This window comes from Emys orbicularis, chromosome 17 (assembly GCF_028017835.1).
Source record: "Emys orbicularis isolate rEmyOrb1 chromosome 17, rEmyOrb1.hap1, whole genome shotgun sequence".
NCBI lineage: Eukaryota > Metazoa > Chordata > Testudines > Emydidae > Emys > Emys orbicularis.
This window is the reverse complement of record NC_088699.1, coordinates 24,654,607-24,797,459: the sequence shown is the minus strand read 5'-3', so window position 1 is coordinate 24,797,459 and position 142,853 is coordinate 24,654,607. Positions and strand designations below refer to the sequence as shown.

General features: G+C 49.5%; 2 protein-coding genes and 1 long non-coding RNA gene across 3 annotated transcripts in view; all 3 read left to right on the top strand.

Moving 5' to 3' along the window:
• LOC135890885 (caspase-1-like) overlaps positions 1–6,305 on the top strand; it is an 11,854-nt gene extending 5,549 nt beyond the window's left edge. The window contains 3 exon segments of the mRNA XM_065418355.1: positions 1,798–1,907; positions 4,354–4,459; positions 6,259–6,305. Of these exon segments, the coding sequence (XP_065274427.1) occupies positions 1,798–1,907; positions 4,354–4,446 (203 nt within the window). The 3' untranslated portion in view covers positions 4,447–4,459; positions 6,259–6,305.
• Positions 6,306–24,170: 17,865 nt separating this feature from the next.
• Positions 24,171–66,637, top strand: LOC135890849 (uncharacterized). The gene is made up of 3 exons (XR_010562230.1): positions 24,171–24,226; positions 37,223–37,291; positions 66,410–66,637. It is a non-coding gene; the product is annotated as an uncharacterized LOC135890849 (long non-coding RNA).
• A 13,613-nt stretch (positions 66,638–80,250) lies between these two features.
• MTMR4 (myotubularin related protein 4) lies at positions 80,251–133,016 on the top strand. Its single transcript, XM_065418309.1, has 18 exons — positions 80,251–80,301; positions 84,613–84,702; positions 91,665–91,781; positions 92,609–92,691; positions 93,021–93,187; positions 98,207–98,303; positions 116,955–117,068; positions 122,263–122,459; positions 122,784–122,912; positions 123,297–123,408; positions 123,850–124,045; positions 125,499–125,684; positions 128,483–128,653; positions 128,810–128,964; positions 129,983–131,249; positions 131,780–131,890; positions 132,310–132,398; positions 132,839–133,016. The coding sequence occupies exons 1-18, from the start codon at positions 80,251–80,253 to the stop codon at positions 133,014–133,016; spliced, it is 3,510 nt and encodes a 1,169-aa protein (XP_065274381.1).
• The last annotated feature ends 9,837 nt before the right edge of the window (positions 133,017–142,853 follow it).

Below are 142,853 nucleotides of genomic sequence, written 5' to 3'. Positions count from 1 at the left end.
TCTGCCCCAGCCCTGAGCCCCTCCCACAATCCGAACCCCTCAGCCCCACCCCCACCACACATCACCTCCATATTGATTCACATAACAAAATTCATTCCGCACATGGATGTAAAAAATTAGAGGGAGCAGTGGCTGGAGGCCTCTTTTGAAAGCAAAGTTTAGATGCTGGAGCACAAGCCGCTCACCCAACTGCCTGGAGTCAGCCCAGGCCAGCCCGTGAGCCAGGAAGTCCAGAGGCTCATTCCTGACTGCACCTACAGCCGGGAGCTGCACTCCGTCTCTAGTAGCCTCTTGGCCCCCTGCTGCGTATCTAGCTCTGCAGAAGGGACTCACTAAACTGGATTGAGCAGAGCCCGGCTTGACAAAGAGTGGGGATAGCAGGGTGTGGTACTGCAGTGCAGTCAGGGCCCACAGACCTGGATTTCCTGCAGGAGAGCTGTGACCCAGAGACCTGGAATGGGAAGCCCTCTGGTTAGCGAGCTTTCCAGAAAGCCCTGCAGGTGACGGTCCCTCTCTGGGATAACTGGAGACTCAGATCTGTTCTGCTTTTGCCCTTTCCATTTGTTCTCTGGCCTGTGCTGTACAGGAGATCAGCAGTTCCCCAAGTGGGGTCCACAGTGGGTTACGCAGGGGTTCGTCTCTTGAGCCAGGGCCGGAATATGCCGGAACAATGTTCTGGCACTTTTGCTGCACGGAGGAGGCCATTTTGAGACCAAAACGGCATCCTCTGTGCAGCGTGACCACACTGTGTGTGGGAGGTCGCACTGGCAGGGCATTCTGCTAGGACTGGGAATGAAAGGGGTCCAGGACACTTAGTAAAATGCCAAAGGAGTCCTTGTCGGAACAAAGTTTGGAAACCACTGGCTCAGATAATCATAATGGCCCTGTAGCTGTGTGGCCACCTACTGCCCCCCAAGCGCCTTCTCCTGGCCGGGGGTTGTTCTCCAGCCTCTTGCCTCTGTGGCCGTCCCGTCTCTTCTGCAGCCATTGGCGAAGTCACAGTTCACAGAGTAATTCAAACCCAAAGGATCCTGTTTATTGAGCCTCTGGTGCACATTGGCCCCCGACTGCAGTTTAGGCTCCCTCTCCCAGCATCTAACACAAAGGCTTTCCAAACAAACCACAGCCTGAGGCCGGCTTCTCCCCAGCTGTAGCTGGCCACAGCCCCCTCCTCCCCGGGGGTCTGTCCATCTCTCCCTGCCTGGAGAGCTTTCTCCTGCTTCTTGCAGGCTCAGTCACTTGCTCAACCTGCAGCTTCTGGCTGCCTTTTACCCTGGGTGGGACCACTTGATTCTCCCCAGGCGTAGCTCATCCTTGTCATCAGGGCTGGCTTGGCCTCCGGCTCTCCAGCCCCTGGGCAAGCCACCCTGGTACAGGCCCCTTCTGGCCTGAGCTAGGAAGGGGTCTGCTTGGCATAGCACTGTGTCTGTGGCAATCCCTCGCAGCCCTCGATCGCCAATGAACCGTCTTACCAGCCTGACCCGCCTCTTCCTCTCCCCACCCCGCAGTAGGGTGACCAGATGTCCCGATTTTATAGGGACAGTCCCGATTTTTGGGTCTTTTTCTTATATAGGCTTCTATTACCCCCCAGCGACTGGGCCAGAACCGCTCAGCTTTGCCCTCCTAGTCATTCCTCTTCTCTTCCTTAACTTCAGCCTCATTGAGAACTCCCAGCTGCTCTGTGAAGGGTGAAATCCCTTTGCCAGCCCCAGCCCCCACATCTCCAGTGTCTGTTGTAGTCTAGAGGAACAGAAGCAGCCCTACTCCACGTTGTGTAACAGCCTTTTGTCTCCACAGACACTTTGTCCTGGAGATGTCCAAAAACTGGGTCCGTCTTCATCACCCGTCTGATAGAGCAGCTTCGAACCAATGCCTGCCGCTTCCCCTTGGAGGAGATCTTCCGAAAGGTGACTCCGTCCTTCCTGCTGGGTTACTGGGAACACCCCCGCCCCCGCTATGATCAGCAGTACCGCAGCAGGGAACTGTCCCCAGCCCCATGAGGAGCTCTGGCTGCTCATGCAAATCAGTCCCCTACAGGCATCCACAGTGCACAGTCTATTCAAACATGCTCCGTGTCTGTTTGACCGGGGGAATCTTAGCAGAGTTCACAGCGCACGTCTTCAGGGCAATCTGAGAGGAGAGGCAATGGCCTGGCCGGACCCACAAAGGGACAGGTCTTGCAGTGCCGAATTGGAAGCAACCTGCCACCTAGTGGATTCCACACCCTGTGAGCTAGGCCCCAGGCTCCCTGTGCAGTGCATGGGGAGAGACAGGCCCCGCAGGATGGGATCCACAAAAGCCAGCCCGATAGGTGGGGAGCCACCTAAGCTGGCCAATGGAAGATGCCAATGAGAGGGGGGTGTACTAAGCCCCACCCCTCGCAGAGCCTTAGGCACCTAAGCCCAGGCTGCAGGGAGGTGCCTGTCTCTCCTTGTGACCACAGCCAGGAACCCCTCTGTGTGAGCTGTTTCTTGCAGGAAGAGTGGTGGTGCACCCCCCAGCTCCACCCCAAATGGCCAGGGGTGGGGGCTTCCTCCCTTATAACTAAGGCTAAGAGTCTGTCACGGGTATTTTTAGTAAAAGTCACAGACAGGTCGTGGGCAATGAACAAAAATTCACAGACTCCCGTGACCTGTCCCTGACTTTTACTAAAAATAACGGGGGGTCTGACCACCCGGGGGAGCGAAGCTTGAGCCCCATGGGGAGACACTGACAACCCAAGTGGGGCGGGGGGGATTCCAGCCCCTATGACAGTGGCTGGAGCTGAAGCCAAAGAAGTCATGGAGGTTTGTTAATCACGGAATCCGTGACAAAATCGTATCCTCCCTCAAAACCTTAATCCAGTGGTCAGGGCTCCTCTGAGATGAGAGAGACCCAGCTTCAAGTCCTTCATCTGCTTGATAGGAGAAGGGGTCTCCCGTCTCTGGAGAAGGCGCTAACCACTGGGCTCTGGGATAGTCTGTTGTGGGGCTCCCTGGTCGCTCCTGTTGCAGCCATTCCACCGTGGCTAAATAATTAGCTGGGCTGGAGACAGAGTGTGAGTGACCCTACGGTCAGAGCGCTCACCCTGTTCTAATCCTGTCTCCTCATCAGGCAGAGGGGGAATTGACCTGGGGTCTCCCACATCCTAGGTGAATGCCCTGACCAGGGGGCTAAAGGACACATCTTCCTGTTCTTGCCTCTTCCCCTGGCTGTTTTGTATGGAGTTAGGCGTGCTCAGAGCACACCTACAGGCAAGATAGGTGGGGGAACGTCTATCTCCACCTGGCTTGAGGATTGTGCTGAGAGTTGGGTGGGAGATGGGCGTTTGGACACATGGCCAGGGGCAGGAACACAGGCGTCTAGGAGACTTTTCCAGTAGAAGTGTAGGTGTCGAGTGAGTTTATGCGCCTACTGTTGAGCCGGAGTTCTGTGGGCCACAATGGTGCCTACAATTGGGCTGCAGGTGCCTAAATCCCTTTGTGGGCCTGGGTCCCGCCCCGGGAGTGGTGTCCTGCTGTGAAACGTCCCTCCATCCATCCCCACTCAAGCTGTTGTTCCAGAGACGGCCCAGTAATGTACATTTCAGAAATGAAAAATTGACTTACTCCTGCCACACAGCTGGTAAGTGCAGACCCTGCAGCTCTGCTGGGAAGTGACCGCAGGGACATTCTCTGCATCGGTCTCACTCGCACAAATCACAGTGTTTAAGGCCAGAAGGGACCATTGCGATGATCTAGTCTGACCTCCTGCATAACGCAGGCCAGGGAACCTCACCCAATAATTCCTGCATCAAGCCCTGACCCTCTCCCCATCTTCTCTCCAAGCCTACTGATGGGGGAAGGTTTTTGTCCATTTCTTCTCCCACCTGGGACCCTGGTTCCTCCACACTGTTCCCTCCCCCCCTCCTGAGCTTGCCCTTCCCCCTCCAGCCCCTTTTCCTTCCTCTCGCTCTCCAGCTGCCACGGAACCTTCCAGCTCCACCTGCCATCCAGCTCTCAGAGCCACTGCCCTGGAGAATTCATTCAGAAATGGTTTTGGTGATCACAGCAGCGTTCCTTGTTCTTGGGCCCAACAGGAGCAGCCTGGGCATGCCTGCCATGACAGACGGCAGCATGTACTGTGACATGCATAGCATGTGCGGTGTTTGTATCAGAGGTGGCTCGAGCATGCATGTACTCTAGTGGTGGTAGAGGTGCAGCCTGGCTGTCATTATCATCATGCAGATTCCCAGGGGAACGTCTGCTCTTGATTCTGCCTATGCTCCCCGATGTTATTCAAGGTCCGGGCTTTCTAGTAGCAGTTTGGTTTGTGTTTAAAGTGCTGCCGGTGCCCTGGAATTGTGACTGATCTGACCTCTCCTCCCCATCTCAGGTCCAGCTCTCCTTTCAAAATTTTCCTCGTCAGATGCCCACCAAGGAAAGAACTACCATGATAAAAAAGTTCTATCTGTTCCCAGGCCATTAGAACCAGCCCCACAGTAAGTATCTGTTCTGGAGTCTCTCAACAAACATTTCTACTATGACCAGTAACTGCACGTGTTTTTAAGCGACGGGCTCTCGTTCCAGACGTATCTTGTAAATTCACCTTCCACTCCCGATTCCAGATTGCCCAGGGTCTGGCAGATCTAGATTCCACTTCGAAGGCAGCTTCTCCCCTTACGTTAGGGTTCAGGCAAGTTAGATCTCCCCATCCTCTGAACTGAACTAAAACCTTCTCTCCGTAGACACTGGCTGTTTGAAGGAAAATCCTGGATAGAGGAGTTCTAGTAGCCAAAACTTTCTGTGGCTAATCTTCTCTTCTTAGAGCAGCTTTGTGCTTGAAGAAACGATTGACACATAGCACAGAAAGGGACTTTTAATTCTAGGGAGACACGGGGAAGCCACAAGACACTAGCCAAGCACAGTTCTGCCCTGAAGAGTTACACCTCTCCAGGAAGGAAGAGGAAAGAAGCAAGAGAAGAGGGAAACTCGGCATCCAGGGAGTGTAATTTCAATCCCTAGTGAAGCAATGTAATAAATAGAAAACGCTGTAATCCTCTCAAAGGCAATGGAACTCTGAGCAGGAAGCAGCATGGGGCGGAGGGGCAAATCATCTCAGACAAACAATAGCTTCTCTGAGACTGACCCATAAAGGTAGTGGCGAATGGGAATGCAGCAGCTACAATATCTGGATATTAGTAAAGCGGGAGTTTATTACACTCTTAGCTGAAATGATCTCCCACTGGTCTGGATGTGACACTCCTTGGGATGGAAAACCGGTGGGAAGCTCAGGAAAGAAAGGAAATGATCAGCAGCAATGTATTCTGTGGGAAGAACAGTGTTAGATTTGCTTTTATCAAATATGTGCCGTTGTGAAGGAAGAGCGGGGAGTAAGTTGGCAGGAGTTGGGACCATTAACAGGGACATGCCCGATCCCAGGGTGTAGAAACGTGGGCAGGAAATAACAAAATGAGATTCATGGTGGAGAAACGCAGAAAATTCCTTTGGTGAAAAACCACCCATAATAAACCCCCAGCCGGGAAGCAGCGCTGCTGAGCGGGAGCTTGGGGCTTTGGTAGCCAGGAGTTGTAGTGCAGTAAGCCAGTGATTTGCGTTAAACACAGAGACAGCAAATGACGGAGCAAGGGCGAGTTGACCCTTTGCACACTCTAGCCTGTTCTGGGCACAGCATCACCAGCAAGGCATTGACCGATTGGAGGGAGTCACAGAAGAGCAAAAGACTGTTCATTGCGATAGAGGGCAGCCAGAGTTCCGGGCACATGTGTAAACCCGTTGTAAACCCTATGCAATATACAGAGCAGACAGATGTGCACAAAAACCCCTCTCAAGCTCCCCAAATTCAGCCTCTCCCCACCCCCTCCTCCCAAACCCCTGACCCTGGAGACCAGAGGCAATGGCCCATTTACTGGATCAGACTGGGAGGCAGGGGAGGGGATACTGATGAGAACCACTGGGATGCAGAATCGCTGGTGGAAGAGCCAGTGTCTCTCTTGCAGGGACCGTCTTTGCTGAGGAAGGAAGTGACAGGACGTTCAGAGAGCTGCATTTATACTCAGCAGGGACCAGCCTTGTGCTCTACCCTGCTACGGCTGCCTTCAAGGGTATAATACCCCTAAGAGCTGAGGGAGTTCCCCAGGCTCACTCGAAGGAGCTCCGGCCCAGGAGTCTCCCCGCATCCTTAGCGAATGCAACGTCCCTCCTGGGGAGGAAGAGCCACTGTATGGCCTGTGCTGCCGAGCTGCACTGGTGAACTGTCGCTCTTCTCTCTCCTCTCCAGATAAGCCAGCGCATGTCCCATGGGGGCCCTGCCGCAGTCAGCGTCTGCACATTCAACATTGGCACAAAGCTCAAGGTCTCTCTTCCTGCTGCCTGCACACTTTCCACCTGTGGCTTTCCTCTGAACTGCCAGAAGTGCCTTCAGCTTCTCACCAGCCCCTTCCCCTGCGGAAGTGCCTCCTCTTTGTGACAGGACAACGGTAGCATCAGCCTGGAGCTCCTGCTGCCACATCTCTATCAAATGGCTCTTCCTAGCGAGACAGCAGCACCCCCCAGCTATCTAGATCCTACAGCACTGACATCCCCGTGGCCCTGTCCCTGAGATCCAGTTCACACTCTGATCATTCCCTCCGGTAGCCAGACTTTGAGTCCCTGGACAGTCAGACAAGTGAGTCTCAGCCACATCCTTCTTGGTAAACAGCTGGAGTCTCCCATTAGGGATATCAACAGCAGGGGCGTCTTCACTGTAGTTAGCCCAGGCTCCTGTCCCCTCCCCTCCGCATACAAAACCCTCTCACCTGGGCTTTCCACCTGGGCTAGCTGCCCCAGCTGAGGGTGGCTTCGAGCGTGGTGCTGCTTTCACTGGGGCTGGGAGCCTGCCCACTTGGCCATGAGGATGCAGCTAAATCACTCGAGTGCTGACGGTGCACCTCTGCCTTCCCACAGTCCCCCCAGGTGCCCAGGACAGGCGTGTCCCACAAACGCGCTGGGAAAGAGTCATGCAGCGGCTCACCTTACAGCAGCACAAAGAACCATGGGCTTTGCCCCAAATGCACTAGCGACCCACAGTGCGGATGCAGTAACTCGGGCAGGGCTTTGCAGTGTGGCTGCTCACAGCCAGGTTAGACTAACCCAGTGCTCACACCTGGGTGCTGATCACCCAGGTTAACTCTGCACTTATGGGCATACCCTAGGAAAGCTCATCTGCTGAACTCTGGGGGGAACATGGAGTGTGGCAGCAGCCGTCTCCTCCCGCTATCAGCGATTCACAGACCCCCTGGAATGGAAGGGGCCTGTGTCCGTTCCCCTTACAGCGAGGCCGGGTTAACTGAGCTCACTCCAAGTCATCCCCACTAGATGGCAGCCAGGCTGAGCCTTGAACAGCTGTGCGGTGATTTCCCAACCTCACTGAGCTGTTCGCTGCCTTGTTCTCGTTCTCTGTAATTACAGGGCCACATTCTGCCCATTGTCAACTCCAGACTTCAGAGTGCCGAGGCTGCAAGTGGCCCATGACATTTGGGTTAGTGCTTAACCCACATTTCTCTGTTAAAACCTAAGCCCATTACTTCTGTCCCTGGCCCCAGCTAAGAGCTGATCCCTCTCCCCTCTGGAGCAGCCCTTTTTCTCCTTAGTGATGAGCGAGAGACACTCGTCTACACCACTGCAAGGCAAGAACATCAGGAAGGGAGCAGGGTTCCTTGGCATGATACATGGGGGGTAGAACTAGGAGTAATGGGGTGAAGTGATGAAAGGAGAATTTAGCTTTGTTGCTTTCTGGGCTACTCCTATGGCTGGGACGAGGAAGTAAGTGACTCCTCGGACCAGAGGTGTCCTTGCCCTTCTCCGCGGTTGCGCTGCTTCTGGGCACACTCTCTCTGGTTTCCCTGTCTCATTGCCTCTGGTTACTTTTATAGCTGGTTTTACTGTGTTCTTGAAAAGCGATGAGTGTAGGGACAGGAGCGGCAGTTTGGGGGGTTTTAGAGACATCAGAACTCATGTCAGGGCCATTTTAAAAAACACTTTTCTGTGCCTGTGAGCACCTGTTCCCAGGGATTGTTTCTGGCCATTTCCAGAGATGCCGAGAACCAGCAGTTCCCTTTAGCTCCAGTTCAATTTCATACATTCCAAGGAAAAAAGGGACCATTGTGACCTTGTATTGTGACCTCCTGTAGAGCACAGGCCAGAGACCTGCCCGCACATAGTTCCTAGAGCAGAGCTTTGAGAAAAGCATCCCGTCTTGGCTGAAAAATTGCCAGCGATGAACAATCCACCAGGACTATGGGTAAAATGTTCCAAGTTCAGCTGTGGGTGCTCAGCCCTCCTAGAAATCAAGCCCTTGGTGCCTCCCAGACCGGTCTGATTGTATTCCCAAAGCAGAGCTAGGAGAACCTGGGGCTCCATGCGGAGTATTTCTCCCTGAAATGCCAGCCCCTAAGGGACCATGAAGTGGTGCAAGGACATCAGCCTCTGCAGTGCAGGCTCCAGCGCAGCCCCCGCTTGGTGCTATGGCATTAGAAGCCCTAACCTGGCAGCTAAATCCCCAGCTGTCTTAACCCACTTCTGCTGCAACACCTAAAGAGTCATCCCAGTCCCTCTCTCCTGCCATCGAGGGGCTGCAAGGAACACTCGATATTTACTAATCACACTCAATTCAGTGCCTGCGAGGCCAACGGCTACAGCGTAGGACTAAGGTGGCAGAAAAAAAGGGAAGAGCTGGGGAAGGGAGCAACTGTGTCTGAACCTGAGGACCCAGGTATAATAGCGTCTGCAGGTGTCTCGCCCACAGAATTCCTTTGTACCTTGAAAATGGGCCTTTCACAACGTTCTGCCAAGGACCCAACATTCATGCACTGGCTTTGCCTTTGGCTTTGCGAGCGGAAGGGGAAGTGCCTTTTATTCCTTATGCTTTGTGTCTGCATCGTCTGACCCTCCCTTCAGATGCTGTTAGTCTCGCGATCACTGGGCTGTTTCTCAAAACCGCAACCCTAGGGTCAGGTGAGTATGTGAGGATCTCAGGTTCCATTTGAAAATGAGATGGAAGTTTCTAGCTCTCCTGGGTGCAGAGGAAATCTCAATGTGACCCCCCCCCAAAAGCTCAATCCCCAGGAGACCAGTGAACAGAACCCCAGTATATTGCAACCAGTCTCAGGAATTTGGGGTGCCTGATGCAGGACTTTTGAACGCTTGGCATTGGACAATACCAGGAATGATTTTAGGGTTCCCACAAACCTCTCCACCTTTGTCTGCACCCTGATTACTGTATTTCAGTGGGTCAGGCTCATTCTGTGGAAAGGAACAATTCCAGTTTCATGATGGCCCATGGTTTAAGTTTAGGACTCCACACTGCTCGATTCACAGCAGAATCCCACTCATTAGAAAGGGTTGGTTCAGAACCCTGTCACATTCAGCATCACTCACTAGGAAACAGGCTCACTCTCAGGACCACCATCATCTTTAACCTTTCTCCGCTCTGCATTTCCTTCCCTGGAGCAACTCCTGTCCCCTACCCCCTCTAACAATCCCAGCTTCTGGAAGTTGTTGGTTTAAGGATACCCAGTACATGGGGTTGCGTCCCTGACCATCTTGGTTAATAGCCATTGATCGTTCATCCTATAGGAACTTACCTAATTTTTTTTATCAGAGGGGTAGCCGTGTTAGTCTGAATCTGTAAAAAGCAACAGAGGGTCCTGGGGCACCTTTAAGACTAACAGAAGTATTGGGAGCATAAGCTTTCGTGGGTAAGAACCTCACTTCTTCAGATGCGCATCTGAAGAAGTGAGGTTCTTACCCACGAAAGCTTATGCTCCCAATACTTCTGTTAGTCTTAAAGGTGCCCCAGGACCCTCTGTTGCTAATTTTTTTTGAATCCAGGTATGCTTTTGGTCTTCACAACATCCGATGGCAAAGAGTTCCACAGGTTGACTGTGCATTGTGTGAAGAAATACTTCCTTTTGTATGTCTTTAATCTGCTGCCTATTAATTTCATTGGATGACCCCTAGTCCTTGCGTTATGTCAAGGGTTAAATAACACTTCCCTATTCACTTTATCGATACGTTCATGATTTTAGAGACTTCTATTATAACCCCCTCAGACATCTCTTTTCTAAAATGAACAGTTTCAGTCTTTTTAATCTCTCCTTCTATGGAAGCTGTTCCGTACTCCCTACTCATTTTTGTTGCTCTTTGCTGCACCTTTTCCAATTGTATCTTTTTTGAGATAGGGTGACCAAAACTGCACACAGTATTCCAGGTGTGGGCGTACCATGGATTTATAGAGTAGCTGTGACGTTGCAATGATCACATGTCACTGCAAGACTTCATTGCCCACTTGCCAGCACACAGGTATACATGAAGACTTACAGGTAAAACACAGCCATCTACAGACAATTGTCCTGGTTAATGGGAGTCATCAAGATTCCAAACCACCATTAATAGCCCACACTTTGCATAATTACAATAGGCCCTCAGAGTTATATTTCATATTTCTAGTTTCAGCTACAAGAGTGATACATTTATACAAATAGGATGATCACACTCAGTAGATTATAAGCTTTGTAATGATACCTTACAAGAGACCTTTTGCATGAAGCATATTCCAGTTACATTATATTCACTCATTAGCATATTTTTATAAAACCATAGAGACTGCAACGTCACAGTAGCGTTATATTTTCTCTTTATCTATCCCTCTCCTAATGGTTCCTAATTTAGTTAGCTTTTTTGACTGCCACTGCATATTGAGCAGATGTTATCAGAGAACTATCCACAGTGACTCCAAGATCTATTTCTTGAGTGGTAACAGCTCATTTAGACCCCATCATTTTGTACATATAGTTGGGATTATTTTTTCCAGTGTGCATTACTTTGCATTTATCAACACTGAATTTCATCTGCCATTTTGTTGCCCAATTACCCAGTTTGTTTTGGACTTATCTTGAGTAATGTAGTATTGTCTGCACATTTTGCCACCTCACTCCCTTTTCTGGATCATTTATGAATATGTTGAGTAGCATATCCCAGTACAGAACATGGGTGCACCTGCTATTTACTTCTTTCCATTGTGAAAACTAACCATTTATTCCTACTCTTTGTTTCCTATTGTTTAACCAGTTACTGATCCTTCTTATCCCATGACTGATTAGTTTGTTGAAGAGCTTTTGGTGAGCGACCTTGTCAAAGGCTTTCTGAAAGCCCAAGTACATTCTATCCACTGGATCATCCTTGTCCATGTTTGTTGACCTCAAAGAATTCTAATAGATTGGCGAGGCATGATTTCCCTTTACAAAAGCCATGTTAACTCTTTCCCAACATATCGTGTTTATCTAGGTGTCTGAGAATTCTCTTCTTTACTGTACTTTCAACCAATTTGCCTGGTATGGAAGTTAGGCTTACTGGCCTGTGATTGCCAGGACTGCCTCTGGAGCCTTTTTAAAAAATCAGTGTTGCATTAGCTACATTCCAGTCATCTGATAGAGAGGCTGATTTAAGCAATAGGTTAAATACCACCGTTAGTAGTTCTGCAATTTTATATTTGAGTTCCTTCAGAACACTTTGGTGATACCGTCTGGTCCCGGTGACTTATTACTGTTTAATTTATCAACTTGTGACAAAGCCTCTTTTATTGACACCTCAAGCTGGGACAGTTCCTCAAGTGTTTTACCTAAAAAGAATGGCTCGGGTGTGGGGATCTCCCCTGTATCCTCTACAGTGAAAACCAATGCAAAGAATTTATTTAGCTTCTCTGCAACAGCCTTGTCTTCCTTCAGTGCTCGTTTAGTACCTCGATCGTCCAGTGGCCCCCCTGACTGTTTGGTGGGTATACTTAAAAGAAATGTTGCTGTTAGTGTTTGTGTCCTTAGCTAGTTGCTCTTTGAATTCTTTCTTGGCCTGCCTTAGCATACTTTTCCACTGACTTGCCAGAACTTATGCTCCTTTCTATTTGTTTTTCAGTAGGATTTGACTCCCAGTTTTTGAAGGATGCCTTTTCGCCTCTAACCACTTCTTTTACTCTGCTGTTAAGCCATGGTGGCATTTTTGGAGGGTGGGGGTATGTTTAGTTTGAGCCTCTATTATGGTGCTTTTAAAGAGTGTCCATGCAGTTGGCAGGGAATGGGGGCAGGAAAGGTCACGTCTCTCAGAACCAGGGTCCCAGACTTGAGAAGCTCCTGCTGCTTCACTTACACTCGGTTCACATTTGGAAGATTTTAGCAGGCACAGGAACGCTAGAGGCTCACTTTTGCATTTCAATGGCAGTCAGTGCTGCAGAATGTGAACGCCTCCTCACCTGCTTTAAAGCCACCAAGCAGGCTGGCTGCATCCCTCCGCTGGGTGCTCGTCACCTTGGCTCTATTTGCATTTCCTTGCAACTTGTCTCCAAGGAAAAGGGACATGCGTTCTTTAATCATGCTGAAGTTCATATTTTTCCAGACATTCCAAAAGCCACATAGACAGGATGAAAAAGCTATTAGTGCTCAGCTGATTTTATTACTATAGGATTCTCTGCCTCAGTTTGCCCTTCCTCCCTGAGCAGAAGTTGCTGAAAGTCACTAAATAGTCTGCTGTTAAACACTGGGAAAGCATTTTCATCTTCCCTGGCTAGAGAGAAAGAGGATGGTTCTGAAATAGGGTCCTGTTTTCCTAGTACCAATTTTTTAAAGTGCGCTCACAGCCAGCAATTAACCTGTTTATCATTGTTTCTAAAGCCATGAAATCAATTCTTTTATGCTATGCCTGTATTTACTTAAGGCGACCAACTGTTTTTTCATTTTCATCCTTCTTTCCTCCCAAGATGTTTCACCATTCTGGCAAAACCTGGACACCATTATGATAAATGATTTCCCCAATAACGTGATTTGTTTCTTATTATGACACTTTGCGTTTCAAATTAGAAAAATTAAACAAAAGGTGATTGACACCGAACATGAGGGAGAAAGTCCCTCCTCACAGCGAGCTGCATTAGCTGTGGAATGAGGCTGCTAAATCAATGGGAGAATCCCTGCTGGCTGAGTGATTTAAGGTGCTGGGGAATACGCTGCAAGCCCTAGAGCTGAGACACATCACGACCAATAGGCTTTGTCCATCCCTAACCTACCTTTCTTCAGAAATCCTACAGTTCTCGAGAGTCTCCATCCCCAAGTGCTGGACATCCGTCTGCACACACCACTGAAAGGCAGCTCCCTCTGGAGCGAAAGGCAGCCACCATCATACAACACTGCAGAAGGGCAAACGCTGGCTAAGCTCACGAGACAAACCCTTATGGAAAGCGCTGAGGGATCCAGGTGTAGGGACTTTGGGGGCAGCTGACTGGCCAATACACAGTAAACTGCTCGGACTGAATCTCTACTGCAGAAGGGTGAAGACGTGAGGTGATCCTGCACAGATCGAACCTACAGTTCCAGGGAGCCTGGGGATTTCCAGACCATGGTCAGGCCACTAAGCCAATGGTGGCTGGTGTCAAAGGAGTTACAAGAAGAAAACACTTGGTCCATTACATCTCTCCGCTGTCATCTTTGCTGTAGGCCAGGAACATCCAACCTGAGGCCCCGGAGGGTGCAAAGGAAATAATATGTATTTGATTGCGAGCTGAGCCACACCCTTCATTTTTAAATGGAAGCGTCTAAGTGCATGTCTACACGTGCAGCACGTCTGGTGAAGACGCTCTGTGCCGACGGGAGAAAGCTCTCCCATCAGTGTAAAACACCACCTCCCTGAGCAGCAGAAGCGATGTCAGTGGCAAAAGCTCTCCCACCGACCTAGCGCTGTGCACACTAGCGCTTACGTCACTCACGGGGGTGGAATATTCACACCCCTGAGCGACATAAGTTTTGCCGACATAGGCAGTAGTGTAGACATAGCCTGAATCAACTGCATTGCTATGTCCTCCCCAGCAGCCTCCCACCACTTCCACTGCAGCCCCCAGTGCAGTTCTGGTGTGAGCTGGCCGAGCTCTGAGAAGCTGCTGTCTCTTGTCTGCATCCCGGGAAGGGGAGAAGGGAGCGCTGGCTTCTCCCACACCAGTGGCATTCCCAGCAGGGGTCAGGGGTGGTTTCCTTTCCTTTGCTCCACATCAGAAGTGGGAAAGGAGGGGAACGGAGCAGAGAATCTGCCCTAAAGTATTGATTGTGGCCGCCTGATCTTTCTGACACAACGTTTGGCACTAGAGCTACAAAGGACAGACACCGATTACTCCTGAGGGCATTTTGCACCAAAAAATTAAAAAGTCTGCTCAAAAAAATATAAAAATGCTGCAAAATTGTGCACATTTTATTTGTCAAATAAATGTGGAGGCTCCACCATGGCACTGGAGACCACAGGCCACTGGCTGCAGAGGTGGGAGGGAGATCACTGTGCTTTCCCCCCCCCCCGCCCCGCTCCCCGACATGGACTCAGTGGTGAGGCTGCACCCAACCCTGACACTGCGCAAGGACCGGGCCTGCCCCAGAAACACCTCAGGGCCCTGCCCTTCCATGCCAGGTGCACCAGGTGTGGGCAGGCAGGCTCAGCAAGGCAGGATCCAAGTGTGGAGGGGCCTAGTGTGGGGGGGGATCCACGTGTGGGTTGAGAGGGTTCTGTGTGGGGCAATTTTGGTGCAGGCAGCTCAATGGGGGCTCTGGGTGCGGGGGGGGGGGGAAATCTGCATGCACGGGGGCTTATTGGGGGGCTCTGGGTGCAATGGTAATGGGACTTTGCAGCGGGGTCCAGGGGAAGGTAGTTGGGGCTCAGCAGGGGGTGTCTGGGTGTGGGGGGATAGAGCTCAGCAGGGGGGTCTGGGTGTGGGGGGCTCAATGGGGGGTCCAGATGCTGGGGGAGTGGGGCTCTGAGGTGGGGATCCAGGTGTGGGTGGCTTGTTGGGTTGGTGCAGGGGGAGTGGGGCTCATTGGTGGGGTTCTGAGTGCGCGGGTGAGGCTTGGCGGGAGGGTCTGGGTATGAGGGGGTCTGGATGGGGGAGTAGCTCCCTGTACAGGATCCCTCCCCCTGCAGCTAAGGAACTATAGGTGCAGGAAGCGGGGGGTGGGGGTGGAGGGGTTTGCAGAGCTTCCTGCAGCTGGGGGAGAAATCTGGGGGTGGGTCTGACCCACCCTGGATGCCGTGCAGGGGAAGAGGAAGTCCCATCCTCCCCAGTCCAGCCAGGACTAGCAGGTGAGCCCGGCGCAGGGTAGGAGCCACCTGCTGGGTCTTCCCCAGTCCCGCCCCTGCCCCACAGTGATTTACCGCTCTGCCGGCTACCCTGAGTCCCCGAAACATACTGCTGGGGAGAGTTGCATGACCACTCTTGTGGCTCCCCTTTGCTTCCCCGTGAGAAAGTCATTTTTCTTTGGGGAAGCAAAGCAAACTGTGGGGGACATATATTCTGCACTTGCGCAGTGGCACAGAATTCCCCCAGGAGTAACCAATGCTCAAGATCCCAAATGCCCAGTTTTCTTTACAGTTCTCCATAGGCCTTACCTTCTAGCCCTTTTTCTCATTGTTGTTGCCCTCTTCTGAAATCCAGTGTGCGTATTTGTTGTTTGCAAAAAGGCAGAGGATCAGTGTGCTCCAGGGATGACTGCTCTGAATTTGCAGTGTAGTTGTAGATTTCCACCACAACTTCAACAACCACCACCTGTCCATTAAACTCTCCCTGGAATACTTCCACACTAGCATCAACTTCCTCGACACCACAATCAGCTTCAACAATGGAACTGTACAGACAACCATATGTCATGGTGTCCAGAATGGCTCACAACTGAGTGTGCCAGTCTCCGGTCAGACTGTCAGAAAGCAGGGCAGACACCCCAAACTGCTGGTATGTTCTATAATTAGATTTCACCAAGCCACTAACAAATGTGTGCTCCTGGATTACTATATTAGTCTCACCATGGAGCCACAGGCAGTCCCCTTAGGTGTCCAGCCAAACTTACCACCTGGACAAACTGGACTTACTGATATTGGTCACATTAACCAAAAATCATACTGTATTAGGTTCTTCCAGTCCCAAAGGGCCAGTTGCTTACCCCAGGTCCAGGTATACTCCAGATCTCACCAAAGACAACGCTGAACCCAATTGCTCTAGTAAACTAACTAAAGATTTATTAATGAAGAAAAAGAAATGAGAGTTATTAAGAGGTTAAAGCAGATAAAATACACTGATTTACTTGCAAAGCTTTTAAGTCCAATATGATAGCAGAGGTGTTGTAATTTGCTAGCAAGTCTCTCAGGGTTACCTAGAATGGCCCTAGGGATCTCTGTCCAATTGCTCAGAATCCCCCCCGTCAGAATTCATCAGTCCAGAGATGAAGGATCGCTCCCAGGGCACACTTTTATATCTGTCTTCATAGGCGCCAACTCCATGGGTGCTCCAGCCCTGGAGCACCCACGGAAAAAAAGTTTGGGTGCAGGAGGGGGTGAGGGGTGCAGGCTCTGGGAGGGAGTTTGGGTGCGGGAGGGGTGCAGGCTCTGGGAGGGAGTTTGGGTGCGGGAGGTGTGCGGGGTCCGGCTCTGGGAGGGAGTTTGGGTGCGGGAGGGGGTGAGGGGTCTGGCTCTGGGAGGGAGTTTGGGTGCGGGAGCGGGTGAGGAGTCTGGCTCTGGGAGGGAGTTTGGGTGCGGGAGGGGTGAGGGGTGCAGGCTCTGGGAGGGAGTTTGGGTGCGGGAGGGGTGCGGGGTCTGGCTCTGGGAGGGGTGCGGCTCTGGGAGGGAGTTTGGGTGCGGGAGGGGGTGAGGGGTCCGGCTCTGGGAGGGAGTTTGGGTGCGGGAGGGGGTGAGGGGTCCGGCTCTGGGAGGGAGTTTGGGTGCAGGGGGGGAGGGGTGCAGGCTCTGGGAGGGAGTTTGGGTGCGGGAGGGGTGCGGGGTCTGGCTCTGGGAGGGGTGCGGCTCTGGGAGGGAGTTTGGGTGCGGGAGGGGGTGAGGGGTGCAGGCTCTGGGAGGGAGTTTGGATGCAGGAGGGGTGAGGGGTGCAGGCTCTGGGAGGGAGTTTGGGTGGGGGAGGGAGGAGGGGTGCAGGCTCTGGGAGGGAGTTTGGGTGGGGGAGGGGTGCAGGCTCTGGGAGGGAGTTTGGGTGGGGGAGGAGTGTGGGGTCTGGCTCTGGGAGGGGTCCGGCTCTGGGAGGGAGTTTGGGTGCAGGAGGGGGTGCGGGGTCCGGCTCTGGGAGGGAGTTTGGGTGCGGGGTCCGGCTCTGGGAGGGAGTTTGGGTGCAGGGGGGGGGAGGGGTGCAGGCTCTGGGAGGGAGTTTGGGTGCGGGAGGGGTGCAGGCTCTGGGAAGGAGTCTGGGTGTGGGAGGGGGTGAGGGGTCCGGCTCTGGGAGGGAGTTTGGGTGCAGGGGGGGAGGGGTGCAGGCTCTGGGAGGGAGTTTGGGTGGGGGAGGGAGGAGGGGTGCAGGCTCTGGGAGGGAGTTTGGGTGCAGGAGGGGTGCAGGCTCTGGGAGGGAGTTTGGGTGCGGGAGGGGTGCGGGGTCTGGCTCTGGGAGGGGTCCGGCTCTGGGAGGGAGTTTGGGTGCAGGAGGGGGTGAGGGGTCCGGCTCTGGGAGGGAGTTTGGGTGCGGGGTCCGGCTCTGGGAGGGAGTTTGGGTGCGGGAGGGGGTGAGGGGTCCGGCTCTGGGAGGGAGTTTGGGTGCAGGGGGGGAGGGGTGCAGGCTCTGGGAGGGAGTTTGGGTGCGGGAGCGGGTGAGGAGTCTGGCTCTGGGAGGGAGTTTGGGTGCAGGAGGGGTGCAGGCTCTGGGAGGGAGTTTGGGTGCGGGAGGGGTGCAGCCTCTGGGAGGGAGTTTGGGTGCGGGAGGGGGTGAGGGGTCCGGCTCTGGGAGGGAGTTTGGGTGCGGGAGGGGTGAGGGGTCCGGCTCTGGGAGGGAGTTTGGGTGCAGGAGGGGGTGAGGGGTCCGGCTCTGGGAGGGAGTTTGGGTGTGAGCTCTGGGCTGGGGCAGGGGGTCGGGGTGCAGGAGGAAGTGAGGGGTGCAACGCTTACCTCGGGCACCTGCTGAAAGTGACCCGCACACCCCTCTGGCAGCGGCTCCTAGGCGGGGCCTGGGGGGGGTCTCCGCGTGTTGCTGCCTGCAGGCACTGCCCGTGCAGCTCCCATTGGCCGCAGTTCCAATGCCAGAGTCAGCGCTCGGGGTGGGAGCAGCACGCGCAGACCCCCCCCCCCCGGGGCCACAGGGACTGCTGCTTCTGGCAGTGGTGCGCCATGCAGAATGAGGGTGGGCAGGAAGGCACTTTAGCCCACTGCGCTGCCGGTGGTGGCAGCGGGGGCCCCCGGGCCCTTTTAAATCACCCAGGGGTGGCAGGTAGGGCTGGGAGATGCTCTCGGGAGGTGCGCGGGGGCGGCAGGCAGGGCCGGGGGAGAGACCCAGCCCTGTACATTGGTGGAACCGGGCCCCCATGTTCTGAGTATTCCTGGAGCATGGGCACCACGGGCCCATACAATTCACCGTCCCTGCTCCCGCCGCACCATTGCTCCTGCGGGAGGGGCTGACCGCTGCTGCTCCAGCCTCAGGGGGGCTGACCCAACCCCAGCTGCTGCTCCAGCAGGCCTTGGGCCTGGCTGCTGGTCAGCTGTTCCGGCAACCCCGGGGCTGGCGTCGGTCAACTGTTCCGGTGGCCCCGGGGCTGACAGCTGCTCCAGCCCTGCCCCAGAAGTCATCACAGAGGCCCCAGAAAGTCAAGGAATCTGTGATCTCTGTGACAGGATCGTAGCCTTAATAATAGTGAATAAACTTAGAGATAAGTGAAGACAATTTACCATCACATTTCCTTTGAATTATGCCCACACACAAGTGAATTGGCCTTTTGACACTCCTTTGATTTCTATCATGCGAGTGAATTAGCCTGCTGGCAGCCTGCTAGACCATATACAAGAAACCAGAGTTTGCCACACCTACCTTCAGAGATCCAGTAACCACCCCAAACACACCGAGAAATCTGTTATCTACAGCCAGGCACCCCGATACCACAGATTATGCTCTGAGGATAAAGTCTAGGATATACACCTTAACACACTTAAAAGTGCCGTCACCAAACAAGGACACTCCACCACAGAAGTAGGCCACATCATGGAACAGGCCACCCAAATACCCTGAGAGAACCGGCTTCAATACCGGGGAGGGGACGGGGGGGACCCAACTTCTGACCGCACAACCCTAGTTGTCACTTACCCTGCATGGGATGGTATCATCAAACAACTACAACCCATACTCGATGAGGACCCCATCTTGAAAGAAATCTTTCCTGAACCCTCACTTCTGGCCTTCCACAATCCCTCAACCTCATCATCAGAAGCAAGTTCCCTACAGACCAGGACACTCCAACTCAAAGCTGCCCCAGACCTTGCCAGAACAACAGATGTGAAAACTGCAGACATAGCTCCACTTCCACAATGATCAATACCCCTCACACCACACCTTTCAGGATCCATGTTCCTACACAAATCTATCACATGTGGTGTACTTCATCCAGTGCACTGAATGCCCCAATAACAGCTTTGTGAGTGAAACCAGATAATCACTACACCCTCGGATGAACTCTCACAGGAAAATGATAAAAGACAAAAACACCCTGTCACCTGCGGGTGAACACTTTTCACAAAGCGATCACTCTATGTCTGACCCATCAGTCCCCATCTTCAAAGGAAACCTGCACAACAGTTTCCAAAGATGAGTCTGGGAGCTTAAATTCATCACTCTGCTAGATGTTTAAAATCATGGACTGAACAGAGACACTGGATTTATGGTTTATTACAATAATCTGTAAACCACTAACTCCCTCTTTTTGTCCTATGACTGGAGGGATGTGAACGGGCCACTTCACCTTGAATGGTCCCTTACAATACAGCATGTGCTAACTACTTAGACTAAACTATCTGTTCCACCTTGCATTAAGCTGTGATGCTGGAGGACCTTTCCCAGACCTGAGGAAGAGCTCAATAGCTTGTCTCTCTCGCAAACAGAAGTTAGTCCAATAACAGATATGATCTCATTCAGCTTGTTCCTCTGAATTTGCCATACAGGGGTGCACTGCCAGCTGAATTAGACTTGAGGGGCCACGTCCCATGGGCCAGATCACATCATTTGGGAAGCTGTCCTGCTCTCTTCACTCTGGGAACCCGTTACTCAAGCTTTTTTCCTCAGCAACACTGCTAAAATGGGGGCATGCACTACCCCGTACCATGGGAAAGGGCTACTCGTCCTATACAGCCTGTCTTCTGCACATATGCTGAGGGCAGAAGGCCGCTTTCTGCAGGATACAACTCAGCTTGTCTCCTTCCGGGCAAGTCCTTTTAGACTCATCTCGCCCAAACTGCAAACAAATGTTGCAGCACCAGGTCAGCCTGTATGCTTCTCTCTTCATGTCCTTTGGGCCCTGCATGGCCTCCTCAGCAGGCACCCTTCACGGCCTGCTTGCAACAGCTGTGATAAGGGCAGGGACCCTTGCTCCACCCTCCACCTCCCCCAAAACTGGAGCAAAGCGTTCCTGATAGTAACCCTGCAGGGATTTCCCTGGGCACTGCTCTCAGCTGCACCCCCCTTCTGGCCAGAGCTCCCGCCTCCTCCCCGCCCCCAGCCAGCACTCCCACCTCCACCCCGCCTGCTCCTTCACCCCCACCAGCGCTCCCACCTCCTCCCCGCCCCCCAGCCAGTGCTCCCACCTCCTCCCCACCCCCGGCCAGCGCTCCCGCCTGCTACCCGCCCCCGGCCAGCGCTCCCGCCTGCTCCTTCACCCCCACCAGCGCTGCCGCCTCCTCCCCGCCCCTGGCCAGCGCTCCCGCCTGCTCCTTCACCCCCACCAGCGCTCTCACCCAGCGCTCCCGCCTGCTCCTTCACCCCAACCAGCGCTCCCGCCTGCTCCTTCACCTCCACCAGCGCTCCCGCCTGCTCCCCGTCCCCAGCCAGCGCTCCCGCCTGCTCCCCACCTGCTCCTTCACCCCCACCAGCGCTCCCACCTCCTCCCCGCCCCCGGCCAGCGCTCCTGCCTGCTAACCGCCCCCGGCCAGAACTCCCACCTCCTCCTCACTCCCGGCCAGCGCTCCCGCCTCCTCCCCGCCCCTGGCCAGCGCTCCCGCCTGCTCCTTCACCCCCACCAGCGCTCCCACCTCCTCCCCACCTCTGGCCAGCACTCCCGCCTGCTCCTTCACCCCCACCAGCGCTCCCGCCTCCTCCCCGCCCCCCGGCCATCGCTCCCGCCTGCTGCTTCACTCCCACCAGCGCTCCCGTCTCCTCCCCGCCCCCGGCCAGCGCTCCCGCCTGCTCCTTCACCCCCACCAGCGCTTCCGCCTGCTCCTTCACCCCCACCAGCGCTCCCACCCAGCGCTCCCGCCTGCTCCTTCACCCCAACCAGCGCTCCCGCCTGCTCCCCGTCCCCAGCCAGCGCTCCCGCCTGCTCCCCACCTGCTCCTTCACCCCCACCAGCGCTCCCACCTCCTCCCCGCCCCCGGCCAGCGCTCCCGCCTGCTCCTTCACCCCCACCAGCGCTCCCGCCTCCTCCCCACCCCGGGCCAGCGCTCCCGCCTCCTCCCCGCCCCTGGCCAGCGCTCCCGCCTGCTCCTTCACCCCCACCAGCGCTCCCGCCTCCTCCCCGCCCCCCGCCCAGCGCTCCCGCCTGCTCCTTCACCCCCACCAGCGCTCCCGCCTCCTCCCCGTCCCCCGGCCATCGCTCCCCCCTGCTCCTTCACTCCCACCAGCGCTCCCGCCTCCTCCCCGCCCCCGGCCAGCGCTCCCGCCTGCTCCTTCACCCCCACCAGCGCTCCCGCCTCCTCCCCGCCCCCGGCCAGCGCTCCCGCCTGCTCCTTCACCCCCACCAACGCTCCCGCCTGCTCCTTCACTCCCACCAGCGCCCCCGCCTGCTCCTTCACCCCCACCAGAGCTCCCACCCAGCGCTCCCGCCTGCTCCCCGTCCCCGGCCAGCGCTCCCGCCTGCTCCTTCACCCCCACCAGCGCTCCCGCCTCCTCCCCGCCCCGGGCCAGCGCTCCCGCCTGCTCCTTCACCCCCACCAGCGCTCCCGCCTCCTCCCCGCCCCCCGGCCAGCGCTCCCGCCTGCTCCTTCACCCCCACCAGCGCTCCCGCCTCCTCCCCGCCCCCCGGCCAGCGCTCCCGCCTGCTCCTTCACCCCCACTAGCGCTCCCGCCTCCTCCCCGCCCCCCGGCCAGCGCTCCCGCCTCCTCCCCGCCCCCGCCTGCTCCTTCACTCCCACCAGCGCTCCCGCCTCCTCCCTGCCCCCGGCCAGCGCTCCCGCCTGCTCCTTCACCCCCACCAACGCTCCCGCCTGCTCCTTCACCCCCACCAGAGCTCCCACCCAGTGCTCCCACCTCCTCCCCACCCCCGGCCAGCGCTCCCGCCTGCTACCCGCCCCCGGCCAGCGCTCCCGCCTGCTCCTTCACCCCCACCAGCGCTGCCGCCTCCTCCCCGCCCCTGGCCAGCGCTCCCGCCTGCTCCTTCACCCCCACCAGCGCTCTCACCCAGCGCTCCCGCCTGCTCCTTCACCCCAACCAGCGCTCCCGCCTGCTCCTTCACCTCCACCAGCGCTCCCGCCTGCTCCCCGTCCCCAGCCAGCGCTCCCGCCTGCTCCCCACCTGCTCCTTCACCCCCACCAGCGCTCCCACCTCCTCCCCGCCCCCGGCCAGCGCTCCTGCCTGCTAACCGCCCCCGGCCAGAACTCCCACCTCCTCCTCACTCCCGGCCAGCGCTCCCGCCTCCTCCCCGCCCCTGGCCAGCGCTCCCGCCTGCTCCTTCACCCCCACCAGCGCTCCCACCTCCTCCCCACCTCTGGCCAGCACTCCCGCCTGCTCCTTCACCCCCACCAGCGCTCCCGCCTCCTCCCCGCCCCCCGGCCATCGCTCCCGCCTGCTGCTTCACTCCCACCAGCGCTCCCGCCTCCTCCCCGCCCCCGGCCAGCGCTCCCGCCTGCTCCTTCACCCCCACCAGCGCTTCCGCCTCCTCGCCGCCCCCGGCCAGCGCTCCCGCCTGCTCCTTCACTCCCACCAGCGCTCCCGCCTCCTCCCCGCCCCCGGCCAGCGCTCCCGCCTGCTCCTTCACCCCCACCAGCACTCCCGCCTCCTCCCCGCCCCCGGCCAGCGCTCCCGCCTGCTCCTTCACCCCCACCAGCGCTCCCACCCAGCGCTCCCGCCTGCTCCTTCACCCCAACCAGCGCTCCCGCCTGCTCCCCGTCCCCAGCCAGCGCTCCCGCCTGCTCCCCACCTGCTCCTTCACCCCCACCAGCGCTCCCACCTCCTCCCCGCCCCCGGCCAGCGCTCCCGCCTGCTCCTTCACTCCCACCAGCGCTCCCGCCTCCTCCCCGCCCCCGGCCAGCGCCCCCGCCTGCTCCTTCACCCCCATCAGAGCTCCCACCCAGCGCTCCCGCCTGCTCCCCGTCCCCGGCCAGCGCTCCCGCCTGCTCCTTCACCCCCACCAGCGCTCCCGCCTCCTCCCCGCCCCGGGCCAGCGCTTGCGCCTGCTCCTTCACCCCCACCAGCGCTCCCGCCTCCTCCCCGCCCCCGCCTGCTCCTTCACCCCCACCAGCGCTCCCGCCTCCTCCCCGCCCCCGCCTGCTCCTTCACCCCCACCAGCGCTCCCGCCTCCCCCCCGCCCCGGGCCAGCGCTCCCGCCTGCTCCTTCACCCCCACCAGCGCTCCCGCCTCCTCCCGGCCCCCGGCCAGCGCTCCTGGCTGCACCGCCCCCCAGCTAGCCTCCCATCTACAGCCAACACTCTTGCCCCACTCCCCACAGCGCCCCCTGCCGGCAGAGACCGGGGCTAGTCATTGGCTCCCGAACTCTGCTCCCCGTCTGCCATTGGACAATCCCCTTCCGCGCCATCCGGCACAGCCCCTCCCTCAACCGGCAGAGCTATGGGGCGGGGCCAGGGCTCTGAGTGACATGGGGACCCTCTCCGATATCTCAATTCGCCAGGCCCCGGAACCCCGGAAGTGCCCCTTTCCAATTCCTGTGACGTAGGGACCCACCTTTCTGAGCCACCAATAATCGCGGGTTCGTCCCCCTTGGGTGCCGGGGCGGAGCCGGTGTTCCTACCCACTGTGCCCATTGGCTCGCCGGGGACGCGCTGTGATTTGTCACTGGACGTTTCGCTGTGTGGTCCCGCCCCTCGCCTGCCCCCGATAGGCTGCCAGTGCTGGGGTGTGTTCGATCTCCGCGGGCCAGGCTGGGCGGTGCCGAGGGGCGGGAGGAGATTCCGTTTGCTGATTGGCCCGAGGCGGGGCGGGCGCTGATTGGTTGCAGTGGCAGGGCCTGTGCGTAGAGGTGTACGCGGCAGGGCGGGAGTGACGGAGACGGACCGAGGTGAGACCCCCGTGCTGGGTACAGGCCGCCCCGGCCGGGTCCCGCCGCCCCGGGCCTTGCGCGCCTCTGCCCGTTGCGCGCGGGGGCTTCCGCCCACAGCCTCTCCGGGGGCGAGCCTGGGCACGTGCCCCGGGGCGCGCTGCTCGTGCAGGCCCGCTGGACGGAGCCGTGCGCGTGCCCCTGTGCGCGTCCCCGATACGCCCCCCTACATCCTTTGTGCCCGCCCCCGGGCTTCACCCTTCTCCCCACGGGCCGCCCGCCCCGCCGCCGAGCCCAGCCTGCGGGTCCCTGGCCGCCCCCCAGCCCGCTGTTCCGAGCCCAGCCCGCCCTTTCCCCTCCGCCCCTTGCTTGAAGCGAGCCCGCCCGGCCGCCCCATTCTCCTCCCCCCAGACCTGCCCCGCAACCCCGTGTCCCCTCCCTGCCCCAAGATGTTGTGCTGGCCACTGGGCGGCCCCTGTACCCGCTGGGCTCGCTCCCTGCGACGTCACCGGCCGGCTTCACCTGACGTTGGTTTGTTCCTTTTTAAAGGAATGACTTGGGTCGGTCTCTGGCCTGTTACACAGGAGGTCGGAGTAGATGGTCAGTGGTCCCTCTGGCCTTGGCTATGACTCTATGGCCGCGGGCCAGTGCTTTCTCTTTGTTTTCCCAAGGGTCACTCACAGGTGGGGTTTGAATTCACTTGAGAAGAGACAGAAGACTTCACTTCTCATCATTTGAGGTTCTGTCTGTCTTGCTGTTTCTCATATTTTAGATATTGAAGTGAAAAGTGCTCCCCTCCCCCAGGTTCAACTTCTTCTCAGTCATGTTGGCTGTATGCTTGATCTTTCGAGGATTGCATTCTGCAATTTACCTCCCAATTTCCAATTCCAGTTGAATATACTTGCTACTTCTGTCTCTGCAAAGCAGGGCCGGCTCCAGGCACCAGGCAACCAAGCTGGTGCTTGGGGCGGCACCTGGAGGGGGGCGGCGCGGCACTCGGGCCGCTGGGGCCACAGCTGGGCTCGCCGCCCTCCCCGCGGCGCTCTGGCCGCCCTCCCCCCGCGCCCTCCCCCCGGCTGCCGGGGGGAGAGCGGCGAGCCCCTGCCGGGGCTCGCCACCCTGCGCTCTGGCCGCCGGGGGGGGGGGAGAGCCGAGCCCCAGCCGGGACTCGCCGCCCTGCCCCCGGCGCTCTGGCCGCCGGGGGGAGAGCCAAGCCCCCGCCGGGGCTCGCCGCCCTGCCCCCACCGGGGCTCGCCGCCCTGCCCCCGGCGCTCTGGCCGTGGGGGGGGGGGGAGAGCCGAGCCCCCGCCGGGGCTCGCCGCCCTCCCCTCCGGCGCCCTCCCCCCGGCCGCCGGAGGGAGAGCGGAACCCCCGCCGGGGGGGCGGCCGGAGGCTTTTTTGCCTGGGGCGGCAAAAAAGCCAGAGCCGGCCCTGCTGCAAAGAGTCTGTCCACATATCACTGTGATAAAATATCTGCCATTCTGTGTAGATCTTGCAAGTCTAACCTGTTTTGGATCTCTTCTTCTAGACTTCTGTCTAGTGCTTACAGCACTGTTTCTAGGTGAGATTGTTTGCTCTGTTGGCTAAGAGGTTTATGTTGCTGAGACTTGGGAACGATCTCATGTAGCAGTGGATGATGATTTTATTTGGTTTTAGTTTCTGTTCCTCTCAGACTTTCTGGGAAAGGGAGAGTTTCCTGCTTTGGTTGAAGTGTCATCAAAAGCTGAGTACCCTTTTCTATATGTTAATTGCTGAGCAGCCATATTGCTGGAGTTCCTCTGATCATGTTGCACTTATTTGCAGAACTGCAGGTGTGAGATTTATTTAGATGGAACATATATGCATGAGCAGCTATGGTAACTTTCAGTTCATTTAAGCTTGCAATGGGTGGAAAACGTAGAGGAACAGTCATTGACGTAACCTGCTTTTTATATATAGCTTGAGCAGGGGGGCCATAAACCTACAACTGTTTCAAGTGGGTGACAAGCAAGGCTGGAGAGGAATTTAGGATGATAGATGGGTTTATAACTAGGAGCAGCAGGACAAAACTAAGCCAGGGAAAATCTGCCACTGTGTTGTACTAGTCTCCCTCAGAAAACGGTGGTAACTCTGTAACACCGACAGATCCCGGTGGTTGGCGGGTGGGATTGAACCTGGGACCTCTGGAGCTAAATGTATGAGCTAAAAGCCATATAGCTCTTAGCAAAAGCTGTATAGCAGACTCATTAAGCTCTCTCTAAGTGATCTTGGTGCCACTAGATTGGGACAGAACACCACACCTAGGAGGTGTGTGGGTTACAACTCCATCACTTGGGCCACTTGAAATAAGAGTGGTCAATGTATTAAAAAATGATAGGAAATTACCTCAGCCAGAAGGTGACAAAGAATGTCTGTACAGCTCTAGCTTTCATAAAGAGATTTCAACGTAGTCATCCACTCCCTGGGGCCCATGTCCTGCCTTCCTGTCCCCAGGCTCAGCCAGTAGGAAGTGGAGTGTCTGTGTTTCCCCCAGTTTTTGTAACCTAGCTCTTTTAATCGCGTAGGGTATGTCTACACAGCAATGTAAGCATGGCCTAGGTGACAAGCCTCACCGCCCTTGCGTCCACATACCACTTGTGTTAATCTAGGGCTTGACCCTAAGGTCCCAGGACCCTGAAGGGTACGAGCCCATGTTAAGCTGGGACCTAGAATCTAAGTCTTGGCCCCCTCTTGTCTCGATCCCAGAAGTCCTCTGGGAATGTATCCCATTGTTCCTTGGGGCAACTTCCTTAGTCCTCTCTATGCCAAAAATCTGTGGTGCAGTCTATTACACTCTTGCAAATGGAAGCCACACCTCCCTTTGCAAACCGTAGTAGCTCAGATGATCAGCATTAGTCCATTGTCTGTTGGACACCAGTCAGAGAGCCTGCAGGGTTTTCAATGGAGACCAATCAGAAGATGCTTTTTGCAAAAAGAGCTACCTCTTGGTCACAAGAACACAGCCAGATTTTGGTGGAGGTCAGCTGCTTGATCCCTGCTCTGCTCTCTGTGTCTTGCAACCAGGTGCTTTCCCCCAGCCCCCTCTGGCTACATGTGTAGGGGTGCCCAGGCAGTGTGAGGGTGGTGAGTGGGAGCCAGCCCCAAAACTTACCCACAGCCTCCCAGGGATCCAAGCCCTGGGGATGCCCTTCACCTCTCCGCAGGCGCTGTGTGTGTGTGTTTTTCCTCTGAAACCTATATTTTATGTCAAACTTCAAAACAAACAGAAAAAAATAAATAAAAAACAACCAAAGAACAACACCATCACTGAATGTCCCATTTAAAAAATTTAGAATAGCAAAGTTTCATTTTAATAGTTTGACAGCCCTTTGATTATCCTCAGACACGTGCACATAGGAATTTTCCTGCAATCTGACTCAGCCTAAAGGTTGAGTGTCCTGTTCTCAGGTTAGATGATAGTTCAGCATAAAGCCTTCTAAAACTGCAGTCATTCTACTGAGACAGCCACCAAAGGAGCTAATTATGCAGTTATCTACTCCTGTGATCCTGAGTCCCGTCAATAGCACCCTCAGAGTTAGGAAGCAGGGTGCGCAGCAGAGTTTTCTGACAGTGTAACACATTCATAGGGTTAGAGTTTCAACATGCAGTGTGTGTGTGTGTGTGGGGGGGGGGGGGGTGCTAGCCACTATGGGATAGGGTTACTTTCACTCACGTCTGTGCACTGCAGTGTGGATGCCAGAGCCCTAGGTTTGAGCATGGGTCAGAAAATCCTTAACCTGGGGTCAAAATACAGTGTAGACGCTCAAACCCAGAGTTCCCTGACACAGGTCAGCTGACTCGAGTCCCACTATCCCTAGGCTTACATTGCTGTGTAGATGTACCCTTAGATGGATTCAAAGATGGCTGGAGCAGTTGTCGTTGCTGTTATTGTTCAATCTCATTTCCTAAGAAGAAAGAACACGACAAAGACACACAAAATGGGGAGAGAAATGAACAGCGCAGACAAAAAATGCAGCTTCTGTCTCTGACTTTCACTTGTACCCTCACTGCTGGAAAAACATAGGCACAGCGCACAGTCTTATCAGCCAGCCCAAGACCTGGCAGACTCATACCAGCATCGGGCTTTTGGGGGCATTGCTTTTAGCTGCCTCTTTCTGGTCACAGGTTTACAGCAGGCTTGGCTGGCTAAGCCAGACTCTTATTAGACAGAAGGAAAAAGGAGAGAGTAGGAAAGAGAAGAAATCAGGTGGGGAAGGTAAAGAAGACACCAGGGCAAGGGGGGGTTTTGTGACAAAGTTTCACATTCCAGGTGGTTGGGATTCAGCTGGAGGTGGTAGAAGTGACAATATCATCTGGATCCTTCTCTCTGGCCGAGTTTGGTCAGGACATCTCTCAGGATCAGGATGACAAAGGCCTGGGGTCTCAGGAGATGCTGAGGGTGGCAGCCATAATGGTAAAGCTTGCTACAATAGCCAGTTTTCTCCCAAAGTTCCCTTCTTTAAGGACCCCAAAAGGGAACAATGGGTGGAATAGCTTCTCTTGTTTACCCAGCATGATCTTAACACAGTCCTTGAATTATATCAGAAGGTCTTTTTGTTTGGACCAGTTCAATGTGTCTCCCTTTTGCAATTTTCCCATCAACATTTGTTATTGTAAGTCAGGGGTCGGCAACCTTTCAGAAGGGGTGTGCCGAGTCTTCATTTATTCACTCTAATTTAAGGTTTCGCGTGCCAGTCATACATTTTAACGTTTTTAGAAGGTCTCTTTCTATAAGTCTATAATATATAACTAAACTATTGTTGTATGTAAAGTAAATAAGGTTTTTAAAATGTTTAAGAAGCTTCATTTAAAATTAAATTAAAATGCAGAGCCCCCCAGACCGTGTGCGTGAGTGCCACTGAAAATCAGCTCACGTGCCGCCTTCGGCACGCGTGCCATAGGTTGCCTACCCCTGGTGTAAGTTATAGTGACACTTTATGACTTTCACTCCTTTTTACAGTTGAGCTCACAATCAGGGTTAATTTGTAGGCCGAGTTGTCACAACAGTTAAAGTCATGCACTTCCAACCCACACAGTGACATTGGTTGAATAATGCTATCAATTTCACTAGCATTATTTGTGATGGATACTGCAACCACATGCAATATCTCTGGGACCATATTATATGAATGGTGTATGAATGGTTTATGTAGCACTGTGGGCCAGGGCTTATATGGAACTGTAGTGGTGGAGAGTTGCGACCACTCTGCCAGGATCTGAGAACAGTGGAGGGTGATTAAGGCTTGGTCTACACTAACCCCCCAAGTCGAACTAAGGTACGCAAATTCAGCTACGTTAATAACGTAGCTGAATTCGACATACCTTAGTTCGAACTTACCGCGGTTCAGACGCGGTCCACATGTGGCAGGCAGGCTCCCCCGTCGACTCCGCGGTAGGGGAATGATCACATCCCTCGATCTGCTAGCAATGCCCCTACTTATACAGCCCAAAATGCCATTAGCCTTCTTGGCAACAAGGGCACGCTGTTGACTCATATCCAGCTTCTCTTCCACTGTAACACCTAGGTCCTTTTCTGCAGAACTGCTTACTAGTCTGTAACAGTGAATGGGATTCTTCCGTCCTAAGTGCAGGACTCTGCACTTGACCTTGTTGAACCTCATCAGGTTTCTTTTGGCCCAATCCTCTAATTTGTCTAGGTCCCTCTGTATCCTATCCCTACCCTCCAGCGTATGTACCACTCCTCCCAGTTTAGTGTCATCTGCAAACTTGCTGAGGGTGCAGTCCACGCCATCCTCCAGATCATTAATGAAGATATTGAACAAAACCGGCCTCAGGACCGACCCTTGGGGCAGTCCGCTTGATACCGGCTGCCAACTAGACATGGAGCCATTGATCACTACCCGTTGAGCCCGACGATCTAGCCAGCTTTCTATCCACCTTATAGTCCATTCGTCCAGCCCATACTTCTTTAACTTGCTGGCAAGAATACTGTGGGATAAGAGGGAAGGTCCTCTCATGGATCAGTAACTGGTTAAATGATAGGAAACAAAGGGTAGGAATAAATGGTCAGTTTTCAGAACAGAGAGAGGGAAATAGTGGTGTCCCCCAGCGGTCTGTAGTGGGACCAGAACTGTTCAACATGTTCATAAATGATCTGGAAAAAGGGGTAAACAGTGAGGTGGCAAAATTTTCAGATGATACAAAACTACTTAAGATAATTTAAGTCCAAAGCAGACTGCAAAGAGCTACAAAAGGATCTCACAAAACTGGGTGACTGGGCAACAAAATGGCAGATGACAGTCAATGTTGATAAATGCAAAGTAATGAACATTGGAAAACATAATCCCAAGTATACATATAAAATGATGGGGTCTAATTTATCTGTTACCACTCAAGAAAGAGATCTTGGAGTCATTGTGGATAGTTCTCTAAAAACATCCACTCAGTGTGCAGCGGCAGTTAAAAATGCTAACAGAATGTTGGAAATCATTATGAAAGGGATAGATAAGAAGACAGAAAATATCATATTGCCTCTATATAAATCCATGGTACGCCCACATCTTGAATACTGCATGCAGATCTGGTCGCCCCAGCTCAGAAAAGATATATTGGAATTGGAAAAGGTACATGAAAGGGCAACAAAAATGGTTGGGGGTATGGAACAGCTTCCATATGAGGAGAGACTAATAAGACTGGGACTTTTCAGCTTGGAAAAGAGATGACTAAGGGGGTTATGATAGAGGTCTATAAAATCATGACTGGTGTGGAGAAAGTGAATAGGGAAGTGTTATTTACTCATAACACAAGAAGTAGGGGTCACAAAATGAAATTAATAGGCAGCAGGTTTAAAACAAACAAAAGGAAGTATTTCTTCACACAACACACAGTCAGCCTGCGGAACTCTGCCAGAGGATGTTGTGAAGGCCAAGACTAGAACAGGGTTCAAAAAAGAACTAGATAAGTTCATGGAGGATCGGTCCATCAATGGCTATTCGCCACAATGGGCAAGGGTGGTGGTGTTCCTAGCCTCTCTTTGCCAGAAGCAGGGAATGGGCGACAGGGGATGGATCACTGGATGATTTCCCTGTTCTGTTCATTCTCTCTGGGGCACCTGGCATTGGCCCCTATCAGAAGACAGGATACTGGGCTAGATGGACCTTTGATCTGACCCAGTCTGGGCGTCATTCTTATATGTCAGGCGTGGCTAAACTGTGGCTTGTGAGCAGTTAAAAGTGCAGCTCTTGGAGCCCCCAAAGCACCCCACCCATTCTCTGCCTGCAAGACTGGGCAGGGGGGAGCTTGGGGCTTCTGCCCTGTGGCAGCGTGGTGGGGAGCTCAGGGCTTCTACCCTGCAGGAAGGCGGGGGTTAAGGACTTTAGCCCGGGGGAGGGGGGCATCAAGGCAGAAGCCCCGCACCCCAGCAGGTACTGCTCCTCAGGGCAGGTTGTGTGTGTCTTGCGGCTCTCGAACTTCTGAAGATTATAGTGTGCAGCTCGGAGGGGCAGTAATTTTGGCCACTGTTATATGTAGTATCTGGGCACCACCATCTGTAGAGTTTGTCATGCTAATAAGGTAACTTCTCTTCCATTTCAGTTGGGTAGGATTTCTAAATTGAAATGAAGACCTGAACCCTGACTGTCATTTATATTGATTGACAGCCTTTCTGACCCCTTGGGATGCTGTACTTTGACACTGACAGGTTTGATCAATCTAATGTAGTCAGCCCAGTTTAAGGGAAGCAGCATGTTGGCCATTGTACAGTTGCTGTAAAGGCCTGGTTGACTTTGGCACTGTTGCTCTCTCTTTACATACTCCTATGGTGTTTGAAGAATCTTATAGTAGGGACATATTTGTCTTTCCTTACCTCCCCTCCTTCCCAAAGTAATACAATGGTTAAAACATCCCTCCTCTTCCTACCTCTATTGGGAAGTTGCTTTAAGTGGACTGGCTGGTTACTGTCTCTTGTGTGCAAGCCCCTCTTGGAAGCCACTTGCTACTGCCTCTCTGGGGAGGTCCATGATGTGCGCTTGCCGCACTGATCTGCTTCAGTAGATGATTCTGGCAGTGACATACGTTGACCTCATAGGTTTGTCAAGGTGTTCGTGGATTCCCTATGCTGTCATTGGCCTGAGTCCATCTGTTTAATTGACAAAGTATCTGAGGCAACAGGCAACCTCCCTACGCGCCCCACTCCCCACAGCGCCTCCCGCCCGCCGGCAGACCCTGCGGATCAGCGCTTCCCCCTCCACCCCTACCCCCCCCCGCCCACGGCAATCAGCTGGCTTGCGGCGTTTCGGGGGCAGGAGGGAGGGGGGAGGAGGGAGGACTCGGCGCGCAGGCTCCCCCTCCCTCCCCTGCCTCCCGAACGCTGCAAGCCAGCTGATTGCCCTGGGCAGGAGGCGGGGGGGAGGGAAAGGGAGCGTGTGCGCTGAGTCCTCGCTCCTCCCCCCCTAAACACCGCAAGCCAACTGATTGCCCCAGGCAGGAGGAAGGGGGGAGGAGCGAGGACTCGGAGTGCAGGCTCCCCCTCCCTCCCCTGCCTCCTGCCGGGGACAATCAGCTGGCTTGCGGCCTTTAGAAGGGGGGGGGGGGAGGAGCAAGGACGCAGCGTGGGAAGTAAAGGGGGAGGAGGTGGGGGGGAGAAGAGGCAGGTCAAGGATGGGGGCTTCGGGGAAGGAGGGAAGTGGGCGGGTGGAGGGTTGAGCTCCCCCCCCCCCCCCCCCCCGCCGCTGGTGCTTGCAGAGTAGGGAAAGCTGCCGCTGCTGCGCAATGTGCTTCTACTAGTCTATAGCACCTTCAGTCTCCTTGCCTGCCTCCTCTCCAGTGCCAGTGGGCTGTGCCTGTGTGGGGTAAGGCAGGGGCACCTCCCAACTATAGTACTGTACTGTACATACATGTGTAAACACACAGCACGTGCACACTACTCCCCCCCCCCCCCCAGCGTAGTATTAAATTGCTTGTTTAAAATGTATATAATGCCTTTTGTCTGGCAAAAAAAATTTCCCTGGAACCTAACCCCCCCTATTTACATTAATCCTTATGGGGAAACTGGATTTGCTCAATTTCACTCAAAGTCACATTTTTCAGGAACATAACTACAACGTTAAGCGAGGAGTTATGTACTTCAGGTGTTTATGAATGGCTGTTGGGTGTTTTGAGTTGCTGTGGCTTCCTGATTTACTACCTTATGATGTATTTGCTTGGTTTATATCGAGGCATGTGAAGTCCTAAGTGGTAAGGGTGCTTTTTTGTCAATCTGATTTGAAATCTGCTTAATTACTAGTCTTCTCATTGTTGAGAGAGCTTTCAGGGCATTCCCGGGAGAGAGTAAGGAGGCTAGTATAAAGATAGGGAGCTATCGGAAAACTAACTTGTACAGGCACTAGTCCGGTACATCTAATTAAAGGGGTTTGTAAATCAGTGTTTGTTTGCAGCAATGGGCACTCTAACTTTCACTGATAAAAGTGAAAATGTATGTAATGTTCTGAGGAGGGCAGGATGGGTAAGTAAGTTTCCAGAGCTGTGTCACCCCGCTGCTGGAGTTATTTAGCCACATCTTCCAAATCTCATGTTTTGCTGCAGCTTTGTACCCTAGCTGGGAGGAGGTCTTTTTGTCAGCATGTGTAGTGAAGCCCTCCAGCAAGCTGAAGTCTCTGGCCCATCTCTGAGGGAGGAATTTGAGCAATATGTTAGGAGCAGCAACTCCACCCAGTACCTTAGAGGAGTCTGTCAGGATGGTGTTCAGACCTCAGAATGTTGCTTCTGAGGTCAAAGGGACTCCAATTTACATCGTTGCCTCTGTCCCTCAAAACACACCGCCCGTTTTGTTTCCCCTCCAGGTGCATTTTGTAGAACTGAGAAGTGGTTGTGTGGTGACCCGGCTTGGCTATGTTAACTGTGAGGAGAGGCAAACCACAACAAAAGGGATAATTTGAAATTTTTATAACTTTCTAAGGGAAAACCCCAAACTTGTACCAGGAGCATAGATAATATAGAACATTACCAAAGACTTACTACTTACGATAATAAACTATAGGTTACCAACTCGTTAACCTTTTGTGTGCTTGGACATGCTGTGCAGTTAGTACCAAATGCATTGTTGTTACCAAGAACAAAAGAGATTACCATAGACTGTCACTTCCGAGAAGAAACTCTTCCTCTCCTTCACTCTAAGTCCAGCTCCGCTCTTGCTGTCCTGTTCTTTGCCTCTCTTTGGCTTGAAGTGCTCCTTGGATTCGATGTTCCTGGGGCTGTACCTCTTTCTACCGAGTTTATCCACAAGTGGGGTTTCTTTGCTTTGTGGGCCCTCACTTGTCCATTAGGCACCTTTGACAGATGTTCAAACAGTCATTCTCTCTGCTCACTCACTTTAGGTCCTTTGTGGGTGGGCTTTTCATTTACTGTTTTCAGGATCTGTTTTCATCTAACACAGCTTTTTGATCAATTCCCCTTTTCACCAATGATTTTTTTTCAGTTTTCCCCCCTGATGCTCTGTCTCTGGTAAGTCTGTAGATCGGGGTAGGCAACCTATGGCATGCGTGCCAAAGGCGACACGTGAGCTGATTTTCAGTGGCACTCACACTGCCCGGGTCCTGGCCACCAGTCCGGGGGGTTCTGCATTTTAATTTAATTTTAAATGAAGCTTCTTTAACATTTTAAAAACCTTATTAACTTTACATACAACAATAGTTTAGTTATATATTATAGACTTATAGAAAGAGACCTTCTAAAAACATTAAAATGTATTACTGGCACGCGAAACCTTAAATTAGAGTGAATAAATGAAGACTCGGCACACCCCTTCTGCAAGGTTGCCGACCCCTGCTGTAGATTTTATTTCCCTCTACTTCCCTTCTCCAATAGTACCTGTTTCTCCTGACCTGAAACCATTGCTATTTTTCTTCTTTCCTCTTTCTCACTTCCTAATCTCCTACTTTTATTGTCCTGTTCTTCTCTTATCACCTCACCTCCTACCCAGGCTCCCGTTCATCCGCTAGCTCAGCATTGAGATTCTTCTCCTGTTCTAACAGCGTTTTTTCCCAACTGCCCCTTTGGGTGGATCCTGAGCCCCCGCCCCAGCTCAAGCTGCCCTCTCATTGGCTGTCTCGCTCCCCAAGACAGCATTCTGTGCTGCTGCATCACAGCTGCAGCAGGTGGTAGTGCCAGGGGGAAGGTTACTACATGTGGGGCTCTTCAGAGAATGGCTCCTTATCCCTGGCTTTTGTGGAGGGTGGATTGGTATGGCTGTGTTCAGGGGCTCCCAACAAAATGGTTTGTGATTCACTGGGCTAGCATCCAGAACCATTATGTGGGTATCCCATGCACTTTGTGATCATGTAGGTTATAACTCTATCTCCATTATTATGAGCACAATGAGTGTTCTCTTGGGACAGCTTCTTCCTGAGAGTGCTTCTGGTCTCTCCCCCTTAAGGCAAGACCATCCTGACCTCAACTTTATATTCCAGTGCCCTACAGGGGAGTGGCCTGGTCTGAGTAGGATCATAGAACTGGAAGGGACCTCGAGAGGTCATCTAGTCCAGTCCCCTACACTCAAGGCAGGACTAAGTATTATCTAGACCATCCCTGACAGGTGTTTGGGGATTTTTAAGAGCAGGTTGGACAATGATGGAGATTTCACAACCTCCCTAGCCAGTTTGTTCCAGTGCTTAACCACTCTGACAGTTAGGAAGTTTTTCCTAATGTCCAACCTAAACCGCCCTTGCTTCAACTTAAGCCTCTGAGGATGGAGATTCCACCACCTCCCTAAGTAATGCATTCCAGTGCTTCACCACCCTCCTAGTGAAATAGTGTTTCCTAATATCCAATCTAGACCACCTCCACTGCATCTTGAGACCATTGCTCCTTGTTCTGTCATCTGCCACTACTGAGAACAGCCGAGCTCCATCCTCTTTGGAACCCCCCTTCAGGTAGTTGAAGGATGCTATCAAATCCCCCCTCACTCTTCTCTTCTGCAGACTAAATAACCCCAGTTCCCTCAGCCTCTCCTCGTAAGTCATGTGCCCCAGCCCCCTGATCAGAGGTTAAGAAGAACAGTTTTTCTCCCTCCTTCTAACAACCTTTTTTATACTTGAAAACTGTTATCATGTCCCCTCTCAGTCTTCTCTTCTCCAGACTAAACAAACCCAATTTTTTCAATCTTCCCTCGTAGGACATGTTTTCTAGACCTTTAATCATTTTTGTTGCTCTTCTCTGGACTTTCTCCAATTTGTCCACATCTTTCCTGAAATGTGGTGCCCAGAACTGGACACAATACTCCAGTTGAGGCCTAATCAGCGCGGAGTAGAGCGGAAAAATTACTTCTAGTGCCTTGCTTACAATAGTCCTGCTAATACATTCCAGAACGATGCTTGCTTTTTTTGCAACAGCGTTACACTGTTGACTCATATTTAGCTTGTGATCCACTATGACCCCCAGATCCCTTTCCACAGTACTCCTTCCTAGGCAGTCATTTTCCATTTTGTATGTGTGCAACTGAGTGTGCCTTCCGAAGTGGAGCACTTTGCATTTGTCCTTATTGAATTTCATCCTATTTACTTCAGACCATTTCTCCAGTTTGTCCAAATCATTTTGAATTTTAATCCTATTCTCCAAAGCACTTGCAAGTACTGGGCTGAAGATACAGAAAAAAGATGCCAGAGCTCAGAGCACCATTTCTCAGGGGAGTGTACAGTTTGTCTTCATTAGAAATTCATGGACATTTCCTTGCATGAAAATAAAGAATTGAAAGTTAACACACAATTACTTTTAACTAGAAAAAATTATAGTACCAAGTGGAAATGAAATCTTTGTTCCATCTAATCATATGTGATGCTCACCGTGGTAGTATCTGAGTGCCTCTCAGATAATTAAGAAGTAACGAATAATTACAAAAAAGTCTACAAAAATCTCTCCCTTCCTTGCTTGTAGTTATTGAGGGAAGAAGCTAAATCAAAGAGATGGGTATTGCGTTTGTTGAAAGTGCTTCTCTGGATTTCAATGCATAGTTTTTCACTATGAAATTTTTACTTCTGTTTGCAGGAAAATGTCAGCCTTTGTAGAATAAGCTTAGAGACATCTACAACCACAGAAGAATCGAAGTCTCAAAAGGTAGTACTTAATATTTGTTTTATGTATTACTACTTTTCCACTAATACATGAACCTAATAAATAAAGATGCCCATAACCCCTTCAAAAATAAGTCCACCCTATTACCAAACAAGAAACAAATCTATGTACGTTTTTCATTTGTTCCCCTCTGATATCACCTATTCCTTTACAGTTCTTTCTCAGGGCTGCTCTTGGAACAGCACTGCTATGCACTGCTTCATATTAGGAGCTAGGAGCAAATGCACAATCTAGCATTCGGTATGTTGACAGACTTTCCTATTTCCTATGCTTTCCAACTTAACGTCCCCAGCAACTAAACTAATACTCAGTTTTCCCCCATATGCGGGAGAGCTATCATGACTGTCCATTGGTGGCTGAAGTACATTATCTTTTGCAAGATTGGATTTGGCTTCTACTGAGTTAATAAAGAACATGTATCTAGAGAAACATCCCCCTTCCTCCCCTCCCAAGTCCTCTGCAGGAGAGTCTAAAGGGATAGGGTGTCTCTTAGGAGGATCAGATGATTGGCTTATAAATAGTAATGCATTTTGATGCCTGTCCAGGGCTACTTAGATTGCTTGTTACTTGTTATAGACTTTCTTGTACTACTTCTTGGCCCCAGCTGGGCGGTATAATACTAATGTTTGATACCAAAAACAAGGAGTGAAATGTGTACTTTCCATCTGAACTGTTTGATTTCTGAGATTTACATTTCCTATATGGAAGGTCACTGTCCTGATGCAAATGATTTTTACCTCACAGCATGAGCTTCAGGCCCAAGACACTGACCTGCCTTAGACCAGGTTTTACAACAACGTGGTGTTAGTGTGGGTTCATGTGAGGTTACTTTCCAAGGCAGTGTTGGAGTCTATTGTCCTGCCTATGTTCTTCCCACAACTGCATGCCCATTCCAGGGAGGTCCTTCTCTGTACGCCCAGAGTCCAAAGGTTCTTGGAGTCCTGTTTGGAGAGGACTAGGTCCCCAGGAAAGTCCACGCTGCTCTTTTTCATCTGACACTAGTTTGCTGGCCCACGCTGTTATTGAGAGGACCGTGTCACCTGGCTGGCTTGAAACTAAAGGCCAGATCAAGGGTGCCTTGACTGGAGACAAGATTGTACCACGGCCTGCCTTGGAGCTGTTTCCGTCATAGACATCTGCAAAGCAGATGAATGATCCCCTTCCTACGTCTTTCCAATAGTTATTCTTTGAATTCAGTCTCAAGCAGAGAATCCCGCTTTGTACTCTGCTCCTGAGCTTGTTTCCAAGGTAGAGTTGGAAAATCTCTCCCATTGCCCCCAAAAGCTTTGCTTTATTTTGGGATGTGACTTTCAGGACACTGGTTTTTTACATGGGATTTTCTTGCTGTTCATTTTCTTTTTCTACAGACTTGAATGTTTTGTCTGGTGTTGGACTTGAAAGTGGTACCTGGCTCCTCTTAAGGGAGATAATGGTGTTAATGTGATACAGAAAAAGCAGAACCGAACAAATTCCTCCCTGCTTGTATCGCTGGCATAGGCCTTGTTATTGCTTTCTTTTGCACCTTTGCTCTCGTTTTTCTTTGGGGACATTCCGTAAGCTTCCTGCTCTGCAGGGGGTCATATCTTTAGAGGCGAGAAAGTGATTTGCCTGTATAGTCATATTTTGAAGGTGTCAAGTTACTCGCCTCTCCCTTAGAGATATCCTTTTTCTAAGGTGCTTGTTCCTGGGCACCTGGTTATTCAGTTTTCTCACGAAACACGGTTCTGATTCTCTAGAATTAACTCTTCTTGCTGGGAACGTCTCCTCCCATGTGATTGAGGAACTGTTTGGGATGTTTGCAGGGCAGTGTTTGTTTTCATCAGGTGTGGCATGGATCACTACTGCAGGCCTGGCTTACACTCTACCCTGCTCCTGCTGTCCTCTGTGTTAAAACAAAACAAACAAACTTCCAAGGGGCCAGTCCTATGCTATGCAGTGAGAACCCTACCAGAGTTACAAGGTAAGTAATTATCTCTTACTAGGATCTATACACCCTTAAGTAATTTCCAGACTTTGGATGATTTTTTTTTTAAAAAAAACTCTGATAGTTTCCTTGTGCATTTTCTTTAAATGCTGGAATACTCATCAACCTTAACTACCTCTTAACGACTTTTTTTGGGTGTGAAGGTGGATCTGAGGAGTCTCTTCTAAGCCTTTTTACCCCAAAAGCATCCAAGCTCTGAGTGCAACAATTGATCAGAAGCTCCAAATCACACAGTTCTCTGGTGTTAAGTGAGTTGGGAGATAGTAGAGAGCAATTGGATCAGTCAGTAGTAGAATCATTGTTCCCTTTTGAGCGCGTACATTTCTGCATTCTAAGATGAAATTGTCATCTTGTTCAATCTAGCAAACTTGACATATACCTATTACTCACTCTTTGTCATTGGAGTACTTAGTGACAGCTGCAGTTAAAGTGGCCTAAGCATTCCATTTTAAGGCTCTTGTTCAGTTGCTTTGACTTTGTCAATCTTTCTCTTTTTGAGCTGAAAATTTTCAGGCCTGTTCTCTGGCCAAGGGGCTTTATTACTCTTGCTTTTGTTTTGTGTTTGGAAAGTTTAAGCAAAAATGGTTCAGTGACTTAATGCTTTTGCTATCATGACCTTTTAAAAGTGTTGGACCTTTTCAGCACCACTCTGCTCTCTAGCTGGGAGTGATGGAAAGTTTGGCAGAGGCTTCCTAAAAATGCTTTTAAAAGTCTTATTATTATTTTAATAACTTTCTCCCAGTACTCGTGTGTGTGTGTGTGTGTGTGTGTGTGTGTGTGTGTGAGAGAGAGAGAGAGAGAGAGAGAGAGGGGCGTGTGTTTGCACACGCGCACACACACACACACACTCGTACTCTCCTAATGCTCTGGCTGTGTGTGTGACTAGTGCTGTCAATGCAGTGGTGGCACGGCATACGTGAGTGTTCATGTGACAAAGCTGGTTAGAATTTTATATCATTTTTTTAAAGATGGAAGCTACTGTCTTGTTCACAGCACAGGCACGTGGTGGACAAATTAGACAAATTGGAGGATTGGGCCAAAAGAAATCTGACGAGGTTCAACAAGGACAAGTGCAGAGTCCTGCACTTACGACGGAAGAATCCCATGCACTGCTACAGACTAGGGACCGAGTGGCTAGGCAGCAGTTCTGCAGAAAAGGACCTAGGGATTACAGTGGACGAGAAGCTGGATATGAGTCAACAGTGTGCCCTTGTTGCCAAGAAGGCTAATGGCATTTTGGGCTGTATAAGTAGGAGCATTGCCAGAAGATCAAGAGACGTGATCATTCCCCTCTATTCAGCATTGGTGAGGCCTCATCTGGAGTACTGTGTCCAGTTTTGGGCCCCACACTACAAGAAGGATGTGGAAAAATTGGAAAGAGTCCAGCGGAAGGCAACAAAATTGATTAGGGCGCTGGAGCACATGACTTATGAGGAGAGGCTGAGGGAACTGGGATTGTTTAGTCTGCAGAAGAGAAGAATGAGGGGGGATTTGATAGCTGCTTTCAACTACCTGAAAGGGGGTTCCAAAGAGGATAGATCTAGACTGTTCTCAGTGGTACCAGATGACAGAACAAGGAGCAATGGTCTCAAGTTGCAGTGTGGGAGGTTCAGGTTGGATATGAGGAAAAACTTTTTCACTAGGAGGGTGGTGAAGCACTGGAATGAGTTACCTAGGGAGGTGGTGGAATCTCCTTCCTTAGAGGTTTATAGGGTCAGGCTTGACAGAGTCCTGGCTGGGATGATTTAGTTGGGGATTGGACAGGTAGCAGGGAGTTGAGCAGGGAGTTGGACTAGATGACCTCCTGAGGTCCCTTCCAACCCTAATATTCTATGATTCTGTGACGAGGCAAGGCTCTGTGGGCATCTTGCTATATGGGAATCTTTCATCTGCTAGGAGATGCCAGGCACCTGGGGGCATGGCGGCTGGGCTGGACTCAGTGTGCATGTGGTACTGGAGCAGGGCCTAGCTTTCCATGTGCTGCTGCTGCCTCCACACACAAGCCCACATCAGTGCCATCGGGGCACTTACATTTTTTGGTGTAAACTTTTTGCTCTGAAATGTTGTAAGTTTTTATAAAAGGCAGGCTGCTGAACCTGGCATTTCAAACTGTTCTGGGGGAGCTCTCCCAGCCTTCCCACCGCTAAGCAGAGCCTGTCCACTTAGGCATGGTGGCTACAGACCTGGGAAGTTGTTTGTGCACCTATGGGATGCAGGCCTGTATGTTGGAGTCATCGAATCTGCCCCGTTGGTAGCGTGTGGGATGCATTAGGGCACTGCTTCTATTCTGGGCAGGGGGCTGTGTGTTGAGGGGGCACTATAAATGCCCTGAGGCATGGGAGAGCTGTGTGCATTGAGAGCTGGGGTTCAGGGTACTCTCCCACAAGTGTAGGAAGTCTGGAAGTCTGTTTTAGATGCTGCTCCCTTTCTACTGAATGCCTTGTCCCTCTATAGCAGAGCACCAGGGTAATTAGTGTAATGCAGTGCTCCATTCTTCCTCTGTAGCTCTAGGAGAGCCCAGGCTTGTTCCTTGTTGGAGCTTTAACCTGTAGCTTTGCTTGTGGCTCTGCTCTTGTCTGTTGCTTTATATAGGGCTGTACCTTGGCAGCACATGTTGCCATATTCTCTGCTGCCTTTCTGCTTGCTCCTGCACTGAAAAAGGCAGTGTGATCCCAGTGACTGTGCTGTCAGCACCTGGCTCTGAGTCCCAGCCAGGTAGCTGTGTGTCCTGTCCATGCGGGAATCCCTCCACTCCGCAGTGCAGTGCTCCATTTTTCATACCCAAGGCCCTTACCCATAACCTAGCGAGCCTCTGCTGAGTTCTGGCCTGAGTGGAGTCCGGCTAGCAGTGCATCCCATAGTTCAGTGCTTGAGCTTGCATTGAGTCGTAGGAAGAATCCTGGAATCTCTGGAGTGTATTAACCCTTCAGTCTAGGTCCTGGCCCCCGACTTGTCAAGGCTTTCTGCATTCCTGCTGTGTGCGTGGTTCCGTTATGCTCCTAGATGAAAGGCAGGTGTCTGATGTTCACACCACGCTGTCTCCAAGTGCTCAGTGACCAGCCCTGTGGCGGTGAGGGCAACTGCCTGGCACACAGGAGCAGGTAGTCTGTTGGGTAATGGAATTTACAAGCTCCTAATGCTCCTTGTCTTCCTCCTAAGACAGCTTGCGTTTTTATAGCAGTCTTCTCTCCCCAAAGGACCTCAAATGCACTGCAAACACTAGACAAAGTCAGCCACTTGTGGGTTGGAGAGTAGCAGCCAGTGCGCGACATCTCTGCACACCAATGCCAGGAAGGGACAATTTGACCAAGGACTCATGGGCAAACCCTTCTGTTGCACCCAGGGGCATGGGGGTTTATGTTCATGCAGAGTGGGCGGGACTGTGGTTTTTAAAGTTTCATCTTACCAGTACCAAGGAAACTACATGGGATTTGGGGTCCATACCAGAGAAGGAAGAAGGGTTGAGTCTGCCCTGCTGAGGCTTTCAAATCCTGTGCTTATATAAGCAGGTCCTCCCTTGTAAATCTAGGTTTCTCTTAGGGTATGTCTAAACTGCACACAAAAAAAAACCCCAGCAGCAGCAATTCCCAGAGCCTGGGTAAACTGACTTGTGCTGTGGGGCTAAAAATAGCAGTGTAGACGTTCCCACATTGGCTAGCGCCTAGTCTCTGAAACCCAGCGAGGATCTCAGATCCCAGGCTCCAGCCCCAGCGGATATGTCTACATTGCTATTTTTAACTCCATGGTGTGAGCCTGAGTCAGTTGACCCAGGCTCTGAGACTCACTGCTGCGTTTTTTTGCAGTGTAGATGTACCCTCAACCTGAGGACACCTGTCTGCGTGCAGAGATGTGGGAGCTCAGTAAGCGGTGCCTTTCCCAGAGGCATTGTTCACCAGTGTCTCAGCACTGTGCTGCTAGAGGGTCTTTTTCTTTCTCTCGTTACCCACTCCCTTGTCAGGGGAAAAAGGAAGTGGAAGTGCTGTATGCTTCTCTGCTACTAGAGCTGAAGTCCCTGTGCTCTAGGGGAGGATTGTTCAGAGAAGGTATTTGCTATCTAGAGCTCTTAAATAACTGGGGTATGATCATTATTCAAACTAGGGTGTCATAGACTTCTTTGCCAAGCTCCCCGTGTGCACCAGGAGCTCCTTGTATCTCTGCATTCTTCCCCACAAGCACCCCTCATCCCTTTATATTTCAAGGATTCCCTGCAAGCCTGCCCCCCATCCCAGCATCTCTGTGCCCCCCCCATTTCCCTATCTCCTATACCAGAGTGCTCCTTCTCTCTGCTTGCCAGGGGCTCTGTGCATGCAAAGGATTCTGTTTCCCATGCCCTCCTCCCTCTATACCATTGCCCCATTGTCCCCTCCCCATGCCAGGGACTCTGTGCTCCCTCATTGCCCCCGCCTTTCTGCTCCCTTTCCCCACTGAGCAGACATGCCAGTACCTCTGTAAGGTGTCCTCCCCCCCTGCAATTTGTTTTCTTTCTGTCTGGGAGATAAGCCATTCAGGATGTCAGCATTTTAAACTGTATTGGGACTATGGGCAGAGCTGAGCTGGGGGTGTCATGCTGGAAAATGTTAATGGCTGCTATCAACCGGGTCTTCATTCTGTAGACACTTAAAGACCCAGCTGAAGCTGTTGGCTCTGCTGATGAGATGCTGGAAGCTCCATGGGTCTCCTGTGTCTCCCTTCCGATTTGCTGACTTTCACCAAAATCACTAGCATTCTGCCCATTGGTGCCTAGAACATTCCCTGAAACTTTGGAATTGATCTGATGTAGCATTTAAAAGTTACTGCATTACCGACAAATGGAGAAATGACAGCAGATTGAGTGTCAGGGCTTGTCTACACCGTGCATTAGTGTGCACCAGTGACGGTTGCACACTGTGGCCTGTGTGGATCTTGCTGACGTACTAAAAGTTCGTTAGTGTGCTTTAATGTAGTTCTGGGATTACGTTAATGTGCATTAGGGAACTTCTAGTGTGCACCAGCAGGGTCCGCATGGGCCAGTTAGTGCGTGAGAGTTGCTGGTGCGGACTAGAATTTACAACCCTCAGATGCAGCCTAACACACCATGTAGACAAGCACTTAAACCTCTCAAGCTCAGTCAGTTAGCTGAAGGGGTGGGCAAGAGCAGCTTCTTAGCTGAAGGTGAAGGCAAGCTGAGTTGTCTAACCTTACTGAGACGCTCTGTGCTTTTTCATCTGCAGGGATTAGCTCTATAGAATAAGGGCACGTCTACTCTGGAAACATGCTGTGGGTTTTGTATATCCACATTTAGTGAACTGCAACAAGTGTTGTGAGAGCAGTGCACTACGTTTCATTGGTATCCCACCACTGAGATACTTTAGCCTGGTATCATTGCAGCCAGACAGCACTGTGATGTTTCAAAACAAGTGCTCAGCATTCTGATCAGACATCACATGATACATTGCTCGGCTGTTGTGCTATGTGTGTTCTGCTATATGCACTTTTGTGCTGCACCTTGTGGGAGACCTACCAGAAGACAATGGAATTCTGGGACTTGAGGTTAAATAATTTCCATGATTCTTCTTCTTTCATTCCATCCTCCATCTGGGGTTTGCTGTCAGGCAGCATGAAGGAAATCTTTGCGATTGCTGCGATCCTCATGGTGATGAATATAAACAGGCTGCTGCAAGCATGTCTGAAATCATTGCACAAATTTAGAACCAGAGTGATAAGGGCACCTGAGAAGGCGGATGCTGAAATCAAGTAGAACTATCTCAGTCTTTTCTTGAAGCAGCTTGACGCCATGGAGCACCACTTTTGGGATTAGTCCGCTGGCACTTGTGGTAGGAAAGGATAGTGCTGCAGACTGGGATGACCAGCAGTGGTGGCAGAACATCAGGATGTCAAAAGCCACTTTCTTAGTGATCTGTGCAGAGCTCTTCCTGGAACTACCGTCGCAGAACACCTACATGAGAGCTGCCCACAGCGTGGAGAAGCATGTGGCTATTGCCATCTGGAAGCTTGTCACCCATGATTGCTACTGGTCAGTAGCTAACCAGTTTGATGTTGGTAGATCAACTGGTGGGGCTTTTGTCATGGAAGTGTGCACTACTATCAAGAAGGGTCTGCTGCCTGGGCTTGATTATGGGCTCAGGGTCTATCTGATCACCCAATGTGGAGTTGGGAAGGAATTTTCCCAGGTCGGATTGACAGTGACTTTAGGGATCTTTTACCTTCCTCTGCAGCTTGTTGTCACTTGGCAGGATTATCTGGGTACATTTCACGCCATCATTTCCCTGCCACTAGCGGGGACTCTAGCAATGGTATACCTCAGTCCTGTCTATTTTCTGCCTGTGGCATGTAATAGTTCAGTCTCCTGTGAGTTGTAATACTCTGCTCTTATTTTGGTTGTTGGGTTCACTGTGCGGGTGGCGGGTGGTGTTGTTAGTCTATGATATATGGGGGGTCAGACTAGATGATCTAGTGGTCCCTTCAGGCCTAAACTCTGACCCCCAGGTCACAAGACTGGGCAATGCACAGGTGGTTATTAACAGGTCTGCACAGATACGGTTCCCAAATTGTATTGGGGCCACCTGCCTATTCTTTGCCTCTGGCACCAGGCCTTGGAGTTCAACAGGAAAGGATATTTCTCCATGGTGCTGCAAGGCCTAGTTGATCACCATGGAAAGTTCACCTATATTTATGGGTAGGGCTCTGTGTCTGTCCCAGAGGTCATGCAAGTCACAGATTCCATGACTTTCTGTGATTTCTGCAGTGGCTAGTGTGGCTGATCCCAGGGCCGGCCAAGCAGCTGGCTCATACTGGCCACTGCTGGAGTGGCTCTGCAGTCAGCTGCTCGGGCGGCCCCGGGCAACTGGCCCCAGGGACCACCCGAGCAGCGGCCGCTGTGGCTGGTGCCAAGGACCGCCTGAGCAGCTGGCCCCGGAATGGCCAGAGCAACTGCTGCTCGGCGGCCCCTTGCAGCGGTCCCCGGGCGGCCGGAGCAGCCGCTGCTCCAGGTGCCCCCCCCCAAGCAGTGTGTTCCCCTCCTCCCCCCACAAGATTTAGTCAGGGGTATAAATTATGGGCAGGTCATGGGCAATAAACAAAAATTCATGGCCCTTGACCTGTCCATGACTTTTACTAAAAATCCCCATGACTAAATCGTAACCTTACGTGACGGCGCCCCCCGATAAGGCTTTATGGAAATATGCTTATAAATATATATGACTTAACTGGAATCTGTTCTGTGCTACATATGCCATGTATCATATCTATGTAAAGGTTATAATCTACTAAATTTATTAATCCTATTTGTATGCATGTATCATTTTTGTATTTAAAGTTATGAATATTGGCCGTGTACTGGCTTGATTTCTAAATAACCTTAGTAGAGCATTTGGTCAATTCCTGGAGAAAGGAATTCCCAAAGTTAAGTGCCCAATTAAGAAGCACTTAAGGAACAATGCATCTTAGAATGCTCCAATCCACATAAGAAGTCTTCATGGAGACATTCAAGATACCATGTGGGCAATGGCTTCTGCCTGTAAAAACTGAGAGTCATGCATGGACATGTGACTTGCCCAGGTGACTCCAGAACTCCATCTTGGAGCTGGACTTTGCATAGGAGAGAGGAGGGGGGTCTCCACCCACAAGAGAGTGTCTATTTAAGCCCGTGGGGGACCCCTCCATTTTGTCTTCAGCTGGCTAAAGAGAGAGCCTCTCCACCCCAAGGATATCTAAAAGAAACTGGAACAAAGGACAGTAACCACAGGGGGTGTGAGTGATTGCTGGACCCAGACTAGAAGAAGACTAGTCTGTAAAAGGAAGCTTACTGGTGAGGTTTTTATCTGTACTCAGTCGTAGTACTGTATTAGACTTAGATTTCCGTGTTTTATTTTATTTTACTTGGTAATTCACTTTGTTCTGTCTGTTACTACTTGGAATCACTTAAATCCTACTTTCTGTATTTAATAAAATCACTTTTTACTTATTAATTAACCCAGTGTATGTATTAATACCGGGGGGCGGCAAACAGCTGTGCATATCTCTCTATCAGTGTTATAGAGGGCGAACAATTTATGAGTTAACACTGCATAAGCGTTATACAGGGTAAAATGGATTTATTTGGGTTTAGACCCCACTGGGAGTTGGGCATCTGAGTGTTAAAAATAAGAATATTTCTGTAAGCAGCTTTCAGGTTAAGCCTGCAGCTGTGGGGCAAGTAATTCAGACCCTGGGTCTGGGTCTGTGTTGGAGCAGACGGGTGTGTCTGGCTCAGCAAGACAGGGTGCTGAAGTCCCGAGCTGGCAGGGAAAGCAGGGGCAGAAGTAGTCTTGGCACATCAGGTGGCAGCCCCAAGGGGGTTTCTGTGATCCAACCCATCACACCTTATTTATGGGGGGCAGTCTGGGAAAGGTTCCTGATGCTAGGATCTTTATAAAGCCTGGACTGTTTTTTTTTTTTTTTTTTTTTTACAATGACAAATGGAACTTTTGCACCAATGGTATTGATGGACATTGTTGGTATCACCATCCATCCAGCTTACCCTCTCCTGCCCTGGCTTATAAGCCTTTTACTGGACACTTAAAATCATAGAATGTCAGGGTTGGAAGGGACCTCAAGAGGTAATCTAGTCCAACCCCTTGCTCAAAGCAGGACCAATCCCAAGGCAGATTTTTGCCCTAAATCCCTAAATGGCCCCCTCAAGGATTGAACTCACAACCCTGGGTTTAGCAGGCCAATGCTCAAACCACTGAGCTATCCCTCCCCCCTTGGAGAAAGGAACTGTTTAACCATTCCCTGAGTAGATGTAGAATGAATGTGGAATGTGCATTTGGAAGATTGAAAGGTAGATGGAGGATCCTGGGACCGAGGCTGATGAGGAGCGTCTTTCTCTTAGGGTAGAAGCTTGCTGTGTCAGGCTGGGTTGATTGAAATCAGTAAGTCACCAATTTTAATCAATGTTTTCATTTGGACTTCAGTTATTTTCTAAAGAGAGGTTCGTTCTCATTGGTTGATGATGTAACCATTAAAACATATTGATTTACAACTAAATAAGGCCTTTATGCTAGATTTGGTACATCTTTTGGTGTCTAGGGGGGTACACTATAACAATATATGTTTATTTAAGCAATTATGTAGCTTAATATTTTCAGATCCTTATTAATCGTACATTTTTAGTATGTTAAAAAGTGGTGAATATTGCTTATTTACTAGATAATTAACTTTTTGCTCTCGACTTGTGTCGAGCTGCATTAAGATGGTAACTAGCATTTAATTAAACACAAAACAGCATGTAAAAGTATTTTTATTAAAGCACCCGTAAATGTTTTGGATACATAAACTTCTCTTATCAAAATGTTTCACATTTACAGCTACATGATTTCTTAAACAAAGGATTAATTTTTTATTTAAATTAGACTTTATTTTGTTTAAATTGTTTTTCTTTTAAAAATAGCTTATCTTTAGAAAGAAAAATGTAAAGAGCAAAATTAAAAAAAATCCAATTTAAATTTTTAAAAAAAATCTGTCCCTCCCCCCCAAGTTGATTTTTATCCACCCTGTGCTGTGTTTTGCACGACCTATTTGAGAGCAAGGGGAAGGGCCTTGCTAATGGATGGGGCCAGTTGGAGGACATTACAAAACGATGCAGCTGCTCAGGGGCACAGAGTGGGGGATGCATTTTGCTCAGACCGCAAATCTGGGTGTCACTTGTAAGAGTGAGTGTGTTTTTTGGCATTTGTCAGCATGACTGGCGGCTACCTAAAGACGGTGCAGCAGATGCAGGCTCGTAATTGCATGTGCACCTCTTCAAGCTGCCATTGCTTTGGAGGATATTACCCTGAGGTGTGTCTAGGGTGACCAGACAGTAAGTGTGAAAAATTGGGACAGGAGGTAGGGGGTAATAGGAGCCTACATAAGAAAAAGACCCAAAAATCGGGACTGTCCCTATAAAATCAGGGCATTTGGTCACCCTAGGTGATTCATAGATTCTAGGACTGGAAGGGACCTCGAGAGGTCATCGAGTCCAGTCCCCTGCCCTCATGGCAGGACCAAATACTGTCTAGACCATCCCTGATAGACATTTATCTAACCTACTCTTAAATATCTCCAGAGATGGAGATTCCACAACCTCCTTAGGCAATTTATTCCAGTGTTTAACCACCCTGACAGGAACTTTTTCCTAATGTCCAACCTAAACCTCCCTTGCTGCAGTTTAAGCCCATTGCTTCTTGTTCTATCCTTAGAGACTAAGGTGAACAAGTTTTCTCCCTCCTCCTTATGACACCCTTTTATATACCTGAAAACTGCTATCATGTCCCCTCTCAGTCTTCTCTTTTTCAAACTAAACAAACCCAATTCTTTCAGCCTTCCTTCATAGGTCATGTTCTCAAGACCTTTAATCATTCTTGTTGCTCTTCTCTGGTGTGTCCCTTCTGTTCAAAAAGGCATTGGGCCAATGGGGAAGTTGTGCTCTGCTGCTCTTTGGCAGGATGGTTTCCCCCAGAGCTGGTGCAGGAGTGTAAGGGAACCACTGTGCTCAGCACTGCCCATCTCTCTGCTGAATTAGAGCACTGCTTGTGCAGTAAGTTCTCCTTTTTAACACTCACAGATCAGCAGAAAGTGCACTGCCAAATTAACAGAATTCTGCAGTAATGCAGAGGGATGAATTCCTTTAAGGGGGGGAGGTATAGCTCAGTGGTTTGAGCATTGGCCTGCTAAACCCAGGGTTGTGAGTTTAATCCTTAAGGGGGCCATTTAGGGAACTGGGGTAAAAATCTGTCTGGGGATTGGTCCTGCTTTGAGCAGGGGGTTGGACTAGATGACCTCCTGAGGTCCCTTCCAACCCTATGATTCTAAGTGCTTTAAAATAGTTTTCTTTTGGGAAATGGCTGTAGCATGATTTGAGTGATTTAACACATAACTCCATGGTTGCGCCAAGCTGAGGGCATTAATGAAACTGGGAGCCAGAAACATGATTTTTATACTTTTCTGTATTTTCTGCTGCAATAAAAGTGCCCTTCTTCAGGTTAGTCCATGCAGTGCTGCCATTTTGCGTGGGCATGGTGGGGTCAGTTGGGTGGGTGAAGACTAGCAAGTGCCTCGGTAAGGGAGAGTCCGGCAGTATAAAGCAAGCTTAAGTGATGTTTTTATGTTTGCATATTTATAGAAATAAAGGAATAGAATTTGCAGTGTCTGGCGTGGCTGTCAGTTTGGGTAGCGGGGGTATGAGGCAGTGTTAAAAGCCCAGACAGTGTTAAAGCCTACGATTCTCTGGCTGTGATTGGAGGCTTCTGGATCTCTTAGATTGTTTCTGCCCCAGGGATCACAGAGTTGACAAGATCCTAGTTTGGAGGATCAATCAGGGAGTCACAACATGCTATGGTAGCTGAAGATCACACCATTCAAACACACAGTCCAGATCCTCCTAGTACGAGCAGGATGTTCTGCCTCTCCCAGATTTCCTATAGTAGTTACAAGGTCTGTACTCCAGTCAGAGTGCCTTTGCCTTACCGTGGTACTAGAGGCTGTCCTGGACATGCCACCTAGCCTGCATTTGTCATGATAGCTGCTTGTATCCCTGAGCTAAGTGACTGCCATTCGGATGTGCCTGACCATGCTTCTCTTCCCAGAGGGCAGTGAAGTCCTGGATCTCAGTATGGTACCAGGGTGAAGAACGAGGCTGGACTGCTCGGTAGTCAAGAGGATGACAGAGGTGTGTGAACTCCACAAAAGCTGGAATCTCAAAAGTCAGAACCAGTCTGCCTACCAGCATTTCAATGGGATGGGGAGGTGACATTTGGTCAGGATCGCTCCAGAGCAGTACAGGGCACAGAGGTAAACAGCCAGGACAACTCCAGTAGCCAGCTAAGCAGCAAGGGATAGCAGTAAGAGGACTTGGCAAATGTGCGTTAGTGGGTTCAGAATGGGGATGTATCTACATCTACTCTGCTGCGGGTAACCTCATCTCACAGCTCAGTGAACCTACTTCCAAAATGGGGTTAAAACACCAGATGGTTCCCAACAAAATCATTGTGTGGAGGCCAGGCACTGTAATGCAAAATAACTCGGGTGGACCTGCAACATGGGGGTGTAGACAAGCCCTAAAACAGCTCGTTGCCACCCATGGGAAGGGAAAGTCCCTTGGCCCTGAAAGCAGAAGTGTCTGTTAAGCTGTGAAGTCCCTGTTTTCTGGGGGTTTTGCACCTTGTGTTATGCACCATCGCTGCAATGGGTGTCATTTAAGAGCCTAGCCAGAGAGAAACTTTCCCTCAGGCCATTGGAGGTGCTTTTCTTCTGGATGGGATCCCTCTGACAAGGGAAGTGGTAATGCAGCAGTTCTGACCGCTTTGCTCTGATAGGAGAATCGTAGGAGTTGGAGGCTGAAATTGTGGATTGGGTCTAGTGGAAAGCCCCAGTGTTTCCCTGTGCCCTGGCAGTGCCCAAACTGCACGTCCCAACAGAGCCTCTATCCAGTATGAGCCCTGGCGGTTCCTTAGGGCAAGGCAGAAGCAGAGTTCCTGAAGCAGCAGTTGCTCACTGTGACAGCTTCACTCCAGCAAGCTCCAGTCCTACAGGTGAAGTCGGACCAGCCATTTGTGGCACCTTCATTCTTGGTGAGCACCTGGGCATTGGTGACTAATTTGAACTGGTGTTTGCAATGTCCAGCATTGGGGTGAGAGTGCGCGGAGTCAGATGATGTACACTGGGGGGATGCAGGTGGGAATTTGAGCTGGATTGGTTGATGTATTCCATAAATCTCGATAGACGATGCGGGTAACCTTGTGACCAGCTGGATGTCGGGGTGAGCTCCTGAGAAGGAGTGGTGTTGCTGACTCTCTGCTATGAGAGAGAGAGGAAGGCTGGTCAGCAGGTGGTAGGGTTGAACGTTATGGGAGTGAGGAGCGCTGATTGTGTGGCTGAAGGGGGAGAGAGTGCAGGGTGTGCTTGTGAGCGCAGGGATCTGGTGTTTGGAATGGGAGCAGGCGCTCCGAGATTTCCTGCAGTCATTGGGGATGAGTGAATAAATGCTGAGGGGTTGTGCGCTGAGTTGAATTTACAGCTGCTCCTTTGTCTGAAGAGTTGGTACTTGTCCCAGTCGTCCCTTGGGAGAATATTGTTGTCCCATTGACAATAGCGGGCAGTCTCACTGCCCAGAGAGACAGAGGCTCCCAACGTACAGGGGACTGTGCATGTTACAAGGGTGACTTGAGGAATGTGAAGGGAAATTGGCAGGCGGCTGCTGAGGGGAGCACCATGTTATCCAGAATGCAGCACAACCCAAACACAGGGACCCAGAGGCACTAGCTTCCAAAGACAGACATGTGCCAGCATGCAAATGACCTCTGTCCCCTACCCTTTGCCATTAGGGGTCTGGTTGCCTTGCTGGTATCCTTGGGCTGCTTCTTCCATCACTCTTTCCCTCTCCTCTAGGCTGACTGTTGGCACCAGTAAAACAAAAAACAGGGAACTGAGAGGGTGAGCAATTTTCTCACCCTCTCAGTTCCCTGTTTTCTCCCTCCCTCCCCTTCATCCTCTTTCTCCAGTTCCTCATCTTCCTTTAAAAATAGAAGGTATAAGTTATACGGATGCCAACTTTGCTCCCTGCTTAAGGGTTGGACGCTTCCTCCCCACCTGCCTGCCCCCGAAATGCTGCCCAACACGACCCTCTTCTTGCTCTAGCCCAATGGTTTTCAAACTTTTTAGGCTACGTACCTCTTTCCAAATAATGTAGTCTACTGTGTACCCCCATCTGAAATGGGGTCATAATATACCTATGGTTAGATTGCCAAGTCTTACTAAATAAAATGTGTTGTCTGCTATTACAGGATTTTTCTCACGTACCCCTGACGAGCTTGTGTATCCCAGTGTGAAAACCACTGCTCTAGCCTGTAATCTCAGGAGCCCCTGAATACAGAAGGAGCAAAGCATTGGAGCGTGATCCTGTGCATGGCTGTTTCCTGGGCGAGGAGGGTGAATGGTAGGAGCTAGCTGGAGGGTGGTTAATTTTTAAAATATATTTTTAATGCTATAAAATGATCCAATCCATAGATCCCAAAGTCAGTCCCATTACAAATACACTGCACAGGGTTCTGGCCTTCATTGCTAAGTCAGACGTGAAATACAGGAGAAGATTTTTGTCTATGTTAAATTAGATCAGAATTTCATATTTGTTAAATCTAACACAGAATTTAGAGAAGAGGAAGAGACATAACGAGAGAGACAAGAGGAAGTGAAGAAAAATGGAAATAAAATAAGCAGAAGGGAGAGTAGAGGATTAAATTTCACTATCTTCACCTTTTTGCTAAAGGAATCTGCAGAAGCACAGTGCATGCTGTGAGTTTGTATCCTTTACCAGAGTGTGCCTGCCTAGTCTTGTACAGAGAGGTGAGGTTCCAGGCCTGTTGAACCCATTCGGACAACAAAAGAGAGTGGAGATTTTACCCTCTCCTACAAATAACCGATTGAGCAGCTGGCCCAAAAACTGAATTAGCATCTGATTATCTGTTACATTCCTCAGAGTTCAAATACCCCAACACACAAGACACCAAAGTACTTGGTACTAAAAAGACAATGATCTTTTTCCCCCCAGTGTAACACAGAACAAGTGGTCAGTGCTGAGGTAACAGAGTTTGTGAAGCAGGGTGTCCTAGTGAATGAAGTGACTCTAATATCTGTCAGAGACGTAACTTGCATCTTACTTATTTTCACTAGTACTAGTACCTGGTGTCATTGTCTTATGTTCAGCCTTAATGAATGTGTTAAAATGAAACAAGCTGTGTAAAAGACTTAAGGAGAAATCCTTGTCCTGTTGAAGTCGATAAAACATCCATTAACTTCAGGAGCGCTGGGATTTCAGCATTGGAGATCAGTGCATCTGACTGGAGAAGGTGTGACAGTTCCTTTTCCCATATAATAATAAAGTTTTCTTTATCAGACAAAGATGATGGAGAAATTACACTATTCTGAGGTTCGTTTCTTAAAGAGGGTTTGCGCAGAAAGAAAGAACTCTTTCAAACTCATCTCACAACAAAGGAAGATCTGGCATGTTCCATTGGTGTGTTAGCTCTAGGAGAGACGTGGATTTTATCTTTGTTACAAAAACAGCCAAGCATATTAAAAAAAAATAATTAAACTCCACCTCTGTTCCCATCACCCAAGTTAAAAAGGACAACATGTGAATTAGACCAGATGAATATGAAGAGGATGGATTACCTATAGCATTAACTTTGGCACACATCCATCCCGGTGAAACCCATGTCGCACCACTGGTGTGGATAGGGAGCAGGCACTTGATACAGACTTATGCTTGCTGGTCTGCACCTACCAAATTCATTCTGTTTCTACTCAACAGGCTGATTTCTAAGGCACTGTAAAAACACAGAACAAAAAGATGGTCCCTGCTGTCTTTAGCTTACAACCTGTGCCCTTCTTAGGCTAGGTCTACACTACCTGCCTGAATCGGCGGGTAGAAATCGATCTCTTGGGGATCGACTTATCGCGTCTCGTCAGGACGCGACAATCGATCCCCGAATCGACGCGCTTACTCCACCAGTGGAGGTGGGAGTAAGCGCCGTCGACTGGGAGCCGCGGCAGTCGATTTTGCCGCCGTCCTCACAACAGGGTAAGTCGGATCCGATACGTCGAATTTGCGTATCTTAAATCGACCCCCCCCTGTAGTGAGGATGTAGCCTTAGGTTAGCCAAACCTAGTCATGTTTTGGGATCACTATAGAGCACATGATTCACTTGTAGAGACCTTATTTTTTCTGTTTACTTTTTCTGTCTGTGTGTGTGTTCTTTCAGAGACAATTTGTATTGACCTTTGATGTAACATTGCCTTAGCAGGATCCTGTTTTTTAAGGGGCAGCATGATAGTACACTTTTAGATCTGGCAAAGAAAATCCGCAACGTTCAAAACATTTAGGCAACAAATTTAAGCTCATCTGAGTCCCCTTCCTTGCTCAGATAAAATTAGTAGTGAGTTTATTAATGAAATCAAACCTGTGTGCAGAGACAGCAATGGAAATTGTTCCAAACAGATGGTAGTCAAAACTGGCTTGGAGGGTTCAGATACAGAAATGAGGGTGACCTGAGAGTCTTGACAGGTTCCCCTTATACCCAGAGCTTTCTTCAAGAATTGGTTAGGGTTAGACAAGAACACTAGGATAAATTCTCAGACTCTAATGTGGCTGTTGTCCATTACAAGTCTGGGTCAGTGGCTAGCATGGACAGCAATGGCAAAAGTGTGATGCCCTGAAAAGTGTGTCTTTTGTGAAGTCACAAAGCAAGAGAACAGTGATTTATCACATTGTGCCTGTTCCTATCCAGAGAGGTTGATCCCAAAACCAGTTTCCATATGCCTGCCAGGTGTGGCCATCGGACCTGTCAGCTGTGTCAACTTGGCTAACGGTGGTGTGACTGTACCGCTGTAGTGTCACAGAGCAATGTAGTCTCCTCCTTAGAACCGCCATAATAATAAGGGAAGCCAGGGCACAAAGATTTTATAAAAATTTGTGACTTAATCTCTGGATTAATGGTGGTTGTTTGATTTCAGTGTCAGCATTTCAGAGAATGGAGTAGGTGACTCCAGAACCTCTCTTTCCTCATCAGTACATCTGGGTATATTAACTTTGGCCACGAAAGCCATTATATTTTTCAGGACTTGGCATGTCAGACTAACACAAAGTTAAGAAGTTAAAACCTCCTTTTAAAAAACTATCTGTATATATAAAATACATCCACATCCACCCATCATATGTAAACAGTCTTCTGGGCTTTTTTGGGGTACTTTCTGCTGTGCATTAATTGCACATTTTGTGCATGTTTACACAATTAACTAACAATGTGTTCACTTTGTTGCTGCAAAGAAAAATTGCTCTTAGAAATTTTTGAGCAAATTTGTTTGTTCATTTCAGATTCCTTTGTAATTGTGGTAGCACCAGAGCTCCAGTCATTGACTAGGGCCCTGTTGTGCTAGGCACTCTAGAAACCCAGACGTGCTGAAACTAGGGCTGCTGGGGGGGCTACTGCACCCCCTGCCTTGAAGTGATTTCCATCATATACAGGGTTTGGTTCAATGGCTCTCAGCACCCCCACTACACAAATTGTTCCAGTGCCCCTGCAACAAACACAACAATAAGCTGGTCCCTGCCCCAAACAGCTTTCAGTCTGTGCCTCTCTGAGGTTATAATGTTTTAGGAATGCTATAGCACAGAACCAATTGTAGAGATGTTATTTTTCTTTCCAGTTTATGTGTTTGTGTGTTTTCTTTCAGACAAGTTGGATTAACTTTCCATGCAACATTGCCTTAACAGAATCTCATAAAATCTGGTCTGATACTGCACCACTGTTTTTGTTTTACAGACATTTTTTCCAAGAATCCAGTATGGCTGCTTTACGCAGTATTGCCAGCCAAAATTCATGAGTCAGGCCCTAAAAATCATAACATTTTACAAACTCTTTTTTTTAGTTTTTTTTTTTTCTTTCCCTTCTGGTTTCTGAACCTTTAGGGTGCACTCGGGTCACATTTTTAGGCTTTTTTTTACTGCAACCACAAGAACCAATACTACTTAATGAAACCTGAGATTCTCACATCATCACGGGAAATCAAGAGCCAGGGTTTGTATTAAAACACCAAATATTCCAAGACTCATAATAAATCATGAGTGTTTACACCCAAGGCTATTGTGTAAGTAAATCATTACAGTGCCAAGAGGATCCGCCTCTTAGTTTCTGTAAGTCTGAAAAGTGGATATTGGTGCCTGTCAGTGCATGGTTAGAAACATTTCATGGGTAGAGCTCTCTCTGGAGACCTGGGATTGTCTAGACATCAAGTATCAGGAGTGTCTGGCTGAGAAAGCAAGTTCTTTCCAAGGGGTATTGTTCTTCCTCCAGAAACCAAGTAGACCTAAATCCATGATACCGCTTTTTAATGTCCTGCGTACTTTCATGTCTTCCTGTTGAGGTGCAGATGATGATGATGGCTTAGTGCTGTACCAGATCTATGCAGTTCCTCACTCAGGGAGCTGGCAGTCTGAATGGCTAGGCCTCTTTTCACCAGAGGATGAAAGTTTTGGCTGTTGGGTGAGCCTGATGTGAGGGCCCTTTCCCGGCTTCTCTCACATCCAGCCTCTGTCCTTGGTTTCTGTGGCTCTGGACCAGGGGAGGGCAAACTGCGGACCGGATCCAGCCCGTCAGGGCTTTCAATCTGGTCAACGGGATTGCCAGCCCTGTGGCGCAGCGGGGCTAAGGCAGGCTCCCTGCTGCCCTGGCCCCGCGCCGCTCCCAGAAGCGGCCGGCATCACGTCCCTGAGGCCCCTTGGGGCAGGCGCAGAGGGCTCTGTGTTCTGCCATCTCCTGCAGGCACCGCCCTTTGCAGCTCCCATTGGCCGGGAACAGGGAACCACGGCCAATGGGAGCTTCAGGGTTGGTACCCACAGGTGAGGGCAGCACATTTCGGAGCCGCCTGCCCCACCCCACCCCCAGGAGCCTGCCTGCCTTAGCTCCGCTGTGCGCCGCTGCCACCCCGGAGCTGCTCGAGGTAAGCCAGAGCCCGCACCCCCAATTCCCTGCCCTGAGCCCCCTGCCGCACCCCTCCTATATTCATGGCCCTGCATACAATTTCCCCACCCAGATGTGGCCCTCGGGCCAAAAAGTTTGCCCACCCCTGCTCTTGACTGTTCCAGCTCAATTCAAACTTAACCAGAAGGGTTAGAATCCTGCAAAGCTGGTAACACTAAATGTGCACTCTGTTTTGAACTCCTGTTCTCCTCTGGCGTTTCCACGGCTGCTGATCGGATGGTGAGTTAAATGGGGTAATTCCCTAGTTGAGGGCCTGGTGGTGATGGGAGAGCAGAGCGCGATGGCCCCATGGGGTTGTATTGCACATTCAGAATCTATAGCGGCATATGGCAGTGTGTACTACACTATCTGACTGCATGAGTGGCCTGTGCCTGGAGCTTCCTTCTTGCTCTGTAAAAGTGAGCAGGAGTCTCCTTCAAGTCTGTGCGAGAACCGTAGCTCTCTGACTTGCTTGTGATTGAGAGGACACAGTTACTGCCAAGCCACGACTATGCTGTAATTCGTCCTGCACTGACAGCAAGCTTGCCACTGTTGCAGAGCATGCAGTAAACAGCAGACTCTATTCCCAAGCCAGTTTATAATGACTAGAACAGCAGGAGTTAGTCAAAAAGACCTCCTGAGGTCTCTTCCAACCCTAATCTTCTGTGAGTCTAAAAAAGCAAAGCTGAACAAGGAGTCCATCCTTGATGCCACCTGGTGTGCAACAGTCACGTGTCTGGCTTACCCTGGAAATTAGATTAATAGATTTATAAATTCCAAGGCCAAAAAGAACCATTGTAATCATCTGGTCTGACCCCCCCTGCATGACACAGGCCAGAGAATGTCCCCAACAGTTCCTTTTGGGCTAGAACATTTCTTTAAGAAATAAAAATAATAAAAAAAATCCAATCTTGATTTAAAAATTGCCAATGATGGAGAATCCACCAGGTTCCAGTGTAGTTCCAATGGTTAATTCTCCTCACTGTTAAAAATTTACATCTTATCTCCAGTCTGAATTTGTCTAGCTCCAATTTCCAGCCATTGGAGTGTGTTAGACCTGTCTCTGCTAGACTGAAGAGCCCAGTATCAAATATTTGTTCCCCATGTAGGTATTTATAGACTGTGATCAAGTCACCCCATAACCTTCTCTTTCTTAAGCTAAGTAGACTGAGCTCCTTGAGTCTATTGCTATAAGTCAGGTTTTCCAATCCTTTAATCGTTCTTGTGACTCTCCTCTGAACCCTCTCCAATTTATCAATATCCTTGAATATGGACACCAGCACTGGACACACTATTCCAACAGCAACGCACCACTGTCAAATACAAAGGTAAAATAACCTCTCTACTCCTAGTTGAGATTCTCCTGTTTATTAACCCTTTTGGCCACAGCGTGACACCGGGATCTCGTGTTCAGCTGATTATTCACCACGACTCCTAAATTTGAGTTCCTGCTTCCCTGGATAGAGTCCCCCATTTATTTATTTTTTGCTTTGGCAAAAATGGTAGAGCCGGCACGGCAGGGGGTGCGTGTTCAAAAATTTTTTACTGATAGGGGTGCGCGATCAAAAAAGTTTGGAGACCACTGCTGTAAGCTTTTCAGATTGCTTTTTGTCAGCAACCTGTCCTGTTCATTATTTACAACTCCCCCAATCTTTGTGTTATCTGCAAACTTTATCAGTGATGATGACTTTTGTTTTCTTTCAGGTCATTGATAAAAAATATTAAATAGCCTCACACTAAGACAATCATAGAATCATAGAATATCAAGGTTGGAAGGGACCTCAGGAGGTCATCTAGTCCAACCCCCTGCTCAAAGCAGGACCAACACCAACTAAATCATCCCAGCCAGGGCTTTGTCAAGCCGGGCCTTAAAAAACCTCTAAGGAAGGAGATTCTACCACCTCCCTAGGTGATTCCCTGTTGATAATTACATTTTGAGACCCATCCGTTAGGTATGCTCCCTTGTAGGCAATACAGTCCCTTGTAACTATAATTAGGGTTGGCAGAATTTGATTTCTATTTTTGATAATTTTTTTGATGATATCAGTGTTTATTGATTGTAAATTTTCACAGTTGCACAAAATTATGGGTTTTAAGCATTTTTTTAAAAATTTTTTAGCAATGTACATTTTTACAATTGTGGGAAATTACAGGGGGTATTAGACAGTAGTTATTCACAATAGGGGGGTCAGACAATAATTATTTAATGATAGATGTTGAGATTCAGAAAGCTGAAGCCTTATAGCAGCTAAAACACAAATTGTCAACCTCACATGTCAAAATGTGCAAAGTAAATAGCCTTAAATCAGTCCAATAATTTCTCAATCAGCATTTTTGCCTGTCTGTAAATTTCTGTTATTGATGGTTTGGGTGTGTACAGTGAAATCGATATTTATCAACATTAACTGATAAAAATCGAATCCTTCCAACCCTAAATATAACACAGCATGTACCCATACCTGGTACATACCATCTGACCTGCTGTGTGGGGTTTCTGGCTTTTCTGGGGGGTATTCCAGGCTCCCATTTAATCTCCTCTTGATAATCACAGTAGGATCTCTGGTGCAGATTGTGTGGTGATGGTCGGCTTGCAGGCAGGCAGGTTAACTACAAAGTAGTTATACATTACTTGAGCTCACTGCAGCAGCAGGCAGAGATGCCACCTTTGCAGTCTGGGTAAGCACGAAGGAAACTGCCCTTTCCTCTTGGATAGTCACATGCCCCTTTATAACCTCTAGGCAGGACTGCTGCACCCTGGTCAACTGGCCACCTGGAGGACCCAGTTCTCAATTAAACCCCTTTATGCTACTCTGGCTGTGCAAAGGAGACTTCGAGTGAGTATAAGGTCCCTTTGTACAGCTAGTGCCGTGTAATGGGCCTCAGTGTAACTGAGAATTGGGTCTGGAAGCTAGTTCAGAATGCAGCAGCCCATGTAAGAGGGATAGGCTGATCTAAGCACATACCCCAATGCTGAGTGCTCCCTATCTACTTCAGGACTTGAACCCAATCTGTGTGCTTGTCTTTGAGGCCTTTAATGGGATAGCAATGAACAGGCTTTCTCTCTCTACACCATTGCAGCAGCTGTAATCAACAGGGAAGGGATGCTGAATTTTAGAAGTCTCCCAGGTAAAACATGTGGGGCCTTGCAGCAGGTGCCTCTGGAGGGCCCTTAGCCATAAAATGTCCGATAACTGGAAATCAAGATGAGCCAGAAGCTAGCCCCCTACATAGCACCATGTAAGACCCCCTCCAGGCCATCTCCCATTAACAAAGGTGAATAGCTACCTGCAAGTCCCTGGAAAGATGACCCCTGTGGTTGATGCTGCTTGACTATCAACCTAAAATATGGAAATTCTTGGACCTTTTTGTGACCAAATCATTAGGTTGCCCATTCAGGATATAGATATGATCCTTATGGTAGAGGACCCCACCTTGGAACCTGAAGGCTGGAGAGACATCAGTGTTCTCCAGAGTCTGGTGGATCTGAGCAGGGAAGCAGGTAACAAGGCACAAATTGACACAATTAGGCTGTTGTCTACTGTGCCATTTATGAAGTTGGATGCCTTTAAAATCATAGAGGGAGTGTTCTTACCTGGTTCCAGGTACTCGGCCTTATGGGACAGTGCGTCAGCTTTCCCATTTCTTCTTCCTGGGCGATAAGTGACTATGAAGTCAAACTGGGCAAAGAAAGGGGACCAGCAGACCTTTCGTTCATTGAGGTGTTTGGCCATTCAAAGATATTCCAGGTTCTCGTGATCTGTGGACACTTGATCAGGGAACTTGGTCCCTTCCAGTAGGTGACACTATTCCTCAAATGCTGCCTTGATAGCTAAGAGTTCCTTATCCCATATATCATATTTCTTCTCTGTGGGGCTAGCTTGCAAGAGTAACAGACACATGGGTGAAGTTGACCAGCAGGACCCGCCAGCTGGGACAGTGCTGCACACAGGCTGAAATGGGATGTGTTGGCCTCCACCATTAATGGTTTTTCAGGGTGAACAAAGATGGGTGCTGTGGTGAACTTCTCTTTTTAGCTGATCGAAGGACGTTTGGGCTTCCAAGGACCAGGTGAACTGAACTCTTTTTCACAGAAGTGCAGTCAGAAGCAACTAGGCTGGAAAATCCCTCAATGAACTGACTGTAGAAATTAATGAAGCTAGGAACCGTTGGACCCCGTGGCTGTCTGTTGGTGTGGCCCAGTCGAAGATGGCCGCCACCTTGCGTTGGTGCCTTGTTAGTCCCGTAGGGAAGATAATGTAACTAAGGAATTCTATTGTATCCTTTTTGGATTTCTCATGTAGATGGAGTTGGCAAAGTCTTTTTAGGGTGCTGTGTAAATGCGGATCATGAGACGCCTGATTGTCAGAAAAGATGAGGATGTTGTTCAGATAAATGACTACGTAGTGATCTAACATCCCTGAAGATGTCGTTTATGAAGTGCTGGAACGTTGCTGGGGCATTGCACAGGCCGAACAGCATGACCAGGTACTCGGTATCCATACTGTGTACGGAAGGCGGTCTGCCACTAATCTCCCTCTCTAATCCAGACCAAATTGTAGGCCCCACAAAGGTCCAGTTTAGTAAAAACCTTTGTGGAGTGGAGCCTTTCAAAAAGCTCATTGAGGAGGAAAGGGTATCAATTTGAATTGTGATTCTGTTTCACACCCAATAGTCAACACAAGGCCCTAACGATCCGTGGTGGTTGTTTTTTTACCAAGAAAATTGGTACCCAGCCAGAGGCATGGAAGGATGGATAAACTCCTTTTGTAGATTTTCCTGGAGGTAGTCATGCAGAGCCTGACATTCTGGCTCCGAAAGGGAGTACATGCAGCCAAAAGGGACTTCTGCTCTGGCTGGAGCTTGATGGGACAGTCGTAGCTGTGAAGGGGTGGCAAAATGTTTGTGTTCTTTTTGTTGAACACAGCAAAATTCTTGTATTTAATCAGTAACGTAGAGGCAGTGGATGGGGTCGCAGAGGGTAACGAGACTCCTTGGGAATTAAACGACTCAGACTCAGAATCTCTAGTATGAGGTAAGCTGAACTATAAGGGGTTCCCAGTCTAAGGTCTCTACAGTTGGTTTTCAGGAGACAGAATTGTCAGCAATGTGGGAAGCCGAAAGGTATTGTGCCTGCCCACCAACAAATGCAGAGGTAGTGAGTCCAGAGCATGCTGAGAACTACTGGAAAGTGTGGTGCTCAGATAAGTCCATACTGGAGAGTCTCTTGGTGATCCTGCAATCCAGTGCTTAATTTGCCTGGCAACTCTGGGCTTGCTGCATCATTTATGAATGTAAAAAAACTTCTTGAGCCCCAGCACCTCTTGCATTACAAATTAAGCATTGGAGCGATCTGGTGGATAACCAGGCCTGATGAAAGGTGCAAGCTGTCAATAGACTCCACCAAGACCAGAGAGTCCTTGTATTGGGTGGGGATCTGATGTACTTGTGCAAAGTCCTGATTCATGAAATTGTCTGAGGTACCTGAATCCACCAGTACCTCCAGATGGACCTCTGAGATGGAGGGCTGTTGGACTTGCAGAGGGAGATGGAGATGTCGGGACCTGCTCGGTTGTTGCCAACAGACAGGCACTGATGCTGGGTACTGAGGAGAGGTGGAGAGCACCACCCCAGCCCGGACCCCCCTATTGGGGGCTGGTGTTTGCCATTCCCTGATGACAGTGCAGATTGGACCTTAGCAGGGCAGCCCAACATGGAATGTCCTGGTCTTCCACAGTAATAGGCATACCCCCAATGCAGCTTTCTCTCTGCATCAGAGAGGTCAAGCTGCAGGGGGTCAGGCTGTGGGGTTGGTGGGCCAGAGATGGCAGGACTGGGGGGGAGTCAGGAAACTGACCTTCTTTCTTGGCAGCATTCCATCAGGCATTTGTCAGTCTTTATGCAAGGTCAATCAAGGCATCCAGACTGGGTGGAAAGTCCAATTGTACCAGCTCATCTTGATTGTGAGACAGGCTGTGGATTCTTTACATTACTACCCATTGGGAAATGCCTTTTAGTTAACTACTGACCACTTAGCACTCTAGTTGAAGGCACTGAAGAAGACCAACCCTTGAATAATGCATTGGCATGTGTCACTGCCACCTTATAAGTTCCAGCTCAACCACTGAGCCGGAAAAGCTTAGCATAGTGCCATTTTTTTCCCCCCATGATGGGTTACTCTGATACCCCTACCCCAGTCCTGAGGGAGGAGGTGTGAGACAGGTATATAAACCTGCTCTGGTGACCTAGAGCTGCTGTGGGCAGGGATGCCTCTGCCCCTCCAGCCCTGTGAGTCATCTCAGGGTGGAATAAGGGTTGAAAAGCAGGAAATTCCAGGTAGTTGGTGGGCAGCCCTGTGGGAGAGCAGACATAAGAACATAAGAATGGCCATACTGGGTCAGACCACAGGTCCATCTAGCCCATTATCCTGTCTTCTGACAGTGGCCAGTGCCAGGTGCTCTAGAGGGAATGAACAGAACAGGCAATCATCAAGTGATCCATCCCGTTGCCCATTCCCAGCTTCTGGCAAATAGAGGCTAGCGCTACAGCTCCCAAGAGGAACCCCAGGAGAGCTGCAGAGAACTAGCCTCCAAAAGGCCACTCACTGATTCCCTGTGCCTACAAGGGGACAGCATGTTATGATATACCAACAGCAGGAGAGGCTTGGTGCATCCGGGACTATGCTAAGAAGGACTTGGAGAGTGGGAGCCAGGGCCTTCCCCTACCCCTAAACTCAGACTGTTTAGCTTAATGTAGTATTGAGGGGACTCCTGTTTGTGTGGAGTGGTTTAGCGGTGGTCAGACAGCAGGAGGTGTCGGTCAGTTACCCGAGAATTGTGACAGCTGCTATGTCACTTCTCCATGAGTGTTAGTCCCATTGTCTCACCAGTTCCAGTTACCTTTTCCTAAAAGTCCTCTAACTTCAAATGATGCCGTATGCTGTTTTCATTCTATATTACACACGAGAAAACTCTGTTAAAAGAACGTTTTAAAGTTGTGAAGTCAAGGCTCACAAGTTAAGAAATGCTAGAATTAAGGCTGCCCGTGTGACTTTAATTGAGCTCCTTTGTATGATACTGCCTTTTAACTACTTGATCACATCCTATTTTTCCCCTCTGGATTCTCCCCTCCTCCCTACCAGCTCTTTGTCTGATCTGTCATCCCCCCTGCCCATGTTCCCTTTCCTCACTGGCTCCCAGTCTTTTTTCCTGCCCTGCCCCTTTCCCCAGTCTCTTTGTCCGGCCATTCCTAGTTCTCCCTGCATGCTCTGTCTTCTTATCAGATCTGTCTCTCCTCCCCCGCAGCTCCCAATCTCCTTGCCCAGCTAGTCCTCATTCTCATGGGCTGGCCAAGAAATCAGATTCCCTAGGGAGGACCAGGAAGACTACTGGAGTAGTCCTGTTTCTCTCCCCCCCTCCCCCCCCATCACCATTTCGTTTTCCCTCTAGGATGCTCCCTTCTTCTGGCTTGCTCCTATTTCTCCATGAGATACCTGGTGGACTGTTTCCCATGTTCTACCTGCCAGCTGGGAGCAGCTTGCACCTCTTCACTCCAGGCTGACTAGGCAGGCATGACCCTCTGTTTTTATGCTGGGACTATTCTCATGACTTCTCTTGCACTGCAAAGGCTCTGTCAAGTCTGGAGCCTTCCCTTTGGGCATCTTGGGCAACCAGAGCTGACATACCTCTTGAGTACTAGCTCGTGCTTGCTCATGTCACCTTGCATGCTCAGTTCAGGTTTCTGATCTTGAACCAATCTTCAAAGAGTAAAACATCCTTTCCAGATCCAGTGACTTTCCATTTATCTGGATAATGCTGTCTCTCCATTCAAGGTTTTGGAAAGCCAGAGATGAAGTGTCTGGAATAATGCCTCAGTCACTGGACACTGGCCTCAGTGTTGTTGCTGTTCATGAAGTTACAGAGGCCAAGTCTTTTAAGTGACTGGGGACTTTGCTTGCCTAACGAGACGCCTCCAGGAGGCCTGGTGTTCAGATGCAGGTGCTCGGCACTTTCCAGAGTTCAGACCCCTTTTATGGTGTCTCAGGTTTGGCACCCAAAATCACCTATTGCTCTTGAAAATCATGGCCTGGGTGTTTAAGATGTTCATGCTGGGACATTTCAGTGTTCTTTTGATTATTTTCTGCTCATAAACCTGTCTAACCAAGGCTGCTGCTCTTTCCTGCTGGCTGCCCAGAAGTTGGAGCAGCCCGCAGTGAAAAGAAAGGGAGTAGGTAGGGACCTGCCCTGCCCATCTCTCCATTGGGGAATAGACAGAGTTCTTCTGCCCAGTGTATTGGGGAGAGAACTGTCATTCCCAGTGTTCCCAGGAGAAGCAGTTCGCCCTTGAGATGGATGCCACAGTGAGAGGCTGGTTGCCCTGACAGAGGACACTTCTGTTAGTGGTGGCCCTGCGGAGATGAAGATGAAGCCAAACAACAAGGTTAATGGTCACAGGTGTATAGGTTGTGTGCTCTTGTTAACCTACATATGCTAATCCTTTTCTGGGCGTGCATGGTGTGCACCCTGCAGTACCATTACCGTCTGCCTACAGCCTCTATACTGGTTTCTTTTCTCTTTGCTATAGGTGAGTCTGGAGGAAGATAGAGAGAGGGAGAAAACAGTCTGGATTTGAATTGAGAGCTCTGGACCCAAGCCTTGTGATGATGGTGAGTACTTTCTCTAGTCTCTCTGTCTCTGCCTTTTGTTCATCTCTCTCTACTTTCTTCAGAGCTTTACCCTCTCTCCCTGTAGTAACTGGAAACTCCAGAGTCCATGCCCCTACCTTCTGCATCTTAGACACAGCCTGTGTGGTTGCATCTGAGATGTTCCAAGCTGTGGCAATAGCATCTGAAGTAGGAACCAAACTGCTGGGGACTGGAGAATGAATTCAGTAGAAGAAAGGGATCAGAACACGTGTGTGCCATTGCTTGATGGCACCTACGTGAGAAGATAGTGTTGTCTGGCAGCAGTTGTGTGCTAGCCCAGGTCTCTGGGCACTAGAATTTTCCCACCTTCAACACTGGAGGGCCCTGGGATCCAAGAACTAGGCAAGAGGCCCCTTGGCTCTCATTACAGACCTGGGAGTGGATGCTTAGGGTGCTATGTTGCTTTGAGGAGTGATGATGTGACTGCAGAAAAGGTAAAAGTTGGTTTCCTCATCATCTGAGATTATATCCTGGTGGGAGGACTTCCCTGGCCATATGGTTCCAGGTAGAAGAAGGATGTTAGCCCTAACAAATAAAAGGGGAGTTGATTAGATTTTTCAGTTCAAAAAGAATGAAAAATGAGCATCCAAACTCTAAACCCAGACTGTAGGGAAGCTTATGTGCAAAGAGAGGGCTGTGTATGTGTGTGCACCTCCATCTGTGAGAGAGGCTGGACATGTATCAGAGCAGAAATGTCTGTAGGGAGTCTGTGTCTGAGAGCTCGGTGGGTATGTCTACACAGCCTGCAACAGCAAGCCTCCTAGCCTCGGTTGAAAGACTTGAGATTGCGCAGCTCACGCTAGTGCCCTAAAACAAGCTGTGGAGTCGGTGCTTTGAAGTTGTGGCTCGGCTGGAGCTTGGGCTTTGTAGCCTAGGGAGAGAGGTGGGCTTCTGAGCCCAAGCTGCAGCCCAACGCACTGTCTGTACAGCTACTTTTAGAGAGCTAATGTGAGCCCTGCTAGCCTACGTCTGCCAGCCTGGTCTGGGAGGTTTCTTGCCATGGGCGGAGTAGCCATACTCTGTGTGTGAGACAGCATATTGATTTTAAAGGAAAATATCATTCCAGGTGAACTGGATCAGTTTTTGGTCAATGACAAAAATAATGATTCAAGGGCAGATGGTAAGATTGATTTTAGGAGAGTATATGGTACAGCACCTCTTGGAAACCTCACTGATTCGTTTGCTTGGAAATTTGCACCATTGCATGTGTTGCAAACTGACTCATGGATGTAAACAATGCATCGAGTTGGAGGAAGTGTCCTCTGGGTACCACGGCGGTTGGTGTTCAGTCTAGTCCGGTTAAAATCTTCATGAAAAGAAATATGTAGTTTTAATTCCAGCAGTTTAGGGTGTGGTTGTGGATCTCTTGCTCAAGCTGGTGAGCAGTTACTCACATGAGTTGCCCCACTGAAGTCAATGGGATTGCTTGTCTGAGTAACTGCTCAAAAATATGAATAAGGCTGTTCAGTCTGGCCCTTATCTAGGTAAGGAACTGTTTAGTAGGGGTAACGTTTTCAAAAGTGACTTTGACACTAAGGAGTCTAAGTCCCATTGACTTTCAATGAGACTCCAATGTTGCTTTTGAAAATATTACTCTAGATCAGGGGTTCTCAAACTGGTGGTTGGGATCCCTCAGGGGGTCGTGAGGTTATTACATGGGGGGGTCGCGAGCTGTCAGCTTCCACCCCAAACCCCGCTTTGCCTCCAGCATTTATAATGGTGTTAAATATATTAAAAAGTGTTTTTCATTTATAAGGGGGGGTCGCACTCAGAGGCTTGCTGTGAAAGGGGTCCCAGTACAAACGTTTGAGAACTGCTGGTCTAGGTAGGAATTCTAACAGTGGAACCCGAATTTTCTGCTGTAGTTAAAATAGAAAAATGATTTCTTTTGTTGCTCCCAGTTTTCACATGATCATAACGAAGTTTGGTATGTAACCTATTATTTAAATCAGATTCTGTACCAGATAATTGGAGGATAGCTAATATGTCATCAATTTTTAAAACAGGCTCCAGAGGCGATCCCGGCAATTACAGGCCAGTAAGCCTAACTTCAGTACCAGGCAAATTGGTTGAAACCAGAGTAAAGAACAGAATTGTCAGACACAGGAGCAGCGCCAGGGTTTTTGCCGCCCTAGGCACAGCGCTCCTCCTCTGAGCATTCGGCGGCGGGGGTCCTTCCACTCCGCGTCTTCGGGGCACTTCGACGGCGGGTCCCGGAGCGAGTGAAGGATCTGCCGCCGAATTTTCACCGAAGACCCGGAGCGGAAGGACCCCCCGCCGCCAAATTGCCGCCGAGGGTGGCAAAATGCTGCCCCCCAAATCCCGCCGCCCTAGGCGACCGCTGGCCCTGGTCAGACATATAGATGAACACAATTTGTTAGGGAAGAGTCAACATAGCTTTTGTAAAGGGAAATCATGCCTCACCAGTCTATTGGAATTCTTTGGAGTGGGGTCAACATATATGTGGACAAGGGTGATCCAGTCGATATAGTGTACTTTAGACTTTCAGAAAGCCTTCAACAAGGTCCTTCACCAAAGGCTCTTAAGCAAAGTAAGCTGTCATGGGATAAGAGGGAAGGTCCTCTCATGGATTAGTAACTGGTTATAAGACAGGAAACAAAGGGTAGGAATAAATGGAGAGAGGTAAATAGTGGTGTCCCCCAGGGGTCTGTCCTGGGATCAGTGCTGTTCAATATATTCATAAATGATCTGGAAAAAGGGGTAAATAGTGAGATGGCAAAATTTGCAGATGATACAGAACTACTCAAGATAGTTAAGTCCAAAGCAGACTGCCAAGTGTTACAAAGGGACTTCATTAAACAGGGTGACTGGGCAACAAAATGGCACATGAAAATCATTGTTGATAAATGCAAAGTAATGCACATTGGAAAACATAATCCCAACTATATTTACAACTATATTTACTAAATGAGCTGTTACTATTCAAGAAAGAGATCTTGGAGTCACTGTGGATAGTTCTCTGAAAACAGCCACTCAATGTGCAGTGGCAGTCAAAAAAGCTAACAAAGTTAGGAATCATTAGGAAAGAGATAAATAAGACAGAAAATATCATAATGCCTCTATATAAATCAGGGGTTCTCAAATTGAGGGTCACAAAGTTATTACATGGGGGGTCGCGAGCTGTCAGCCTCCACCCCCAAACGCTGCTTTGCCTCCAGCATTTATAATGGTGTTAAATACAAAAAAAGTGTTTTTAGTTTATAAGGGGGGGAGGGGTCGCACTCATAGGTTTACTGTGTGAAAGAGGTCACCAATACAAAAGTTTGAGAGAAACAGATCTAAATCCATAATATGCCCACACCTTGAATACTGTGTGCAGTTTTGGTCACCCCATCTGAAGAAAGATATTGGAGAAGATACACAAAAGGTCAACAAGAATGATTAGGGGTATGGAACAGCTTCCATACAAGGTGAAATTAAAAAAGACTGGGACTTTGAAGCTTGGAAAAGACATCACTGAATGGGGATATGATAGAGGTCTATAAAATCGTGAGAGAAAGTGAATAAGGAAGTGTTATCTACCCCTTCACATAAGAACCAGGGGTCACCCAGTGAAACTAATAGACAGCAGGTTTAAAACAAAAGGAAGCACTTCTTCACACAACACACAGTCAACCTGTGGAATTCATTGCTGGGGATGTTGTGAAGACCAAAAGTAATACTGGATTCAAAATAGAATTAGATAAGTTCCTGGAGGATAAGTCCATCAATGACTATTAGCTAAGATGATCAGAGATTCATCTCTATTCTCTGAGTGTATCTAGCCTCTGTTTGCCAGAAGCTGGGAATGGACGACAGGGGCTGGATCACTCGATGATTGCCTGTTCTGTTCATTCCCTCTGAAGCACCTGGCATTGGCCACTGTTGGAAGACAGGATACTGGGCTAGATGGACCTTATGTTTTCCAAGACCTGTAGCTTTTGTGCTGAAATGTTTGGTCTCTATCAAAAGCCAGATTGTCTAATTTATTTTGCTTTGGTTTATTTTAAGAAGGTTTGCACCAAATCCCCTCAGTCATTTTCAAAGTATCAGATACTTTTCCTGCATAAGAAAATTGGACACCATTATTTTGAGGAGTTAGTTACAAAATGACTGAACTTTTGACATTTCAAAAAGCTTTTTTAAAATCAAGGTTAACATTTGAACATACGGCTCTGTGCCCACACCCTAGGGAATGTTGTCAGTAACACGTAAGGTGTTCATGGAACTATGGATAGGTGTGCACCTCTAGCTATTGAACGCAGTAGCGAATTGCTGTTTAATGCAATTGACAAGTTGTGCTGGTAAATGCCACAAGCCGTAAGGCTCCAGAGCTCTACCACTGATTGACTCTAGTGCCGAATCCGGCAGAGTTTGTTCATCGGCAGCTGAATAGCCTTTCTAGCGAGTGATTGAGCTTTACAGATCGACCTTGTTAGAAGTAAAACCCAAGTAACTGCAGACCTACTAGCTTATGAACTTGGTTAGCAAAACCTGTGGCAGTGAGTTCTGAATAACACCAGATATTTTGACTCCTTCGTTAAAAATCGTTTTAGAAAAATCTGCAAAAATTGCAGTGTGAAGATTCCACAATTGCAAGAAATCAGGAAATGCAAAATTACATTTCCAGCAAATTGCACTTGACATATGTAGTATTTCTTTTCCTATTTTTCTTATTATACATGTGTCTTAATCTATTATCCTCTGTCCTTAAGTATGAACTACAAAACATAAATATAAAATGCTACATTAATGCAAGAGTGAGCTGTCTTGTTGCGTTGAACACTATTCAGAGCTATACTCACAAGAAACATTACCAGCGAATCACTGGACCAAATACCATCTCTACAGGTCATGCCAGAGCTAGATGTGGAGCCCACTGTAGAAGAACTAAACAGGGCCATTGATTTGCTATCAAGTAGCAAGGCTCCTGGAAAAGATGGCATCCCAGCGGAAATCCTCAAGTGCGGGAAGACAGCCTATTACCATATCTTCATCAGCTGCTACTTAAATGCTGGAAAGAGGGTGAGGTACCACAAGAGATGCGCGATGCAAACATCATCGCTTTGTATAAAAATAAAGGTGAAAATGGCCACTGCAACAGCTACAGTTCATGTCTACCCTGTGATTCAGGGCTGGAAGATCAACTATAGACATGATATTTTCTCTGCGTCAACTGCAAGAAAACTGCAGAGAGCAAAACCGACTATTGTACATCGCCTTTGTGGACCTACCCAAAGCATTTGACACAGTCAGCAGAGCAGGTCTATTTGCAATACTAGAAAAGATAGGTTGCCCACCAACCCTGTTGAGTCTTATACGTTCATTCCACAACAACATGAGAGCAACTGTCCAGTTTGACGGGTCCACTTTGGACAGCTTTGAGATGAAAAGCAGAGTGAAGCAAGGATGTGTTCTTGCCCCTACACTTTTGGAATCTTCTTCTCGGTACTCTTGAACTCTGCGTTTAAGGACATGCAAGATGGAGCAGTATTAGATGGGAAACTCTTCAGCCTGTCCGACTTAAGTCAAAGATCAAAGTCAAAAAGGTGCTCATCAGGGAACTTCTATTCGCTGCTGCTGCTGCCCTCATAGCCCACGATGAAGATCTACTACAAGAACTCATGGACGACCTTTCAGTGCCTGTCAGGCATTTGCTGTCACCATCAGCATCAAGAAAACAGTTGTATTAGGACAAGGGGGTTTCACAAGATCCCTCAATTACCTTAAATGTAAACCAGCTAGAAGTAGTTCAAACGTGCAGTTCTTCTTCGAGTGCTCTTCTTTGAATGCTCATGTGCATTCCACAGTAGGTGTGTGTGCTCGCCACGTGCATTGGTGCCGGAAGATTTTCCCTTAGCAGTACCCATAGGGGAGTGCCCCAGCAACCCCTGGAGTGGCGCCTCCATGGCACGGTATAAGGGGCACTGTGCGCTCCACCCACCCTCAGTTCCTTCTTGCTGCCAGTGAAGGTGCTTTGGAACTGCTCTGCTCCAGCTCTGCTGTAGCTTCCCTCTTTGAACTTCATTTAGTTCGTAGTTAGTACCTGTAGTTATCCCCCCCCCAAAAAGAAGTTTAGGTAGATTAGTTAAATGCGCCCAGGTCGGGGCATGCCCCGTGCCCCGGGCTTTAAGTTGTGTGACACTTGCAAATGGCCTATGCCCGTGAGTGACCCACACGCGGACTGTTTACACTGTCTGGGGGAAACCCATCCCAGTGATCCTTCAAGCCTCGGACCAAGAAGGAGCGGGACATACAACTGTGAGCCATCACCACGCACCATGGCATCGGTGCGCGGCGACCCAACGGTGTCCTCCACCAGTCGGCACCGCTCCCCGTCCACGGGACACTCTCTAAAAAGGAGAAGAAGAGGTCTTATCCGCCAACGCACCGGAGCAAAGCTGGGGGAGAGACTAGACCCACGTTGGGCAGCTCTCAATCACCATCGGCCTTGCGGCCTCCGACTCAAGTAGAGCGGAGTAGCCTGACCCACTCCGAGCTGGCCTCCCTGGACGCCAGTGGCCACATTCGGGTGCCCTCCATGTCGGAGGCCCTGCAGGCAGCTCGAGACGTTACGTCTCTACCGGTACTGGTCGCACCGACGTCAGCAGCTCCCCGGTCCAGAGGCAAGCCACCACTTGAACCCCCACAGTCGCCGCCTGGATGGTACCACTCACAGTCGAGGGAAGTTTCCCGACGCCGTTCTCTGCACAGTGACCATCCCGTGCGCAGCCCGCACCTGTCCCCGTCGACCCCCACCAGATTGTCTGGCTGGGTGCCGGACAGCAGGGGTTCCAGGCACTGCTCCACCTCGAGGGAACGTAGACCTCACTATGAGAGCGTGCCCCTCCAAGACCAGGACAGACAGCACCGGAGGTCGTTATCTCCGAGAAGCTATCGTAGCCCCATTCACAGAGCAACCTCTACAGACGGTACTCCCACTCCTCCATGCCGGGATTACAGTCTCGGGTTCGGCACAGCTCACGTCGCCGTCACTCGTCTCCGTCCCGGGATGGTGGTAGATCGTATGCCAGCCCGGCCTCCCTTCCAAGTCGACAGTCAGTGGGCCAGGCAAGTCAGGCGGGGCAGTCCGCTTTGATGGTGCCACAGCAGGTGCAGTGGCACCGGGCACCCTGGCCAGCACCATGGTACAAATGAGACTAAATTGGGAGGAATTTCAAACAGCAGTGAGGAAAGAAAAATACAAACGGATGTGGAGGAAGTAGGAATGTGGCCACAAAGTAACAAAATGAGATTGGAAAAAACCTTTCTGAGGGAAAATAATCCAAATCATACAAAATCAATGGGAGGGGGGAAGTAAGCTAGAAAGCAGTAATGCTGAAAGAAACCAGCTGTAGAGGTATTGGGGATAGTAAATCAGATAGGAGTTTGAATGTAACAGTACCTGCAGAGTGATCATGTCTCAGAGCAGGTAGACAGCGAATCCCTCTTTGCATGGTTCTAATGAGACTGGACCAGGAGCATTAGATTCAATTATATTCAGTTTTGTGCTCAGTTTTACTAGAAGGGGGATCAACATGATGAGGGGAGCTCAGAGAGGAGCAGCAAAAATGATCAAAGGGCTGGAGAGTTTTAATCTCTTTCAAATTCAAAGTGCTAACTAGGTCTATTTTAACCAAGCAACCATTAGAAAGTAGGACACAAGTTTACAAATATCTAAAGTCTGTGAAAAGGGAGAGAGAATTATTATTTAGTTCAACACAAGGAGTAATGGGATGAAATTAAGAAAGGGACAGTTTAGGTAGAACATCAGGAAAACTTTCCTACCCCCGAGATCAAAGAAGTGGCAGAATCTCCCAAGGGAATTGGAGGAAGCCCCCCTGGTTGGTCTATTAAACCCTGAAATGGAAGTGATAATAGTGGCTCAATTCTGCAGCCTGTACTCTTGCAAAATTGGCAATGATTTCAGTGCCGTGCAGGTTTAGGTGCTTGGAGAGCATACATAGAGCATGCTCCTGCATTGGCCCTGAGACACAGAACAATCTAAGAAGTCTGCTGCCTCTAATCTCTCTGATTATGGAGCTGCATTAGCTAGTGGCTCTATTAGTCATGCATGCAACCATTGTCCTATTAGAAACCTTATATTGTGCTCTGCTGTAACATTACCAAACACCCTCCCCTGGTCTGAAAACCGGTGCACTTTGGGAGGCCAGAGGAGAATTTCTTGCCAAGCTTGAAGAAAATGAACCTAGCCATTTTGGAGCTAGAGAAGTAAAAATACACCTTTGTTAGAAACTCATAAATATTTTACACTTTTCTGTACCCCTTACTGGGAAACAGCTTGGTTTCAAGGCTGCAAACTCTAAAGACCCAACATGCTTTGTAAACTAGGGCAGAGATGAGATTGAGGCAAAAATATATCAGCTTGAATAAATATGCACCATTTTCTCAAAGTTACTAATTGATTCTGCGTGAAGAGAAGCTTTTCCTGCTGGAATGCGTGGCATGAGTGAATGTTCTCAATGTCCTGGGGCAGTGCTCAGCATAGTCTCTATTTGGTCAGGGGGTTGGAGAGAATCTTGGTTCCTTTCTCCGATGCTCATACAGCGTTATTGTTATACACCATTGTTAGGAGGGGCACCACTCTGGATGGCATCCCACATGGCTTGGAGATGCTGCAGGGAGCATGCAAAGGCTTGAGACATTGTCTGGGCGACTTGTGTTTTATTTGTTTTCAGTAACTCCTGAAAAACCTGCTTTTCATAAAACTTCCCTGACCCAAAGCATCCAGTAAGCAAATGTCATATATTCATTGAAAAGCCTGACTGAGCCTAAAGGCTGGTAATGTGACCCAGAGCCTGCCAAGCATGGGCCTTTTTGGCCAGTTGTGGGGAACACCCAGAGAGATGCAGTGTCCCCAGGCCTGGAGACCATATGTCCTGCTTTTAATAGGATAGTCTTGGTTTCATATGATGTTCTGGTGTCCTGAGAACTTTTTGTGGGACACCTGACATGGCCTGTTCTTTCCTTTCATCAGTCAAAATGTTTGTGTTTTTTCTAACTACAGAAAGTGGTAGAATTAGAATAATAGAATATCAGGGTTGGAAGGGACCTCAGGAGGTCATCTAGTCCAACCCCCTGCTCAAAGCAGGACCAATCCCCAACTAAATCATCCCAGCCAGGGCTCTGTCAAGCCTGACCTTAAAAACCTGTAAGGAAGGAGATTCCACCACCTCTGTAGGTAACCCATTCCAGTGCTTCACCACCCTCCTAGTGAAAAAGTTTTTCCTAATATCCAACCTAAACCTCCCCCACTGCAACTTGAGTCCATTACGCCTTGTTCTGTCATCTGGTACCACTGAGAACAGTCTAGATCCATCCTCTTTGGAACCCCCTTTCAGGTAGTTGAAAGCCGCTATCAAATCCCCCCTCGTTCTTCTCTTCTGCAGACTAAACAATCCCAGTTCCCTCAGCATCTCCTCATAAGTCATGTGCTCCCGCCCCCAATCATGTTTGTTGCCCTCCACTGGACTCTTTCCAATTTTTCCACATCCTCCTTGTAGTGCGGGGCCCAAAACTGGACACAGTACTCCAGATGAGGCCCCAACCCAATGTCGAATAGAGGGGAATGATCACGTCTCTCGATCTGCTGGCAATGCCCCTACTTATACAGCCCAAAATGCCGTTAGCCTTCTTGGCAACAAGGGCACACTGTCGACTCATATCCAGCTTCTCATCCACTGTAACCCCTAGGTCCTTTTCTGCAGAACTGCTGCCCAGCCACTCAGTCCCTAGTCTGTAGCAGTGCATGGGATTCTTCTGTCCTAAATGCAGGACTCTGCACTTGTCCTTGTTGAACCTCATCAGATTTCTTTTGGCCCAATCCTCTAATTTATCTAGGTCCCTCTGTATCCTGTTCCTATCCTCCAGCGTATCTACCACGCCTCCCAGTTTAGTGTCCTTTGCAAACTTGCTGAGGGTGCAGTCCACACCATCCTCCAGATCATTAATAAAGATATTCATAGAATCATAGAATATCAGGGTTGGAAGGGACCTCAGGAGGTCATCTAGTCCAACCCCCTGCTCAAAGCAGGACCAATCCCCAGACAGATTTTTGCCCCAGATCCCTAAATGGCCCCCTCAAGGATTGAACTCATAACCCTGGGTTTAGCAGGCCAATGCTCAAACCACTGAGCTATCCCTCCCCCCTTTGTTATTGAACAAAACCGACCCTTGGGGCACTCCGCTTGATACTGGCTGCCAACTAGACACGGAGCCATTGATCACTACCCGTTGAGCGACATAAATTACAGGAAAAAGTCCAGTGGCACCAAGCGTTCATGGTACTGACCAGTATCTGCAGTGAATGAGTCCAGTCACTACCAAAGCTGTGCTGCTGCTCAGAGGAAATGTTAGGGATGTGTTCAGTCTTTCATGGTAAACTCATTCAGACACCCTTCCTCAGAGAGAGACGTACGCCTGCCTCGCTTGAGCCAGAAGCTGGCAGGAGTGACACTGGGTGCACACTGCAGCCCAAAACGTCAGTGGTCACTTGTCATCCCTGGGGACATTTCAGATCCCTAAATGAAGTGACCAAATAATTGTGATTTTTTTTATTTTTTTTTTAATTTTAAGATATGGTTAACTTACTCCAACCTCGACCGGTGGGGTCGGGCATAGGAAAGGAGGCACTTTCAGAAATTGCCGAGCCTGAAATTTGATTAAGGCCAGGTCTACACTACCACTTACTTTGGTATAACTGACATCACTCAGGGGTGTGAATAAGCCCCTCCCCCCCCGAGCAACGTAAGTTAAATCGACCTAAGTTCCGGTGTGCACAGCGCTATGTCGGCAAGAGAGCTTCTCCCGCCGACACAGCTACCGCCTCTCACAGAGGCGGGTTTATTATGCCGATGGAAGAGCTCTCTCCTGTCGGCACAGAGTGGCTACACCACATGCAGCATAGTGGTCAGTTCCGGTCTGTGGGTCAGGTGTAAAAGGTCACTGACATGAGGCTCATTTTGCAGTCGTGTCTGATTGCAGGATGTGACTGTTCAACTACTCAAGTTAAATGTCCCATTGAGAGACAATTAAAGTAAATACCTTTGTGAAACCTCCCATCCTCTGTTAACTTCATGTCTGTGCCCCTTACCCATGGCCAGCCATCCCCCTCCATCCCTCAAACACTCCTTTGTGTGCCCCCCAGCCGTGGCCAGTCATGCCCCTACATTGCCACATTTCTGTGAATTTCCCCTGTTCTCTTTCCCCACACCCACAGTGGAGTCCTTTCCCCATAACTCTTTTCTCCTCTCCATCCTTTCCCTTCCAGTACTTTCCTTCCCCAGCCCCCAAGGGAGAGTCTTTTCTCCCTGTCTCTGGCTGCGTCTCCCTCCTTGGCCCTCTGAGCTGTGGCTGGCAGGCACTGGTGGGCCAATGCTTTGGGAAGTTGCAGTGAGGGGAGCTGCATGCTGGAAGCTGGATCTAACTTGCAATGTGTACATTTAACACCCCGACACTAACCAAAGGGCAGTAGTAAGCAGCGTTGGCTGGAGTTGTGGGAGGCATGTGGATAAGGGCATTGTAATGTTCCACCACGCTTTACTCCCTCCAGGCATGGCGGTGGGGAGAATGCTCCTTGACACTGCCAGCCAAGGACTGTCATGACTTGATAGTGTTTAGAAAACATCTCCAGTAAGCTAAGCAGGCAAGGCTCCTGGAGACTCGTGTTCAGGAGTCTCTGTTCCCCATGACCCATTCAGGGAAGTTGTGCTCTGTATGTAACATTCTCATTTCCATGCTAATTATTCTGAGAGCACTGGCTGTGTCCTTCTTGGTTAATTATACGGAACCATAGCACTATTTCACTTGTGGGAAGCTGCACTTGTGTTTCCACTTTGAAAAAAGAGAGAAGCCTGCAAAGTTTGGAGCTAAAATTTCCCCAAATTCTGCTGTGGGTTTAGCTTCAGGTCTGTCTCCAGCTGGGGGCAGGCTCAGCTGTTCTGCAAGAGTTTTGTTTTAAGAGATGGGTACACACTTATTTTTAAAAGACCAAACTTCATTAACTAAAGATTTCTAAATGGGCCGAACAAGCACAGGGGCTTAGCCGGCAGATGGTCAGGTCAGATTGTTCAGCTCTTTTAAAGCTGATATTAAAGTATGGAAATTCAAAGCGAAGTCTTGATGAACAACCTTATCTCTGCCCTGCTATCAGCACCCAGTTCTGTCGGTACAAATCTAGAGAGAAAGTTCCATAACACTTTTACTGGCGAATAATCACCAGGGTAAATCATTTGTTACACACTTTCCTGCTGTATTTGTCAAACAGAAACACCCAGCTAATCCACTGTCCCCATTTGCCGCCCCCTCTCCCCCCCCCCCCCCCGAGCTCCTCTACAGGTAAATGACAGAAGTTCTCCCTTGTCCATTGTTTAAATATGAACTAGAAACCCACAATTTATACATAGAGAGTGTGTGTGTGACCGCTTCTTTCCATTGTAAAGGAGTCCTGTGACCTCTTCTCTGAAAAGCATTAGAATCTTTGTTGTTTGCAGCAGACCTTTGCTAGTCAACAGGAAGAAACCCCTCTTGAGGTGATGGTAGAGGTAATGCTCAGGGGCGCAACACTGGCCTGTGAGAGTGAAGAGGTTTCTGTTCCGCAGGCTTGTCTGCACTGGAGAGATTTTCTGAACATTTCCCACTGTTGCTATTGCTTACCCAGGGCAGCTGCGTTGGGGTTGGCAGCACTAGGAGCCCTGGCATAGGCAAGGCTCCGATAGCCATTTTAAACAGTCAGTTTAAAACTGTTCAGACAGGCTGATTGATACAGCGTGAAAAGTGCTGGCAGCCACGGGAGCCTTGTCTGCACTAGGGCTTCCAGCTGTGCTAACACCAGGGCAGTTGTCCTCGGGCTAGCTACATTTTGACCCTAGTGTAGATAAGGCCAATGGGGCAGTGCACCCTAAGTGCTCTGTGCTCTGCCTGGGCAGGGCAGTGGACATAGAGGGTATGTACTTGTGGAAGCTGTAGGCTGTAGGGTGGGAGAGGACAGCCCCTTTGTCCCCTCCGCCTGATCAGGCAGAGTTTATCTGCTGGGTGAGGAAGGCTGTGAGCACTGGTGAGTTGCAGTTCAGGGAGGTTTGGGACCCAGTTGCTGTGGTTCTGTGGAACTGAGTATCCCCAAGCAGCAAGCTTGGAGCTGGAGCCAGGCCCTGGGGTCCCTCCTGGGGGAGGAGGGGCTCAGGGTGAGCACACAAAGCGAGCTGCTTGCTATTGTTCCTGCACATTCCTGCACATGCTGGCTGTGTGGCAGGTGCCTCTGGGGTGTGCTGCAGGCCAGGACTGCATTTCCCAGCAGGCTCCTCTCACTCCGCTTGCAGCTCAGTTTGAAGGGGGGATGTGTCAGCAGAATCCCGGCTCTGCGTGTGAGGGTGGCGAGGGGGTGAATCCTTCTGGCCGGTTTGCTGGTGTCTCCATTTTCCATGCAGTCTGTCAAGGAGGCACTCAGATGGCAGGGTCTGCTCTGCTTCCTTAGGAGGTAGGTGGAGTCTCTCCACCCTCCCTCCCTCCCTCCCCCATCTCCATTGTCAGCAGGCACAGCTGCTGTAGTCGCTTGCAGCAGGGATGCGCCTGCCCTCCTGTGAGGGATGGGGAGGCTGCACTAATTGGGTGTGATTGTGTGAGAGTCGCTGCCGGCAGCAGCAAAGGACCAGAGAAGGGCGATGCTGCTTGTGTGCGCCCAGCCCAGCCGTCACCTCTGGAAATGAACATGAGTCTGCCGGGCCGCAGTTCCTGCTCCATGCTCAACTGCTTTGTAAGTGCCTTCTCTTCTCCTCCCTGTTGTCTGTTAAGTGTCTGCATGCAGGGCTGCAGGCCAGGTTTCCTCTCCAGCGCCTGTCCTGAGGCAGGGAAGGGGCAGCCGTCCCAGACGCAGCCTGTCCTTGAGTTGGGCGTCCTGCAGATCCTCGCTCCCCTGCCTGGGCTCGACATGCTGCTCTCGTTCTGCCCCAGCTGCTTTTTCTTGGGGGAAGGAATCTTCCCTCCCCTGACTTCCATCCCACTGATTCCACGTGCTCCTGGGAGAAGCCCTGGACCCTACTAATCCTGCAGCGATTGCCTGCAGTTTCCCGAGGCCACAGCTCTAACTAGCCCATAGCTGTGAGTCGGCCAGCGAGGCCAGACTGAGTGTGCTGTGCTGCGCAGACTCCTAGACAGCCCCTGTCTGCAGCTGGAAAATTACAGTATGACAGCAGCAGGCACCTGGGGGGAATCCCTGAGTACCCACCCTGCCTGATGCTGCCTGGGAAGGGGACAAATAGGGAGGGGATCCCAGAGCTCCCACCCTATTGACATGCTGGGAAGGAAATGAGACACGGCTGGCTGAAGTTCTGTTCCAGGGGCTGCTCCCACCCCTTCCCACCCCTCCCCCGGCATTACTTAGTGGGCGGCATAGTGATGTCTGGTGTGGCAGTCCAGGTACCCACTTCTGGGGGGTGGCACACTGCAGCCACCTGGCCATAGGCCTTGCTCACTGTCTGTCCCCTGGAGTGACACCGCTACTGCCTTGCCTTTGTGCTTTCCTGCTTCATCACTACTTGGCTAGCAGCGAGTGAAGCTGGGTGGGAGCTGACTGGTGGCTTGCAGGGCTCTTGCTCCAAGCCATTGCTGTTCCCCTGGAGACTCTCCAGGGAGCCTGCCCCCTTCATTACTGGTGACCAGTAGGGGCAGAAGCCTGTGGAAGTCTCCCTGTTATCTACATACAGGCACCTGCAACGTGGCTGGTCACTAGGGAATTACAGTGAGTTGGCTTCCAGCTGGGAGTGATGCTGTGTTTTTATAGTGACTGAAAGGGAAGTTTCATAGACTTTAAGACCAGAGGGGGCAAGTGGATCATCTAGTAGGCCATGAAGTTTCATCCAGTGACCTCTGTATGGAGCCCAAAGTCTTAAAATAGACCAAAGCATTTCAGTCCCCAGGAGATTAAACTGTGCGTACAGGCGGCGAACAGGAGAGACTGAGTTGCTACTGATGGCCACAACCCCTGCAATGACAGGGAGCTGATTAGGTGAGATGTGCCCAGCTGGTCCCAGAAGGTGAGCCAGACCCCGTGCTGCAGTGGAAGGTGATAAAAACCTCAAGATCCCTGCTAATCTGATGTGGGAGGTGAGGGGGAATTCCTTTCCAACCCCAAGTCTGGCGATCAGTTGGACTCTGAGCATGTGACCAAGACACACTAGCCTGGCAGCTAGAAAGGATTCTCCGTGTCACCTCAGAGCACTGGTCCAGCCTGCCTGGGGTCCCATCTCCAGCTGTGGAGAATCACTGATGCTTCAGAGGAAGGCAAAAAAAAATCCCAGATATGTGTAGCCAATTGTGCATTGGGAAAACAATGCCTTCCTGATCCCTACAGGCAACTGGCTGGCTGAAACCTTGAAGCATGACACTGGATTAGTCATTATCTTAATGCAGAGCTGCAGTGTTATGAGCATATTGAGGGCAATGCAGGCAATCCCATTTGCCCCAAGGCCCAGGAAGGAAGGGGATGAGCAGGGGGACCCACAGATCCATACATTGCAAGGCCAGAAGGGGCCACCAGAACTGCTCAACCCAACCCTTATGCAAACAGGCTGCAGAACTTCTTGAAGCTGGATTAAAGCATCTCCTGTAAGTGATGGGAAGAAGGTGGCTCTCAGAACTGGTTTCATACCTATACCGAGCCAGCTCCTTAGTAGAGCCCCTTGTGCGGTGGGCTGCAGCTTGCTTCACATCCCTATTGTGCTACCCAGATGCTAGTGGAGCTCCTTGCTATTTATATGGCTAGCAGTTCTGGGCCTTAGTGAATGCCAAGGTGGAGGTCTGATGACCCTACGGCCACAGATTATCTAGACATAAACTAGAACAAGTACTATTCACTCCATGCCAGGTGGGTGTGTCTGTCGGCTGCCCTCGGGAGAACCCCAAGGCCTGTGTGTGAGCTGATAGCACACTGCTCTGGCACCGGGCAGAGCGCTAGGGCATGGGAGTGTGTGCTTTGTGCGTATAGGAGGGTGACCAGAGAGCAAGTGTGAAAAATCTGGTGCGGGATAATAGGCGCCTATATGAGACAAAGCCCCAAATATCGGGACTGTCCCTATAAAATCAGGACATCTGGTCACACCATGGATGTGTGAGGTGCTAGCTGGTGCACGGTGCCCCGCGGGGGGAGGTGTGTGAGGTGTTAGCCCGATGTTCTGTGCATTGTGGAGTGTGTGGGAGGGCACGCTCTGGTTGCGGGGAAGAGAGAAGTATTAGGCCCATGGTGTGTGTTTGTGTGAGGTGCTGGGCCTGCACTCTGTGCTCCACGAGATGCTCCTGGGGCAATTCTGTGCCAAAAAATTAAAAATCTGCACATTTTATTTGTCAAAGTAACACTACATAATCACACCAGTTTCAATTATTTTGATAATTTATTTCAAAATACCTGTCAGCAAGTATGTCTGTAACAACGGAGACACACACAAAAGTTCCCCCAGGAGTAGAGAGTTAAAGAAACCCCTATGACAGCCCAGTTCCTGTTTCTCTGATCCTGTTTCTCCCTGCACCCTGCTCAGCTGGGGGACCAGACACCCACAGCCCCTCCCCCCCAGAGCCCAGCTGCCGGTCCCCCCCAGCCAGATACCCACACTCTCCCCCAGAGTCCAGCTGCAGCCCCCTCCCCCCCCCCAGCCCAGACACCTGCTGCCATACCTCCCAGAGCCCAGGGATCCAGTGGAAGAAGCCGCCTGATGCTCGGTCTCAAGCTTGTGTGGAGTTTCCCACGCACTGCCATCTCCTTCCCTCAGGGCATGCTGGGAATGGCAGCTGCCAGGAACCCTCGAGCTCTCTCCCACTCCCCCTGGCAGTGTCTTCTATGTGTGAGCTGGGCTTTTCTGGGTCCCGTGGCCCCCTAGTGGTGGCCAGCAGCACTGCAGCCCATTTCTGTGGGAGAAAGGAAATTCTGTGCCAAAAACATCAATTTCTGCAAAAATCGGCATTGCGCAGTAGCGCAGAATTCCCCCAGGAGTAACGAGGATGAGTCCATGTGCACTTTGCCTCTGAGTTTTATATTCAACACTAGAGAATGCTGACATCTTCATTTTAAAAGTCTGGTATGAAATTACTGTGCTGGTGTGATATGTATATTTAAACCCTTATAACTTGGCCAAATAACTAGGCCACCATGGTCTGTCATGAGACTAGCCTTGTGCCAGATTTCAAGTTTCTTCCCCAAACGGCTCAGGCACAATACAAAGGTATTTTATTTAAAGTCACAAGCTTTTGTTTTTTTGATAATTGTGAAGTGTGTGTGTTTTCTCCAACCTAGACCTCACTCATGACCAACGAATAAAACCAGTTTGAGAGACTCTAGAAGAAAATTAGTTTACAAGAGATCTTTCAATGAAAGTTAGACTTCTAAACTGCGTTTCTCCCAAAGTCTTACCTTGTCCAGTTAATATCTACTTCAAAAGAATCTTTTTCTAAGAAAGGAAACAAGTCCTTAAATGAGAGAGGGAAAAAATTGCCATTTTGCACAGTTTAGAAGTGGGTGAAAAGTAGGGTGAGATTTCCATACTTGCTAGTGATTTGGGGTTCCCAGTTTGACGTATCCTAACAGGGCCTCTGTGAATCAGATCTCTTTACAGAGTCTCAAGTGGGCACCAGAAATGGAGGTCCCCAAAATCTCTAGTCACTTCTGAAAATCTTGTTCTAGGCTCATAATGGAAATTCTCACAGTCTTATCCTCGGTATTTGTTTCATGGGACTTCAAGTTTGTAAGCACCACAAGACCACTCATGGAGGTTAAATGTTCAGAGACTTTCATGGAGCTTCCAAAGTATCAATCTTTTATCATCTAATTCCATAGGTTTCCACTCGACCTAATAAAAATGATCTAGTGCTGTATTCTCATTGAACAGTAATGTCTATAACAAAGTGGGAATTAGTCCATGATGTCTGAGAGATACTTTAGGTTAAAAAAGTTACTTTTCAAAAGTGGAAAAAAAAACACTGTTTTTCCAAATCCATAACCCTGGAGTACCTTGTCCAATTCACCTCAAACTGCTCCCAGACTTTTCTTGCCTGAGTGTGTGTTCTGTTTGGAATGCAGGGTGAAGAAGGCCCTCCCAGTTTGGAATACATCCAGGCCAAGGACTTGTTCCCCCCGAAAGAGCTGGTTAAGGAGGAAGAGTCTTTACAGGTAAGGATGTAAGAACCCAGGAAACCATCCACTGGGGAACACTGTGTAAATCCCAGGCCACAGGCTCATGAGTGGTAGAGGTTACCTTCAGAGAACAGGCTTCTTCCCTGAGCTTGTAGGCTGCTGACTCACGGCTGCTGTGTGCTCCTCCCAACCCTCCTCTTCCTCCACACCAAGATGTTCTGATTTACACTGTGCTGCCGTAGCCACAAGGGGATGGGAACGTAACTGAGGAATGACGTAGTGCAGAGTTGTCCTGGGCGTGCTCCCTTCTCCTGCTGTGCTGTCAGCGAGAGGGGAGTGAGTGTTGCAACAGCATCTACGCTGACTCTCTGCTGATGGAAGACCCTCCTGGGCCACTTAGGCTGGCTGTGGGGCCAAACTGTCTCAGTGTGGCACTAAGCATCCAGCAACAGATCTGGTCCAGTGTGTGATGTTGTGGCTTTGTCGTACTGTGGAGGCGCAGACCAGAGCGGCTGTGTGACGGGTTGGGTCACAGAGATCCCCATGGGACTGCCACCTGATGTGCTGAGACTACCTCTGAGCCCGTTTTCCCTGGCAGCCTGGGACTCCAGAACCCTGCCTTGTTGAGCCAGACATGCCAGTCTGCTGCAAACACAGACCCAGATCTGAACCACGTCCCCCAAAAGCTGCAGCCTTAACTGAAAACAGCTTAGAAAGTGCTCCTGTCTCTAGCACCCAGACACCCAGTTTCCAATGGGGTCCAACCCCCCCAAAAATCCGTTTTACTCTGTATAAAGCTTATACAGGGTAAACTCATAAATTGTTCGCCCTCTATAACACTGATAGAGAGAGATGCACAGCTGTTTGCTCCCCCAGATATTAATCACTTACTCTGGGTTCAGTAATAAGCAATATATAATTTTATTAAATATAAAAAGTAGGATTTAAGTGGTTCCAAGTAATAACAGAAAGAACAAAGTAAATTACCAAGCAAAATAAAATAAAACATGCAAGTCTAAGCCTAATACAGTAGGAAACTAAATGCAGGTAAATCTCACCCTCAGAGATGGTCCAATAAACTTCTTTCACAGGCTAGACTCCTTTCTAGTCTGGACCCAGTCCTTCCCCTGGTATAGTCCTTGTTCCAGCTCAGGTGGTATCTCGGGGATTTCTCATGACTGCAGCCTCCTTTGTTCTGTTCCACCCCCTTATATAGCTTTGGCACAAGGCGGGAATCTTTTTTCTCTCTGGGTCCCCACCCCTCCTCCTAAATGGAAAAGCACCAGGTTTAAGATGGATTCCAGTACCAGGTGACATGGTCACATGTCCTGTGAGACCTCCAAGCCTTCATTCCTCCCAGCCTGACTCACAGGAAGGCCTGCAAGCAAACAGAGCCATCTACAGTCAGTTGTCCTAGTTGATGGGAGCCATCAAGATCCTAAACCACCATTAATGGCCCACACTTTGCATAACTACAATCAGACCTCAGAGTTATATTTTATATTCCTAGTTTCAGATACAAGAATGATACATTTATACAAATAGGATGACCACATTCAGTAGATTATAAGCTTTGTAATGATACCTTACAAGAGACCTTTTGCATGAAGCATATTCCAGTTACATTATATTCACACTCATTAGCATATTTTCATAAAATCATATGGAGTGCAACATCACAGGCTGGAAGGAGAGACACCCCTGAAGAGGCTTTGGGGTGACATATAGATGCTGCCATGGAGGCACCTATGCGAGCAAGGAGAGTGTCACAGATCGATGCTCTGACCAAAGCTGCTCGATTCTTCTGCTGCTTTCAGCGCAGTCCACTCCCTTACATGTCTGCTGTCCTCCTCCTGTACCTGGAGCCAGGCTCACACTTGCTGTTCTACTGTTCCCAAGTTCATTGGCCAGATGGCAGTGCCGTGCTGAACTACATTCATAGGCCCTAAGCTGAGGAAAGAATAAGGGGTGGAAAATTGGGGGTCATGGAAAACGGAAGATACTGGTTTGTGAGAGGGATGGCATGGGGTCAGATCACGAGGAAGTTCACAGAAGAATATGGGTGGGACGACTGGTCTGTCATTTCACCATTCTGTGAGAGGCACGTCCTCTAAACCAGAGGTCTCAAACATGCGGCCCGCAGGGTTATTTCTGCGGCCCGCGAGCTCCTCGCGGCCCCCCCCCCCCGCCCTCCCCCAGCGTTTACCTAGAGCGGCTCCGGCCCGACGCGCACTGGGGGCAGGGCAGGCTCCCTGCCTGCCTGCCTGCCCTGCCCCCGTGCCGTTCCGGGAAGCAGACGGAACCTGGGGAAGGAGGGGCACAGGGGTGTGTGTGGCTGTTGCTTCAGGCACCGCCCTGGAGCCTGCCCTGCCCCCAGTGTGCGTTGGGCCGGAGCCCACCCCCCGAACCCCTCCTGCAGCTGAACCCCCTGCCGCACCCAGCACACACACCGACCCCTTGCTGCATCCCTCCTGCACCCTGACCCCCTGCCCTGAGCCCCCTGCTGCACCCCAACCCCCTGCCCTGAGCCCCTGCCACACCCCAGACCCCTCCTGTCCCCCCTGGGGGCAGGGAGGGGGCGGAGTTGGGGTGGGGATTTCAGGGAAGGGGTTGGAATGGGGGCAGGGAAGGGGTGGGAAGAGGCGGGGCAGGGGCGAGGCCTCATGGAAGGGGTGGAGTGGGGGCGGGGCCGAGGGCGGCGGGGGGGAGGTGTCAGTAAATGCGGCCCTGGGGCCAATGTACTAGTCCTCATGTGGCCCTCATGGTCATTTGAGTTTGAGACCCCTACTCTAAACCAAATCCTGAACAGAACTGCGTATAGCCGGGCACACTGCAACGATAGCGTTCTGCTGACGGACCTTACAGTTCAGCATCAAAGGAGTAATTCACATGCACAAATTTGTACTATTCTCTTAAGTTAAAGTAGGATTCAAAGGGACACCATCAACTTGAGATCAAGTTGGCTTCAAACAATGAGTTAGAAATTGTGACAGTTGCTCCACCTGTCAGTTTGTTCCATGATTACCCCCTTCCAATTGTTATAACTTTACAAACCTATTGTTAAAAAGTTTCTTGCTGCTCATTTGCTGTGTGAAAGAGCCACATGAACATAGGAAACAGCGACTGACTAGACAGAAAGTGCTGCCAAAAGCAGATGGTAAACTGCAAAAAGAGAATAGTTTTCCCCAGTCTCTGTCAGGTAAAATCTTTGGTATTGCATAAAACTCTTAAGTACACAGATTTCAGGCAGAAGTGGTTTTTAAGTTGATGGTGCCCTTTAAGGTTGTTAACATTTATAAATAACTAGGGCTATCAGGCAATTAAAAAAATTAATCATGATTAATCGTGTGATTAAAAAAATTAATCGTGATTAATCGCACTGTTACACAATAATAGAATACCATTTATTTAAATATTTTTGGATGTTTTCTACATTTTCAAATATATTGATTTCAATTATAACACAGAATACAAAGTGTACAGTGCTCACTTTATATTTATTTTTGATTACAAATATTTGCACTGTAAAAAACAAAAGAAATAGTATTTTTCAATTCACCTAACACAAGTACTGTCGTGCAATCTATCATAAAAGTTGAACTTACAAATGTAGAATTATGTACAAAAAATAACTTCATTCAAAAGTAAAACAATGTAAAACTTCAGAGCCTACAAGTCCACTCAGTCCTATTTCTTGTTCAGCCAGTTGCTCAGACAAACAAGTTTATTTACATTTGCAGGAGATAATGCTGCCCTCTTTTGTTCACAATATCACCTGAAAGTGAGAACATGCGTTCTCATGGCACTGCAGTAGCATGCGTCCATGCTGATGACGGGTTCTGCTTGATAACAATCCAAAGCAGTGCGGACCGACGCATGTTCATTTTCATCATCTGAATCGGATGCAACCAGCAGAAGGTTGATTTTCTTTTTTGGTGGTTCGGGTTCTGTAGTTTCTGCATTGGAGTGTTGCTCTTTTAAGACATTTGAAAGCATGCTCCACACCTCATCCCTCTCAGATTTTGGACGGCACTTCAGATTCTTAAACCTTGGGTCGAGTGCTGTAGCTATCTTTAGAAATCTCACATTGGTACTTCCTTTGCGTTTTGTCAAATCTGCAGCGACCATCACCCAAGACGACTATAACACGAAATATATGGCAGAATGCGGGTAAAATAGAGCCAGAGACATACAATTCTCTCCCAAGGAGTTCAGTCACAAATTTAATTGATGCATTATTTTTTTAATGAGTGTCATCAGCATGGAAGCATATCCTCTGGAATGGTGTCCAAAGCATGAAGGGGCATATGAATGTTTAGCATATCTGGCACGTAAATACCTTGCAATGCTGGCTACAAAAGTCCCATACGAACGCCTGTTCTCACTTCCTGGTGATGTTGTAAATAAGAAGAGGGCAGCATTATCTCCCGTAAATGTAAACAAACTTGTTTGTCTTAGTGATTGGCTGAACGAGAAGTAGGACTGAGTGGACTTGTAGGCTCTAAAGTTTTGCATTGTTTTGTTTTTGAGTGCAGTTATGTAACAAAATAAAATCTATATTTGTAAGTTGCACTTTCACGATAAAGAAATTGCACTACAGTTCTTGTATGAGGTAAATTGAAAAATACTGTTTTTGTTTATCATTTTTACAGTGCAAATATTTGTAATAAAAATATTAAGTGAGCACTGTACACTTTGTATTTTTGTTGTAATTGAAATCAATATATTTGAAAATGTAGAAAAACATCCAAAATATGTAATAATTTTCAATTCGTATTTTATTGTTTAACAATGTGATTAATCGGGATTAATTTTTTTAATTGCAATTAATTTTTTTGAGTTAATCATGTGAGTTAACTGCGATTAATCGACAGCCCTGCAAATAACTTGAGAGGGGAGAAATCCTTAATGACTTAAAAACATTTGGAGAGCCAGGAAATTCAGTGTTTAGGCAGCACTCATGTAGGCCACCAAAGTATATGAAATTAAACAGGACAGAATATCTGTTTTAAAACACGGGAATTGGAGCTGGTTAAAGTATTTGTAAGGAATAATTTAATCAAATCCTTGTGGACACATTACAGCCTGTGATTTGAACACTATGGCTACTTGATATTTTTGTGAGATTTGCTCACCTAAATCACATGTTGTGATCGGATGTCCTAGCTTTATGAAGAGGGAGCCTGCCTTAACAAAGCTTTGGGCTTTGAATCGCTAAGGAGGAGGGAGAAGAGAGAGCACAGCGGTGGCCAATTTTAGGTTATTCTGGATCTTTCCCTCCCCTCTTTTGCACAAGATGAACATTATATCTGGCTGTGTACATGGCCTCCAGGTTTTAAAATAGCTGGGTCACTTCCAGACTGAGGAAGAGAGAGAGAGAGGCCTAGTTTATGGCCTGTCCATTAGTCTTGCACTTTCATTTCTATCGGCAGCCACAGAAGTGATTGTGTGGTTCGTGTACAGTCCTGTCTGCAGAGATTGTGGCCAGATTCCGTGTCTGGCTTCTCTAGTTGCTTGGGCTGTGGCCAGCGGGTCTCATGCTGCAGCTAATTGTTTGTTACATATACATGACACTGCAGGACCATTCCATGGCTCAGTACTGTCTGGGGAGGTGATTCAATTTGGGCTACACAGACACCTTGCTTCCTGTTCTGGGACACATGCAAAGTGCCTCCAAACAAGTGATTTTGTTGAGATCCCTCCCCTTCCACCTGCTGCTTATGCTAGTGCTGTGTTTACTGTGAGAAAGCCAGTGACTTTAAATCCCTCTCCTTGCCACCCACTGACCTTGCTGCCAGTCTGCACAGGGCAGGAGCACCAGTGCTTGTGGTACAAATAGCTCCCCCGGAAGCTGTATGAACACAAACCAGATGTTCCTGGAAAGGTGACCTTGAGGGCCCAAGCATTGCTGAGTCAAATTGCAGGTCAGTCTAGCAAACTTGCCTGTGAACACGCTTCCAATCTTCTCCCAGTTCTGTATCATAGAATCATAGAATATCAGGGTTGGAAGGGACCTCAGGATGTCATCTAGTCCAACCCCCTGCTCAAAGCAGGACCAATTCCCAACTAAATCATCCCAGCCAGGGCTTTGTCAAGCCGGGCCTTAAAAACCTCCAAGGAAGGAGACTCCACCACCTCCCTAGGTAAAGCATTCCAGTGCTTCACCACCCTCCTAGTGAAATAGTGTTTCCTAATATCCAACCTAGACCTCCCCCACTGCAACTTGAGACCATTGCTCCTTGTTCTGTCATCTGCCACCACTGAGAACAGCCGAGCTCCATCCTCTTTGGAACCCCCCTTCAGGTAGTTGAAGGCTGCTATCAAATCCCCCCTCATTCTTCTCTTCTGGAGACTAAACAATCCCAGTTCCCTCAGCCTCTCCTCATAAGTCGTGCGCTCCAGACCCCTAATCATTTTTGTTGCCCTCCGCTGGACTCTTTCCAATTTTTCCACATCCTTCTTGTAGTGTGGGGCCCAAAACTGGACACAGTACTCCAGATGAGGCCTCACCAATGTCGAATAAAGGGGAACGATCACATCCCTCGATCTGCTGGCAATGCCCCTACTTATACAGCCCAAAATGCCGTTAGCCTTCTTGGCAACAAGAGCACACTGTTGACTCATATCCAGCTTCTCGTCCACTGTGACCCCTAGGTCCTTTTCTGCAGAACTACTACCTAGCCATTCGGTCCCTAGTCTGTAGCTGTGCATGGGATTCTTCCGTCCTAAGTGCAGGACCCCTGTAGCGATGCTGTTCAGCACCACGTTCCACTGTGGGCCCCACGTTTCACACTGAAGAGCTTTGGGAGGTGAATTCATGGGGGGCGGTGCACTGTGTCCTACTGCCTGCACTCAGGTCCCACTGAGATCACTGTGTCCTACAGATTTCATGTGGAAATAGCCTGGAGAAGGCACTAGCAGAGCTGGCTCCCCATTGCACAAGGAGTTGTGGGTGTGTTTGTCTGACAGCTGCTCTGACTGTCTCTCCTCCCTTGCAGGTCCCATTCACTGTGCTGCAGGGTGAGGGTGTGGAGTATTTGGGCCATGCTAATGATGCCGTGATAGCCATCTCCAACTACCGGCTTCATATCAAATTGAAAGACTCTGTGATCAACGTAAGTGCAGCTCTGTCTGTCACTGGTTTGTTACTCACAACCGAGGCCTCTGGCTTTCTTAGGCTGCTGCAGTATTCTGTGGCTGCAGAAACCACTTTCAGGTCTCTCCTCATCCTCCATGAAATTAGGTCTTGGAGTCATTCCAGTAGGTGGCCACATGCCCTGTGACGCAGAAGCTGCATCTCTAAAGAGGCACGCAGCCTGACATACTCCAGTGCAATTAGCAAGTCACAGAAATGCTGTCCCTCCCCTTCATGGGGTGAAGACCTTTGTGTTGGCGTGTGGGTGATGGTCAGACTTCTCCCTTGCCATTCTCCTTTCTTGCAGGCTCTAATCCCCCCAGCAGTTGGGTTTAAGACCAGTGAAAAATGTTCTTGCAGACCAGGCTAGACATGATTCTTCTTCTATTGAGGCCAGGGGTGTGGTGCCAGGACCTATGGCCCACGCTGCTGGAGTGTGAGGCCTCGTCCAACAGTGCCTTACTCTCAAGTTTCTTCAGTCCCCTGTTTTCCTGCTGCCCTTGTCTCTTCTGCATCTGTGATCCCCTTTTGCCCACTAGGCCGTATCCAGTGGTTCCAGGCACCCCTGTTGTTCTGCCCTCCCTAGTCTGTTCCTCCCTGACAATGAGAGAGGAGGACAGGGTGGGGATAGAGGGGGAGACTCTAAATTGTGGATCATGAAGCTATGTAAATGGGGGGTTCTCTTTGCTGCTCAGAGGCTCAGAGAGCCTTGACTGGGATGCACAATGAGAGAGTGTCAGGCTGGGGTCCCTGCTGGTGTGGGACATCCCATGCTGTCAAGTGACTCTCTGCGTTTTTCTGTTTCAGGTGCCTTTGAGGATGATGGAAAGCGTGGAGAGTCGGGACATGTTCCAACTTCACATCATCTGCAAGGACTCCAAAGTGGTCAGGTAGCTGCACAGTTCCCTCCTATTGCCACAGTGTAAGGTTTCTCCAGCCACGGGGGTGGCCAGCAGACCTTGGGAATCCCTGCCCTAGTCTGTGCTGCTGAGTCAAGCCCTGCTATCCTGGAGGGTGCTCTCAGGGGTGTGTGTGTGCGCCTGCGTGTATGTGTGCACGCATCCGTCCGTCCGTCCCAGCCTTCTGATGGGAAGCTCAGAGCCCCTTGGTCCTCCCAAGGAGGTTGGATCTCCCTCTCCTCCCCTGGTTGAACTGCAAGGCCATGGAATGCCCTGTCCGTCCATCCTGACTGGCCCTACTGAATGTGTGTGTCCTGCAGGTGCCATTTCTCCACCTTTAAGCAGTGCCAGGAATGGCTGAAGAGGCTGAGCCGAGCCATTGCCCGCCCTGCAAAGCCTGAAGACCTGTTTGCATTCGCCTACCATGCTTGGTGCTTGGGGGTCTGTGCCGATGAGGAGGATCAGCACGCACATCTATGCCACCCAGGTGAGCCAACCAGCCCCTTTCTCAGTGCAGCCCTCATGGTGTGTCCAGGAGGAGGGAAACCACACACCCATATTATGCTGTGTTTTTGTGTTCTGCTGCAGCCACCTCCCAAATCCCTCTGGAAAGTCCTGTTAAGTCCTTTGCTACACAAGGAGTAGCTATAGCCAGGTGTGCTTTGTCCGTCTTCCTCTGGCTAGGAGGTGGCATTGTCTTCTGGTGGATTGCTGTGTCCAGACCTAACCTGGAGATCCAGTGCTGCACCTGGCCATCCCCTGGAAGCTTTAGCTGGTGCAGAGTGGGCTCACCGCTTGCCTAGCAGCATGTCACTCAGGAAACCTCAAGGGCACACACTTCAGGTTCCCGGCTCCCAGCCATCACCTCTTTTTGGGCTGAGACCCCTGTCTCATTCCTTACTGACTGGGAGATTTTTAAGGCTGCACAGTTCCCCTCCCTCCCTCCCCAGTGAACGAGACTGTCTAATAGGCCAGCCTCTGTGCTTTGCTTTCTCTCCTAGGGCCGTGACCTGTGTATTGCCCACAGTTATAAGTTACCACCCAGCTCTTTATAAGCAAGCACATTTATTCTTAAGGCCAAAAGCATTGCAGAGAAAACATTTAAGCCATAGAAGAACCTACACACATGCTAAAAATCTCACCAGAGATCACCCCAACTTCAACCTTGGGTTCTGACAGAGGATGAGTAGATCTTGTCTCTGGACTGTTAAATGTTCATGGCTTTCTTGAAAGGTTGTATGTCATTAATAATTCTGTTTGCATCTCCTCTCCCAAAAGTGCTCGGGCCATTGAGCAACAAGTACAGCAGGGTGATTAAACCTGAATTCCTACTCTCCCACAGACAGACACATGCAGCACCCACCAGCGGGGGATAAAGCCCTCTTTCTGGCTTGTGCCTCCTTCTATTCCAGGACTTTAGGTTGTTGGAGGCACCTGAGCTGACAGTCCCAGATCTAGGCTGAGGATGGGATGTTCTCAGTGCCAGACCCTCGATTGTAGAATATGCCTCCCCAATTGATCCTGCCTCAGGGGGCTGATTAGAGGAGTTCGGGGCCTGGAGGAATTGCAGTATTAATTTAGATGGAATAAATGGGCCCAAAGAGTGAAAGGTTTTACCATGACCCTAAGGGTATGTCTACACTACGGAATTAGGTTGGTTTAATAGAAGTCGATTTGTTAGAAATCGATTTGATACAGTCGATTGTGTGTGTCCCCACTAAGCGCATTAAGTCGGTGGTGTGCGTCCACAGTACCGAGGCTAGCGGGTCGACTTTCGGCGTTGCACTACCCACAGTTCCCGCAGTCTCCGCCACCCATTGGAATTCTGGGTTGAGCTCCCAATGCCTGATGGGGCAAAAACATTGTCGTGGGTGGTTCTGGGTACATGTTGTCAGGCCTCCCTCCCTCCGTGAAAGCAACTGCAAAAAATTGTTTCTCGCCTTTTTTCCTGGGTTACCCGTGCAGACGACATACCACGGCAAGCGTGGAGCCCGCTCAGCTCACTGTCACCATATGTCTCCTGAGTGCTGCTGGCAGACGCGGTACTGCAGTGCTACACAGCAGCATCCCCTTGCCTTGCCTTGCCTTGTGGATGGCAGACGGTACAATACGGCTGCTAGCCGTCGTCCCGTGGGTGCTCCTGGCCGACCTCGGTTAGGTTAGTCGGGGGCGCCTGGGCAGACATGGGTGCTCCTGGCCGGCCTCAGTGAGGTCGGTCGTGGGCGCCTGGACAAAAATGGAATGACTCCAGGTCATTCTCTTCTTTAAGTTTCGTCTAATGGAGATTCAGTCCTGCCTGGAATATCATGCCAGCTGGAGGCTTCAGCCTCAGGCTGCTCTCCCAGTCGGCAGCACCACGCGGTCACACCTACCCCAGCCTACCCCTTGCTCCCACGGCTCATGAAGCCTGGACAGTAGTAAGGAGCAGTTCAACTATAGGCTGAGCAAGTGCATAATACTGGTAGAGTGTGCCTTTGGACGTTTAAAAGCTCGCTGGCGCAGTTTACTGACTCGGTTAGACCTCAGCGAAACCGATATTCCTGTCGTTATTACTGCTTGCTGTGTGCTCCACAATATGTGTGAGAGTAAGGGGGAGACGTTTATGGCGGGGTGGGAGGTTGAGGCAAATCGCCTGGCCGCTGATTACGCGCAGCCAGACACCAGGGCGGTTAGAAGAGCACAGCAGGGCGCGCTGTGCATCAGAGAAGCTTTGAAAACCAGTTTCATGACTGGCCAGGCTACGGTGTGAAAGTTCTGTTTGTTTCTCCTTGATGAAAACCCGCCCCCTTGGTTCACTCTACTTCCCTGTAAGCCAACCGCCCTCCCCTCCCCCCTTTGATCTCCCCTTGCAGAGGCAATAAAGTCATTGTTGTTTCAAATTCATGCATTCTTTATTAATTCGTCACACAAATGTGGGGATAACTGCCAAGGTAGCCCGGGACGGGTGGGGGAGGAGGGAAGCACAGGGGTGGGGTAGTTGTAGGGGCACCCCCTAGAATGGCATGCAGCTCATCATAGAAGCGGGATGTCTGGGGCTCTGACCCGGAGCGGCCGTTTGCCTCTCTGGTTCTTTGGTAGGCTTCACGCGGCACTGCTGCGGGTCCCTGTTATAGCCTCTGTCCTTCATGCCCTTGGAGATTTTTTCAAATATTCCGGCATTTCGTCTTTTTGAACGGAGTTCGGATAGCACGGATTCGTCTCCCCATACAGCGATCAGATGCAGTACCTCCCGTTCGGTCCATGCTGGAGCTTTTTTGCGATTCTGGGACTCCACGGTCACTTGTGCTAATGAGCTCTGCATGGTCACCTGTGCTGATCAGCTCGCTACGCTGGCCAAACAGGAAATGAAATTCAAAAGTTCGCGGGGCTTTTCCTGTTTACCTGGCCAGGGCATCTGAGTTGAGAGCGCTGTCCAGAGTCGTCACAATGGAGCACTCTGGGATAGCTCCCGGAGGCCAATACCGTTGAATTGCGTCCACACTACCCCAAATTCGACCCAGCAGGGTCGATTTCAGTGCTAATCCCCTCGTCGGGGAGGAGTACAGAAATCGATTTTAAGAGCCCTTTAAGTCGACAAAAATGGCTTCGTCGTGTGGACGGGTTCAGGGTTAAATCGATCTAACGCTGCTAAATTCGCCCTAAACTCGTAGTGTAGACCAGGGCTATTACTTCCAACATTAAACAGTATTAAATAAGATTTGGGGTTTGCTATACAGAGACCTCAGCCTGCTTCGTACCGTGGCAAACATGCTAGGAAATTCATGCTGAAGTTTAGAGATTTATTAGTTAGAATACACAAGAGAAAAAGAGGACAAACAATTTGTATAGCACTTTAAAACAGCAGTTGAATTATATGATAGGTTTTGGTTACGTTTATCATATCTAAATCCCTTTAAAATTGATGTATCAGGTGCTCTCTTATTTTGTGGGACAACTTTTCTTGGTAGCAAGGAAAGAGTTTTGTTGCTCAGCTCTAAGATGTGAAGGATGGTTGCTTTTCCTGCTTTTAACAGACAGACACAAAGGGGAGAAGAGAGAGTATACTAACGGTGGGGGAAATATGGCTTTTGTTAACGTTTTCGGGACTTCGGGTGTCAGGTCAGTCGCAGACAGATGCTGTGGGTTGGTAGATCAGCCACTACAGTAGTTGCACTGAGCTCTGGCTTATCTTCCCATCTGGGGTCTGAGATATTGTCTGGCTGGTCCCTCTCCTTTAACAGTCTCTCTCAGCCAGGGCAAAGCTGGATGGGCTGTCTTGTCTCGTTGGGCTGATCTTGCATGGTACAGTTGACCTCAGGATCAGATGAAAAGCCAAGAGAGACAGGGAGGTAGGACAGAAGGAAAAATAGCCGGGCAGAAAGGAACACACAAGGGAAGGGGAGACAACATGATCTCACATGTCTCTGGCTGGTGTCTTTGCTGGTGTGGCACTGTTGACCGGGTGTCCCTGCTGATGTTCTGAGGTCTGAGCTGCATGATGATCATTAGACCTTTGGGGTCCATGGGCGAAGGACAGAGTCCCACAAGTGGAGTGGAGTCCTGACCGGCATTCCCCCTCCTCCAGAAATCCCTCCATCAGGCTGCACGTCCTAGCCCCCAAAGTGGGCTGTTGGTTGGAATAGTCCATCCTCTCATTATTCTGTTTGCCATTTAGGCCTAACTTCCGATTTGCCAACTTTGGTTCATTAACATCCAGTCCCTCACTTTTTTGTTTACCAGGTTTTCATAGATTCCAACCCAGAAGGGACCATTGTGATCTAGTATCACCTGTATAATGCAGGCCAGAGAACTTCCCCATAATAATTCCCTAAGCACATCTTCTAGAAAAACATCCAATCTAGATTGAAAAATGGTCAGTGATGGAGAATCCACCATGACCCGTGGTAAACAACAGAACAAGGAGCAATGGTCTCAAGTTGCAGTGGGGGAGGTTTAGGTTGGATATTAGGAAAAACTTTTTCACTAGGAGGGTGGTGAAGCACTGGAATGGGTTACCTAGGGAGGTGGTGGAATCTCCTTCCTTAGAGGTTTTTAAGGTCAGGCTTTTCAAAGCCCTGGCTGGGATGATTTCGTTGGGGATTGGTCCTGCTTTGAGCAGGGGGTTGGATTAGATGACCTCCTGAGGTCCCTTCCAACACTGATATTCTATGATAAATTGTTCCAAATGGTTAATTATTATCTCATGGTAAAAATGTACACCTTATTTCCAGTCTGAATTTGTCTACTTTCAACTTCCAGCCATTGGATTATGTTATACTAGTCTGCTAGATTGAGGAGCTCATTATCAGATATTTGTTCCCCATGTGTAGGTATTTATAGACTGTAATCAAGTCACCCCTTAACCTGAGCAAGTGATTGTGACATTTGGAAAAGCACCCATCCCACAGTGTTCAGACACCATCTGGCCTCTTGCTCATCCAGTCCTGTAATGTTGCAGCTGTCAGGTTTAGGTTTCCCTTGGCTGTGTCCGGCTGCCCGTAACTGTGCTGTGCCTGTGCTGTTCCAGGAGACCACGTGAAATACCGATTTGAGATGGAAGTTGTGAGGATGGACTTCGACTTGCAGAATGTCTGGAGAGTTTCTGACATCAACAGCAATTACAAGTGAGTAACGTACCAGCCAGACCCCACCCTTCACCCCATATAACTCCCTGGCAGGGCAGTGTACCAGCCAGGCATCTCCCCACCCCTTTCCTCACCCTGGCCAATAACCCACAGTGCACCAGCCATATGTCACTCTTCACCCTGGGTTATGGAATTGGAGCAGCATTGCACCTAAGCTCACAGGGGTAGCGTAACAGGTTTCAGAGGGGTAGCCGTGTTAGTCTGTATCAGCAAAAAGAACGAGGCGTCCTCGTTAGTCTCTAAGGTGCAACAAGTACTTCTGGTAGCGTAAGTTGCAACAAATGCTGATGTATCCAGTTTAAAAGGTGGTAGGCATGCTTCTTCCATTAAAGCCTTTTGGAATATTGCAAAGCTGTTTCTGTTTGAGAATTCCCCATCCATACTGCTCCTTTTCTGATCAGTTGTTGGCTCTGAAGTGTTCAGATCATTTGAAATAAAAACGTCCCAGGTTCCCATAAAAGAATGCACAACTCTCCTGCATTCTTTAGTCTCATTTTCTGTGTCTCATAGTTTCTTTGTACTGCCCCATCAGTCTGTCTGTATCCATCTGGTGTCTCTTGTCTTGTGCTTAGATTGTCCCCTTTTGGGGGCAGGGATTGTGTGATGGGTTGCTCCCCCTTCCAGGGTGTCACCTGATGTTCTGGGGTACCACTGAGCTCGCCTGTTCCTCCAGCTTGGGCTCCCTTACCCTGTCCTGCTGAGCCAGTCCCTCGAGCCTCCTCCAGCACACACAGGTAGGGACCCACCCAGCTGCAGAGAGACACAGACACTGAGATCAGCTCTGCCTGGGAAGGCTTCAGCTACAGAGTTGCCCAGCACTCAAGTGCACAGCCCCTCCGGGGTGCAAACCCAAAATTGTATCATCTTGCGCTGCACAGAGACCTGTACAGCGTAAACTCATGAAATCCGCCCCCTCCCACAATGTGGAGAGAGAGATGCACAGCTTCCCCCCCCCCCCCCGCATTATGAATTCCACAAACTGGATTTAAAACAAAAACAAGTTTATTAAGTACAAGAGGTAGATTTTAAGTGACTGTAAGTGATAGTGAACAGATCAAAGCAGATTACCTTAGTAAGTAAACAAAAACCGCAAACTGAGCGTGACACACTAGATAGGTAGGATACAAATTAGCAGATTCTCACCCTGAGTGATAAACAGGCTGGCAGACTCTTAAGGCACACGTTGCCTTGGCTTTCCCAGGTTTTCATACACAGGCTATAAATCCTTCTAGCCTGGGACCATCACTTCCCACAGTTCAGTCTTTGTTCCTCAGGTGTTTCCAGGTGTGGTGTTGTAGGGAGAGAGAGGACCCCCCCCCCATAACGTCATTTCCCCCCTTTTATATCTTCTCCCCACTTGCTGGAAAGCTCTTTTGCTGTGACCTGGGTCAAACAGTTCCCATTGTGTAGTGCTATCTCTGAGAGGTTTCTATTGTACACAGTTCCTGGGGTAATCCTTGTGCTTGTGTGCATTTCCTCAATAAGCCATTAACATTGTTTGGCCTTTTTACTGTTGTACCTGAAAGACTGCCTGTGGGTGTTTTCAACCTCAGGATATGTTTCAGTAACACATACGTAGCCAAAATTCATAACTTCACATGCGACGATAGCACACACAATCCAGCAAGATATTACTGTCTAGCAGATCAAGACTCAGAATGACACCTCACAAGTCATACTTTCTATAAGACATATCCTAGTTAAATGACAGTGGTGAATATTGGGGTATCAGGGTCATCGGTGCTGGAACTAGGGGTGTGGGGGGTGCTGCCACACCCCCTGGCTTGAAGTGGTTTCCATTATATGCAGGGTTTACAGTTTGGTTCAAAGGCTCTCAGCACCAGGGTGTAAAAGATTGTCTTTTTGTTCTGTATTTGTACAGTGCCTAGCAGAATAGGATCCGGTCCATGGCTAGGGCTCTGGAGCGCTCCGCTAATACAAATAATAAATAACAATAATAATAGTCTTGGAGCTTTAAGAAGAACTTCTGCTTTCTTTGTGCCAGGCTTACTGCCATCTGCTGCAACTGATAGCTGTAATTCATTAAACCCAAAACAACATGTATTTCTAGTGAGCCAAAGTCCCCTTTCTTGAAACCAAACACACACTTCCCTCCATCTTTTCTCCAGCTGTTTCTCATTGTCAGTAAAGATATCCTCATCATCCATGTACCAAACAGCTTGAGGTAAATCACCCAATACTGAATCCATCACCTTTTGGTAAGCCCAGAGCCCTTGGAAGTCCCAGAGGAACTCTACAGTATGTGTAACCACCACAGTGCAGCTTTTTGAATTCAGGGGATAATGCCAGAAATCTTTCTTAGCATCGAGTTTGGCAAAAACTTTTGCGACTATTAATCCACTCTAGGTACAGGGTGAGGCACTCTACTCACACCATTATTTACTTCTCAGTAATTTTGTCAGCCAGCATCTTAGCCAGTCCCTGGTTCACAACTTGTGTCCTGGGTATACCGTGCCATAGCTTTTGGACTACTGGTGTGACTTTGTCATCTGCTGTCACCATGACTTTGCCCAAGACCTTTGAATTAGATTAGTACAGGAATACAATTTCTATGGCGTCATTCTCTGGAATTTACTATTTGTTTCACCCATCTCCTCACTGGTGCATTTGTAAATCAGAATTGCTTTGCAGGGCTTTGGTGCTCCCTTCTTTCACAATTACTGTTCTAAAAGACTCGCTGCCCCCCCCCTCCCCCCCCGGTCTTTGTGAGCACACCCCTCAGGTCTGAGGCCATCACCTCTCTAGGGTGGAATCGCAAGTCTCCTGCTCTCAGCCCTGGCACTAACTTTGATCACCTCACAGGCCTGACTTGGGTTCAGTACCTGCAGTTCTGTTCCCTCCGGGAGCAATGGCAGGATACACACTGACCAGACGGCCTCCTTAAAGCCAAGTATCGTTTATTTAGATCCAAAGCATTTCAGCGAAAAGAGGTCTTAAAACGACAAGCAGACTGTGTGCATGCTAGCTTACAGGGGTCTATCCCTCTTCCCCATGGGATCCTGGTAGGTCTAAGCTTATAGACACCCCAACACTAGACCTGGTTGGGAATTTTACTACAAAATGTTTTTGTTGGAAAATGTCAATTCTTTAGGCCCTACATTTCAAAGTTTGATTTTTGTTTTAAATTCCAACCTATATGCTACTATAAATGCAAATGGGTATCTATTGGAAAAAAGCTTCCTTTTAGAGGCATTTGCCAGGGAAGCCAACTATCACCTCTTCTTTTGGACATAGTAATGGGGGTCATTTGTTCAGTCGGTCAGAAATAATCCTAATATAAATGGAATTACAGTAGGAAACAGGGAACACAAATTAGGCCTATATGTGGACAACGTCGTGGCATTTGTTACGAATCCAGCTCACACACTACTAGAATTGCAAAAAGGAATCTTAAAATTTGGTGAAGAGTCAGAATTTAAAATAAACGCCACACGTCAGGCTGTAGGTGTGAGCTCAGATCTACAGAAAGAAATAAAAGCTAAATATAAATGGGAACGACTTCAATAAGATGCCTGGGAATACACATTTCTAAAAGATAGTAAGATTTATGTAATATTAATTATAGTCCTTTCTTTAAGAAAATCAAAACATCTGGAAATTGGTCAAAATATGAAATTTCATGTTAGTCAAAATTGTAACAGCTAAATGAATGTCTTGCACTGAATTAACTTCCTTTTCCAAACACTTCCCATTTGAGTTCCAGGAAGCCTCATAGGTCAATGGCAATTTATGATAAATAAATTCATTTGGGAAAATAAGAAATCCAGAGTTAAGCAACCTGCTTTACAAAGGCCATGGCAAAATGGAGGCTTGGCTTGGCTTTAGCAAACATCAAGCACTATTACCAAGCTAGTCAGCTCAGAAACCCGGTGCACTGGATAACACCAAACCCTAATAAGCACTGGGTAGAGATAGAACAAGTTTCTTGTTGTGCAGTCAAACTCCATGGGATCCCCTGGATAAAGAAAACCTGTAGGTCAAAACCAACATATAACAACTCTTTTTTTATGACAGCAACAGTAGAAACTTGGGATACTTTATTTAGAAAGCAGAACCCATACCCATCACATCCAGTGTCCATAGTAGATAATAGAGAATTTAACCCCAATAACAGCCTGGAAAGTTTTGACATTTGGGAACTTACAGGTATATCAAAATTCAGCCAACTGTTCAGAGACAATACGTTTAGATCACTTGATGAAATAAAGCAACTCTCAAAAGACCCCAAAATTGCAGTATATCAGTAACTACAACTGAGATATTTTTCAGTCCATCCCCACAAAAAAGGAAACCTATGCAGAAAATTGACAGAATTTGAAAAAGTACTCACTACATCCATGAAACATAAATGCTTACTTTCCACTACAAAATAATTTCTAACTTGCCTGGAGGAAATAACTACATTTCATGAGAAAATGGAAAGTTGAAGTAGGCATAGGTACAAAAATTGAGGAATGGGAGAACATATGAAACGGGAGGATTTCTCTTTGTATGGTGGATGTGCTCCAAAATTAAGACCTTTTGGAAAGCCATTGGAGGCTCCATAAGGGAGATAACAGGGTGTCAGCTGTCATATAACCCCCTTAGTATTTGTATTCAATTGTCCTGAAAACTCTGTCTTATAAAAGCCATAAAGAACTGATCATTCTTTTGTAGTTGCTGCTGGAATTACCATAGCAAGGTGATAGAAGAGGAGTGATTCTCTTAAAACTATTGGCTGGTATCAAAAAGTGTGGGAAATTCTGGTACTAGAAAAGCTAACTGATTAAGTCAAAGTTCTGCAGGGGAGAAGACAAAAAGATAGGGACTAAGAAGGATGTTGGAAGTTTTTGGAGTTTGCTGGAAGAGGGTCATCATTGGCCACCAAACCGGGAGTTTGAGAACTTCTGTTTGAATACTGAGAAAGGGAGAAACCCCTTCAGCAACAGTCACAATTAAACTTAGAATTAAGATATTAAAATAAGGAAAATAGATAGGAGGAAATAGGAACAAAGCTAAATATTGTGTAAAAGTTTTGATAGGACAACTAACAAACAAGTTACACATCTAAATGTAAGAAAACCAGAAGTTTGGATCTAAATATGAGATAATGAAAGACTTTAACCAACATGGTCAACTGACAAGACAGAAGAGGAAGACAGAATAGAAAAGCATCAGTCACAATATGTGATCAATACCATAAAGGAGAAGAAAGTGACTGGTAGCAGGTCTCATCAGTACAGCTTCAGGGACTTCCCATAGGACAGTTTATAACTGTGTGTTTGTGTTTATACTAAGCTTATTGCTGTTTAAGGTGTAAAGCAAGTTTAATATGATTTGTTATAAAAGAATGGATCTGTTAATAAATACAATGTTAAAAAGGGAAAATGTCAGTCAATCAAAACAACCTCTTTTATGGGAATGGGGAGGGAGGGAGAGTGAGGCCCAGAATAACAAGCGGCCTGGTTGTCAGGACACTCCCCTGGGTTGGAGTCTCCCGCGTTCCAGGTGAGTGCCCTGACTGCTAGGCTGCTGGCTATTCTGGGCTCTCTCTCTCTCTCTCCTTCGAAAGGGAGAAATCTTGAAATCTCAGAAAGTTTCATGGGATGGGAAAACTGTTTCCCTCCCAGCTCTATCTAAGACCTTCTAGGCTCTCGGTGGCATAATCTGTTCTGCTAACTCACAAACGAGTTCCCTCTTGCTCTTTCAGGGAGTGTCTTTAAATGCTGCTCAGTCTTTTGATCACTGCTTTCAAAGGAATCAAGTTACTTTTAAACTGTTCATAGCCTTTGATCTGTTAGCACTGGCAAAACTAGGCTTGCAAATTGTTGGAGACAGGACGTAGGTTCCTTGAAGCTAATAACTGTGCCCTTTGTCTTTCAAGAGCAGGGGTGGGCAAACTACGGCCCATGGGCCAGATCCGGCCCGCCAGCCATTTTAATCTGGCCCTCGAGTTCCCGCTGGGGAGCGAGGTCTGGGGCTTTCCCCCTCTGGTGCTCCAGCCGGTGAGCAGAGTCGGGACCACTCCACGTGGCTCCCGGAAGCAGATGCATGGCACCACTCTGGCCCTCCAGCTGGGGAGCAGGGTCAGGGGCCACTCCACACGGCTCCTGGAAGCAGCGGCATGGCTCCCTTCCAGCACTCCAGCCGGGGAGCGGGGTTGGGGGCCGCGCCATGCAGCTCCCAGAAGCAGTGGCATGGCCCCCCCCTCCGGCTCCTATGCGTAGGGGCAGCCAGGGACCTCTGCTCTGCATGCTGCCGCCATCCCAAGTGCCGCCCCTGCAGCTCCCATTGGCCAGGAACCGCAGCCAATGGGAGCTGCAGGGGCAGCACCTGCGGATGGGGCAGTGCGCAGAGCCGCCTGGCCGCACCTCCACGTAGGAGCTGGAGAAGGGACGTGCTGTTGCTTCCAGGAGCCACGTGAGGTAAGCACTGCCTGGAGCCTGCACCCCGAGCCTCTCCCCATGCCCCAACCCCCTGCCCCAGACCTGATCCCCCTCTCGTCCTCTGAACCCCTTGGTCCCACCCTCCTACACCCCAAACTCATCATCCCCAGCCCCACCCCAGAGCCTGCACCCCCAGCCGGAGCCCTCACCCCTGCATCCAGCTCCCCGCCCCAGCCCGGAGCCCCCTTCCACACCCTGAACTTGTTTCTGGCCCTACCCTGGAGTCCGCACCCCCAACGAGAGCCTGCACCCCAACCCCAATTTTGTGAGCATTCATGGCCCACCATACAATTTCTGTTCCCAGATGTGGCCCTCAGGCCAAAAAGTTTGCCCACCCTCTTCTAGAGTGTACTGGGATGTTCTTGTCTGGGAGCCCCTATTCAGTTGAAGCCATAGAGGGGTATAATAAACATTCCACTAACTGAATATAGTTATAGCAGTCTATCTCATTAACTAGGTCACAAAGTATTCATAAAATTATTGTGTAGCAGCTCCATGTCTACCACGCCCTTCAATCTCCTGCATATATCATCCCACTCACTATAGGTTTTCAAGATAATCTGTGCTCTGAATTATCCCACACACTGAATTGGTGTTGTCTGAATATAGGCAAAACTTACTTCTTACTGATAACTCTGGTGTTTTATATAAAAATAGCATCTTTAACAAGACAAAACGAATAAAATTTCTTGTTTGAGTAGATGCAGCCGTGCATTCCACTTCGGTGTGTGCCCAGCGCATGGAGCCAGAGCATTTTGCCTAGCAGTACCCGTAGAAGAGTGGCGCTCGTGCCTTGCAGCCTTAGCCCCTCCTCTGGCTATATGGGGCAGTGACGTGCTGACCCCACTTCGTTCCTTCTTACTGCCTGTGGCTGGAGTTGGAGCTCTGTGTGGTTTTAACCTCATAGTCTCTCTATTTCTTAGTGACTTTTCCAGTTGTATATGGTTAATTAATACCCCAAGTATAGTGTGTGTTAGATTTAGGGTTAGATTTCGTTTAAGTATTTCCCTGGGGATACCCTCACCAGGGTTTCAGCGTTGTCCATTGTGTGGGGGAGCGATCCCCCCACACAACGATCTCCACACATGGTGCTTGCTGGGCTCAGGCAAAGCCTACGGCAAGGAGTGTGTTCGATTTGCAAATCTTTCACGAAACAGACTCAAGTGACAAGAGGTCTTTGTCTGAAGCAGCATCTGCTTGAACAGGCCAGGCGGCCTGCTTCTGCACTGAGGCCTATGCTGGATTCTGAGTGTCCAGCTGCTTTGAGTCCTGGAGCTGGTGCCTCTGAAGAGACAGAGGAGCTGCTCTCAGTCAAGTGTACCGAGGCATAAAACCAAGCGAGGTAGCTCCAGGTCCTGGGGGACTCGTCTGCCTACTCCAGAAGGAGCACGGACCAGCACAGTGTGAATGCTGGCATGTAGGATGGAGCAGGTCCCATCAAGCGCTCCCAGGTACTGCACAGGGAGGTCAGAGACCCCATACCGTCGGACTCTGGTTCAGGCCCCGGGGTGTCTGTTGACTCAGGTACCAATGAGGGCGTTGCTGGCACTAGCTGTTTCCGTGCTGGCAGCATATCCGGCAGCAACGGGCCTCCTCTGCCCTTTCCCGATCTCTCCCTTGGTCCAGGACTTGCCAGGGCTGCATTGTTTATATCCCTGTTGGGTGGGCAGGCCCCAACCCTATGGGTCTGTCAGCACCACACCCTGATGCTTCCCTTTCACAATCAGTGGAAGGGGAGCCAGAGCCGGGCTCGGCACAAGAGGTGTCCTTGGCACCAGGAGCTTCTTCAGCACCCCTGCTGTCAGTGCCGCCAGTGTAACCATGGTGGCATTCACTGCCCTCCACTTCGGAGCCATTAGTCATCTTGGTACTGAGGCTGACTTCGGGGTCGACATCTCTTCCGGCACTGGAAACATCGGAGGTGTACTTGGTGCTGGCAGTACCGTTCCCACTGTTGGCGTCATTTCCCTCTTCATTCTGGGCTATGGATGAGTCAGATCGGTTGCTTGCACCCTCTGGACTGGCTCTACCTTTATCCCCTAAAGCCCGGGACTTCTCAGTGTCCAGGTCAAGATCTTCCCCTCTCATTCTCCATCACCTGACCCGCATTGGGGGGCATTCATGGAGCACTATGGGTACCAGGATTGGTGCTTATCTTGCAGTCAGGACCGGGGCTCCTGGCCTGGTGCATACTGGCCACCAGAGCCCTCTCTATACCCGGGGCCTCCAGGGGATCTGTGAGTTGCTCCGTAGTTGCAGAGGTCCCACTCCTCATCTCGCTGTAAGGCGAGACCACTGAGCAGGCCTGTGCCTGTGACCGTCGATCCCCCGCAGGCCCAGGCACCAGTGAATCTTCCACTTGCAGAGTCTCCAGAGTTGTCCCACCCAGATCCATCAGTCTTGGAGAAGGATCCAGCTCTGGCATAGTTAACTGCTTCGTCTTCATCCCTGGACGATTCTGCGGTGCCTGGCTCTTCCTCTCCTTCGGTACTGGAAGGTTTCCAGGCATACCAGGACCTTTTGCAGTGCGTGGCTGCTTCAAGCGGAATTCCTGCAGGAGAATACCCATAAGTTGTTGGATATCCTGCAGCTCCCTTCTCCAGGAGAGTTGCCCTGACTATTAACGATGTGCTCCTAGAGCCTGCTAAGGTTCTCTGTAGCACGCCAGCTTTGGAGAAGGCACATGGAGAAACACTACATCATTCTGTTGCAGGGATTTGAGATTTTTACTCACATCCGGTTCCAAACTAACTGGTCATAGCCACAATAGAGCCTGGCAGGGCAGATTTAAGTCCGCTCCGAAGGATAAGGACTCTAAAGGGCTGGACTTGATGGATAGGAAGATTTACACCTGCTCTTCCTTGCAGATGCGCATTGCTAACCAGCAGGGATTGTGAATTGGACAGCTGTGTTGGAGTTTGTGGACCAGCTGCCCAAAGCCTCGAGGGAGGAATTTCAGTCATTTATCACCAAAGGCTGCTTGGTGGCTAAGACATTGTTGCAGTCTGTGATGGGCGTTCCCGGGGTGCAACCTGGAACTGCGGTAGCGCTGAGCCCTCTGGCATACCAATCTGGGCCCCCTCTCACACTGTGGGGCTGTGACAAGCTGCAAACCTCTCCTGGTCCTGCAGTCACACAAACATTTACACAGGCAGGGACACACCCAGCTGCAGTTACAGGAATGCTTCTCCTCAGCCATTCATGAACTAACAATTGGCTCCAGCCAATTCCCCACAGCTCCCCAACCTTGCACCCCTGAACTGTACTGTCCTGCCCTGGTACAAAAGCCTGACCAATATAAGATGATTACCTAGTCCGCCCCTCCCTCAATGTGGAAAGGACATGCACCAGTTTTTGTTAACTGAGTAGATTTCCCATGCACTTCAAGCAGCATATTGTTTTAGGTAAGAAATATAAAACAAATGTATTAACTACAGAAAGATAGATAGATTTTAAGTGATTATAAGTCATAGCGTACAGATCAAAGTTGGTTACCTAAGAAATAAACAAAATCGCAATCTAAATTCTATACACTAGACAGGGTATTAATTAAGCAGTGTCTCACCCTGATGGGTACAAACAGTCCAGCAATCTTCCATACACAGGCAGGGTTTCCTTCTTTCCTGCCTGGGACCCCCCTTCCCCAGTTCAGTGCTTTTTCTTCCCAAGGTGTTTCCAGGTGTTGTGTTGTAGGGGGAGTGAGGCCAAGTGATGATGTCACTTCCTCTTTTATAGTTTCTTCTTGGAGGGAACTTTATTGTTCCCAGCATAGTCCCTCGTACAGTTTGTGGGAAAGTACAGGCACAAGATGAAGTCCGATATCACATGATTTAGTCACATGCCCTTGCATGCTTCAATGAATCATGGCACGGACCATTACCCATATTCTGACTAGGACATTCACAGGAAAGACCATTAGGTGAGGATAATCTTTTTCCATGTCCCATTGTTTTCGTTGCTGGGCTGTTACCTTGAGTTGTCCCTTCACAATGTGCTGGCTAGACTGGATGTAAACTGACTTGTGGGAGTTACCCAGGAGCGAGCACATTTGAAATAGAGATCCATAGTCAATATTCAAAACTCAAGATAAAAAATGATACATGCATACCAATAGGAGGTCATATTCAGCAAACCATAACTTTTCCATTGACACCTCAGGATACATCTTGTACGAAATAGGTCATGTGATCATATCATAATCATATCACTATGGTGAATATGGGCCACAGGGTGTGTCAACTTCAGGGACCGCTCTCACAAGATACTGCTCCTCAAGCAGGTGCGCTCTCTGATGGTGCTGGGAGCAGTGGAGGAGATCCACCAGAACACCAGGGTCAGGGTTTCAATTCCCGGTACTTTCTGGTGCCCAAATTGGGGTGGGGGAGGGAAGACTAAGACCCATTCTCAGCCTTCGCAGCCTCAACAAATATATCAGGTACACGAGGTTCCAAATGGTCATTCTATCAACTATCCTCCCCGCGTTCTCTCAGAACAACTGGTTTGCTGCCCTGGACCATCAGGATGCCCACTTTCATGGGGCAGTTTTCCTGAGCCACAGAAAATTCCTTCAAGTTGTCATAGCGGAGCGCCATTTCCAGTATGCAGTGCTTCCCTATGGCCTCTCTTCTGCTCCTTGGGTTTTTAACAAATGCATGCTTGTGGTGATGGCATACCTCAGGAAGAAACAGATCCACATCTTCCCGTACCTAGGTGACTGATTACTGTGGGGCAGGTCCAGAGACGAAGTCCTTTCCCACATTGACACTACTCTATGTTTGCTCCTAAACACTGGACGTTTTTGTGCCCATTCAGAAAATCAAATTCATTAGGGCCCTAACAGGGCAATTCACCACCTCTGTCTCAGTCTGCAACCTCAGCCCTCCATGACAGTTCTGATGTGTCTGAGGCTCTTCGGCCACACGTCCGCTCGCACGCATGTGGTCCAGTTTGCACGGTTGCATCTTCACTCCCTTCAAATGTGGCTCAGCACACTTTACAGTCCCACCCACTCTTCACTCCTTGGACAGATTGGTCTGTCTCCCTCCACTGGTTCTGGACTCCTTGCAGTGGTGGACACTTCTGGAGAATGTTTGTCAGGACGTTCCCTTCGTCCGGCCCTTACCAACCAGGTCTGTTGTCACCAACACATCCCTAATGGACTGGGGAGCACATCTGGGTTTGCTGAAAGTTCAAGGTCAGTGGTTGGAATAGCAGTCCTCACTGCATATTGAAGTGTTGGATCTTCAGGCCATTTACAATATGTGTCTCACTGTTCTGCACCGTATCAGGGGCTTAGTGGTTCACCTACTTACCAACAATACCACTGCAATGCATTATGTGAACTGGCAAGGGGGAGCATGCTCCAGGATGCTCTGCCAAGAGTCAATCGGGTTGTGGCAGGTTTGCATCAAGAAGAGGAGCACTCCGATAGCCGACCACTTGCCCAGGGTCCAGAATCAGTTCACAGATTGTCTCAGCAGGTATTCCCCCCCCCCCCGAACCCTGAGTGGTCTCTGAAGACAAATGTATGGGCAATCTCTGCAGCTTGGGGGATTCCAACGATTGACCTGTTTTCTACAAGGGACAAGAAGAAATGTCATCTGTTCTACCCTGTCCAGGCTCCCTGTCCAACGCTTTCCATCTCAGCTGGCAGTGGCTCTCCTGTGTGCTTCCCCCAATCATCCCACAGGTCATCGTCAAGCTGAAGTTGGATTGGGCCAACTCATGCTCATTGCCCTGGCATGGCTAAGGCAGTGGTGGTTTTCCAACCTTCTCGCACTGTCCCGTACCACTTCCTCTCCATCCCGACCTACTCACCCAGAACCACAGTCACACTGTATGTGCCACACTCAGCTCCCTACATCTCATGGTGTGGCTGCTTTGTGTCTAAATGAGGAGGAAAAGTGGTGTGTGGTGGCTTTTCAATAAGTCCTACTCAGCAGTAGAAAGCACACGACTGGAATGGCCTATTCAGCTAAACGGAAGCGGCTTTCGGTGTGGCCATTGGCCTGCAGAATTTAACCAACAGTGGCTTCTATCCAGGACATCTTGGAGTACCTGCTGCACCTTCAGTCATCAGGCTTTCACTTAGCCTATTGAGAGTGCCTCTGGTGGTGATATCAGCATTTCGTCCTCCTATTCCAGGAATATCCGTCTTCTCCAATCACATGGTGGCAAGTTCTTAATCTCCATCTCCGGTCCGAGAGGCAGTTCCTCTGTGGACCTTAACACAGTCCTAGTAGCTTTAATGGGACCTCCGTTCAAACTCCTGACATCTTATCCCTTTCCACTTTTGAGTCCCTGGTAGCAATAACATCCGCAACGAGTCTGTGCATTGCAGGCTCTGATGGCAGAGCCTCCTTATATGCAGTTCTCCAAGGACAAAGTGAATTTACGACCATACCCCAAATTTTTATCTAAAGTGATGTCTCTGTTCATTTGAACTAGGCTGACTACTTAACTGTGTTCTTTCCAAAGCCACATTCATCTCCGCAGGAGCAGCATCTCCCTATGCTGGATATTAGATTTTCAGAGAAAATGAAGACTATCTGGATAGAAGTCAGCATTTGGTACTGCAGGCAAAGTATGCTGAAGAATCAGAGAGGGCAGTGCAGAATGGGGAAGAAAATTGACAGCATGTGACCTCCAGAAGAAGAAGGAGGAGAAGCCATGTACCCCCAAAGCAGATAGAGGTAAGAAATCATTTTCAGGCTCTCTGCACAGGTACTATGGCAGAGAATGGTTTGGAAGAGTCATCTGAGGGAAGGGATCAGGAGACCCCCATCAAGGGAAGCATGGGATGCACTGTCCTAGGGATGGGGGTTCCACGACCACCACTCCCAAGAGGAGGAGACGGGTGGTGGTGGTCGGGGACTCCCTCCTAAGGGGGATGGAGTTATCCATCTGCCGATCAGACCGGGAGACTCGAGAAGCGTGCTGATTGCCAGGAGCTAAAATTCAGGATGTGACTAGAGTGTCTGCTGAGACTGATCAAGCCCTCAGACTGCTACCCCTTCCTACTTCTCCATGTGGGCACCAACAATACTGTCAAGAATGACCTTGAGCGGGTCCCTGTAGACTATGTGGCTCTGGGAAGAAGGATAAAGGAGTTTGAGGTGCAAGTCGTGTTCTCGTCCATCCTCCCTGTTAAAGGAAAAGGCCTGGTAGGGACCATCGAATTGTGGAAGTAAATGCATGGTTGCACAGGTGGTGTTAGAAAGAGGGCTTTGGATTCTTCAACCATGGCATGTTGTTCCAGGAAGAAGGATTGCTAGGAAGAGATGGGATCCACCTAACGAAAAGAGGGAAGAACATCTTCGCAGGCACGCTGGCTAACCTAGTGAGGAGGGCTTTAAACTAGGTTTGCTGGGGGATGGAGACCTAAGCCCAGAGGTAAGTGGGGGAGTGGGATACCGGGAGGAAACACAAGGAGCAGGGTACAAGACGGGAAGCCTCCTGATTCACACTGAGAGAGTACGACAATCGGCTAGTTATCTTAGGTGCCTGTACATGAACGCAAGAAGCCTGGGAAACAAGCAGGAAGAATTGGAAGTCCTGGCACAGTCAAGGAACTATGACGTGATTGGAATAACAGAAACTTGGTGGGGCAGTTCACATGACTGGAGCACTGTCATGGATTGGAATAAACTGTTCAGGAAGGACAGGTATGGGAGGAAAGCTGGAGGAGTTGCATTGTATGTAAGAGAGCAGTATGATTGCTCAGAGCTCCAGTATGAAACTGGAGAAAAGCCTGTTGAGAGTCTTTGGATTAAGTTTAGATGCGAGAGCAACAAGGGTGATGTTGTGGTGGGAGTCTGCTATAGACCACCGGACCCGGAGGATGAGGTAGACGAGGCTTTCTTCAGACAACTAACAGAAGTTTCCAGACCACAGGCCCTGGTTCTCATGGGGGACTTCAATCACCTTGACATCTGTTGGGGGAGCAATACAGCAATGCACAGACAATCCAGGAAGTTTTTGGAAAGAGTTGGGGACAACTTCCTGGTGCAAGTGCTGGAGGAACCAACTAGGGGCCGTGGTCCTCTTGACCTGCTGCTCACAAACAGGGAAGAATTGGTAGGGGAAGTAGAAATGGGTGGGAACCTAGACAGCAGTGAACATGAGATGGTCGAGTTCAGGATCCTGACAAAAGGAAGAAAGGAGAGCAGCAGAATACGGACCCTGGACTTTGGAAAAGCAGACTTTAACTCCCTTAGGGAACTGATGGGCAGGATCCCCTGGGAGGCTAATATGTGGGAGAAAGGAGTCCAGGAGAGCTGGCTGTATTTTAAAGAAGCCTTATTGAGGGTGCAGGAACAAACCATCCCAGTGTGCAGAAAGAATAGCAAATATGGCAGGTGACCAGCTTGGCTTAACAGAGAAATCTTCAGTGAGCTTAAATTCAAAAAGGAAGCTTACAAGAAGTGGAAATGTGGACAGATGACTAGGGAGGAGTATAAAAATATTGCTAGAGCATGCAGGGGTGTAATCAGGAAGGCCAAAGCACAATTGGACTTGCAACTAGCAAGAGATGTGAAGGGTAACAAGAAGGGTTTCTACAGGTATGCTAGCAACAAGAAGGTGGTCAGGGAAAGTGTGGGACCCTTACTGAATGGGGAGGCAACCTAATGAACGATGATGTGGAAAAAGCTGAAGTACTCAATGCTTTTTTTGCCTCGGTCTTCACAGACAAGTTCAGCTCCCAGACTGCTTCACTGGGCAGCACAGTATGGGGAGGAGGTGAGCAGCCCTCAGTGGTGAAAGAACAGGTTAAGGACTATTTAGAAAAGCTGGATGTGCACAAGTCCATCGGGCTGGATGCAATGCATCCGAGGGTGCTGAGGGAGTTGGCGGATGTGATTGCAGAGCCATTGGCCATTCTCTTTGAAAACTCGTGGCAATCGGGGAGGTCCCGGACGATTGGAAAAAGGCAAATCTAGTGCCCATCTATAAAAAAGGGAAGAAGGAGAATCTGGGAACTACAAACCGGTCAGCCTCATCTCAGTCCCTGGAAAAATCATGGAGCAGGTCCTTAGGAATCCATTTTGAAGCACTTGGAGGAGAGGAAGGTGATCAGGAACAGTCACCATGGAGTTACCAAGGGCAAGTCGTGCCTGACCAACCTGATTGCCTTCTATGATGAGATAACTGGCTCTGTGGATATGGGGAAAGTGGTGGACGTGCTATCTCTTGACTTTAGCAAAGCTTTTGATACGGTCTCCCACAGTATTCTTGCCAGCAAGTTAAAAAAGTATGGATTGTATCAATGGATAAGGTGGATAGAAAGCTGGCTAGATCGTCAGGCTCAATGGATAGTGATCAACGGCTCAATGTCTAGTTGGCAGCCGGTATCAAGCGGAGTGTCCCAGGGGTCGGTCCAGGGGCCGGTTTTGTTCAACATCTTTATGAATGATCTGAATGATGGGATGGATTGCACCCTCAGCAAGTTCGCGGATGACACTAAGCTGGGGGGAGAGGTAGATACGCTGGAGGGTAGGGATAGGGTCCAGAGTGACCTAGACAAATTAGAGGATTGGGCCAAAAGAAATTTGATGAGGTTCAACAAGGACAAGTACAGAGTCCTGCACTTAGGACGGAAGAATCCCATGCACTGCTACAGGCTGGGGACCGACTGGCTAAGCAGCAGTTCTGCAGAAAAGGACCTGGGGATTACAGTGGACGAGAAGCTGGATGAGAGTCAGCAGTGTGCCCTTGTTGCCAAGAAGGCTAACAGCATATTGTGCTGCATTTGTAGGAGCATTGCCAGCAGATCGAGGGACGTGATCATTCCCCTCTATTGGGCACTGGTGAGGCCACGCCTGGAGTATTGCGTCCAGTTTTGGGCCCCCCACTACAGAAAGGATGTGGACAAATTGGAGAGAGTCCAGCAGAGGGCAACGAAAATGATCAGGTGGCTGGGCCACATGACTTACGAGGAGAGGCTGAGGGAACTGGGCTTGTTTAGTCTGTAGAAGAGAAGAGTGAGGGGGGATTTGATAGCAACCTTCAACTACCTGAAGGGGGGTTCCAGAGAGGATGGAGCTCGGCTGTTCTCAGTGGTGTCAGATGACAGAACAAGGAGCAATGGTCTCAAGTTGCAGTGGGGGAGGTCTACTTTGGATATTAGGAAAAACTATTTCACTAGGAGGGTGGTGAAGCACTGGAATGGGTTCCCTAAGGAGGTGGTGGAATCTCCTTCCTTAGAGGTTTTTAAGGCCTGGCTTGACAAAGCCCTGGGTGGGATGATTTAGTTCCAGGAGTGGGTGGGTCAGCTTTTGTGACCTGCATCATGCGGGAGGTCAGACTAGATGATCATAATGGTCCCTTCTGACCTTAAAGTCTATGAGTCTATGAGTTGGGGTTGGTCCTGCTTTGAGCAGGGGGTTGGACTAGATGACCTTCTGAGGTCTCTTCCAACCCTAATCTTCTATAATTCTATGTCAGATGATGTCTAGTCTTCTATCTGGGCAGGACCAAACAGTTCTCTGCTTCACCTTGCCTGTTTGTATCATATGAAGGGGCAAGTTGTCTCTTCACAGACTCTCTCTAAATGGATAACATCCTGTATCAAGGCCATATATGAAATAGCTTCGGCTACACCCCATCCGCGGTTGCAAGGTCATCCTACAAGAGCGCAAGCAGTGTCAATAGCATTCCTCAGTGACGTCTCAATAGTGGGCATTTGCAAGGCTGGTACGTGGTCATCCGTCCGTCAATTTACAAACCATTACGTCATAACCGCCTCTTCCAGGGCAGATGCACGTGTCAGTAGGGTGGTTCTGCAGTCCTTGGTTAGGTGGACTCCGAATCCCGCCTCCTGATGGGGGGTAGTACTTGTCAATCACTTAAGTGGAATACATGACTGCATCTGCTTGAAGAAGAAGAAACAGTTACTTACTGTAACTGTGGTTCTGAGACGTGATGCAAATCTGTATTCCATGACCCACCCTGCATCCCCTCTGAATCAGAGAATAGTCTGGGGGGGTTGGTACAAAGGAACTGAGGGGGGTCAGGGCGCCACCACCTCATATAGCCAGGGGAGGGGCTATGGCTACAAGGCGTGAGCGCTGCCCCTCTGTGGGTACTGCTAGGCAAAATTCTCCAACTCTGATGCGCTGGGCACGCACATACCAAAGTGGAATACACGCCTGCATTGCATCTCAAAGAACCAGTCACAGTAATTGTTTTCTTTCACTCAGTGTCAATTCCCATTACCAGCTTGGGTCTATTTACAGCCTCACCTTTCCTTGCTTCTGAGTTCATAAAATCATCTCTTCTGCCTCTGAGTCAGGCGTACAATCTCGGACAGCTTGCACTCTCCTGCTCCCTTCTGAGGCTGCTTTAGTTCAGAATTGCTGTGTCCGGATTTTGCATTCGTGGCTTTCAGCAAACTCTAGCCCAGGGCCCCACTCCCTTACGTTTACATCCCCCACATCCCTGACTTTAGCATTTGCCTTGCGTGTGAGGCGAGAGAGCGCTCTGTAAATGCCACAGCTGCAGGCCTAAGTTCTGCCTGTACTGATAGTTGTGCTATTGGAAATGCTTTTTTTAGGATTAAACCCTCCTGTTGAAAGAATCTTTCATGCAATGTTTTGTGCAGACGTAACCCACTCGTTAGTTACAGGTCCCGCTGTGGGTCTGGGCTACAGAGGCAGAGAGTCTGGAACAGCCCCAGTGAGGGAGCTCTAGCTCAAGCTGTAGCAGCTCATGCGTTTAGCTCTGGAGGTCTGTGCCATCACACACCCCCTTCTGCGTGAGTTGATGTCTAGTCATGTCTGATTCAGATGTACCAAAATCGCAAGATTTAGTTAATTCCCTTCGCATGTTTACATGAGTCATTGGATTGATTAGCCATCTGCATTCTCTCTGAATTTGCAACATTCAGATATTATAATGTTATGTAGAGTAAAATATGCTTTTGCCTACCTCTTTTGGATAGTAAATTAGATTACAATCTCTTGTATGGGGGTCCCATATTCCATGGTTTAGACCCTGTATACAGCCCAGTTTTCAGGGCCACCTTTGGCTCTTTCTCCCAGGCACCCCTAATTCTGGATGGGAAGAACCACCCATAGCCTGTGTTCTCGTTAGTCGAGTTCAGACAAACCTGAAGGTCTCCCCGTTCTCTCTGCATAAATATTCTCATTGCTTGGCTCTGATTGACACCGTGTCACTTTATTTCTAGACTCTGTACCAGTTATCCTCAGAAGCTGCTAGTTCCTGTCTGGATCACTGACAAGGAGCTGGAGAATGTGGCTTCCTTCAGGTCTTGGAAAAGGATTCCTGTAGTTGTGTACAGGTAAAAAAGAATCTACAATAGCTGCCCTGTTGCTCATAGTCCATTGTACACAATATCATGACCCCAACCCATGGTGCTGGCTGAGGAATTAGAGAGGATGGGTGTGATGTCCATGTTCCAGTGAGCAATCATGGCAACTCCCTGGGGAGGACAGCAAGCTGAACTCTGCCCGTGCCTGGTTTAACTCGGTATTACCGAAGCACTTATAGATCAGATTGTGTGTGTCACCTTGCTCCTCATTGGTGCTGTTAGAGCTTGAAGGCAATTTGGGATCCCAATGGAAGCCTACATGGGTGAAGCACCAGTGCTACTGGCTTGTCTAGCTGTTATAAGTCTTACACAGAAATACTGCCGTTCCGGGGTGTGCAGCTACACTCTATGCTTACGGATACTATACAGAGGGTCAATGTGATGCTCCCTCCTTGGAAGTGTGGAGCTGGCCTGGGCCCTGTCTCTTCCCCCCCCCCCCCCCCCAAATAGAAGTCAAACTACGCCTATGCCCAAGGGTCCTCTTGCCCAGCAGCCAAAGCCCGGAGCCCCGGCACCCCGCAGAGCTTCCTGCATTGAAGAAAGGCTGAGCACAGCTATGCTACCTTGGTGCATGTGTTGTTTGAAAAATGGTATGTGACCCGGAGACTGTTCTAACCATACACCCGCACCAGAGGACAGAGTTAAGGCGGGGATATGACCTGACCTTTTGCCTTTTTTGACTGAGTGTTCAGCTGTGCAACCTTGCCGTTGTTCCAACAATTTTTGTGTAGAGTTCTGTGCCTCCCCTTAGTACTTGGTAATTTACAGCCCATAGTTGTGACTCTTTGCGGGCTTGTATCAAGGTTTGAAAATGAGGTGTTTGTTATGTATTTTCCCAGCCCTTAACGTTTCCTTATTGGGTCTAGCTGAGGATCTCCTGACCAGGGTTTACATTGTATAAATGTTGAGCCCTATGCCTTTTTCCTGCAGCTTCCTGCACAGAGGCCTGGTCACGAAAGTGGCATTCCCTGTGGTGATCTTACTGACCAAACATTTGGCCATGTCTACACTACCAATTTGTGTCGACAAAAGTGATGTTGACACCCAAAAGTCGACATAATAAAAATCGCAATTTCGTGTTCACAGTTGCTCCCTCTGTCGGCAGATTGCGTCCACAGTGGGGGCATCATCATTGACAGTGTGAGCAATGCATTGTGGGTACCTATCCCACAGTCCTTCTGTCGCTAGGTGTTGTGGGACGACGGAGCGGATCGCGGCGCATCTTGGGACAGTGCTAAATGTCCCGGGATGCATTGCTTTCTGTCCCAGCACTCCATGGGCTTCCGGCTTTCTTTCATGGCATTTTTTCAACGGCCTTTGTTTGCTGTGCACACCAGCATCTTTGTGAGAAAGGATGGATCTCGCGCTGCTCTCCTATGTTCTGTTAACTGTCATGAGGACATCGCGGCTGGCAGTGCAGTTAATCATGAAGTTCCTAACTGAAGAAGACTCACAGGCGCCCGACACTCCGCGTGATATGGATAGGAGCAACATAAGATTGCTTTTGGCATTCACAGAGCAGGTGCATAGGGTAGACCGTTGCTTTTGGGATCAGGAAACAAGGACTGAATGGTGGGATTGTATCATCATGCAGGTGTGGGATGATGAGCAGCGGCTACAGAACTTTCGGATGCAGAAAGCCACCTTCCTGGAACTGTGCGCGGAGCTCGCCCCAGACCTGCAGCACAAGGACACCAGAGTGAAAGCTGCCCTCTCAGTAGAGAAGCGTGTGGCGATCGCTGTGTGGAAGCTGCCAACTCCAGACTGCTACCGGTCGGTCGCAAATCAATTTGGAGTGGGGAAGTCAACTGCGTTAATGCAAGTGTGCAGGGCAATAAATCGCATCCTGCTACGAAGGACCGTGACTCTGGGAAATGTGCGTGAAATAGTGGACGGCTTTGCAGAAATGGGTTACGTTAACTGTGGAGGGGCGATAGATGGCACACACATTCCAATTTTGGCACCAGACCACCTAGCGACGGAGTACATCAGTAGGAAGGGGTACTACTCCATGGTGTTGCAGGTGCTTGTGGATCATCGTGGGCGTTTCACTGACATCATCGCGGGGTGGTCCGGGAAGGTGCACGCATCTTCAGGAACACCGGCCTGTACAGAAAGCTGCAAGCGGGGACTTTCTTTCCTAACCAGAAGGTTACACTGGGGGCTGTTGAAATGCCCATAGTGATCCTGGGGGACCCTGCGTACCCCTTTATAGCCGTGGCTCATGAAACCCTACATGGGACACCTGGACAGCAGTAAGGAGCAATTCAACAACAGGCTCAGTAGGTACCGGATGACATTTGAATGTGCCTTTGGCAGATTAAAGGCGCACTGGTGATGCCTTTATGGCAGGTTGGACCTCACTGAGGATAATATTCCTATGGTCATAGCCGCGTGCTATATGTTGCATAATCTCTGAAGCTAAGGGTGAAAGGTTTGCTCAGGGGCGGAGTGCTGAGGCAGACAGCTTGGCTGCTGATTTTGAGCAGCCAGATACCAGGGATGTCAGAGGAGCCCACAGGGGGGCTATTCGAATCAGGGAGGCTTTGAGGCAGCACTTTGACCATGACCACCAGTAACATATATCTCTGTCCGAGTTGCTTCAATGTTGCATTACATGTAGTTTTCCTAGGGCCAATGGTGACGTTTGGGGCCTTAAATCCCTGTAATAAAGTGATTAAAATGCCTGTGCATGTATTGGGAGTGCCCGCAATCTCACCGTATAGAAAAAAAAGATGATTTACCAGTATAAAAGTTTGCTTTTATTGCACAAGAAACAGCACACACAAACACACAGATGCTTGGCAGGGAAGGGCAGACTCTCACAGCTGTTTGTAGGTCCAGCTATCACTGTGAAAGTTGTCTGAGGGGGTGGAGTGAAGGGGGAACTGAGAAGTCCTGGAAGGTGGAAAGGAATGTATGGGCGGAGTTTGGAGGGGCATGGAAAAGAGTTCTGAATGTGCTGCAGAGGAGGTCGAGCACTGATCTGCTCAGTCTGCAGCATTATTAAGGACTTCAGCATCTGCGTTTGCTCCTCCGTTACTTTAAGCATCTGTTCAGTAGCATCCTTAACAAACTCCTGATTCTCTTTTCTGTCCTGCCGTTCGGGCACTCCTTTCATTCCCTTTTTTCTGCTTTGGAGCACTGCAGGACCTCCCGGAACATGTCTTCTTTGCTGCGTCTTGGACGCTTTCTTATCTGGTGTAGACACTCGGCCGGGGTGCGTGGGGTGTTCCTGAAGGCCATATCTGGTGAAGCACAGGGGACAATGCACAGAAGCGGGATTGTTAAATTCACGCACGGCATTGAAACATTTCTGTTAAACACACCTTTTGCAACATTGCCATCACTTTCTTACTGATCCTAGCCAGGCACACATCTCCGCAAACAGCCAAAGCATGGTTAGTGTTGGCAGGGGGAGGAGGGGTGCTCCACATGGGGAAAAGAGCACACGCTGTTTGCAAGGGTCGTGGTGCAGCATTCTAGGGAACAAATTCTAAAATTCTCCCACACTTTTCCACAGGTGGGGGTAATTCTAGCAGACATCTCACTGCTGAGGGTAAGCAGGGAAACGAGGGTACATCTACTCCATGCTTGTGGCTTCCACCCTGCTCCCTATGCTGCTTGCCTGTGTGCCACTTTGGTCCCTGCACAAGTGATTGGCGAATGGCGCGGGAAAGTTTCCTACAATGGGGGAAGGAACAAAGCTGCTCTGCCACGGAATCTTCAGCAGAAACTTTCCTGGAGATCTCTCTGGAGGATTCCCATGAGATCTCAGCGTGCATCAACACCCTGTTCCACCATACTGCTTAGCTACACGGGGAAATGTCCAGCTCACAGAAACACAGCGAGCCTCCCACGTTTCTATGCCCTGAACCCACCTCCACACTACACAAGCCACAGCCACTTACCAGGAGTCTCATCTCCTGCTTCTTGCTCCTGGAAAGCAACTGCTGAGACTGGCTAGACACCTCTAGAGTGGAGAACAGTTCCTAGCTGCCTGCCCTACCGGGCAACCCCGCCGGGAGCTGCACATCCTCATCTAACTCCACCTCTGAGTTAGGTCCTCTTTCCACCGCCTCCGTTCCCTCCGAAGTATCCATAGGGCTCTTGCCGCTGGGTCACCACTGAGGATAGCGTCTAGCTCCTTACAGAACCAGCAGGTCTTAGGTGCAGCACTGGAGCGACCGTTTGCCTCCCTCACCTTATGGTACGCCTGTTTCAGCTCCTTTATCTTTGCTCTGCACTGTAGCTTGTCCCAATCATAGCCCTTTTCACACAAGCCTCAAGAAAAGTGTCCATAGGTATCCCAATTCCTACGGCTCAAGCACAGCTGGGTCTGCACAGCCTCCTCTCCTCTTATACTGAGCAGATCCAACAGCTCTGCAGTGGTCCAAGCGGGAGAGTATTTGCTGCGATAACCCGCCATGGTCACCTGGGAAGATGCGATGAGACCTCTCCACACCGAGCAAACAGGAAATGGAATTTCAAAATTTCCAGGGGCTTCTAAGGGGGAAGGGCAGATGGTTGTTCACCTGACTGCAGGGCAGTGGAGTTCAAACTGCTGACCAGAGCGGTCAGGATGGGCATTGTGGGACACCTCCTGGAAGCCAATTAAAGCGATGAATTTAAGCGTGGTGTCTACACTTGCACTTTGTCAACAAAAATGTAGTGGAAAAAAGATGTAAATCTCTCATGAGGGCGGATGTATTTTGTCGCCCAAACCGGGCAGTCTCCCCAACAGAAGTGGCCTCGCAGTGTGTACGCACTCACTGTTTGGGTCGACAAACGGCAGTTTTGGTGACAAAACTTGGTAATGTAGACAAGGCCTTTGAGTGAACTCCAGGGCCTTAGGCCATCTGGCTGCCAAGTTCTCACCCATTATACCTAGGAGCTATTTCCTGTGTTTCACCTGCTGTGTGCTTCTCGGGGGCTGGGTTCTCTTTGCCGTCAGAGCCTGGAGTTGAAGAAGTCAGGGCCATCATGCTTCCTTTCGTAGGCATGATCTCGGTGCACATAACGCGCGAGTTGAGACATTGGCCCCGCACAATGAATCTGCTTTGAACAACGCTGGGGCCTCTGAGGAGGGGAACCGCTTCTTTTGCTGGCACGCTGCCTGGTGTGTCTGCGGTGGGATGGCAAGTGAAACTCTCCTCTCCCTCAGACACCAGCCCAACGGAGCTGCAATCGCACGCTGCAGCCAGCCGGAAATCAGCTGGTGGGGCTGGCGCAATGCTGATGACGAGTATCTTGTGACCTCCATCGCCAAGGCCTGTGCCTTGAACCCTGGAGCAAAGATAGCCAGTGGAACTCCCCACAACGGCACCAGCGAAGGCACTGAGGCCAGCGACACAGACTTTGGTAAGACGGTCACTCCCTTCTGCTGGCTTCCCAAACTGGGCTGGGTAAGGCTCTCCAGAGCGGGGTCCCACCCCAGGGATGCATGCAAATGATGGGCAGCTGTTTCCTGGTGGCTGGGGGAGTTGGTGTTGTGGGGTGGGATTTAAAAATGACACCCAGATTAACTATTTAGGCCCTTTCAGGCCTTGACTGCACTATGCTGGGCAGGGCTTTAAACGTGTCAATGTCTGGCTGCACTGGCCTAGCACCACCTGTGAAAGGCCAAGGCCCAGATGGGAGGAGTTGTCTGGATGTGGGGAAGTTCAGCCTGTCCTGTGTCTGCAGATTCCTCGCTGACGGCATGTTCGGGCGTGGAGAATGCAGGAGCTCCTCAGAAGCTGCTGATCCTGGATGCCAGATCCTACACTGCGGCTGTTGCCAACAGGGCAAAGGGAGGGGGCTGTGAATGTGAAGGTATAAAACTGCACTCAGGCTGCTTAATAGCTAGTCTCATGGCATCTCCGTGCTTGGACTCTTTCTTGTTGGACCCCTTGGACACACAGGTTGGACTGGGGCTGTCTTTGTGTAGTGTTTCCAATACACAGATCTCCCTGGGGAGGAGTGGCAAGATTCGTGCTGCCCCTTCCTCTTTTTGCTAGATTACTGCGAGGCTGCCTGCCTGCCTACCCTTCACTCTGCTAGGACAGGCTGCCCACCTGCTGCACATATAGCTCCCCGGGAACAGGAACGCAGTGAGGGGCAGCAGCTCCTGTTCTGTGGGCTGTGATCAGAGCACCTGCAGTGAGACGCTTTGATTGCAGCAGATCCCGTCCGACTTTTTCTGTCTGTTGTGTTTAGAGTATTATCCAAACTGCGAGGTAGTGTTCATGGGCATGGCCAATATCCACTCCATCAGGAACAGCTTCCAGTACCTGCGCGCTGTCTGCAGCCAGATGCCAGATCCGAGCAAGTAAGTGCCAGCGTGCTCTACTACCATTCTCCCTGCCTTTTTGTCTTCCTCGCCATCTGGAAATTCTCATCTTCTCATTCCCATCCAATCGCCTGAGCCAGGTTGCTGGCTCAGGAATCAGAGAGGTTTTCTCTTGGGCGTGTTTACAGAGCTTGAGCATTGTGTTTCCTGTGATCGATATTTACTATTGGGGATACCGTAAACACACCACTCTTCTGTGGGCTTCACTAGAGACCTCACGGCTTTTGTGTCCAGAAAAAGTAGGATTTGGGGGCTGGATTCTGTGCTGTTCTTCCTGAGTTGGCTGGTTCCCCTCTGTGGGAGCTGGTGTGGAAAGGCAGCAGTACAGTATTTACTGAGGGCTCCAAAGAGTCTTGGGATAGACGTGTCCTCTAGTAGAGAACTAACAAGTCATTTTCTTTCCTTTTATGTGCACTCTAGCTGGCTTTCAGCCCTGGAGAGCACCAAGTGGCTGCAGCACCTCTCCGTCATGTTGAAGACAGCAGTTCTGGTCTCAAATGCAGTTGACCGAGAGGGGCGTCCAGTGTTGGTTCACTGCTCGGATGGCTGGGACAGAACCCCGCAGATTGTAGCACTGGCAAAGATTCTTCTGGACCCCTATTATAGGACCATGGAGGTACCATACAGTAGTGCCGTTCTGTTAGTTCAGCTTCTGTTAAGAAGTTGCTTGTGCCTGCGATGAGCCTCAGACAGAAGCAGAAAAAAGGCTATGGAGTGGAATTGCATTTCACAGTAAAGCTGCTTTGCAAAATGTCACACTGCAGGGTAACTGCACCTATATTCCCCCTCTGTGATCCTTCAAGGAGACCTGTGCTAGGGACCCGGCTCCTCAGCAGTCCCCTCTCTTGGGCAGAGACTCGCATCTGTCTCCCTCCTGACTGGGGTTGTCCAGGCTGCTCAGTTCCCTGCAGACACTGTGATCTCTCTAGAAAGCCACAAGAACAGCATCTGCACTTTGCTTTTTTTCTAGAGTCTATGCCCAATGTAATGGGCTGCGGTTATAAGTTACTGTGCAGCTCTTTATAAGCATATTTATTCTTAAAGTGAAAGCATTACAGAGAAAATATATTAAAAACAATAAGAAAAACTACATGCATGCCAAAAAACTTACCAGAAGTCACCCCAACTCCAACCTGGGCTCTGGTAGGTGTCAGTCCTTCAAAACCCACAACTGGATTTTCATCGTGGTGACCAGTTCGTATCTGTCTCAGATTCAGACCCACCATGAATAGTTCAGTCTTTCCTTTATACAGCTTGGGCCTTTGATCTTGGCCTCTTGTCACAATTGATCAGCAGACAATGGCTCACTTCTCAGGGCATAGCTTCAAAAGGCTGGGTTTTTGCATAATCAGAAGTGGGGAATTTGCATTCACTCCCCCCTAGATATTTCCCAAGAAAACCACTCACCACTTTTTGTTCCAAAAGTCCATTCTTGTCTGACACATTGTTTAATAAAGCCCTTTGAACCCCCAGGTCTCACATCTGTCACATCTCCCCACCTTCCTCCTCCTCCTGAGAAGTTGCATACAATCCTGGTCCATAATAATACATAGACCATTCATTTAAGGCAATGGATCCCGAAGATATTTTAACTTAATTCCGGAAGGCCTCCCAGTTATATTGTAGGAAATTGCCATATCTGTCACACAACATTTCCAAGAGCTGCTGTGCTGGTGAGGGGTTTTCCCACCTATTCTTCAGTAATCTGTAGCCACTGAATTGTGATACATCAGGCTCTCAAGAGCCTCTGCCTCGGAAAGTGACCACTTGTGTTCAGGGCTTAGCAGGTTCCCCACTATATTCTCTGCATGGCACCCAAAGGGATTTGTTATGTGGATTTAGTAGCCACTCCTTCATATTTGGATTATAGGTTCTGAAAGTCTCAGTTCAGTGCTATGGAAAAGGCCTTGTCCTTACATAAAGCCAGAGTAACCACCAGCTTTCATTATGCTTTGCTTCTAACCCTAGCACAAGTGCAAGCTTCTCTCTAGCCCCCCAAGAAACTCACTGGAGCTGCCTTGCTCTGCTGGGTACCTGGCGCTGCAGTTAACTTTCTTCTTTGTTAACAGGGTTTTCAGGTGCTAATTGAATCAGACTGGCTGGATTTTGGTCACAAATTTGGTGATCGCTGTGGGCATCACGAGAATGTGGAAGATCAGAATGAGCAGTGTCCGGTGTTTCTTCAGTGGCTAGATTCTGTTCATCAGCTGCTCAAGCAGTTCCCCTGCCTGTTTGAATTTAACGAAGCTTTCCTGGTAAGAGCTGTGCAAGCAAATGCGTCTTTATTTCTTGCTAATTATGAGCTAGGGCAGAAGGCCAGCTGAGCCTTTCAGAGCTGTTGTGTTTGAGGAAAAGCAAAGTGGACTTAGGTAAAAGTGAAAGATGTTTTATTATGGATTGGGTTTTCTAATGATGTGGCTGAGGGAGAAGGGGAGTGAAAATGCATATGATTCAGCCAGTGAGGCTGGAGTGGGGAGCACTCATTCAAAGCTTTTGTATCAGTACAAATCCTTCCCTATTTAGTTTGATTATGGTGACTGCACTGTTAATGCTGTCAGTTGATGTCCCTATTTGCTTACTTGCACTGTCCAATCTAGTTCCGTTTTTATTTATTTCCCAGTGCTAAAGGAACTTTACATGGTGCCTGTGTTCCTGCTCGCACACTTACATCTCTGTCACTGGGAATTTGAAACCTATAATGCATTCCAGACTATTAAACACCTCATCATATTTTTAAATAATCTTTTCCATCCTGTTACACGTTTGATCATCTGTATTTGCAGACTGCTCTTCAACCCAAACACACACAGTCCTTCCTATTTCAAACTTTGGGTGGTATCTGTGTTATAGACATAGTAGAAAAGAATAATTCAGTTTTGTGTGGGCTCGTTTTCTGCCTGCTATATAAAAAGAGCTTCATTTTTTTATTTTAATGGATGGTCACTCTGTATATATTTTCTGTGAATAAGTTACACTCAATTCCCAACGTCAGTTTTAAAATTAATGTTTTGTTCATTGATTTCCAATGTCCCACATCGTGTTGAAGAATTAACTGCAAATTTAATAAAAGACCCAACAAAGTGCTCTCTTGAAATGTTGTCCTCTAGCTATGAATTAATGAATGTAGTTTGCTTTTTTATTTGTTTGTATTTTGTGCTGAAAGTGACCTCAACCTTATTGAGGTTGCAGGAACAAAACATCCTGATGTGTAGAAAGAATAGTAAATATGGCAGCCAACCAGCTTGGCTTAACATTGAAACCCTTGTTGATCTTAAACAAAAAAAGAAGCCTACAAGAAGTGGAAGATTGGACAAATGACCAGGGAGTATAAAAATATTGCTCAGGCATGCAGGAGGGAAATCAGGAAGGCCAAATCACACTTAGAGTTGCAGCTAGCAAGAGATGTTAAGAGTAACAAGAAGGGTTTCTTCAGGGTATGTTAGCAACAAGAAGAAAGTCAAGGAAAGTGTGGGCCCCTTACTGAATGAGGGAGGCAACCTAGTGACAGAGGATGTGGAAAAGCTAATGTACTCAATGATTTTTTTGCCTCTGTCTTCACAAACAAGGTCAGTTCCCAGACTGCTGCACTGGGCAGCACAGTATGGGGGGGAGGATGACTGGAAGAAGGCTAATGTAGTGCCCATCTTTAAAAAAGAAGAAGGAGGATCCGGGGAATTACAGGCCAGTCAGCCTCACCTCAGTCCCTGGAAAAATCATGGAGCAGGTCCTCAAGGAATCAGTTCTGAAGCACTTAGAGGAGAGGAGAGGAAAGTGATCAGGAATAGTCAGCATAGATTCACCAAGGGCAAGTCATGCCTGACTAACCTAATTGCCTTCTATGACGAGATAACTGGCTCTGTGGATGAGGGGAAAGCAGTGGACGTGTTATTCCTTGACTTTAGCAAAGCTTTTGATACGGTCTCCCACAATATTCTTGCCGGCAAGTTAAAGAAGTATGGGCTGGATGAATGGATTAGAAGATGGATAGAAAGCTGGCTAGATTGTTGGGCTCAACGGGTAGTGATTAATGCTCCATGTGTAGTTGGCAGCCGGTATCAAGCAGAGTGCCCCAAGGGTCGGTCCTGGGGCCAGTTTTGTTCAATATCTTCATTAATGATCTGGAGGATGGTGTGGATTCCACTCAGCAAGTTTGCAGATGACACTAAACTGGGAGGAGTGGTACATACGCTGGAGGGTAGGGATCGGATACAGAGGGACCTAGACCAAAAGAAATCTGATGAGGTTCAACAAGGACAAGTGCAAAGTCCTGCATTTAGGACAGAAGAATCCCATGCATTGCTACAGACTAGGGACCGAATGGCTAGGCAGCAGTTCTACAGAAAAGGACCTAGGGGTTACAGTGGATGAGAAGCTGGATATGAGTCAACAGTGTGTCCTTGTTGCCAAGAAGGCTAACGGCATTTTGGGCTGTATAAGTAGGGGCATTGCCAGCAGATCGAGGGACATGATCATTCCCCTCTATTCGGCATTGGTGCGGCCCCATCTGGAGTACTATGTTCAGTTTTGGGCCTCACACTACAAGGAGGATGTGGAAAAATTGGAAAGAGTCCAGTGGAGGGCAACAAAAATGATTAGGGGGCTGGAGCACATGACTTATGAGGAGAGGCTGAGGGAACTGGGCTTGTTTAGTCTGCAGAAGAGAAGAGTGAGGGGGGATTTGATAACTGCTTTCAACTACCTGAAAGGGGGTTCCAAAGAGGATGGATCTTGACTGTTCTCAGTGGTAGCAGATGACAGAACTAGGAGTAATGGGCTGGCTCTCAGTAGAGATCTCATATACCACTCTTCGGTGAATTATTATGCAAATATCCAACCCAGGGGATTCCTGTAAAACCCTATGCATCCCCTGTAGCCTCTGCCAGTTGACATGGAGGGATCCTTGGGTAACATTCTCCCACAGGATGGAAGGAGAGCTGTGGCAGGGGGCTGGAGTGTGTGCTTTGGGGGTGGGGTGGGAGTTGTGTTACGTGGGTGTGAGGGAGAGTTGCTTTCCAAGGGCCCTGGCAATTGCGCTTTTCTGTTGGTGGTGCAGGTGAAGCTGGTGCAGCACACATACTCCTGCCTGTATGGGACCTTCCTGGGCAACAACCCATGTGAGCGAGAGATGCACAACATTTACAAACGCACCTGCTCAGTGTGGTCCCTCCTGAGAGCTGGCAACAAGAACTTCCACAATCTCCTCTACATGCCTGGCACTGAGCAGGTGAGTGGCAGCCCACAACCCAGCTGTATGGGCTTGTGGCTAGCAGCCAAAATTGTCTGGGAAGAGTAATTGGGTTGGAGGGAAGGGAGGCTGGCTTGCCTTGGATGGGGAGGGGTTTCCCTTTTGTCCTGTCCTTCAGTGTAATTTCTCCTGCAGGTGCTGCACCCAGTGTGCCATGTGCGAGCACTACATCTTTGGACAGCAGTGTACCTTCCAGCATCATCCCCCTGTCCTCTAGGGGAGGAGGGTATGGACCGCTACCTGCCCCCAGGATCCCAAAGCCAGGAGTTCAGCGGCAGATCTCTGGACAGGTAGGGAGAAAGGAGTACCAATTTGGGTTCCCTTTCCACCATGGTCCTGGGTTTCTTTCCTGCTCACTTGCTCTCTCCTCTGGCTGACATTACACACACACATTTGCCATGAGAAGCACCCAGCACCATTGTCCTGAAAAGACAGGGCCTGGAGTGTCCTGAATATGCCTGTCACCCTCAGTGAACACCTGGAAAAGCGAGTACACAGCTCCCTGCCATACTAGGAGCCCCATACGGGGAGATTTCATGTAGCTGCTCTGAGGCCACCTTGTAGTGGTGCGAACACCAACGTGTCCTAGGGAGCAATAGAAGAGAGGCCTAGGGGGAAGGGAGACTGGTGCCCAGATGTGGTGCTGGCTGCACTAGGAGTGTCTATTTCTCGCCCTAGGAAGCAGTGTGTGAAAGAGGAAGTTTGTGTAACACTTGTCCATGCCTCTCCCAACTAGCTGGCTTGTGCATTCTCAGCCTAATGCTGATGCTGCCTTCACCTTCACACACAGGCAGTTCACCACAGTGCCCTGGGCACTTCCTTCTCCTGATCAATGGAGAGCAACACCTGGGGGGCTGGCTTTGGGGATTCAAAGGGAAGCTCCTCCAGCTGTGTCCCTGTGCTCCAGGGGCTGCCTGGTGCTACATAGACCCTACCCCTACCCCAGCCTGATGAGGAAACTAGAGATTAGCGGAGGTTCTTGTTGGCTGGTTAGGCCTCTGAGGTGATGTCCCAGCTGTGAAGTGATTAAACCAAGAAATGGCTGGCGAGGAACTCAGAATCAGTGCCCACTTTTAACATGTTGACCGTAAGTCTAAATTCCAAGGTGATGCAATGATGCAACCCTATTAACTATGCTCTCTCGTCACACCTCGGAGCATCCTACCACTATTCAGAGACCTAACCCTGTGTGCTGGGCAGTTCCCTTCCCCCTCTGCAAGGGCCCCTGTGGCACAGAGCAGCAGGTACTGGGATTTTTGTAATAAAAGTTCCTTCTCCGGAGATTCAGGCTTTGTTTCTTGGTTCCAGGTTACCAAAGACAAGATCTATGGATGACCTGCTTTCAGCTGGTGACTCCAGCAGCCCGCTGACCCGTACTTCTAGTGATCCCAACCTGAACAACCACTGTCAGGAGGTCAGGATGGGCCTCGAGCCCAGACATGTCAGCACAGAGGGCCCTGAGCTGCACCCCGAGGAAGGCAGCGTGGTGGCTGTGGGAGAAACGCAGCAGGTGCCAGTGGAGCAGGGGAAAACTCACCCCCTGCAAACGAGCAACAACTTCAACAGCCACACTGATCATCAAGCGCATTGCAAGCTGCTTAGTGGCTGGGTGCCTCCACCAGCAAGCAACATCTTTCCAGAGACAGAAATGGGATGGAGGGTGAATGTGGAGGATGTAGATGGCATCAGCCCAGCTCCAAACAATCCTGGACAGGAGAATGTCTGCAGGACTTGTGTCAGAGCTGTGGAGCAGCCTGAAACATGTCCCTATAATCCTTCAAAAGCAACTGGCCTGGAATCTGATGGAAGCTGGAATCTTGTGAAACCCCCCCATCAAGACACCCTAAATCCTGCAGTGGGCATTCCCAGCCAGGACACCCCTGCACCAAGTGTCTCTCCTCAGAACAACCCACGCCCCATGCCAGGCATCCCCCAGCAACATAAAGACACTGGCAAAAGTGGGAGCAGCAGGAGCGGGCACTGGGAGGAAATGGGCCGGGTGGGGATGGTGCCGCTGGAGCTGTGGCAAAGGCCCATTTCCCAGAGCCAGACCAGCGAGTTCTCCCTCCTGGGTTCCAACTGGGACAGTTTCCAGGGGATGGTGACGTCGCTCCCCGGTGGGGAGACAGTAACCAGGCGGCTACTTTCCTATGGGTGCTGTAACAAGAGGTTGAGCAGCAAACAGTTGCGGGCACCAGGGCTCTACCTCAGTAGCCAGTGGCCAACAAGAGAAGGTGTGAAACCACCAGTCTGCTCTGGCTATCCCAGTGCACATTGTGCAGGCCCTGAAGGGAAGCCCAGCCGGCCATGGCTACCCTGCCACCTGAAGCAGGTGTCTGGCTCCAAGCATGTGCCACCAAGCTGCCCTTCCCCTGTGCCTCCTCTCTACCTGGATGATGACGGGCTCCCCTTCCCCACAGATGTGATTCAGCACAGGCTGCGACAGATCGAAGCCAGCTACAAGCAGGAAGTGGAGCAGCTGCGCAGGCAGGTGCGAGAGCTCCAGCTAAGGCTGGATATACGTCACTGCTGCGCCCCCCCGGCTGAGCCACAGATGGACTATGAAGATGACTTTGTAAGTAATGGCCTATAAAGTGCCATCTCCCACTGTCTGACCCAGCCATGAACCATGACATCCTGCCCTTCATGTCCCTGCTCTCCCCTGACTCCAGGGGGAGCATGTTCTGCCAGGCTCACATGTTCTCTTACCCCTCACTTCCTGTTGGTGTGCAAGTTTGATGCTCATTAGGATAATGATTCACTCCTCTCCTCCCCCGCCCCTCCTCCCCGTCCAGGGGTTCTACATTCTTCTAGCCTGTGCTTCCCAGGAGGGAACAGAGTTCCTTCTCTCATCTGGACACCATCTCCTCCTGGCCTTCACTCTCCTAGTACCCAAAGATTCCTTCATCCAATCTTCCTTTATTTCCCAAGACATGGGGGATGACGCCAGTCCGGATTCTCCTGCCCTTTGCTTCCTGAGCTGGGGAGCGACAGTGCCACTTGCTCCTTCAGGAGCCATTCTGAGTGGGGTGGAAGGGATACTACTCTTTGTGTCTGTGCTGGAAGGGGCTGATGGCTTTTGTGACTTTGGCTTTCTCTCTGCAGACCTGTCTAAAGGAATCGGACAGCAGTGACACTGAAGACTTCTACTCTGATCACAGTGAGGACTGCCTGTCTGAAGCAAGCTGGGAGCCTGTCGATAAGAAGGAGACTGAGGTACATCCGTATACAGCTACATATGTAGCAGGGTCAGCTTTGTCTGTTTGAAGGTGATAGATGGTACAAGGCAGGATGGGATCTAGGCTCAGAGCAGCTGTTCCTGTTGTGCAAGGTGGTGACGTATGGTAGGATTGGCTCTCTGCTTTCCTTGCGAGGTAGGCTGTAGCAGGATGGGGTGCAGGCTTTCCTGGGAGCAGTTCCATGTCCTTTGGTGCTAGGCGAGGTGCGGGCTCACCAGGCTGTGCCTCCATGCCTTGCTCTGCAGACCAACCCACATGGTTCAGTGTGTTTTATGGCCCAGTGTCACACTGTAACCCACGCTCCAGTCTCAAGATGTCCTCCTCAATGATATTGTTTTGCAAGCCTATTACAGGCTCCTGGGGTGAGGTGCTAATGAAGGCTGTTATTTTCCCCAGGTCACACGCTGGGTTCCAGACCATATGGCCTCACACTGCTTTAACTGTGATTGTGAATTTTGGATAGCCAAGCGAAGGCACCACTGCAGGTAAAACTCAGCCACCTCTTGCATATCTCCATTGTTCTTTTCCATCTCCTCCCCAACCCCCAAATGACCAAGTCTCTGTTCTTCCTTTTCTGTCTCAGGCCCCCCAGCACAGGGTCACTGACCCTCCCTTTCTCTATCCACCCACCCTTGCACACACTCCCCCTGGAGTCCCTGACCCTCTGTCTTTCTTATTGCTGTTGTCCTGGGGTCCCTGACCCTCCCTCTGGCCGTGTCTACACTAGAAATGCAGATGGTGTTTAAAAACATGTCAGCTAACATCTCAACTCCCCCATAGTTGAACATTAGTGCAGACAGGACTGAACGCCTTCAAGAACATGCTGGTTGTGTTTGGCCCTAGACTCCCCCAGTCTAGACATGGCCTTCTTCTTTATGGAGTTGTCACTGTCTCACTGCTCTCTGCTTTTATTACCCCTTAACAGGAATTGTGGGAACGTGTTCTGTGCTGGCTGCTGCCATCTGAAGCTGCCCATTCCTGATCAGCAGCTCTACGACCCAGTCCTTGTCTGCAACTCATGTTACGATCACATCCAGGTGTCTCGTGCTAGGGAGCTCATGAGCCAACACCTGAAGAAACCCATCGCCACAGCTTCCAGTTGAATGCCAGACAAGGACACTGTCCATGCCAAGCCTTTTTGCTCACAGATTTGAGGGACGGCTCTGCCTCCACTGGAATTGTGAAGGTCTTTGGTGCAGCATTTGAACACCAAACTCAAATGCACTGTCTTCAGCAATCCTCCTTGATCCTATATCCGTCTGAAGCAGAGGAATTGAGATGAGACAATACAGTGGGCCCATCTTGGTACCAGTGTACTTATAGCTGAAGACCTAGGGCTAAATAGGAGACCACAACCTCTTTCTCCTATGGATTGGAAAGTGATGCTTTCACAGATACTGCCTGTACAAGTACCCCAAAGCAATAGAAAGGTATGTTTAGAATCAAACTCTTCTTTCCACCCTACAAAAGGCAGTTTGCATTGTACAAGAATGAAGAGGGTGGATTCTGAATGGTACCTCTGTGTCCCTTCAGAAAGGCTCAGCCTAGAGGTTCCACTGCTTCTCTTTCCACGGAGTTTGATTTGCAGGCTGGCTTTGTGGATGAGGGGTCTGAACTCATTAGCAATCCCTGGGTTAACCTTCTCTTGGATGCGGAAAAGGAATTCCTTCTCTCTGAAGACAAGATGGGTCTTCTCTGCGAGGCCAAGCAGATCTCTGCCAATGTCCGGGTCCTGCAGAGAGTGGTGAATGCACTAGACTAGATTATCCCCCTGCAGTACTGTGTGGGGAGAGGGGAGAATGGTTTGTTCTCTTCTTGCTCTGCCTGTCTACTTCTAGTCTCTCGCAGTGTCACAGCCTGGTGCTAACACAGGAATGACCGTGATTCTGTCCTGGGATGGAAACATAACTTGTGTTCCTGTGTTGCTCCTTCTCCCCTTTGCTGCCTCCATCTCCTCCTTTTCCTGTTGCTCTATCCTGAAAACTTGACATCTTGAGGGTAGGCCGTAGTGTGTTGTTTTACCTCCTGGAACGTGCTGTTTGGTGTGCGTGAGGGTTTCAGTCCAAATGCTGCTATATATTTCTGTGCACTTAATGTAACCCGAAGAAGGGAGAATGAAGCAGAGATACCAAATTGGGGGTAGGGAGAAAGCCGGCCAACAGAGCCTCTACAGTCTGTTTTTTTCACTCTAATGTGGCACTTAACCAAAAGATACAGTGATGGGCATGACATGCAGCATATGCCCCTATGCGACAGAAACAGTCTCTGGTTCATTCCAACACCACTTAAAAGTTCCTCTTGGACTTGACTTCCTTTCCGGTCTGCTGTACAGAAGCCATAACTTTTAGAGTCGCCCTTTTTGAAATCTGTAGTTATTGCCTCTCTGTTACTTCCATATGCTACACACCAAGCATCCCAGCTCATTTTAAGGAAAGCTCACTAGGGTACAAACTTAGGAAGACGTGAGTTACAAGATTAAGCTTCTGCTCTTTTCTTGGATCCTTGTGAGCCATGTTTGATACTTGGTTCCTGAGAAATCTGGAGAGATGCTGGTCGGAGCAATGGAAAGAGCGTGGAACCATGGGCATTTTTTATAGCTGGGTAAATTGTTTTTCTCCAAATAAATAAAGAGACCACAGATACCCTACTTAAGACTCCACATTGAGAGGGTGGGGGGATGAGAGTCCTCCCTGTCTAGTAAATAACCAGACAAACACTAGGCTATTCAAACCATGTTCTGACCTCCCAGTTCTATTTACAAAATCCAGTGGTTTTCAAATTTCAGTTGAAGGAGTAAAAAACAAATTAATTTCTCGCACTTTTACATTTCCGCCTCCCTGGTTTCCAATAACGAAAGCAAAGCTAGCATCATCTGAAGAGACTGTATCTGCTCAGACTGTTTTGCTGTTCCATACTGGGAGCAAACAACAAGGGGGAGAGAGAGAGAGATGTCATACTTCTGATTCTCCCCGCCTTGTACCTTGCATTATTTCCACCTGTGGAGGAGAGTGGGGTAAGACACTGATCCCCTGGTGACAGCACAATTCCCATGGGGCCTCACTTTCTGCGGGTGGAAGTGACTGCAAGCAATAAGGCAGCAGAGAGTCGGGTCCGTATTCCTGGACATTTGGATTCAGACATGGTTAATCTAAACTGCTTTCAGCTCTTGTGGGTGTCAGTGTCACAATGTGCTGGCCAAAACCTCCAAATCAGTTCAGTAGCATTGTGACAAACAATGTGCTGTAAGACTCAATACATTTGAAATAAAATCTCTATATTAGTGCCGCTGTGTTTGGCCCGTTCTTTAGTCTGGATTCTGTTGTTTTTTTTCATTTTAGATAAAAATCTCCCCAGGCAGCTGTGGTAGGGCAAAAAGTCAAAGTAAAGCCATGCTCTTGCACTCGCACACGCCACACGGCCTCTCCTGTCAAACCCATTCAGCCCCTGTCGTTCTGCCCCCGGAGTGCATAGGAGTTCTGTCCTGTGTATCCCCTTAATGGCCGGGTGAGGAGATTCCCTTCCGCCCCAGTTCTAGTACGGAGAGTTCACCTGCTCCTGACCAACATGCTTGCGACACTTCTGCCTGGAAGCAAGTCCCATTAGCTTCATCTCTTCTCCACCTCCCCCAGGCAGGGCTGGTTCCACTGGCTCCCACATAACCAGATCAGTGCCTGGATCCTCCCTTAGCCTGATACCCAGTGTGTTGGGCGGAACAGAAAGAACTACGTTCAGGGCTCCACTTGATGTGCCTGTCACTAGTGAGTCACTGAGTGAGCAAGGTGGCAATCCAGTGCACTTCCGTCAAACACCTGGGAGTCAGCAGCGCTCCTCTAGGGTAGAGTCACGGTTGTTAAGGCCAGAAGGGACTGTTTTGATAATCTAGTCTGACCTCCTGTATAACACAAGTGAGAGAATGTCACCCAGCAATTCCTGCATCAAGCCCTTTACTTCTGGTTGGGCTAGCCTCAATTTCAAGATTCATGGAGTCTTTGAGGATCCACCATATCCCAGGGTAAACTGTTCCAATTGTCAATTACCCTTCTTATTCCAAAATTGCACCTGATTGCCAGTTTGAATTTGTCTAGCTTCAAATTCCAGCCATTGGATCTTGTTATGACTTTGCTAGATGAGAGAGCCTCTAGTATCAGAAATCTTCTCAGGAGTGCTAGTAGTGAGCTCTTTGTGTTCCCACAGCGTCCACAGTATCTCAGAGCACTTCATATACATGTAACAGATTATAAAGTCAGGGATCACTATGATCGTCGTCTGACCCCCTGCACACAAAGATAACACACTAGAATTGCTGTGGCCCCTTCTGAGCAAAACACAGCTAAACTCCAACTCACAAATCACATTGTGCCTCCCTTAGTTCTTCCTGCAGTTCCCACAGAATATGTTTAAATGCACACTGCAGTGTTATACAACAGTTTAGACTGGAAGTGAAAATGTCCGTATCCTATTGAAAATGCAGGAGGAATTGAGGGATACAGAATGTAACTAGGGAGCTGGAATTTAGCCAGGACACAGGAGTCCCTTCCTCTCATGAACAGGGAATTGTCCCCTCTGAATGAGGAAAGCACTAGCAGGAGAGCCACCCTCATGCAAGAACTGCCATGTCTCTATGCTGAAGAAACCCACCTACGGATGGTTTTATTTTAACCATTGTTGTACTCAGGGAGGGTACGTCTACACTGCGATTAGATACCCGCAGCTGACTCGGGCTTGGGCCAAGACGCTGTTTTAATTGCGGTGTAGACCTTCAGGTCCAGGACCTTCCCACCACAGATCCTAGAGCCCAGGCTGTAGCCTGAGCTCAAATGTAATTAAAGAGCCCCTTAGCGTGAGCCTGAGTCAGCTGGCACAGGCCACCCCTAGATTTTTTAACTGCAGTGTAGACATACTCTGGGATAGCCTCAAGACACAATTCCTCCTTAGAAGGGTCCCAGGAGGTCAACACTAATGTAGTGTTACCATGGTCTAGTTCAGCATCATGCAGATGCTTGCTCTACAGTAGCAGTCATTGAGCAGTTACAGTTCCATTTACATGGGCAAAGTTTCTTAGAGATCAAATGTTTCTGAAGCCAGACAGTGGGGTCTAATCCTGCAAAGTGCAGCAGGGGGGACTTGAAGCACCTCTCAGCAGGATCAGGTCCAATAGTGGGGTCTGTTTTAAGCCAGTAATGCTCTAGCACATTTTGGCCCTATTCCCATTAAAATTAACATGCTGGCTTGAATGAAAGGTGTATTTGCAGTCTGTACTGGGGACAATGCCAATCTCAGTCATTATTAGTCGTACTTTAACATCTTCAGCCAGAGTGACATGTCCAGCTAATATGATGCAGAAAACTTTAAAAGGGAGTTAAAGTTGCAGCCATAAAATAGAGCTCTTTGCTACCCATATCTTTCCCGAATGTGAGACTTCAAACCCCCAGCATTAAAAAAAACAGGAAATACTCAGTTAAGGTCTCTTTACATATCCCCCAAAAATTATTAGTTACAAGAAAAAAAATATGCCACAAACTTTTGAAAACTAAGAAGTGCAGTTAGAGTTCTACTTCTCACATACTATAACAACCCATCCTTAACCCTGCCCCCACAGTGATGGCAGTACCCCTTATCGTTCTTTTGAGAGTGGGGAATATTTACCTAAATTGCAGGAAATCCCCTCATGCAGTGTTGTGATAGTGAGGTTGGAAATAAGGAGAGGCAGCATGATTGCCCAGTGTAATCTCTGTCAGTGCTGCTACACAGGTCACATTGAGTTCCAAAGGCTGTTGGACTTCATGAATAGGCGTCCGACTAGAGAGAGGGCCAGAGAAATGTTAGGGGCGTAAGATACTGTGATGTTTCCAGTTCTTCTTGCCATCCCTAAAAGGGCAGAGTTAAGGTCTGTGAAACAGCACCTTGCCTGTGCATTTCCTGGTTTTCAGAAGCTTGTGATTTGTTTTTTCTTATCACACTAATATTCTTTTTGGCATCATGGAGAAAGATCTTAACTGAGCAGTTCTTTTGTTTTTGCTCATGTCTGGCTTTATCTACAATAGAAAATGCATTGTGTTAGAAAACCTATTAACTAACATATTTGGAAAGAGACTGGTTGACATATTCATAGTGTACAGTGATAATACTTTCTATTCCAATAATAATTAGGGAGGCTATTAAGCATTTTATAAGTGTAGGGCTAGATAGCTCGCTCCCAAGAGTTTTAAGAAAATTGGCTGAGGAGCTCTCTGTACCAATGATGTTGATATTTCACCAATCTTGGAAACTGGGGGATCTCCAGAGATCTGGAAAAAAGCTCAGGTGGTACTGATAGGATGACCTGGGTAACTATAGGACAGAAAGCCAGACACTGATACCAGGCAGAATCATGGAAAGGCTGAAATGGGATACAATCAGTAAAGAATTAAAGGATGGCAGCATAACTAATTGTACATGGGGAATCATTACTCACTTGGGGTCTTTCTAGTGGGGTCATGTAGGGATCTGTTCTTGGCCAAATGCTATGCAATATCTTATCAATGATATGGAAGGAAAAAAACATTATTGGTAAAGTTTGCAGCAGACACAAACATTGGTGGAGTGGTAAACAACTTTAAGGATAGGGCTGTTACAAAGCACAGTCCGGATTGTTTGGTATGCTGGGCTCCCTTGAAGAACAAACATTTTAATGCAGCTAAATAGAGTGTCGTTCATCTAGGAATCAAGAATGGAATCACATGCGAGGACTGCATTTTGGAAAGCAGAGACTGTGAAAGGAACTTAAGGGTGATGGTGGAAACCAATTGACCATCAGCTTTCAGTGACAGAGAAAATCCGATCCTTGAATGTGTAAATGGAAGCCGGGCGGTGGTATTACCTCTTTCTACAGCATTACTGGACCTTAGGCTTGACAGGATTTGATTTAAATTGCAGGTGTCATAAATGTCAATTTCAGCTGACACACTACAATCCCCACACACACAAAATCCAGCGGTAACAGCAGGAGTGCAGCCTCCCCTCACACCTTGCATGTGCAGGGCTTGGGTATCACCGGCCCTGCAGCAGTGCAGAGAGCTGGCTGTCATGGGAGTGAATGAGCTGGCTGAGACAGTGGAGCTGTAGAGGGCTCCCTGGCATGGCCCCAAGGCCAGTGACACTGCATGCCTGCAGGTGGAAGGTGCACGGAAGGGTGTGTTCCTGGTGGGACAGAGCAGGGACACATGTGCACACACACAGACCAGGACTGCAATGATGAGCCCCTGGCTGCGCAGGGCTGGAGCCATTTAATAGCCGGGTGGCCTCCACAGCCAGGGGCTCATCCTCATTCTGGCCAGGGGTCTCTGCTGTGCCCTCCTAGGACTGCAGCCTTGCCCGCACCTTGTGTCTGTCAGAATGTGGTGGCACTGGCCCTGTGTCCACACGGAGAATCCTCTGCAGCCCTGCTGTCAAGGCCTAGCTCACTCACTCAGCAGCCAGAGTGCAGGGGGTATCCCTGAGCAGAAACTGCTCGGCTGTGGGGTGGCTTTCCCCACGACCAGAGGCTCATCCTTGCAGCATTGACCGGGGGTGTCTGCTCTGCTGGGCCAGGACCACAGCCTCCACTGCACCTTGTGTCCAGGTGTCTTGGACCCCATGGCCACGCAGGGAGCCCTGCTGTCAGTGCTGTCCTAAGCCCAACCTTACCCACTCTTAATTTCCCACAACTGTCAAAATTAAAAAAATAAAATCTATATTGAAATTTCAACAAAAAAAATCAAATTCTGCCAATCTATGGATACTGTGGCAAGAACTGATCTACAAGGATTTGAAGTCTGGAAAAATCTGTGTTATCTGAGAGACTAAAGAAGCACAATCTATTTAGTTTATGAAAGAGATAGTTAAGTGACTTGATCATGGCTGGTAAGTAACTACACAAGAAGATGTGGATAGTGGGGAGAGCTCTTTAATCTAGCAGACAAAGGCAGAACAAGGTCCAAGGGCTAGAAGCTGAAGTTAGACAAATTCAATCTAAAAATAAGGTACAATTTGTAAATGAATCATTGGAACAACTGAGCTAGAGATGTGGTGGATTCTCCATCACTTGGAGTCTTTAAATTTTGACTGGATGGCTCTCTTACAGATAACTTCTGGTTAAGCTGGCGTTATGGGATGGATACAGGACTCACTGAAAGAAAAACTATGGCCTTTGTTATGCAGGAGGTGAGACTAGACTCCGAGGATCAGAATGGTCACTCGTGGCCTTACAATCTATAAAGTAGCACTATGTTAAAGAGGATTGTGCCCTTAATGCTGACAAGGACACTCATGTTTGAAACATGTTAGCATGACATGATTAACTGTAACGTTTTCAAATATGACAGACCTCTGTACTGAGGGAAAACTTGTGTTTTAACTAGCACAATATTAAACATTTATCATGCTTTCTAACAAGACCTCTTCATATATCATATTCCTGGAGGGTACAGGGAGCAGAGGCCCTGTAGGGTAGCAGCAATTTAGCACTATTATAACAAAATTTTCAGTGTCCATTTCCTTTCTTTTTAACACACAAAAGAGCCTGGCCGGCAGGAGCTTCTGGCATCTCTGTAACAAACGAGTGGTTTCACGCTCTCCAGGCTAGCCTCTCATGACATTGCAAACAGCATTAGACATCACTCTGAGTTGGGGACTCCGAGCCACTGGACTATGGGACAGTCTGATGTGGAGGTGTCTCCACTGTTTTTGTTGAAGCTGTTCTACTTGGTATTAAATAATAATTGGGCCGGAGAGAGAATGAGACTGACTCTACAGTCCAGGGGTTAGGGCACTCATCTGAGAGGTGGGGAAATCCCTCCTCATCAGGCAGAGGGGGCGATGGAAGTGGGGTACCTAACCACTGGCTCAAGGGCTCATCCTCCCCTTCCTCAGCCATTGGGTGCAGTTAAGCAAATGCCTAAGCTATTCTCTCAAGAAGAGACACCTCATCTGCCTGACTCCAGGAGAGGGGATCCTGGATGCGGGGCTCAATCAGAGATTGGTGCTTCTTGGCAGCCTGAACTGAACTGTGAGAGGAGTGGGGCTTAGGACACAGCCCTCTTGGCAGCATCTCCCATGGGTGAAAGGCTGGCTTTTGTGGATCCCTTCCTCAGCTGCCTCTCTCCCCCCATGCACTGTCTAGGGAGCCTATGTACCTAATTTCGGCTTTGTGGATTCCAGGGGTTAGGTGTTGACACTGAGCATCACAATGCCTAAGTCCATTGGTGGATCTGAGCCTTAGGCTTTGCAAAATGTGACTTAGCGGCCCTGCTGCCCAATTGTATTCACAGCCCAGGCTCCCTATACAGTGCAGTGGAGAGTTAGGTACCTAAGAACTGGATTATCACAAGCCAATAAGATGAGCAGGAAGCAGCCTAAGGTAGCTAGTAGGAAATGCTGATGAGAGGAGCCCCTCTCTCCAGTCAGGATCCACCCTCTCCTGGGTTTAGGTGCCTAAGTCAGGTCAGCCCTTTCTCACAGGGGCAGACACACCCACATCCGGCCCATCGAACATTTCTGGCCAGCCTCCTCTGCCCCGCATCCAGGATCCCCTCTCCTGCTGTCCCCCTTCCCCCAAGGGGCGTGCAGAAACGTGCCAGCCACTTCCGGGAGCAGCATGGGGCCACAGCATGCAGGCAGCCTGCCTGAGCCCTGCTGCGCTGCCGGCCAGCAGCCACCTGTGATAAGCGCCTCCCAGCCAGAGCTTGCACCTCTTCCTGCACCAGAACCCCCCCTGCACCCAAACTCCCTTCCAGACCCTGCACCCCCTCCTGCACCAAATGTCTTCCCAGACCCCTCACCCTCTCCTGCACCCCAACACTCTGCATCAGCCCGGAGCCCCCTCCTGCACCAAACTCCCTCCCAGAGCCCACACCCCCTCCATTAATATAGTAGAAATGTGTGGCCCGTGACGACTTACCAAAATTCATGGAGTAGCCCCCCTGTGAAAATTATTGCCCACCCCTGGGTTCGAGCATTCATTTGGGAGAACTGATTTTAAATCCCTACTCTGGAGCAGGGACTTGAACTTGGATCTACTACTTGCCAGGTGTATGCCCTAGCCCTGGGGCTACAGAGTCCATGCCTCACTAGCCCTCTGAATATTTAGTTATTTAGACAAAGTGGAACAGCTTTCACAGGTGACAAAGAGATATACCCACCTCCATACGTCCCAGGGGTTAGGGCTCAACTGGGATGTGGGAAATCTGGGTTTCAAGTTCCTGCTCCATATCAGTCAGTGGGGATTTGAAAAAGGGTCACTCACATCCTAGCTGAGTGCCTCAAATCACTGGGTTATAGGCTATTCTAGGATGCACACTCTCCCAATCTCGTGTGTGACACCCAATCTGAGAGGCATGATCAGAGCATGTCTATCAGATCAGGCAAGATCAGTGGGGGAATGCTTAGTTGGACAATTCCACCGGGGCTTAGATGTGAGTGAGGGCACTGAGCAGTTCAGGGGTGATAGGACTTAGGTGGCTACAGAGTTAGGCAACAGCGGTGCAGGGGTTTTGAGGCTCTCAGTAGTACCTAAATGTCAGCACCCAAAGTGTCAATTGTGCACTTATGTGGCTTTCTGGCTCTAGCTTGAGGTGATTATGGTGAGTTCTTCAAGTGCTTGCTCATATCAATTCCAGTTAGGAGTGTGCATGCGGAGTTGGAAACTTTTCCCTAGCAGCTACCTGTCGGGCCGGCTATAGAGCCCCCTGGAGTGGTGCCGGTATGGCACTCTATATACGACTCTGCCAGCCCGACCCCCATTCAGTTCCTTCTTACCGCCTGTGACGGTTGTTGGAACAGTGGTCTCTTGCTCACAGGTGTCCCACTAATCCCTAGCTCTTCTGCTGATCTTTGTTTATAGTTACCCATTGTTAGTTAATAGTTCTCTCAGTGTTAATTGTAGTCTTTAGCGGTTGGGGAGATTTCCCCTCCAACGAGTGCCC

Coding starts and splice junctions, on each gene's coding strand:
- MTMR4 (XM_065418309.1), top strand. CDS start 80,251: ATGAACATGAGTCTGCCGGGCCGCAGTTCCTGCTCCATGCTCAACTGC. Junction 98,304..116,954: donor GACATCAACAGCAATTACAA/GTGAGTAACGTA, acceptor CTTTATTTCTAG/ACTCTGTACCAGTTATCCTC. Junction 131,891..132,309: donor TCGATAAGAAGGAGACTGAG/GTACATCCGTAT, acceptor TATTTTCCCCAG/GTCACACGCTGGGTTCCAGA.